At 41.6% G+C, this 143,178-nt stretch overlaps 6 protein-coding genes and 2 non-coding genes across 13 annotated transcripts; 3 read left to right on the top strand and 5 right to left on the bottom strand.

The window, feature by feature from the left end:
• Positions 1 to 10,922: 10,922 nt before the first annotated feature.
• Positions 10,923 to 10,993, bottom strand: trnag-gcc (transfer RNA glycine (anticodon GCC)). Its single transcript has one exon. It is a non-coding gene; the product is annotated as a tRNA-Gly (tRNA).
• An 18,555-nt stretch (positions 10,994 to 29,548) lies between these two features.
• trnal-caa (transfer RNA leucine (anticodon CAA)) lies at positions 29,549 to 29,620 on the top strand. Its single transcript has one exon. It is a non-coding gene; the product is annotated as a tRNA-Leu (tRNA).
• Positions 29,621 to 46,746: 17,126 nt separating this feature from the next.
• bzw1b (basic leucine zipper and W2 domains 1b) lies at positions 46,747 to 53,525 on the top strand. Its single transcript, XM_077240095.1, has 12 exons — positions 46,747 to 47,066; positions 48,707 to 48,779; positions 49,422 to 49,598; positions 49,689 to 49,783; positions 50,624 to 50,689; positions 50,778 to 50,913; positions 50,982 to 51,091; positions 51,507 to 51,677; positions 51,765 to 51,911; positions 52,771 to 52,909; positions 52,989 to 53,111; positions 53,236 to 53,525. The coding sequence occupies exons 2-12, from the start codon at positions 48,716 to 48,718 to the stop codon at positions 53,262 to 53,264; spliced, it is 1,257 nt and encodes a 418-aa protein (XP_077096210.1). The 5' UTR covers positions 46,747 to 47,066; positions 48,707 to 48,715; the 3' UTR covers positions 53,265 to 53,525.
• cd58 (CD58 molecule) lies at positions 51,100 to 59,337 on the bottom strand. The gene is made up of 6 exons (XM_077240119.1): positions 59,067 to 59,337; positions 58,384 to 58,674; positions 57,207 to 57,446; positions 57,006 to 57,119; positions 56,579 to 56,695; positions 51,100 to 54,515 (listed from the first exon to the last, which is right to left on the bottom strand). The coding sequence occupies exons 1-6, from the start codon at positions 59,125 to 59,127 to the stop codon at positions 54,403 to 54,405; spliced, it is 936 nt and encodes a 311-aa protein (XP_077096234.1). The 5' UTR covers positions 59,128 to 59,337; the 3' UTR covers positions 51,100 to 54,402.
• A 1,318-nt stretch (positions 59,338 to 60,655) lies between these two features.
• On the bottom strand, positions 60,656 to 76,842 carry LOC143747324 (immunoglobulin superfamily member 2-like). 3 transcript variants are annotated; one of them, XR_013206712.1, is made up of 11 exons: positions 76,547 to 76,816; positions 71,506 to 71,874; positions 70,811 to 71,227; positions 70,257 to 70,658; positions 69,593 to 69,976; positions 69,071 to 69,445; positions 67,489 to 67,872; positions 65,016 to 65,399; positions 64,116 to 64,297; positions 62,431 to 63,539; positions 61,181 to 62,213 (listed from the first exon to the last, which is right to left on the bottom strand). XR_013206712.1 is itself a non-coding variant. In XM_077240059.1 (10 exons), the coding sequence occupies exons 1-10, from the start codon at positions 76,701 to 76,703 to the stop codon at positions 63,504 to 63,506; spliced, it is 3,090 nt and encodes a 1,029-aa protein (XP_077096174.1). In that variant the 5' UTR covers positions 76,704 to 76,842; the 3' UTR covers positions 60,656 to 63,503. The 3 variants fall into 3 exon arrangements, 2 of the variants coding, with proteins under 2 accessions (XP_077096174.1, XP_077096165.1); XM_077240059.1 differs by having other exon boundaries at positions 60,656 to 63,539; positions 76,547 to 76,842; XM_077240050.1 differs by having other exon boundaries at positions 60,656 to 63,539; positions 64,102 to 64,297; positions 76,547 to 76,812.
• A 928-nt stretch (positions 76,843 to 77,770) lies between these two features.
• LOC143747319 (uncharacterized) lies at positions 77,771 to 90,284 on the bottom strand. Of its 3 annotated transcripts, none has more exons than XR_013206711.1 (12): positions 89,981 to 90,254; positions 88,080 to 88,370; positions 84,391 to 84,639; positions 84,197 to 84,301; positions 84,061 to 84,099; positions 83,073 to 83,120; positions 82,206 to 82,916; positions 81,224 to 81,469; positions 81,059 to 81,118; positions 80,292 to 80,909; positions 78,823 to 80,099; positions 77,771 to 78,587 (listed from the first exon to the last, which is right to left on the bottom strand). XR_013206711.1 is itself a non-coding variant. In XM_077240024.1 (12 exons), exons 2-12 carry the CDS (start codon positions 90,033 to 90,035, stop codon positions 79,771 to 79,773), a joined length of 2,751 nt encoding a protein of 916 aa, XP_077096139.1. In that variant the 5' UTR covers positions 90,036 to 90,087; positions 90,178 to 90,284; the 3' UTR covers positions 77,771 to 79,770. The 3 variants fall into 3 exon arrangements, 2 of the variants coding, with proteins under 2 accessions (XP_077096139.1, XP_077096150.1); XM_077240024.1 differs by having other exon boundaries at positions 77,771 to 80,099; positions 89,981 to 90,087; positions 90,178 to 90,284; XM_077240035.1 differs by having other exon boundaries at positions 77,771 to 80,099; positions 80,292 to 80,903; positions 89,981 to 90,250.
• Positions 90,285 to 92,188: 1,904 nt separating this feature from the next.
• LOC143747334 (uncharacterized) lies at positions 92,189 to 113,698 on the top strand. 2 transcript variants are annotated; one of them, XR_013206713.1, is made up of 9 exons: positions 92,189 to 92,332; positions 93,049 to 93,339; positions 93,472 to 93,720; positions 93,806 to 93,883; positions 94,288 to 94,437; positions 109,282 to 111,066; positions 111,152 to 111,229; positions 111,634 to 111,783; positions 112,639 to 113,147. XR_013206713.1 is itself a non-coding variant. In XM_077240078.1 (9 exons), exons 1-9 carry the CDS (start codon positions 92,275 to 92,277, stop codon positions 112,797 to 112,799), a joined length of 1,464 nt encoding a protein of 487 aa, XP_077096193.1. In that variant the 5' UTR covers positions 92,189 to 92,274; the 3' UTR covers positions 112,800 to 113,698. The 2 variants fall into 2 exon arrangements, 1 of the variants encoding a protein (XP_077096193.1); XM_077240078.1 differs by having other exon boundaries at positions 110,818 to 111,066; positions 112,639 to 113,698.
• A 6,491-nt stretch (positions 113,699 to 120,189) lies between these two features.
• Positions 120,190 to 123,448, bottom strand: LOC143747240 (uncharacterized). Its single transcript, XM_077239888.1, has 2 exons — positions 123,070 to 123,448; positions 120,190 to 120,446 (listed from the first exon to the last, which is right to left on the bottom strand). The coding sequence occupies exons 1-2, from the start codon at positions 123,446 to 123,448 to the stop codon at positions 120,190 to 120,192; spliced, it is 636 nt and encodes a 211-aa protein (XP_077096003.1).
• Between the last annotated feature and the right edge of the window lie 19,730 nt (positions 123,449 to 143,178).

The following is a 143,178-nucleotide window of genomic DNA, read 5'->3' as shown; positions in this document are numbered from 1 at the left end:
GTGAAGGGTTGTGAGGTGTCCCTCCATTGGAGCGGTCTGTCGACACAGGTGCACCTGTGTCCGGCGGCCGCTGCCTTTTGGGGGGATCCTCGTCTCCCCCCTAAGGCCTGTGAGTTTCGTCCGTTCCGACGGGCAGAGCTTACAAAGCCTGTGGGCAAGCCCCTTCCTCTTGCGTGCCATGGCGTTGCTGCAGGCTAGGGCACCCATGGCATGCACGAGGGTAATCCAGACCGTGCGCTCATAGGTGAGCACCGCACTGCATCCGACCTCACCCTCCGGGGTACGGGTGTCGTAGCGTGCGTGATCGGTCTGGCGATGTCCACCTTGGTGGTCCAGTAGCGCCTTCGTTGGCTCAGCCTGGTTGGTATGGCGGATGCGGACAAGGTTCGGTTCCTGGTCTCCCCAATTTCCCAGGTTGGGCTGGTCGGCGACGCGGTGGAGAACTGCATCAAACAGTTCTCTGCCGCTCAAGCGCAGACGGAGGTCATCCGGCACATCCTGCCCCGGTGGCCAGCTGCTGCCTCCACCCGCCGCCGGTGGCAGCTCCTCCGCCTGCTCGTCGCCGTGGGCGTTCTCCGGCCACCGCTCCTGCTGGCCCTCCGCAGCAGCCTCCACCCAGGCCTCAGCAGGGAGCCGGCCGCAGTAGAGACGCCCAGCCCGCTCCAGGCGCTGCCAAGCCAGGTGGCAAGCGACAGAAAACGAAAGCATTCCGGAGCGGGCCGCCCAGGAATGGATGAGATGCTCTTGGAGTGGCACGATCACTCCCTCCCCCCGGGTGAGGGCCGGGTGGAGCCTTTGTTTGTGTGTGTGTCTGTTCCGCCGCTGGCTCCCTAAAAAAAAAAAAAAAAAAGCGGAGCAAGCGGTACCCACACTTCAAAGAGAGAGCAATTTCATCTGTTCCTGGGTCCCAAGAGGGCCAGTCTGGCGGGTGTGACCCTGTATAGCCTTACACCCCTCAGCTCCCCCTTGGTCGCCAGCAGGCAGCTTGGTGCGTTCGAGGACCCGGTCATCCGCCTTCTCACGCGCCCCCTGCCGCTTGTGGAGACAGGTAAGTGTTGCACAGCACACTAACACCACTCTCTCTACTTTGCTGCCCCACCTCAGGCTCGGCTACCCCGCTCAAGTCAGTGATAGTCATCACATTAGGTGTTGAGCAGACGTGCTCCTGAAAATTCAGTGATATTCATCACACCGAGTGTTGAGCAGTGCTCCTGACTTGTGCGTGCTTATCTTATCCTGCTGGCGAGGGATTTGATATAGCCGCTCCTCCAGCCGGTACGAAGGCCAGTTGTAAACTCGTTCTTCGTGCTACTAGGGGGTGGGTCGTGACCATCTTGGCCCAAGATTGGTCTGCAGCTTTGACCTGAAAGACAGGTGCTTCAGATCTCTACCTCCCGCACCGCAGGCCATCCTGTGTGTTGCGTCTAAGGGTGGAGTATCAGTACAGTGTCCTTCCCCTCGAGTGCTCCAGAGCCCGTTGGGTCTTCAGGTCAACTGGAAGAGAGTAATCTCGCCCACGGGCTGAGTATCTCTTTTCTAGTTTTGGAGAGGTACTCGGTCCAACATGTCTCTCCAATGAGAATGTGTTCAGCTGGTGTTGAAGTGAGAAAGGGTCCCACTGAAAGAACTTCCAGAGGCTCCTGGGGTATATGGTAGTCGCAGCCTTTGGCTCCCTCCATATGTGACCGCTTCAGCGCTAGCTTCACGATCGAGTCCCGAGGTGACCGTGGCAGAGCAGCTCACCCTGTGTGACTATAGTTCATCCCGGTCTGCTGCCAAACCCTCTTCAACAGAGGGGCCATGTACAAAGGGCGTGTTTTAACGGGGGCCTGGGCGACCCCCGACTACACGGGCATTCGTGCCTCGAGTTGTTAGACATTGCGACCGTTGCGCAAGCTTCCCCTGCATGTCACAAACTCACCCGTCACCTCCTCCTTGGAGTCAGACGCTTCTGAGGGCGCCTTGTTCCACTCCTCCCGCTTACTCAATCGTGCCGCCATCGAGCCTCACGACAGTTATAGCCAGGGCAAGTGGAGACTCCATCCCCTGGGTCCGGCTGGGTCATGACCATTCCGGGGCCGCTCAGTTGCCCCCCCCCCGGTTTTATTTTTCCGCCAGTGTTTGGGTAAACCGAGCGGACTACCCTTGGACAAACACTGGGACTCAGCTGCCCCAGGGGCCCGCAGAAATGCGTTTAACCCCAGTGAGCCTTCTAAAAGTGACTGCGACTCATGGTCGCCTTGCGCCTGCAAGTCAGTGAAATCATCACTCTTCATGTTGAGCAGAATTGCTCCTGAAACTCAGTGAAGTTCATCGCACTCAGGTTTTGAGCAGCAATGCTCCTGTAGCTCAGTGAGTCCATCACAGGTAGCTGAGTGAATTCATCACACGCAGTGCTGAGCAGAAATGCTCCTGGTGCTCAGTGAAGTTCCTCGCACTCAAGTGTTGAGCAGAAATGCTCCTGAAGCTCAGTGAGTTTATCACACTCAGGCGTTGAGCAGTAATGCTCCTGAAGCTCAGTGAACTTGTCACACTCAAGTGCTGAGCAGAAATGCTCCTGTCGTTCAGTGAAATTCTTCGCACTCAAGTGTTGAGCAGAAATGCTCCTGAAACTCAGTGAGTTTATCACACTCAGGTGTTGAGCAGGAATGCTCCTGAAGTTCAGTGAACTTGTCACACTCAAGTGCTGAGCAGAAATGCTCCTGTCGCTCAGTGAGGTTCTTCGTACTCAAGTGTTGAGCAGAAATGCTCCTGAAGCTCGGTGAGTTTATCACACTCAGGTGTTGAGCAGGAATGCTCCTGAAGCTCAGTGAACTTGTCACACCCAAGTGCTGAGCAGAAAATGCTCCTGAAGCCCAGTGATCTTCACATGTTGTGTTGAGCAATGCTCCTGTCTTTTGCGCCCGTCGCTTGCACCTACGTGCCAAGTCAGGAGAGGAACAGGTCTTCATAGTTGCCCCTTATTGGCCCAACTAGACCTGGTTCCCTTCAACAGCCTTCCTGACTTCCCCTGAGAACTCTTTCGGGGACGGGGCACGATGGCACACGCGTTCTTCCCCCGGAGATTCCGGGTGGTCTTACATCTGAACGCGGAGGTTCAGGTGGCTATCACAAGAACATGTGATAGTTACCATCACTTCTGCGAGCACCCCCTAGAATTGGGTAGCGTGCTTACGCCTTTAGAAGTGGAACCTAGTCGTTGAGTGCGTCTTCTCTCCAGAGGAGATCCTGAAAGCTTTCGATCACTTCAGTGCTCTCTTTCCTGCAAAATGGGTTGCAGTAGGCTGTTTTCCTTCACCCTCAAAATGATGTTGCCTCGGTGTTTAAACGACGCTCATCGTGTTGCAGAAGTATGCAGAAGCACGTTCTGATCGTCAGGTTCCTGAGGAGCAAGGTCTTGTAAATCCTTGTGTCCCTCTTTATCCTCTTGGGCCTTGTCCCTGGTGCGACTGCACTGCAGAGACCGCCCCTGAGCCACTGCAGGCAGTGAGTTAAAAATTCTGTTATATCAGTTCTCCTGCTCGCGTGGTCTCTACTAGAGGGTAGGGACTTGCTCGCTTTCGGTCAACGTATTGTGCCTGGAGTCTGGGCCGGCTAACTCTCACAAGCTGAGACCCCGGCTCGGATTGTGCCCAAGGTTCCTACCTCTCCCGTAATAGGAGCAGGTGGTGAGCCTGCAAGCGCTGCCCTGGAGGATGCAGATCCAGCCCTGGCTTCTCTGTCCGTTCGTTTGGATGTGTACAGAATGCAAGTCATAGACCTCAGACCAGCTCTTCAAGTATCTGTTGGAATTCAGCAGAGAGGGAAGGCTGTTTCCATGCGAAGTTGCACTTAGTGCTTGCCTTCATTTCGGCAAAGATCCGAGATGCAACATGCGTCGTGGAAATCTCTTGAACTCTCGTCTCAGGCCCACAAGGAAGAAAAGGAATAGTCGAATAAAGTCGTTATTTATGTTTTTTTTTTTCGGAAAAAAAGTATTCTCGTCGCTTGATAAACTTATAGTTGAGCCACTATAGGCACATGGAATATTTAAACATGTTCTTTAATGACTTTCTGGGCCGTCAAGTTTCATTCCCTCTGGCAGCCTATGTAGCAGTGATCCACCTCTCAGATTTAATCAAAAATATCTTCATTTGTGTTCCGAAGATGAACGAAGGTCTTACGGGGTTGGTACAGCATGGGGGTGAGTAATTAATGACTTAATTTTCATTTTTGGGTGAACTAACCCTTTAAACCACCCCCACAGGTTGTCAAAAATCGGTATTCTCCTCCCGTTACATACGTACATACCAGAGGAGTTTTCCATCATAACGAAACTCAAACAAGAATACTTTGAGGGCGTCATGATATATTCTTTGCCTCCGCTCACATTCTTCTTTGCTTACGAGGTCTCCTCTGTATTCCAGCAGGAAATCTCCCTTCTCAAACTCAGTTTCAACTAAAAACACCTCTCCCTAAACAACAACAACAGAGAATAAGTAAAATCATCACTGTAAATAGCATATAATGTGAAAAAAAACCTCACTTATTTAACTGACCTTTATAATCATTAATAAATCTGCCATCAAGCCCTTCTTTGTCCTTTTTTAGAAGGGAAAACTGTATGGCCTCGTCCAGAGGCTTTGGCTTTCTCTTTCGCCTTTTAACTTCAGCCATTACGGTATCTGATGTGTCTACTGTCACAGAAAAAAAAACCTCAATAATTGTGAATATTGCATTTCATTTGCAAGTTTGTTTTCAGTATAAACATTGACAGTTCTATTGTTACAGAATATATGTTATTACATTCAGGAGTCACAAGAGCGCATCTTGAACAATCTCTTTAATACCCAGCAGAACTAGTTATATAAACAGCGGCATGTCAGAATACTGCACTGGGTGGTATTATTAATATAATATATATATATATATATATATATATATATATATATATATATATATATATATATATATATATATATATATATATATATATATATATTATATCCATCCCCCTCCCCTTCAACAGATGTCATGACAATGCATTATTATGATGGATAGAGTAATTTATGTGCTCAAAAAGTTGCAGTTACAAATCTATTGAAATCGAAAACAAGTTCAAACAGACAAACAATGCTGATTCTCTATTGCAATCTGTTGACAATGACTAACGTTATGCTAGCGCCGTTAGCATCGCGCTATAGAGCTCGGGATCGTTTCGTCACTTCGCGATGCATTGTGGGAATCACGGTACGGAAGTAGATGTACTGTATAGTAGGCAGTACGTAATTACGTTGGTCATTAGATAATATTAGGTTTAATTTAGGTTTAATTTTGGAAAATGGTTCAGTATTGCTGTATTGTGAACTGCTGTAATCGGTCTCACGATCGACAGGGCAAACGCCTCCTAAATCATATAAGTGGTGGTCTTTTTGCTTTGCTTTGTAGTCAACTCTGTTAGCGCTAATGGCTAACTGATATTTTTATCACATGGTCAATAGATTTCCAGCTGCCAGAGTTAACTAGCTAGCTACATTTACATTGAATGTATTCATTTAGCAGTTAACTAAAATTCTGCTGTTCAGATTAACGTTAAAGCAGTAAGTACGTTGCTGTGTTTTGGGAGCAAGCTGTTATACTGATGTAGCTGCTGTTAGCCAAATCAGCAGATATCCCAACCTGCAAGAAGTCATTTCACGGCTATATATTTTGGTGATCGGTTTTGTTGATGCAGTGTTTACATGGGCTTCGTGAGGCACACACGCACATTTGCACACACACTCCCTCTCTGTCGTGCGCACGCTACACGGTTTGGAGCTCGCGAGCTCTAGATTCCGGAAGATTTTAACTAATTTACAGGCATCAGGGAGCCGCTATCAATATGCGGGATTTTTATTGGTTAATTTTTTCAAACAATTCAGCACAACTCCAGAAAGGAGGACAAATGAGTGTCCGGCTTGAGGCTGCGCCGGACGCCGGACAGGGGGCTTAAAATCCGGACGTATGGCCACCCTAAATGTCACCTCGTTTCTTCATCTAGATTTTGGTCGATAGACTAGGTTAGTGTAATACTGACAGGCTATGGCATAATTTGTACCTTACACTTCTAGAAAGCATCAGCCAATAGACACACAAATGCAGTGGTACTTTCTAGCTATAGACTCCTCTGTACTGGACCTTAAATGGTATTCTGTTGCTGAAGCTGTAGTTTACAGCTTGTAGTTAAAATGCTTTATTATTACTAATAGCTTAAATATTATTCTATTGCTGGAGCTCTGTAGTTTAATTGTTATTATTACATGGCTTGGTTGAATACTAATGTTGAATGCGATCTGTTATTTCTTGATAACAGACCACTGCTACATATAACACACAGTTGCCATGAAAAACAGAGTGTTGCCATGGACACAGTTCTGTTCATTCTGGAGCAATGCAATCGTTTTTAAATCAGTAAACTCCTTTATTAACCCAGAGATCGGCCGGTTACGCTATTACCTTATTCCAAACCGGCCTTTGCGTTACCTCTAAAATGGCCGCTGATACCCACAATGCACCGTTCCATGACGTCTACGCCCCAGCTCTATAGCTGCTTTCTGACTGCAAAATGACCAGCAAATATCTTGCGAGACATGCACAAACAAGCCAGACTGACCCACAAGCGATTAAGCAGCAGTATAACATACCTTTTCAGTAATAGTTGCTTCAAACAGCCTGGTGCAATGGATAAAACGGGTCTTCTCGTGTGCAGTTTCTGGTCCAACCTGGGAATTAAAGTGACGCATCACTACACCACTGATTACCATATTATAAAATAAACTTAAAAATAATATAAATACGTATTTAAATTAGCATCTATGATGTACGCCTATGAGTAAACAGTGTGTTCATACTTATTATTAATTGGAAATAAGCTAATGAGATAATTGTCAGTTCACATTTCTCTATTAAACTGACTGATTACTGCTTTCAAGTTATTTTCATAATTTATTATATGATATTTAAGGAATGCGTTTCATTGCAGGATTACTATGCATCACATATTTTATTCACAATCGATAAATTATTGAGAATTATAACATTACTTAGTATTTTGTATATTAACTCACGTTTATGCAGTGATGCAGTCAAGCAAGCAGTGCTGAATGAAGCTCCACCCACCGGCGCCATTTTATTTTCACGATTTCCCGCCAACTGTTATCGATCTGTCCAATCACAGGCCTCAAAGCATACACTTGTGTAAAAAAATGCAAATTTTTGATGACGCAGGTGTAATACCAGGATCTGGCTCCAGGGGTGACACTCGCGAAATCAGGGATACACACTAGCTGTGTCCCAATGTGAAGGCTGCGTCCTTCGAAGGCCGTATTTGAAGGCTTATTGGCCTCATTTGAAGGCCGATTGCGCCACAGCGGCGCGACGAAGGATGTCACAATTCAAAGGCTGCATCTTCGAAGGCCGCATTTGAAGGCCGATTGCGTCACCGCGGCGCGATGAAGGCTGTCCCAATTCAATTTCGCATCCTTCGAAGGCCGTATTCAAAGCCCGGTTGCGTCATCGCGGCGCGAAGAAGGCTACCCTGATTCAAAAGCGACACCAAATGCACCCTTCGTTTCCCCGTGAAAGGAAGGATACATAAATGGATCCTTCGCGGTCTATCCTCCCCGATCCTACCCCATAAGTCATTGCACGCCGGTGACGACAGCACTTTTATTTAAAAAAATGAAGGATGATTGTTCATGTCGCCTAGCAACTGTGACAGCTACCGATGACGAGCGGGAGTAACATTTGAACTGGACTTTTTTATATTCAACTGGGTTTTATATTACCGTAGTACGGAGCCCAGAAAGTCTCCTGTGGGGGAAAAAACAATCCGTGGCGACGGTTGTGCAGTCCGTCCCCTTAGTTTATAAACTGTAGGCCTACTCACGAATTCTTAAACTGTTCCCTCGGTTTAACAAATCGTGCCCACGAGGATTCAACCAGTCCACCTGTTTATGAGGGATGCTTTGCATTGTGTTTAAACTTCATTTTTTAAAATGGATAATTTCTTCAATTTTCTAAAACTCCATTTTTGGAAGGAAAAAGCTCAGTATAATAGAATAAGCAAAAAAAGACTTCACATATAAAGAAGAAATATAACACAAACACAAGGTTAGGTTTTATTATATAAAAATAAAGCATTCATAAATTATTTTATGATTAACATATTAGCCTACTGTCTTCAGTGAACTCATTTATAGTTATAATTATAAACAAAAAAATAATAATAGTAATTATCATTATTATTATTAGTAGGCCTAGGCTACATATTTAGAAGCCGCTTTTATCAAAAAAAGGAACAAAGCAATTTGTCAAATGTCAGTCATAGTACAGGTTAGACAATAATAATACAGGGCTAAGATAAACAAGATTTTGACGCATATCCAAGTGTTTGTGTGAAGTGTGGAGGCGCGGGCGCGGACACTTGCATTTTTCTATCAACAGTGGAAACAACTTAAAATTGGCTACTCTATCATTTCTGGTCATACAGAAAATATTAATACATCATTCGCAACTACTTTTATTTGTGCAAAAACGAATGGACGCAAAAGTACACGGACCCAACACTAACTTTTTCTACAAATAGCCTACATTATTTGAAATATTTAATAATATAAGGTCCATGTACTTTTGCCTCCATTCATTTTTCTTTTTTTAACCCGTAATTGAAAAACGAAAAAATGAACGGTTGTTAGGCTATTTTTAAAACGCAAAGTTGAGCACCAAAATTTGAATTTGAACTGTACACACCAAATGCTGTGCAAAAAAAAAAAAAAATTTTGTTTATGACTTTTTTCCCCTTTATTAAATATTTGAAATATTCACAAATTTATAGGGAAGAAATGTCGATATTACTGGTTTTCTAAGGCCAAATTAGAACCTGGAAATTAGATTCGAATTTGTTAGTTTAAAAGTGGACATTTCAAGCTTGTATAGGTTGGCTATATTTTGTTTTAGTTCATTTTTGAGACGCGCTCCAGTTCACGGAGATCATGAAAGCGTGCCTGATTTTTCATTTTATTTTACAAAAGCACAAAGTTTTCTGGTTATTGTGAATTTACACCAATAAAATTGTCTATTTTTATTTACACATAAAAAATATTGTGAGTACAGTTTATAAACTGAAGGGACGGATTGCACAACCGTCGCCACGGATTGTTTTGTTTTTTCCCACAGATGGATGGTTTTTTCCCTCCATAATACGGGGTTTAAATGTATATTTACCATATTCATATTCATCATTTATATTGTCCATTTATGCTACATAATAAAAACAATACACTAGCCTACAAAATCACATCAAGGTAAGATATAAGTGAACATTTGAACCAAATGCCCATGTATGTTTTCTTTTCTTTTCATTACACTATTTACGTAAGTTAACACCCAATACTTGAACAGTTTAAAGTGTAATCTGGCAATTCAGGAAGCAGCTTCTGAATTGGGACGCAGAAAACCTCTGGCCATGATCCGGCTATTAAAGCCGAAAATACATGACTGAAACATCCTCACCATGTCCTCCAGTAAAATATAAACAAAATACTGTTTATTCAATTATATAAAATGATTTATCAAGATGGCAGCCGTAGGCTACTCTCGCACCGTTGCTTGGCGCCAGGAACGGTAATCGGGAACACCTGGATGCGCAATTCGGGAATCCTACGAAGGCTACATGCGGAGCGTCCTTCGAAGGCTGGGTAGGCTGGGTCCTTCGAAGGACGAGTCCTTCGGAGGATGCAGCCTTCCCATTGGGACACAGCTTGTGTATGGTAAAATTTCAGGGTTTTGTGGTATATAAAGACATGGCGCCAAAATTTGAGAGGGAGCTTCTGGAACATAGTAAATGACATCTACACTGTCGGAAGTATGAGGACATGGCCTATGTCCTCATAAACCCAAATGTCCCCATAGTGCTGGTGCGTATTCAGGTCAAAAGTCCTCGTAAACAGCAAAAACAAACACACACACACAAACACACACACACACTCTCTCTCTCTCTCTCTCTCTCTCTCTCTCTCTCTCTCTCTCACACTCACTCACTAACTAGAGACTACATTACAGTTTTTCACAATTGCTAAGACACATTTCTTAAAACCTTCACCTATATTCTCAAAACATTAAACACAAAACCCAGTCTTTAAGCTACATTCACAAAACTCCTGACTCTTCTGACAAAATCAAACACTTGCCTCAAAACCATTTGATATGTGCTCAAAATCAAAAAATGCTTTCAAAACATAAACACAGCCAGTCAATATATAAACACTCATCAGCATTCATTAGACACTACATCAAAAAATTGAGAACACCAGGGCAACACCCTGAGCATCCAGGGCATGTAGTTACAGAGAAAAAAATGTTTATTGCTTATAGAAAATCATTTTGCCATAAATAAAAGTAAATAATTCACAACACAGTACAGCAAATATATTGCATACTGTAAGTACAGCAAGTAATACAGTATTGAATGTCTGTATTTTCAGCATAAAAATAAAGTAAGCCCAAAGAACAAAGACAACTCTAATGAAAAGTGTATTACACAAAATATTGTGCAATTTCAAAATCAAAGTCAATGAGAGCCTCATGCTGTTGGGAGAACAAAGGAGTCCTTCCATCCTCAGTGCTGTCTATTGGCATAAGTGACATAACAAAGTTGCAAAGGACCAGAACTCTAGCACACCATATTCACTTTCTGCATTGGCCAGGAATCAGACCCGTGTGGGAAGCGAGAATTCTACCACTGAACCACCAATGCTCGAGGGTATGCTACACAAGGTTGAATAGATTCATAATGAATTGTAATTGTCCTTGAGTTTACAATTGCAATCAGTACTGTCTATTGGTAGAAGTGACATAAAAACGCTTCAAAGGACCAGAACTCTAGCACACCAGAATTCATTTTCTGCATTGGCCGGGAATCGGACCCGGGTCTCCCGCGTGGCAGGCAAGAATTCTACCACTGAACCACCAATGCTCAAGCTGTCGTGACACCTATGCTCACAGGGAGTGAGGGTATGCCTCCTGGTAAGAGATGGAAGACGAGGAACACTTATTGATCTTGAGTAAAAACCCTTTTTCGAGGGGCACATAATATGGGGCTCCACAAGGTTGACAAGATTTTTAATGGATTGTTAACTTAACAAAAACGAACTAACTAAAACTAAACTAAAAAATAACTAAAAGCAAGTCCATTTGAAAACCCCTGTGAATGGGAGTTCTTCAATGGTTAGCAGAGTAGTGCAGCGAAAGCGTGCTGGGCCCATAACCCAGAGGTCGATGGATCGAAACCATCCTCTGCTAAGGCTTCTTCACTTATGTACTTGTTTTATCCCAAATAAAGAGCAACTTCCACATCCTGCTTGATCGTTCAGAAAATCTGTGTGTTTGTGTGTGTATGCCCTGTTGAAACGCCTCATTGACTAAGCAACCTGAATGAGATGGACAATTAGTAGGGCAAGCGAATCATGTCCCAGTGGCCTGTTCGAAGTAGTCGTTCATCAGGATTACCTTGTGTGTTGGCCTTGTTTAAATGCCAATACTGCTGTTGTCACTAAAGAGGTTGATGGAGCGAAACCATAGACTGCTTTACTTATGTAAACGTTCTGTTACTACTTGGAGAACAGTTCCCTCAGCTGTGTGCTAAAACCCTCTGATTTTTTAACCTGTTTTAATTGATGATAGAAGAGCACTTCAAGCGAGCCTACACGCAAGTCATTTTGAAAAAAGTAGTGTGTGTCAAATCAGTTGTCGGGAGCAGAGTGGCGCAGCGGAAGCGTGCTGGGCCCATAACCCAGAGGTCGATGGATCGAAACCATCCTCTGCTAAGACTGTTTTACTAGTAAACATACTCTGTTCCTACTTGAAGAAAAGCTATCACATCTATGTGCTAAAACCTTTTGTATTTTTCTCCCGATCTCATTTATGACAGAGGAACTTAATTTGTCAATTCATGCGTCACTTCATGTGCACTTCATGTGTGCCTAAAAGCAAGTCCTTTTGAAACCCCTGTGGATGGGAGCTCTTCAATAGTGAGCAGAGTGTCGCAGTGGAAGCGTGCTGGGCCCATAACCCAGAGGCCGATGGATCGAAACCATCCTCTGCTAAGACTGATTTACTTATAAACATACTGTATTCCTACCCGAAGAAAAGCTGTCACGTCTATGTGCTAAAACATTTTGTATTTTTCTCCTGATCTCGTTTATGACAGAGGCACTTCATTTCTCAATTCATGTGTCACTTCATGTGCACTTTAGGTGCACTTCATGTGTGCCTAAAAGCAAGTCCTTTTGAAAACACTTGTGAATGGGAGTTCTTCTATAGTGAGCAGAGTGGCGCAGCGGAAGCGTGCTGGGCCCATAACCCAGAGGTCGATGGATCGAAACCATTCTCTGCTAAAGGATTCTTCACTTATGTACTTGTTTTATCCCAAATAAAGAGCAACTTCCACATCCTTCTTGATCGTTCAGAAAATCTGTCTGTTTGTGTGTGTATGCCCTGTTCTAACGCCTCATTGACTAAGCCACCGGAATGAGATGGACAATTAGTAGGGCAAGCGAATCATGTCTCAGTGGCCTGTTCGAAGTAGTCGTTCATCCGGATTACCTTGTGTGCTGGCCTTGTTTAAATGCCAATATTGCTGTTGTCACTAAAGCCAAAGTAATGGGGGCACAAAGTGTGCTGGGCCCATAACCCAGAGGTTGATGGATCGAAACCATCCTCTGCTAAGACTGCTTTACTAATAAACATACTCTGTTCCTACTTGAAGAAAAGCTATCATGTCTGTGTGCTAAAACATTTTGTATTTTTCTCCTGATCTCATTTATGACAGAGGCACTTCATTTCTCAATTCATGTGTCACTTCATGTGCACTTTAGGTGCACTTCATGTGTGCCTAAAAGCAAGTCCTTTTTGAAAACCCATGTGAATGGGCGCTCTTCTATAGTGAGCAGAGTGGCGCAGTGGAAGCGTGCTGGGCCCATAACCCAGAGGTCGATGGATCGAATCCATCCTCTGCTAAAGGCTTCTTCACCTATGTACTTGTTTTATCCCAAATAAAGAGCAACTTCAACATCCTTCTTGATCGTTCAGAAAATCTGTCTGTTTGTGTGTGTATGCCCTGTTCAAACGCCTCATTCACTAAGCCACCTGAATGAGATGGACAATTAGTAGGGCAAGCGAATCATGTCCCAGTGGCCTGTTCGAAGTAGTCGTTCATCCGGATTACCTTGTGTGCTGGCCTTGTTTAAATGCCAATACTTCTGTTGTCACTAAAGCCAAAGTAATGGGGGCACATGCATGGGCGGATCTACAGGGGGGCAAGGGGGGGCAGGTGCCCCCCCACTCTAGAGCCTTGCCCCCCCAGCTGCCCCCCTAACTTTGATGATCCAAATAATGTACTTGTAAAAACAACTCGTAAGCTTCTCAAAACAGTGAACTAAACGATACATTTACCAAAATTGAACAATTTAATTTTTATTAAAGCCCCTCCCCCCTCCCCCTCAAATACTTAGTACGTCCCTGATTCAAACGTGCAGAGCGGCTTTCACTCAGTCTGGCTCACACACAAACACACACACACACACACACACAGCGAGTCTGCTGCGGTGCGGTGGCCCTGCAACCCGACTGGAGAGACTGAGCTGCCCCAGAGCCTCTGAAGGTGAAGTGAGTTTCCCCAGGTGTAGTTAAACACACGTTTAACTTAGTTACATTTTTAATGAATGCAGTGTATGCTAAAGACAATCCAGCATCAGCAAAAACAGCGAGTCTATTACATTAGCCAAAATCAGCGGTCAAATCGCTCCCTCGTGATTTGTAAGAGCACTCTTCCCTTTGATTAGCCTATTTGTGATTTTTGTAAAGACAAGAACAGCTTACTAAAAATTATAAATTGTTTGTATCAATAACGTTTACTGATGGTCGCCGTTACGTTACAACACACAATACAGTGCCAGTTAGGAGATCGATCATTTGATTAGCTAACGTTTAGCAAATCCAATTCCTTACAGCAATGAAACCTGGTTACAACTGGGCAAATATCAAATACAATTAGGATTATATTATATTAAGTAGCCTAGTCTAAACATAACTGGTGTGTGTGCATGTGATAAATCTTTCTGATTTATATTTGTTATATAGGCTATTGTTAGATACATGGACCTACAGTGTAATGTAATACAAGGTAGGGGTGGAACGGTACATGTATTCGTATTGAACCGAATCGGTACGGGCGTCACGGTTCGGTGCACGAATTTACACGTAGAATACACGGTATAAAAATAAATAAAACTCTAAATAGCGATAAAATTCGCTCAATTCGCGTTTGGTCTGAACGCAGCATATTGAACAGACTGCGATGTCAATATTGCAATGCTGAACTGTGTGTGTACGCGCGCGAGAGAGGGAGAGGCGCGGGCGCGATCGAACTGTGTGTGTGTATGTGTGTGTGTGTGAGAGAGAGAGAGAGAGAGAGAGAGAGAGAGAGAGAGAGAGAGAGAGGGCGCGATCGAACAGTGGAAACAAAAACATACTCCGTAAACATATAATTCAAACTGCAAAGTGTTTACATATATTTGTGTACATTCGCAATAAAACACAAAATTGTGCTTTTGTCCCACTCTCTTGTCAAACTGTAACCTACAACCATCATCCAACCAAAATCACACACACACACACACACACAAACACACACACACACACACACACACACACACACACACACACACACACACACACACACACACACACACACACACACACACACACACACACACACACACACACACACACACACACACACAGAGAGACAGACAGACAGACAGACAGTTGTACTTTTAAATTACACATTCTACATTGATTAAAAAAAGAAAATCAAATGTGGTTTTTAACAGTATAGTATTATTTTATACGGAAATCAATTATTTATAATTTAGATGAGAATAAAGTTAGGGTTAAATAAAATTAAGAAAAACAAATATATTGATCTGAAATATGGCAAATTAATTTTAAATTCATTCAAACATATCAAATATATCGCAAAGTCTTTGTCTTTTTATTAATTTAATTAATAAACTAATTAAATTATATAAAACTATTGTCAGTGCACTACAAATAAACTGGTTCTATGCCTTTATTAATAAAACTTATTTAAAAAATACAAGGCTTAAGACATTTATAAAAATGCCTTCTGTATTTTTGTTTTGCTTTTCACTCCATTGTACCGAAATCGTACCGAACCGTGATGTCTGAACCGAGGTATGAACCGAACCGTGACTTCTGTGTACCGTTCCACGCCTAATACAAGGATAACCAGAGGTTTTCACATATTGACTTTTGCAGGCAAGTGTAGTTGAAGAAAGTAGCTGGAGCCTAACCATTAAGGCTAAAAGTCCTTGGACACAATTATAGTACTTTGTTTTTTTTATATTTTCATTTTGCTTGTTATAATTTTACTTTTTAAAAGATGCACGGTTTTGTTTTGTTTGAACACTGCACTGAGCTTATTCCTGTTGTGAATTAAAAACCTTTGTAGTGTGTAAGGGCATGATTAAACAATGATACTTTGTTTTTGTGTTTGTTTTGTTACAGTTTTTTTCGATCGCTAAACGACATTGAGCACAACTGGAGCTACATGTGCAAAACTCTAACTACAGTCTGCACAGCAGCAGTTCATGTGGACCAAACTCTAGCTCGTTTTTCATTGCTTGAACACAGTTTTCAAAACTCTACACACTTATCCCATGACTTTAACCACAACCTGCACAACACTGTGGATTTACAGCACTTTGTTCAAATGCTAACACACTGCTGTCAAAACTGTGAACCACACATTCAAAACAGAATAGATTTCAGCCTTGTGCCTTTCAAACACTGCTGATTGCAATTTCAGCTGAAAGGCTAAGCAGGTGTCTTGTTTTAGACTTGTTAGTGAACACACACATATATATATATATATATATATATATATATATATATATAGGTAGAGCTCAGAAAGACTAATTTTTGAAATGGAACAAGGAAGACGGGTTCGTGGAGGGAGAAGGGTGGCAGGGAGAGGGCGGGTTCGTGGAGGGAGACAAAGAAGACAAAGAGCTGTTATTTCAGATGAAATAAGGGCTACACTTATAGACCATGTCGTGAACCATGGTCTCTCATTGAGAGAGGCAGGGTTGAGGGTGCAACCCAATCTGCAAAGATCCACAGTGGCATCTGTAATGCGAATTTTCCATCGTACAAACAGGTGAGAGTTACATCCTTACAATTAATAAAAACATTACAGGAAATTATTTTGTATTGCAATTATAGAATATTTACACAGATATATACATAATACAGATATATTTTTACAACAGGACCCAAAGGCTGCCCCCAACAGGAGGAAGAGCAAAAATATTTTCAGATGCGCAGGAAAATGCTATTGTTGACATGGTTGTTGTCAACAATGCAATAAAACTGCGGGAGATTCAAGATAGAGTGCTGGCTGATAATGATATATTTGAAATGTTAATTCTGTCAGCACAACAACTATTGGTCTAGTCCTACAGAAACACCAAGTTAAAATGAAACAGTTATACACTGTACCGTTCGAGAGAAACAGTGAACGGGTAAACGAGCAAAGATACCAATATGTTCAGGTAAGACGTCTGAGGTTACATACACAGCTATTGCTGTAAAAATATTTACAGTAAAAAAAACCACTAGCATTACTACAGTTACGTAAACTGTGCACTTACTGTTTTTCAGAGAGTAATGGAGGTGGAAGCACTGGAAACACCACATTCATTTGTATTTATCGATGAAGCTGGATTTAACCTTGCCAAAACACGGCGCAGAGGAAGGAATGTTATAGGTCAAAGGGCCACTGTGGAGGTTCCAGGCCAAAGGGGGGGAAATATCACCATGTGTGCTGCAATGGCCAATGATGGTTTGCTTCTCAACACACCACTCATTGGCTCATACAACACAGAAAGGCTTATAGCTTTCCTAGAAGAGCTCTATGCTCAGCTAGTGCCAGCAGAACAAGGGGAGCCAGTAAGAAACCCCCAAGTTTTGTCATAGTTTGCGATAACGTTGCTTTTCACCACTCTGCAGCTGTCACCGATTGGTTTGCAGCACATCGCAGATTTATGATTTTGTACCTGCCTGCATATTCACCCTTCCTCAACCCAATAGAGGAGTTTTTCTCTGCCTGGAGGTGGAAAGTGTTTGATCACCACCCACATGACCAAATGTCTCTTTTGGAAGCCATTTGTGCCGGATGTGAGGCCACGAGTCCAGAGGCCTGCCAGGGATGGATAAGGCACTCCAGAAGGTTCTTCCCCAGGTGCATGGCAAGAGAGAACATTAGATGTGATGTTGACGAAAACCTGTGGCCTGATGCTAGAGAGAGGCAGGATTAGCCCCTCAATTATTTGTTAGAATTACAGTATGTACTTTTAGTTTCTACCTTTTTTCTCATTACTGTAATTCCGTAAATTACAGTACTACAGACTATTGAAGCAACCTGGTAATTTTCATTTACCTTAAAGAATTGTTATGTTCTAAAAATGTAAATAAATCATGTGAAAGAATGTCACTCTTTTCTTTGAAGAAAATATGACTTTGTATGAAGTCACTGAAATTGTTCAAACTGTAAAGATGAAAAGTTTGTATTTTCTGTATTGGTGTTTGATGCTAGTGTTTTTACTCTCAGTGTGTTCTGAGTGACAGTGTTTGTTATCTCAGTGAGGGTTGTGCATATTGTTTGGCTCACTGAGCCTGTTTTGAGCCATGTGTTAAGAGTTGTGTTGCTTGGAATGAGTTTTGCAGGTGATGTGAACTGTTTAGCTCAGGTGACTGTTGGAAGTGCAGACTGTAGTTAGAGTTTTGCACATATAGCTCCAGTTGAGCTAAATGTCGTTTAGCAATCGAAAAAAACTGTAAAGCAATTCACATATAGGGATTCCCACCGTCTGCCCCTGCCACCCTGCCAAGACCTCCTGCCACCCCTTTGCCCCCCCATGTCAAATTTTCTAGATCCGCGACTGGGCACATGAGAACAGTTCTTTCACAGCCCCAGTGGCCTAATGGATAAGGCACTTGCCTCCTAATCCAGGGTTTGTGGGTTTGAGTCCCATCTGGGGTGGTTTACAGCAGATTGGAGATGCAGAAGTGTGCTGGACCCATAACCCAGAGGTTGATGGATCGAAACCATCCTCTTCTAAAGGCTTCTTCACTTATGTACTTGTTTTATCCCAAATAAAGAGCAACTTCCACATCCTTCTTGATCGTTCAGAAAATCTGTCTGTTTGTGTGTGTATGCCCTGTTCAAACGCCTCATTGACTAAGCCACCTGAATGAGATGGACAATTAGTAGGGCAAGCGAATCATGTCCCAGTGGCCTGTTCGAAGTAGTCGTTCATCCGGATTACCTTGTGGGCTGGCCTTGTTTAAATGCCAATACTTCTGTTGTCACTAAAGCCAAAGTAATGGGGGCACATGAGAACAGTTCTTTCTCAGCCCCAGTGGTCTAATGGATAAGGCACTGGCCTCCTAATCCAGGGTTTGTGGGTTCGAGTCCCATCTGGGGTGGTTTACAGCAGATTTGAGAAGCAGAAGTGTGCTGGACCCATAACCCAGAGGTTGATGGATCTTTACCATAGACTGCTTTACTTATGTAAATGTTCTGTTCCTACTTGGAGAACAGTTCCCTCAGCTGTGTGCTGAAACCCTCTGCTTTTTTAACCTGTTTTAATTGATGATAGAAGAGCACTTCAAGCGAGCCTAGATGCAAGTAATTTTGAAAAAAGTAGGGTGTGTCAAATCAGTTGTCGGGAGCAGAGTGGCACAGCGGAAGCGTGCTGGGCCCATAACCCAGAGGTCGATGGATCGAAACCATCCTCTACTAAGACTGATTTATTTATAAACATACTCTGTTCCTACCCGAAGAAAAGCTATCACGTCTATGTGCTAAAACCTTTTGTATTTTTCTCCTGATCTCGTTTATGACAGAGGCACTTCATTTCTCAATTCATGTGTCACTTCATGTGCACTTTAGGTGCACTTCATGTGTGCCTTAAAGCAAGTCCTTTTGAAAACCCCTGTGAATGGGAGCTCTTCTATATTGAGCAGAGTGGCGCAGCGGAAGCGTGCTGGGCCCATAACCCAGAGGTCGATGGACCGAAACCATCCTCTGCTAAGGCTTCTTCACCTATGTACTTGTTTTATCCCAAATAAAGAGCAACTTCCACATCCTGCTTGATCGTTCAGAAAATCTGTGTGTTTGTGTGTGTATGCCCTGTTCAAACGCCTCATTGACTAAGCCACCTGAATGAGATGGACAATTAGTAGAGCAAGTGAATCATGTCCCAGTGGCCTGTTCGAAGTAGTCGTTCATCAGGATTACTTTGTGTGCGGGTCTTGTTCAAATGCCAATGCTGCTGTTGTCACTAAAGCCAAAGTAATGGGGGCACATGAGCACAGATCTATCACAGCCCCAGTGGCCTAAGGCACTGGCCTCCTAAGCCAGGGATTGTGGGTTCGAGTCCCATCTGGGGTGGTTTACAGTGGATTGGAGAAGTGGAAGTGTGCTGGACCAATAACCCAGAGGTTGATGGATTGAAAACATAGACTGCTTTACTTAAGTAAATGTTCTGTTCCTACTTGGAGAACAGTACCCTCAGCTGTGTGCTAAAACCCTCTGCTTTTTAACCTGTTTTAATTGATGATAGAAGAGTACTACAAGAGAGCCTACACGCAAGTAATTTTGAAATAAAGTAGGGTGTGTCAAATCAGTTGTCGGAAGCAGAGTGGCGCAGCGGAAGTGTGCTGGGCCAATAACCCAGAGGTTGATGGATCGAAACCATCCTCTGCTAAGATTGCTTTACTTATAAACATACTCTGTTCCTACTTGAAGAAAAGCTATCATGTCTGTGTGCTGAAACCTTTTGTATTTTTCTCCTGATCTCATTTATGACAGAGGAACTTAATTTGTCAATTCATGCGTCACTTCATGTGCACTTTATGTGTGCCTAAAAGCAAGTCCTTTTGAAAACCCCTGTGAATGGGAGCTCTTCTATAGTGAGCAGAGTGGGGCAGTGGAAGAGTGCTGGGCCCATAACCCAGAGATCGATGGATCGAAACCATCCTCTGCTAAGACTAATTTACTACTAAACATACTCTGTTCCTACCCGAAGAAAAGCTATCACGTCTATGTGCTAAAACCTTTTGTATTTTTCTCCTGATCTCGTTTATGACAGAGGCACTTCATTTCTCAATTCATGTGTCACTTCATGTGCACTTTAGGTGCACTTCATGTGTGCCTAAAAGCAAGTCCTTTTGAAAACAATTGTGAATGGGAGTTGATGTAAACTTCTTCCTTCTTCAGTGTAGAAAACTCAGAAGCGAAAACCAGGAGACTTATTTAAGCAGGATTCTTTATTTGCTGTAGTCTGCTACGTACCCAAGTCAAGTGAAGTCTAGTCTAACTAAGGCAGTATACATTGAGTTCATATATACATTTCAAGGGGGAGGGATTACATTGTGATGAACAAAGCATGTAAATGAGCTGAGACATGAGAACAGGAAAGGCATAGACTTCTCGTACTGAGATGAGACAAATGGTCTCAGTAATAAAATAACAGGTGTTCAAACTTGCTCAGCATGACTCTTCACCCGGTAAACAACGAGAACAGGAAAAGCCTAGCCTTCTCGTACTGAGATGGGACAGTCAGGAATATCCCGCTGGGAACCCCTACCGTTTGCAGAGATTTCCTGGTCTCATCATTTCTAAACTTTCTCAATATAAAATACTATTGTATTGGAAATCTAAATTAAACATTTAAATAAATTTGTAATCCTACATTTCCCCCTTTGAGAGTTCTAAATAACTCTCACAAAATACAAATTTAGACACTTAAAAGTTAAATTCTTGTAACTTGTGATTGTTACAGGCACAGGCTTCTGTGTTGCTGTTTCTGCAATTGCATGCTGACACAGAAACAAACATGCAAATTTAGGGTCCGTGAAGTTCTTAAGGGTAATAGTCTTTTCTGTTTGGAACTGTCATTTCGTTGTGAGGGGCTTGAGTCATTTGTTGAATGAAACACTTGATACTGTGGACGCATAGATAGTACGCTAGTAGAAGAAATAACAGCAGAATTGCTATTTCCTTTATTCATATCCACAGTTTACCTAACAAGTTTCCGAACCATGACGAATTATCTTCAGTCATCTGGTGTAATTTTGCTGAAAGATCAAGAATGTCTTGTTGGATTTTGTTCAAGTTCTCTGTTGGATCCATTAACCTGGTGCAGCACTCAGGTCCGATGATGGTGCGGCTCCTCCTTGTGTTGAATCCAATCTTGTGCGAAGCGAGAGTGTCTGTGATGTTACTGGTACGACAATCTTGATCATGTTGATGGATGACTGAAGGTTTCGTATGTGAGTCTCTTCGTTGTGTATTTTTTTTCTTTTTCTTTTCTTTATCCTTTTGTGATAGTTGGCTCAGAAGTGGGTCAAGTTGTTTCTTGAGGTTTTCTTGTGGCTTCATACGCAGATGACGAGGTCAGTGCGTATGGGTCTCGGGAAGTCATCAGTGGTATCTGCACAGAGTAAGAAAGAAAACAAAAGACAGGAGAGCAGTATTTGTTCAAACACAAGGGATGTAAACTTTTCAGAGGCTGCTAAGCAGTAGAGCAGTATTTGTTCAAACACTAGGGTTGTAAACTTTTTCTGGGTCTGCTATTGTCGTTCCATCTTTACCTATTTCTTAATTCCTTTGACACCTAAAGAACGCAGTGAGGTGAGGATGGATTAATGGATGGGAAGGCCTATGAGGGATTCTTCACCGAAGGGTTGGCCACCGACGCCTGTTGCAATCGGTTCTTCCCTCGGCTCCCCACTGGTTCGTGTCCTATCCTATCCCTGTTGGAGCAGGAACAACCTTACAGTGTGACACATGAGTCCAGGTTTTCCTTCCCTGACACAATACTGCAGCTGCTGTAATCAACATCACTTGATGTGGCCCATGTCACTTTGGTTCTAATGGAGGAAATGTCTTTGTACAGATCAATTATTGATTCAGGAGGCATCATTTTCTTCTGTGCTGCACTACCTGAACACACTTGTACAGTTGCATAGAAACAAGCCTGTTTAGCTGCCATATCAGCAAGAGCATTACCTTTAGCTGCCGTAGTATTAGTTGTGAGATGTGCTTTCACTTTGATCACTGCTAATTTCTTTGGAAGTTTCATGGAAAACATTAGATCTTTCACTAATTCAGTATGCTTAATGGGGGATCCAGCAGAAGTTAGAAACTGCCTGGTTTGCCAAATGACACCAAAATCATGAATTACCCCAAAAGCATATCTGGAATCTGTGTAGATATTAGCAACTGATCCTGAAGCTAGCGTGCATGCTCTTATTAGGGCTACTAGTTCTGCAGCTTGAGCTGAAAAATGATCTGGAAGACGTCCTGAAGCTAACACTTCCGTGGTGGACGTTACTGCATAACCTGCTCGTCTGTTACCTTCAATTACTTGAGCTGAATTCTGAATTCTCTGTGAGAGTTTCTTTTACTTCACTCATAGGTGTATATGTAACCGTAACACAATCATGTGTCATTTCTCCTTCATCCTCTAACAAAAATTCAGTCATTGCAGACATCATACATGAGGATGGGTTTGTGACAGGTGGACGCTGTAAGACAATATTTGGCATTATTGTGGACACTGCATGAGGGCTTTTTTACATTTACAGTCTGATCTAACACTATTAATGATGAAAGACCTGTGCTGTAAAATAACATTTAAGGCTGTGAGTTTACTTTACCAGTGTTCCCCAAAGGAAGGGTGAGATAGTCACTTTCCTTTTGTTCTATTAAACAAAAACAGAAGTCTTTTATCTCTGTTGCAAGTTAGTGGGGAAATTAAGCACTCACAGCCCAAATGGTTAACACGTCAACCAGCTGCCCCAGTTTAATGATGAGGGGAGGGGCTGTTTCAGAGTAGCAAGCAGACTGAGTAGGAGCTGAGTAACATTGTTAACTTGTTTAAAGTTCTTTTTGTTTTTCCTACACTCTTTTCCCCAATGTCTATGTTTTCCACAATAATAACAACTACTGCCCTCTCTCTTAGGACATTTGCGTTTCTGTTGATTCTCTGTGTTGACCTTAAAGGATGCTGTTGCAATTTTTACTCTTTCCTTGACATCAGAGTCTCTTTCCCATGCAGCCAAACTGTCTAAGTTGTTTTGTATGGTTCTAGTGGACCATGTTAAGTCTAAGAAAGGCAATGCTTTTCTATGTTCTGACAACAGACCAACAAACCATGTGCGAACTAGGGGACCATTATCTTCTAGCACCTTCTCTGAAGTGTCAGCTATACCACTGTATGCTGCTGCTGACTGGCAAAATCTTTGAGTGTACTCACTAACAGTTTCACCCTTCTTCTGTAAACAACTAGTGATCTTCGACCAGTCAATTTTAGGTCCAACAATGTTCTTCAACGCTTTCAGAACTCCCTCTCTCAATTCATCTTTTCTGGCATGTTGTAGTTCAGAAGTAACAGCAGACTCAAAACTGTTGAATTCAGATTCCGTTAGAATTTGTGACATCAGCTGTGTGACTTCTGCCAACGACATGTCGTAAAGACGCATTTTACTGATCAATGCCCTTCTAAATTCAGAAACATCAGTGCGTACTGAAGGTAAGCTTTGGGATAGTCTTTCTATGTCTCTAGGTCCGAGTGCTTTGGCAACAGTTTGGTTTTGGACAACAGAAGAGTTGGGAGGAACACTTTCAGTTCTCTCAATTCCCTGAGATCTTCTTGCGACACATACCTGTACTGAATCTACAGGCTTATCAGTAACTGATGGGATGTCTACATCTGTTTCAAAGAATGCTTGTAAGTCAGGATAAGTTTCATCTGACTGTTGGCCTTCTGAGTCACATTTGGTTGAGGCCTTGTTATGGCTCACATTTGTCTTGTAACAGGACACTTGAGTCTGCAATTGTTTGTTTTGTTCATTTAACTTATCAATACACCTAGCTTGTTCTTGTGCAATGGATAAGCTATATTCTCTATGGCAACAGATTATGCCTTTCATGTTTTTCTTTCTGATACATGCACCTAACACATTCTTGCATTCTTCAATAGACCAAATCTTATCTGGATGAATCTCATATTTCTGTGTTAGTTCTTGTCTAACTTTTTTTGTGACTATTAGATCCTTCTGTTCTCCTAACAGTGTTTTAAATTCGCTATCTGACCACAAAGGATTAGCAAGACCACCTTTTTTAGTGTTGGAGATTAGTCTAGCACTTTTCTTAATCATTTTGTGGATTTCTTTGTTACCACACAAACAAATACTAAAAGTTCTCTGATCCACTGAAGGGTACACTCGTTAACACAGATTACTGTTGTTAATGCTAACCTTCTCTGCCTAAAGCAAAGGATACACAAATTACTAGCAATTTATGCTAAAATCTTCCCTGCCTGAAAAAAACATTTGCCACTTCCCTGGTAAAGCAGAGGATAAAACAATATTAACATGTACGTTAATCTTCCCTGCCTGAAAAAAGAGGGTACAATATATTAGCACTTGATGCTAATCTTCCCTAATTTTATAGAGGATAAAACAAACAAAAACACTAAATCTTCTCTGATCAAAAGAGGCTACACTCGATAACACAGTTAACCTTCCTTGCCCAGAGCAAAGGGTAACACACAAAATATTAGCACGTTACACTAATCTTCTCTAAAAGGAAATGCAAAGGATCTTTCACCTTCCTAACTTTTAGAGGATAAACACATCCCTGTTTGAACAGAGGTTCACCAATATTAACACGTAATGTTAACATTCCCTGCCTGAAAACAGAGGGTACAATATATTAGCACTTGATGCTAATCTTCCCTAATTTTATAGAGGATAAAACACTTCCCTGGCAAAGCAGAGGGTAAACAGCATTAACATGTACGTTAATCTTCCCTGCCTGTCTGTTAACTTCTTCTCTGATGGCACAGAGGATAATTTTTACTGGTTTTTCAACGGTTCTTTGAATTCAATTCAATTCAATTCAAATTTATTTGTATAGCGCTTTTCACAATACACATTGTCTCAAAGCAGCTTTACAGAAATTGCATTTCGGAAATGTACATAGAAAAATACAGTTAGTTAATCATGTATTAATTTATGGCATAACATATCGCCGGCTTTGAGTCGTCTCTTCACAGGCGTCGAGTCGTCTCTTCACAGGCGTTGGGGCATCTGAAGTCTCCATGAGAGGCTGGATACAAACTGGAGCTGACGAACGCTATTTACCTCGGGACTAGCGTCCCGAGATAACAGCAGAAAGGCAGATGGGAAATAATTAGCATAGCTGATGTTCATAATGTTAATGCATTCGAACTGATTCAGCAGTAGTATCAAAGGTTAAGCATTAAGTGAATGCTTGGTTAAAGAGATGCATCTTTAATCTAGTTTTAAACTGGGACAGCGAGTCTGAGTCTCGTACAATATCAGGAAGGCTATTCCAGAGTTTAGGAGCTAAATGCGAGAACGCCCTCCCTCCTTTAGTGGACTTAGATATCCTAGGAATGACCAGAAGCCTCGAATTTAGTGATCTTAAAGAGCGCGATGGATTGTATGGCGATAGAAGGTCTGTTAAATACACAGGAGCTAAACCATTTAGGGCTTTATAGGTCAGTAGGAATACTTTGTAATTGATACGTAACTTAATAGGTAACCAGTGTAGAGATGATAAAATAGGTGTTATATGATCATATTTTCTTGATCTAGTAAGAACTCTAGCAGCTGCATTTTGCACTAACTGTAGCTTGTTTATTGAGGATGCAGGACAGCCAGCTAATAAAGCATTACAGTAATCTAGTCTCGAGGTCATGAATGCATGAACTAACTTTTCTGCATCAGAAACAGATAGCATGTTACGTAGCTTAGCAATGTTTCTAAGGTGGAAAAAGGCTGTTCTTGTAATATATGAAATATGATTTTCGAAAGTCAAGTTGCGGTCTAGTATAACACCCAGGTCTTTTACTGTAGTGGATAAAGTAACAGGACATCCTTCTAAATTAAAGTTGTATTGTAAGGGATTTTGAGGGTAGTTTTTTGGACCAATAAGTAGTACCTCCGTTTTATCTGAATTTAATAGCAGGAAATTACACGTCATCCAGCATTTTATATAATTTAGACACTCTGTCAATTTAGATAAGTTAGTGTTTTCATCTGGTCGTGATGAGATATATAATTGAGTGTCATCAGCATAACAGTGGAAATTAATTCCATGTTTTCTTATAATATTACCAAGTGGCAGCATGTATATTGAGAATAGCAGAGGGCCTAACACCGATCCTTGCGGCACTCCATAGTCTACTGACGTTATCTTTGATTTTTCCCCATTTAAACAGACAAAATGGTAACGGTCTGATAAGTACGATCTAAACCAGCTTAATGCCTGTCCCTGAACACCAGTGTAGTTTTGTAGTCGATCCAAGAGTATTTTATGATCGATAGTGTCGAACGCAGCGCTAAGATCGAGTAGAACTAGTATTGAGATACAGCCTTGGTCAGAAGCTAAAAGTAAATCATTTGTAATTTTAACTAGCGCAGTTTCTGTGCTATGATGCGGTCTGAATCCCGACTGGAATTTTTCATAGATATCATTTTCTTGTAAGAAAGAGCACAATTGAGCGGACACAACTTTTTCTAGTATTTTAGACATAAATGGAAGATTTGAGATGGGTCTGTAATTTGCTAAGTTATTTGGATCTAATTGCGGTTTCTTAATGAGAGGTTTTATTACTGCCAGCTTGAATAATTTTGGAACATGACCTAAAAATAAAGACGAGTTAATAATATTAAGAAGAGGCTCTTCGACTACAGGTAACACTTCTTTCAGTAGTTTAGTGGGTATTGGATCTAATAAACATGTTGTTGTTTTAGATGCAATGATAAGTTTATTTAACTCTTCCTGTCCTATAGTTGTAAAGCGCTGTAGTTGTTCTAGAGGGGCCATAATTGAGGCTGAATCATAAAACATCATAGAGGATTGTATATTTACAATTGTGTTTCGGATGCTTTCTATTTTCTCATTGAAGTAATTCATAAAATCATTACTACTATATTGTAATGGAATATTTTGCTCTGGTGATGTTTGTTTATTTGTTAGTCTAGCCACGGTGTTGAATAAAAACCTTGGATTATTTTGGTTATTTTCTATTAGTTTGCGGAGATGCTCAGCCCTGGCTGCTTTTAGAGCCTTTTTATAACGTGACATACTGTCTTTCCACGCGATTCTAAACACCTCTAAATTAGTTTGTTTCCATTTACGCTCTAAGTTACGAGTTTCTCTCTTGATTGCATGCGAAGCACTGTTGTACCATGGTGCTTTAGTTTTCTCTCTAACCTTTTTTAATCTAATTGGTGCAACAATATCTAGTGTACTAGAGAACATGGTGCTCAAACTGCTAGTCATTTCCTCTAGTTCATCTGTTTGTTTGGGTGCACTGCGCAGCTGAGATAGATCAGGTAAGCTATTTGAGAATCTATCTATAGTGGTTGGAAGGATTTGTTCTGCCTGGTCTATAACGTGGCGCAACATGACAAATTTCAGCAGTACGTATTATACAAGTTACCATGTAATGATCAGTGAGATCATCACTTTGCGGTACAATATTTATATCAGTTGGATTGGTTCCATATGATATAATTAAATCTAGTGTATGATTTAGACGATGAGTGGGACCACTGACGTTTTGCGTGACCGCAAAGGAGTTTAATAAATCTGTAAACGCAGTCCCTAACGCATCATTTGTATTATCTACGTGTATGTTAAAGTCTCCAACAATTATTGCTTTATCGACATTGACCAATAGATCTGAGAGAAAGTATGCAAACTCTTTTAGGAAGTCAGCATAGGGCCCTGGAGGTCTATATAGGGTAGCCAAAGCTAGAGATAATATGGATTTGTTTCTTGCATCTAAGAGCGTAACATTTAGCACAAGTACTTCAAACGAATTAAACCTGTGACCTGTTTTCTGAGTAACATTAAGAATATCTCTATAGATTGTTGCAACACCGCCGCCACGACCGATCAGACGGGGCTCATGCTTATAACAGTATCCTGGTGGAGTGGACTCATTTAGACCGAAATAATCATTTGGTTTAAGCCAGGTTTCAGTAAGGCAAAGTACATCGAAACTATTATCTGTGACCATTTCATTTACAATAACCGCCTTAGGTGTGAGCGATCTAATGTTTAGAAGACCTAGCTTTAGAAATTGTTTTTGTTCACTGATATTTAGATTTTCTGGTTTAATTACAATAAGATTTTTGCTAGATCCTACACTAGATTTATTGTTTGGCCTCACTAAGCGAGGAATAGACACAGTTTCTATATAATGTTCTACACTACTTATATCAATTAAGTTGGGACAGCAAAGACTGTGATTTGGACTTTGACTTACTAGTCATATGGTGTGTAACGTCTTGGAGATGTTGTCCGACAGAACAGCCGTGAATGGAGTGAAACTCACCAAATTTTTGTTGTATGGAAAAATTCCGTCTGGAAAACTCAGTCAGAGATTTTTGTTGAGCTTGGTTCTGGAACTCAGTTAGCTTTGTTGAGATCTTTGTTGAGATTCAGTTCGCGAACTCAGGCAGCTTTGTTGAGATCTTTCTGGATTCAAAAGATTCAGTCTGGAACTGGAAAGTCAGATCTTTGTTGAGATCTTTGAGCTTTGAAGTTTCAAAAGTTCATTCTTTGTTGAGTTTCAGTTTCTCCATCCGGGTCACAGGCACCATCTGTTGTAAAATTTGTAATCCTACAGAGTTCTTCTATAGTGAGCAGAGTGGCGCAGCGGAAGGGTGCTGGGCCCATAACCCAGAGGTCGATGCATCGAAACCATCCTCTGTTAAAGGCTTCTTCACTTATGTACTTGTTTTATCCCAAATAAAGAGCAACTTCCACATCCTTCTTGATCGTTCAGAAAATCTGTCTGTTTGTGTGTGAATGCCCTGTTCAAACGCCTCATTGACTAAGCCACCTGAATGAGATGGACAATTAGTATGGCAAGCGAATCATGTCCCAGTGGCCTGTTCGAAGTAGTCGTTCATCCGGACTACCTTGTGTGCTGGCCTTGTTTAAATGCCAATACTTCTGTTGCCACTAAAGCCAAAGTAATGGGGGCACATGAGAACAGGTATTTCACAGCCCCAGTGGCCTAATGGATAAGGCACTAAGGCACTGGCCTCCTAAGCCAGTGATTGTGGTTTGGAGTCCCATCTGGGATGTTTTACAGCAGATTGGAGAAGCAGAAGTGTGCTGGACCCATAACCCAGAGGTTGATGGATCTAAACCATAGACTGCTTTACTTATGTAAATGTTCTGTTCCTACTTGGAGAACAGTTCCCCCAGCTGTGTGCTAAAACCCTCTGCTTTTTTAACCTGTTTTAATTGATGATAGAAGAGCACTTCAAGCGAGCCTAGACGCAAGTCATTTTTAAAAAAGTAGGGTGTGTCACATCAATTGTCGGGAGCAGAGTGGCGCAGCGGAAGCGTGCTGGGCCCAAAACCCAGAGGTCGATGGATCGAAACCATCCTCTGCTAAGAAAAGCTATCACGTCTATGTGCTGAAGCCTTTTGTATTTTTCTCCTGATCTCGTTTATGACAGAGGCACTTCATTTCTCAATTCATGTGTCACTTCATGTGCACTTTAGGTGCACCTCATGTGTGCCTAAACACAAGTCCTTTTGAAAACACTTGTGAATGTTAGTTCTTCTATGGTGAGCAGAGTGGCGCAGCGGAAGCCTGCTAGGCCCATAACCCAGAGGTCGATGGATCGAAACCATCCTCTGCTAAAGGCTTCTTCACTTATGTACTTGTTTTATCCCAAATAAAGAGCAACTTCCACATCCTGCTTGATCGTTCAGAAAATCTGTCTGTTTGTGTGTGTATGCCCTGTTTAAACGCCTCATTGACTACGCCACCTGAATGAGATGGACAATTAGTAGGGCAAGCGAATCATGTCCCAGTGGCCTGTTAGAAGTAGTCATTCATCCGGATTACCTTGTGTGCTGGCCTTGTTTAAATGCCAATACTGCTGTTGTCACTGAAGCCAAAGTAATGGGGGCACATGAACTAATGGATATGGCACTGGCCTCCTAAGCCAGGGATTGTGGGTTCGAGTCCCATCTGGGGTGGTTTACAGCAGATTGGAGAAGCGGAAGTATGCTGGACCCATAACCCAGAGGTTGATGGAGCTAAACCATAGACTGCTTTATTTTTGTAAATGTTCTGTTCCTACTTGGAGAACAGTTCCCTTAGCTGTGTGTTAAAACCCTCTGCTTTTTAACCTATTTTAATTGATGATAGAAGAGCACTTCAAGCGAGCCTAGACGCAAGTAATTTTGAAAAAAGTAGGGTGTGTCGAATCAGTTGTGGGGAGAAGAGTGGCGCAGCGGAAGTGTGCTGGGCCCATAACCCAGAGGTCGATGGATCGAAACCGTCCTCTGCTAAGACTGAATATTTATAAACATACTCTGTTCCTACCCGAAGAAAAGCTATCACGTCTATGTGCTAAAACCTTTTGTATTTTTCTCCTGATTTTGTGTATGACAGAGGCATTTCATTTCTCAATTCATGTGTCACTTCATGTGCACTTTAGGTGCACTTTATGTGTGCCTAAACACAAGTCCTTTTGAAAACACTTGTGAATGGGAGTTCTTCGATGGTGAGCAGAGTGGCGCAGCGGAAACGTGCTGGGCCCATAACCCAGAGGTTGATGGATTGAAACCATCCTCTGCTAAAGGCTTCTTCACTTATGTACTTGTTTTATCCCAAATAAAGAGCAACTTCCACTTCCTGCTTGATCGTTCAGAAAATCTGTCTATTTGTGTGTGTATGCCCTGTTCAAACGCCTCATTGACTAAGCCACTTGAATGAGATGGACAATTAGTAGGGCAAGCGAATCACGTCCCAGTGGCCTGTTCGAAGTAGTCGTTCATCCAGATTACCTTTTGTGCTGGCCTTGTTTAAATGCCAATACTGCTGTTGTCACTAAAGAGGTTGATGGATCGAAACCATAGACTGCTTTACTTATGTAAAAGTTCTGTTCCTACTTGGAGAACAGTTCCCTCAGCTGTGTGCTGAAGGGTTGGTCAAAATCCCTTGCCTCTTCAAATACATCTATAATCATAACCTTTTGAATGCTTATATACTTCCTTTATAAAAATCAATAATCAAATATATTCATTATCACATAATAATTTTTATATTCTTTGTGCTTGTGAAATTATATTGTCTTAAATGCATGTAAGTAACCAGTTTCTTTTAGGTGCATTCCAATCTTACTTTGAGATTGCACGCAGTACACGCAGGACACGAAGGCCACGTAACCCACAAGGCCATTTGTCTCTTTCTCTGTTATCAGTAGAGGGTCCTAAAGGCAGCGTGGACACATATGATTCTTCGCTGGACATATGGTCAAGCTATATTGAGCGTTACTATATCGAACTTTAATTGTTGTATTAAAATGTATTCTTTCCAGTATATTTCCTTCCTTCGGAGTAAATGCCAGTGATCTGTTTTTCTCCCGAATGAGTGAATGTTTTAGCATTATGTTTTGGTATACTTAACTGTATACCAGCTCCGACTCTCTTCAGCCTTGATGGGAGCTGTTATTTGCTAGTGTCTGTTATGTGTGTGTGTGTGTGCGTATGACATTCTATGTAGGTTCTGGACGTTCGGACCAGACACCCCGGCGCCCTTCTCTAACCTGCGAGGCCACCACAGACCTAAATCTAATGAGTGGACGACAACTATCTTGACTAATGGCGATAGGCACCCCTATCTCTTCACATGTGTTAAATTGTTTAGGCTCTTAATGTTTCTTAGCCAATGAGAATCATTCAACCTGTAAGCAATGACGTAGCTTAGACCTTGGAAATGGTATAACTGCTGTGATCTTTGTAACTGTAAGCGGGGCGGCCTACGAACTCCTGTGCGAGTATTGAAGCTGACTTCTGCTGATGAAACTGCAAACTATCTTCAGTAAATATTTTCTTTAATTTTTTATAATTCTGACTCTGGGTCTTCATTCTTCATATCTGGTTCTGGGTCTTTAACTGTAAACCCCTAACAGTTTGGTGGAGGATGCGGGCAATCATTCCGTGGTGACATCTCTGGCAAATCAACACACAAGGTAGTAAGCTTTTATTAATTGTTAGGGCTGTCTGACTGGAAGAGATTTTGAAGGAGAGCGGGAGAGCCTTCACTCCGATGAGGCGAGTGAAGGAGTAAGTAGCCTTCACTCCGATGAGGCGAGTGAAGGAGTAAGTTGTAGGCCTACTGCTGAGAGGATAAGAAGTCGCTGAGAGCGTCGTTAAGGGTAACGGCAGCAGACAGCGCAAGCGAAGCGTGCTCTGTGGGGACCCCGCTGGGCATTAATGGTGTAGCACCACCCCAGCAGAGTACGTCCCTGGACGGGAGGTCCAGTGGCACCGTAAACCTGCTCAATCTCTTCCATCTCAGATAGGGGATCCCCGAATTTAGTGAATCAGGCAGTTAGGGATACTAACAAAAATAGGGTTGTTTGCCAGGGATGCATCAGGAACGATCCCGAGAAAAAATAAAATAAAAAAATAAATAAAAAAAAAGTTGTGACCCAAATTGGCATGGACCAGTATATGTAACTGTGATTTTGGAGTATACTCTGCAGTTTCATCACGGAGAAGCCAAGCTGTGTTGTTCTAAGATCGCTGCCTCCATTTCTGCAATGACTTCAGGTGAGTTTGAACTGTTATTCAGATATGGCAGACAAACTGAGTAACTTGATCAGTAACCTGAACAGTCTGAAACTAATAGTGAGACAGAAAAGAGCGAACGCTGTAAGCAGCTGTGCTCTGAAGCCCTCACTTCAGAGAAATTTGCAGAAATTATTAAGTAAATGGTTGTCTTGATAAGTTTTGCTTCTGTTTGGAAATTTAAACAACAACTTGACTGGCTACAAACAAACAAAGAAACTGAAAATTAAAATGTTTAGCCTTGTATTGCTTATGATGATTACAAAAAGCAAGTATATTAAATTATGGGTCGAAGATCATTTCCTTGGACAAGTGTGACTAAAGTTAAACAGACACTTTGGGAAAACAACTTAGAATATTTTGCAGCTTATGAAAATTAATGTTCTGCCAATAATAATGATGAAGATTATGATTGGGCTATTATGATTAAATCAGCCACTGGTGGACGGTAAAAGAATACAGAGAACTGCTTAATCAGTGGCTCTGTTTGCATTCCTGAATGGGACACACACTGATTCAAGGGTGTGCAGTAAGTTGGAGCCGAGAGTGTTTTAATTGTGGTCATCAGGACCATTTAATACGTAACTGTAAATGCCCACCGAGAAGGTGTTTAAAATGTGATAAAATGACAACACATTTTTGGTAATGATATTGGTTTGAAAGTAGATCAGTGTTTAAATGACGACAGTGACATTTTTCGTCTGAGGAATAAGAGATAAAAAGGTCAAAAGATTGAAGTCTTAAAGTGAATCCTTTTGAAGAAAATATCTATAATAGTAATTTCTATAATAGTAATTTTTATAAGTGAATTGATGAATACAGGTTGATGTAAAATTAATGACTCCAACAGATGTGAGTTGCAAAATATATCAAAGTAACCAAAAGGATGATTGTGTTGTAATTAAACATTTTAAAAAGGTTTTAGATGATATAGAGAGACTAATCTCACAGATGATTTACAATAACTGCAAAAGTATCACAAGCAGAGAGTGCTTGCCTCGTCAAACTTATAGTGTGAATCCTAATTGGAGATTGATAAACTCCAAGAGAAAACTAAAGTCAAATATTAAACTATGGTTGAGAACTTGACAATTAAAATTGAGATTGAGAAATGTGAAACGTTATTGAGAACTAGAATAATTATTTTTATGTAAGAACAAATAAGCAGAAGCAGTACTGGATTAACAGTTGCTAAATGCTGATTAAACAAACAGCTTGAAAAGTTGACCATGAAAGAACTAGAAGCTGATGTTTTGCTTTCAAAAGATAAGGTTGTTATTGGCTGTAATGAAACAGTTTGCTTATCTGAATCTGATGTGTGCTGTGGCTGAAACTGCCAGTGCAACAGACTCAATCTGAGTGGACATTTGTAATGCCTAAATTTCCTGATGTGTGGGCAAAAGACAAATATAAATAATATGTTTATTTGAAACCGTATGTAATATCTGGCAAAAATGTCTTAAGCTGGGATAGAGTTAAAAGATGGTAGATAAAGTTAGACGTTCATGAGAGTGCAGTGTACCAGTCCCTCTCTCATTCAATGTCTCTCTCTCATTCAATGTCAGCTAAAAGCTGTTACCTGAGTCGGTGTCATAAGTGATAAGCTATTTGTAGTGACATCTTTGATTAGGTTATTTTAGGACCAGTAACTTCTTTGTCTGATCTTAGTCCCCACCATGAAACGGGGGCGGGGCCGACGGAAATGTACACTGAATGTACGGTTGTGATGTAAATCCACTGAGTAGCTAGGTTGCTGCTTTTAAGATGGTTAATGGATTTAAGTGATTAAATACTGTTGTTATTAACCTGTCTCCCTGTGTTACAACTATTAGGCAGTCCAAATGGCCCTGGTGACTCTTGATTGTGTCTTTCCTGAGCTCCAGAGAACAACAGATTTTGTTGAAGAAAACGGTCAAAGATTCTGTGATGGGAAACATTACCAGTGGGCACGAGTGACCATCTCTATGACGGGTAAGACCTTCTTTGGCCAGACAGGGGGCAACCTAAGGCAGGGGGGTCACGTAAAGTCACTGGGCATCTCCTGAATGGAGGTGTGTTATGTGAGACAGGTATCAGAGTTAAGCAGGAGCTGTGAGGCCAGCAGCGTCCTTATACCGTTAAGGGGAGATGAAGCGGTGACGAGTTACTGCAGTCTGCCCCAGAAACAAAGCTCCTCTATACCACTCCCCAGAAACCGCATTAGTTGTATGGCTTGTTTTTCATTGTGACAAGCATCTGAAAATATGCCAGGGGGGACAACACCCTGATGGAGGTTATAGATAAAGAGCTAACTGGAATGGGCTTTCGGGGTTCAGTCGGGGCCATGAAGTGATTCCCATTAGTTGTTGTGGAGACAGTAATAAAACTTTTTGATGTCGGTTGCCTTATGGGCAAGGAAAATCATAGTGTTGATTTTGAACTAATATGTCTATAACATAGTTTTAACTCTTGAAGGTCGTTAGACATGGTGGTGGCTAAAGATGAAGACAGCTTTTGATTTAAGAAAAGTCTGGATAACAAAGATGAATGGTCAAAGATTATTGTAAAGAATTTAATATTACATTTTATATAAATTACAGTCTTAGAAATTTATTTATAGTGAGAGAGACTGCTTGAGCGGAGGAAGGGATGGTAACTGTGTCTGTCTTTCTGTCATCGGCCTGCTAGAGCAAGCTGAAGCAAAATAATTATAATGAAACAAAACAACCCAGCTGACCTCGTTAAATTCGAATGAATAATGAACAGGCATGCTTTGAAACTGGTTAAGAGACCATGTAAAATTAGGTAGAAGCTACAGGAAAATGGGAAGTTTAAAGTCTTATTTAGAATTTAAATCTTTTAGCAATAATATAAAGAAAAATGAACATTGAAAATGAACAGTTAACATATGTGTGTCTAGTATGAGTGCGTGTGATGGTGACAGCACTTTATGTCTTGTATGTATTAGTTTGGGGTACTATTATTTCCTGATTTTGAGGATATTGTGTCATTAACCTCTGGAATTAGTGTTTTATCATTACAGATGGGTTAAGTGAAATGACCAACTTTAAAAAAGTTGATAATTCTAAGTCAATCTGATGAAAAGACAATGCAGAACATGGGACGAGCTTTAATTGGAGTGGTTCTCCAGCTCTGTCTGCTATTGGTAATTATGAATGCTTTTGTCATTTATGATATTGAACTGAATTACTCTCTGGATTAGTATTTTATATAAATTGGAATTGTAAAGAAGATTGCCGTCCATTCTGGGGTAAAACTCTTGTCTAAATTCAACTGAGGGTCTAAATTTAAATAGACAACTAGGTGGGATCATAAGGATAAACGTAGGAAAAAAAAAATATATATATATATATATATATATATATATAGACTTGACGGCAGAGAGACAAAGTGACACATTGGCTAAGTCACTATCCAAATTATCCAGAGTGAGCTCCCTCATTTTTATTGAAAGGCCGGAGGGCGAACAAAGGAGGAGTGAATATAACTTCTAAAAAGAAAAGGTTTTATTTCTCAATCCATTAAATGTATGTATGACATTAGATGTCTAAGAAAACTACAATTTAATAAAGGTAAAAAGAGAAAGCAGCTATATGGCTGTGGGCTGGGATCTGAGTAACATAATATTTTGGTTTCTGTAAAACTGTAAAGATAAGTGGAACTGAGACAAATACTGTGAGAAGTAGTTATAATGAAAAATAAAGTTGAAGTTAATGATAAGAAAACAAGAGTATTGAAGAATTAATAAAATACCATGATTTCCCTAACGAGGGAACTTTAAGTGTCACTAGGCTGACAGTGGTGAGAGACTCGGATGCAGAAGGAACTGGCATGTAGGGCAAGATGGAAGAAATATAGTAGAAAAAAAAAATGTATGTTATGAAAATACAATTTCTGATAGAATTTATGGAAGTCAAATTAAGTTTAAATGGTATGGAAAAGTGAGTTTCAAAATAAAAATAATAAGACATTGTATGATTGACAGGGATTCAAGTGATATAAGGATAAGGAATGAACAAAAGCTTTATTAAGCAGAATGGGGAACGATCCTATATTTTAGTGGTAAAATAATGACTGAAATGGTGATGTGAATTTGTTTTATTTTATTTCTATTTTTGAAACAAACAAAAAAGGGTATAAGATGTTATACAATTAAAATGGTACATGCTATGTGACTGTAAACTGAAGGATGATTTCAGTAAAGACTTAAAGTGCTTACATCGATTATTATGGGCCTTAATTATTAATATTTTATTTGTTTGTTGTTTATTTTTAGTTAGACAACCATTGTGTTTTGAACCTAAAGGGTCTATAAAAGGGGTAGTGAAAATAATGGATTAACCATCCAACTTTGTTTATAATAAAAGGATTTGGAAATCATAATTTTATTTAAAAAAACCTAGTGCTTATATTCTGGTATTCATGATTATAGACAATGTCTTTATTTAGGATCTGAGTAGTGACTGTGGATCTAGCCCATGCTAGGAATACAGCAATAGTGCTTGCTTATTTAGCCTGGCTTCCAGAGAATAAATATGTACTTGTTTCGTAATCAGTTATGTGTTTTATAAAAATTTTAACCTGACTGATAAACTGAGGAAGAATGACATTGATGTCCTGTTGTGAGTGGAAGGTGGGAGAGCCTCTTAATGGGGACTGGGGAATGGGGAATGGGGAATTTTTAGTATCTTTTAGGTGAAGAGACAAGTGTGACCCGTCAGGGGAGCATGCGTCACCACTCCTCCCTTCCGTAGTGACCTCACTGGTTAGACCAGACGTGGCGGTATTGGACCCCACATTGGTCTAAAACGGGGGACTGAAGGGTTGGTCAAAATCCCTTGCCTCTTCAAATACATCTATAATCATATCCTTTTGAATGCTTATATACCTCCTTTATAAAAATCAATAATCAAATATATTCATTATCACATAATAATTTTTATATTCTTTGTGCTTGTGAAATTATATTGTCTTAAATGCATGTGATGTAAGTAACCAGTTTCTTTTAGGTGCATTCCAATCTTACTTTGAGATTGCACGCAGTACACGCAGGACACGAAGGCCACGTAACCCACAAGGCCGTTTGTCTCTTTCTCTGGTATCAGTAGAGGGTCCTAAAGGCAGCGTGGACACATATGATTCTTCGCTGGACATATGGTCAAGCTATATTGAGCGTTACTATATCGAACTTTAATTGTTGTATTAAAATGTATTCTTTCCAGTATATTTCCTTCCTTCGGAGTAAATGCCAGTGATCTGTTTTTCTCCCAAATGAGTGAATGTTTTAGCATTATGTTTTGGTATACTTAACTGATAATAAGGAGCTCAGACTCTCTTCAGCCTTGATGGGAGCTGTTATTTGCTAGTGTCTGTTATGTGTGTGTTTTTGTGCGTATGACATTCTATGTAGGTTCTGGACGTTCGGACCAGACACTCCGGCGCCCTTCTCTAACCTGCGAGGCCACCACAGACCTAAATCTAATGAGTGGACGACAACTATCTTGACTAATGGCGATAGGCACCCCTATCTCCTCACATGTGTTAAATTGTTTAGGCTCTTAATGTTTCTTAGCCATTGAGAATCATTCAACCTGTAAGCAATGACGTAGCTTAGACCTTGGAAATGGTATAACTGCTGTGATCTTTGTAACTGTAAGCGGGGCGGCCTACGAACTCCTGTGCGAGTATTGAAGCTGACTTCTGCTGATGAAACTGCAAACTATCTTCAGTAAATATTTTCTTTAATTTTTTATAATTCTGACTCTGGGTCTTCATTCTTCATATCTGGTTCTGGGTCTTTAACTGTACACCCCTTACAGTGCTAAAACCCTCTGATTTTTTAACCTGTTTTAATTGATGATAGAAGAGCACTTCAAGTGAGTCTACACGCAAGTCATTTTGAAAAATGTAGGGTGTGTCAAAGCAGTTGTCGGGAGCAGAGTGGCGCAGCGGAAGCGTACTGGGCCCATAACCCAGAGGTCGATGGACCGAAACCATCCTCTGCTAAGACTGCGTTACTAATAAACATACCCTGTTCATACTTGAAGAAAAGCTATCATGTCTATGTGCTAAAACCTTTTGTATTTTTCTCCTGATCTCATTTATGACGGAGGAACTTAATTGGTCAATTCATGGTTCATTTCATGTGCACTTCCTGTGTGCCTAAAATCAAGTCCTTTTGAAAACCCCTGTGAATGGGGGCTCTTCTATGGTCAGCAGAGTGGCGCAGCGGAAGCGTGCTGGGCCCATAACCCAGAGGTCGATGGATCGAAACCATCCTCTGCTAAGACTGATTTACTTATAAACAGACTCTGTTCCTACCCGAAGAAAAGCTGTCACGTCTATGTGCTAAGACCTTTTGTGTTTTTCTCCTGATCTCATTTATGACAGAGGCACTTCATTTCTCAATTCATGTGCATTTTAGGTGCACTTCCTTTGTGCCTAAACGCAAGTCCTTTCGAAAACACTTGTGAATGGGAGCTTTTCTATGGTGAGCAGAGTGGCGCAGCGGAAGCGTGCTGGGCCCATAACCCAGAGGTCGATGGATCGAAACCATCCTCTGCTAAAGGCTTCTTCACTTATGTACTTGTTTTATCCCAAATAAAGAGCAACTTCCACATCCTTCTTGATCGTTCAGAAAATCTGTCTGTTTGTGTGTGTATGCCCTGTTCAAACGCCTCATTGACTAAGCCACCTGAATGAGATGGACAATTAGTATGGCAAGCGAATCATGTCCCAGTGGCCTGTTCGAAGTAGTCGTTCATCCGGACTACCTTGTGTGCTGGCCTTGTTTAAATGCCAATACTTCTGTTGTCACTAAAGCCAAAGTAATGGGGGCACATGAGAACAGGTATTTCACAGCCCCAGTGGCCTAATGGATAAGGCACTGGCCTCCTAAGCCAGTGATTGTGGTTTGGAGTCCCATCTGGGATGTTTTACAGCAGATTGGAGAAGCAGAAGTGTGCTGGACCCATAACCCAGAGGTTGATGGATCTAAACCATAGACTGCTTTACTTATGTAAATGTTCTGTTCCTACTTGGAGAACAGTTCCCCCAGCTGTGTGCTAAAACCCTCCGCTTTTTTAACCTGTTTTAATTGATGATAGAAGAGCACTTCAAGCGAGCCTAGACGCAAGTCATTTTGAAAAAAGTAGGGTGTGTCAAATCAGTTGTCGGGAGCAGAGTGGCGCAGCGGAAGCGTGCTGGGCCCAAAACCCAGAGCTCGATGGATCGAAACCATCCTCTGCTAAGACTGATTTACATATAAACAGACTCTGTTCCTACCCGAAGAAAAGCTATCACGTCTATGTGCTAGAACCTTTTGTATTTTTCTCCTGATCTCGTTTATGACAGAGGCACTTCATTTCTCAATACATGTGTCACTTCATGTGCACTTTAGGTGCACCTCATGTGTGCCTAAACACAAGTCCTTTTGAAAACACTTGTGAATGGGAGTTCTTCTTTGGTGAGCAGAGTGGCGCAGCGGAAGCCTGCTAGGCCCATAACCCAGAGGTCGATGGATCGAAACCATCCTCTGCTAAAGGCTTCTTTACTTATGTACTTGTTTTATCCCAAATAAAGAGCAACTTCCACATCCTGCTTGATCGTTCAGAAAATATGTCCGTTTGTGTGTGTATGCCCTGTTCAAACGCCTCATTGACTAAGCCACCTGAATGAGATGGACAATTAGTAGGGCAAGCGAATCATGTCCCAGTGGCCTGTTAGAAGTAGTCATTCATCCGGATTACCTTGTGTGCTGGCCTTGTTTAAATGCCAATACTGCTGTTGTCACTAAAGCCAAAGTAATGGGGGCACATGAGAACAGGTCTTTCACAGCCCCAGTGGCCTAATGGATAAGACACTGGCCTCCTAAGCCAGGGATTGTGGGTTCGAGTCCCATTTGGGATGGTTTACAGCAGATTGGAGAAGCTGAAGTGTGCTGGACCCATAACCCAGAGGCTGATGGATCCAAACCATAGACTGCTTTACTTATGTAAATGTTCTGTTCCTACTTGGAGAACAGTTCCCTCAGCTGTGGGCTTACGGCCATACCACATTGGGCACGCCCGATCTAGTTGGTACGATCCAGGAAGTGAGTTGGATGCAGTTGGAGAGGAAGGCTCTCCCCCATTTTTGTTTTTCCATTTGTGTTTGTTTTTCGTTTTTTGTTACTTAGTTTTTTTTCCCGCTTTTTTTGTTTTTTTCAAACCACCTAACAGCAGCTTTTAGCTGGCTGGAGGGTGGTTTTTTTCCTTTTTTTTCAAGCATGGACGGATTAACGGCAAACGACACTGGACTGGTTGGAGGAACACGCACGGTAATTGACAATGGACTGGCAGGAGGAACACGCACGGTAATCGACAATGGACTGGCAGGAGGAACACTCAAGTCAAACGGCAATGGACTGGCTGGAGGAACACGAAAGGCAAACGACAATGGACTGGCAGGAGGAACACGCAAGGCAAACAACAATGGACTGGCAGGAGAAAAACGCATGGCAAACGACAATGGACTGGATAATCGACCACGAGTGAGAAATGGAAACACCAGAGATGTGAGTGAGAAAATCAACGAAAGGAAATATTTTGAAGGGGGTGGATTGGAATCCACTGCTGCTTCAATGTATATGTAATGATTGATTATAATTAAGGTATTAATCAATATTTTTCCTTCTAAATATCAAATGAGTTGAATGACTTCTCTGGAGATTTTACTTTATTTATATAAGTTACCATTGTGATTACTGAAATGTTCTTTTCATGTATTCTTTAATGTCTGTATTTGATATCTGAATGCAGTGCTTGCTTATTTAACACAGCTTCAAGAAATGAAATAGGGACTTGTTTTGTGTTTGAGAAAGGTCTTCAATGTGTTTAAACATATAGGGGTCATTGAAGCCAATAGTTTAAGGGGCCATTTCTTCGTTAAAGCCTTTCTTTCCAGTTAGACTAAAGTTTAGCTATCCTTGAGAGAAAGAACGCATTATCTTGATGTTTTGAGAGGACTCTCCTGTTTATAGTGAGAGCCTGGCCAAATCCAACCTTGGAAAAGCTGTGTGTCGGTGTGTGTGTTAGTCTTCTTGGTTACAGGTTAAGGAACCACTGGCATTATTGGAGATTGACTGAGTTATTGTTCTGGACATGCTGGCGCCCAGCAACCCAAATCTGCGACCTGGAAGGTCACGACGTGCCTAACTTCAGCTGCATAATCGATGGAGATATGCTTCAGTCTATCTGTATATGTGTGCAAAATTACTGTGTTTATCTATTTCATAGCCAATGAGAATCATTCATCCTGTAAGCAATGACGTAGCTTAGACCTTGGAAATCGTATAACTGCTGTGATCTTTGTAACTGTAAGCGGGGCGGCCTACGAACTCCTGTGCGAGTATTGAAGCTGACTTCTGCTGATGAAACTGCAAACTATCTTCAGTAAATATTTACTCTAATTTTTTATAATTCTGACTCTGGGTCTTCATTCTTCATATCTGGTTCTGGGTCTTTAACTGTACACCCCTTACAATTTAAAAGAGGCTACAGTGATTGTGAATGTGGAAAACGTGATTGAGGTAAAAGCGGAGGATATTATTAAAGCTGTGACGGAATTATGTGGACATGGGGAAATTTTAGCGCTGAGACCAAGACAAGGAAAGGAATGTGAACTGACAATGGAAAAAGAAAAATTGTGTGACAAACACACTGATGGACTGGTAAAAAAAGGAGTGAAATGTGAAGTTAAAAATCTGCAAAACAGAGACTATGTTGTTTCCGTCATGCACCTGCCCGTCTATCTTGATGATGATGAAAATTTAGATAAATTGGACAGATGGAGAGTTACTCCCATCTCGAAAATAAAAAGATGTTATCCGGGCACTGACATAGAGGACGGAACAAGGTTCCTAAAGGTGAGGTTCCCCAAAGAGGTCGCGTCGCTACCGTACAGTACAAAGCTGGAAACAGCGGAAGGGCCACAGTATTTTAGGGTGGTGCACAGTCACCATGTTAAAACCTGTCGGCTGTGCACGAGCCTGGAACATTTACTGAAAGACTTCCCTGAGTTCAAGTGCTACAAATGCGAGGAGAGGGGACATTTTGCAAGGGATTGCAATGCTGTCAGGTGCCCGGATTGCAGAGAAACCTTAAATAAATGAGAATGTTGGATGGAGGGAGAGGAAGGAGGTAGGGAAAATCGGGTGGACAGACAGGTGCATGAAGGAAACAACGAGGAGGAACGGCAAACTGATGAAGGACAACCGGAAGAAAGCTTACAACAAGAAATGGAAGCAGCAGCGAGCATCAGAGAGGAAGGACAACAAGAGAACGATAAAGAACAAACAATGGAGTAGGACACTCAATCGACAGTAATGGACATTTCGGACAGTTTTATAAGTTACCTGGATGACGTGGAGAAAGATGGACATGAAAAGAAGGATCAAAGTGAGACTGAAGGTGAAGAAGAAACAACGATGGACAAAGACAGAGAGGGGAAAGGACAATTAAGAAGAAGACTAGTAAAGGTAAAACCAAATATTGGTATTGCAAGAAAAATGACTATTTTAAAGGTTTTAGATAAAAGTGAAAATAGGTTTGAAGTGTTAAAGGACTTGGAGGGAGAAGATGAAGATTAATGGTTTTTAGGTATTTATTTGTTTTTCTTTTAATGGCTTTTAGTTGTGTTACTTTTAATGCCAGATGACTTTTAGATGTAAGAAAATTTGAGAAAATGAAAGAAATGTTCAAGAATGAAGATGTGATTTTATTACAAGAGACTAACTGGAGGTAGTCTCGGTCCGGATCAAACTGAACAAAGGTTTGGTTCGTTTCTAGTGTGAAAGCATTTCTGTATGGTTCGGACTTTCAGACCTTTTATAGGAAGTTCCGGTGGTTCCCGCATAGCCGAAAAAACGAGATGGTCCTCACTGCAGAACATGAAATCCATGGGGAGGAGTCAGATCCAGATCCAACTCCTCCCACCTTTACATATACCTAAACCTACCCACCTCCGCTCCCTAAACCCACCCCTAATCCCTAAACCCACCCCTAATCCCTAAACCCACCCCTAATCCTACCCATCTCCACCCCCTGGATCTTGATCCGACTCCTCCCCGTGGATCTCATGTACTGCATTGAGGTGCTACTGGAGATAACAGAAGGTGGCAGGAAAAATGAGCCGTGGTAGCACATGGGGAGAGGAGGAGACGAGGTTTTTAATTGAAGTATGGTCTGATGACATAATAAGAAGTCAAATGGTTAAAACGCACAAAAATGCAGACACTTTCCAAATATTTTCGGAGAGGATGAGAGAGAGAGGGTTTGAGAGGACGGGAGAAGAATGCCACCTGAAGATAAAGAAACTGCGGCAGCAATATACAAAGGCGTGCAATGCCATGAGAAAAAGTGGTGCATCGACAAATGCGAAGGACGCATGTCCAACGATATGCGTCTGTTCATCCATGTTGTCAAAGTTCTCTGCCGAATTGACAACACGCTGACGTCAGACGCACGTCCATTTACAAACCAATCAATGTCAAGATGCAGCCCACATAGATGATGACGACAGGATGCAAGTATGTCACGTAAAGTTCTTTAGTGCGCTCGCATAATTGCAGTGTGAAACCAAACCGAAACTTTCTGAAAGTATAAAATGTATCAAAACGTGAATTTGGTTCAGACCTTGGTGCGCACTTTCAGGTGTGAAAACGCCCTAAGGTTTCGAGAAATGTGTTTTAGCAATTCAGAAAAACTAATGAAACAGCAGGCAGAAAAACAACCTATAGAAACAGGCAAAGTTCGCAACCAGGGTACACGGTAGGCTACAAACCAGGCAGAAAAATCCAAAACACAAGGCAAACAGGAAAAAATACAATAAATTCCATGGTCAAAAAACAGGTTAAATACTCAGAATGATACCCAAAAGGAATAAGGAATAATCAAATTTTCAACTGAAGTGTGTATAAGCTGTGCTAAATATAGCAAGACTGATGAGCGTTCAGCAGTTGAGGAGAGCAGTGACCCAGAAGCCCAACCCAGGACACGACGGACTCCTCCTGTGGAGAACCAGTGCTATTACACACACAGCTTCAGGCGGGCCGATCTGGGTTTTACAATGTCCTCTAAATGTGTGTTAAATATGTAAACACGTTGTTCGTGTAAGGTTTTTTTGGGAACGTTTAATTGGACATTCGTCTAATGCATCTTCTTTTTTGATCATTAAAGATAACTGATGAGAAATTAAGTTAAAGTCACAAGACACGGAACTAAATAATAAATGTAAGTTTTGGTTACACTCTATCTTGATGGTCCCTTTTTAACGTTCAACTTTGCAAGTACATGTTAACTAACTATCATTAGAGTATGAGTAGAATATCTGCTAACTCTTTATTGTGATGCTCCTTTAACAGATATTATGCTGACTATAAGCATCTTTGCATCTACATGTCATCTTATTCTAACCCGAACCCTATTAAATGAATTGACTGTCTTTGTTGAACCTATTGCACTACTGTATAATCAGGACTTCGAACTTCCCCTTCTGTAACAGCCATTCTTTTTATCATTTACAACTGCACTGTTTAATCCAACGTCTGCAGATGGAGTCGAACCACAGAAAATAATGAAACATTTGACTTTAATTCATGCGGCTTCTGAATCACAAGAACATGTAAATGCTGACTTCATGTAACAGCTTGCTGATGAATATGTTATTGTAATGTCTTAAGAAAGAGCTCTTCGCTGAAGGCTTTAACACTGAACACGAATAATGACAGTAACAGCACATACGCAGCACTAATATTTACTCTTATGGCACTTCCTGAACTACCAGCTTTAACCCTGTAAATGTTGGTGCTAAAGAAAACCGCAAATCACAACCTCTACAAACAGACTGATGCGCTACATTATTGTTATTAATATACTAATGCTATAATACTGTTAAATAAATGATCATGTTTTAACACAAATATAAAAACATGAAATGACAACACAAACATTATAAATAAAAACTCAAGCGATAAATTGTACAATATGTACTATAGCCCTGTTACGGTTTGGCTATATATGCTCATGATATTTGCTGTTCTTTTGTGGTCGATGACGTTCATCACACGTATCATGAACTTAGTCTTAAATACATAAACGACACCAAACACTAAAGGAGACAGTGCAGGTCTTTTCACGCACAACACATACAAATGCTCTGCATAAGCTGAAAGGATTCAGACATCAGGACTTCAGACAGAGTTACTGGTATCAGGTTTAATGTTACTCGGTCACGTGACCCAGCAAAGTGTTGGGAAGGACATTCTGGTCCAGGAAGAGTTGCGCAACAGCATGAGGTTAAAACTTTTGCCAGATGTGATGCATTATGAGCCGTAACTCTGAAACTGAGACAGTTGGTCAAAATCTGAGATAATTTCTGATAACTGAATGTACTTTATACAGAATGAACGTATGATCATAGCCCCTATATGCCTACTTTTTTTCTGTTCATCATCTGCCTTGAGATTTTAAATACAAAATTAAAAACACTTTATTTATATTATAGGTAAAATATTCTTTTATGCACAGCATTTTTTGTTTAAATTGGCCGCATACAAAAAGATGGACTCATAAGTCTAAATGTAAACAATGTAAAAATGAAAAGACATTATTTGATCACATCCTAATTTGATTTTACTTTTTGGACATATAAATATCAGCAACTGGACCACATGGCATATTTTTGCTGTTTGGGCCTCTGAATAAATCAATTATTGTAAAATCTGAGCTCCGTTTAAAAAACAAAACAATAACAACAACACTTCCATCTTTGAAAAAATATGATTTTGTTATTTTTTGACCCCGAGTGTGTTGAAACATTTGCCTTTACTTTCTGTCTTTCTTTCTCTCTGTGAAATCTGAAGGAACAAATGATTCATGAACGATTACAAACCCGGAAACTGAGCGAATTATGTTTAGAGGGAGGAGCAAGTTAGGCCGTACGTAATATTTGTTCAAAATATTAGGATTACCTTCTTTAATTTGTGAGCTAGCGAATTTATATTTAAGTTAACTAAAATAAATCGGACAAAGATTAGTCATTTAGTTGCTTTTATCAGTTTTCTCCGTATTCACCGTCACTGATCCCCCCTCTGCACATGGACTAGTCCCGCCTTTATTAAGCTGCTGCTCAGCGCGTGTGAGGAAGTGTGCTCGCCATTTTACCTTTGTTTGGGTTACTCTTCGGAAACAGTTGTCTTTCCTCAAGTATTTCGGTAAGTTTAGCTTTAAAGTGGCCTTTTATGGTAAACCTTGTTCGTATTTCATTTTTATTCTCTTGTGATTGACCCAGGGAGCAGTTTTTAGAATATTTTGAGGTTTGAAGGTACCTACGCATTTTGGGAAAGAATGGAATTTGATTTGAGTTTTCTCCAGGTTTAGATGAGAATTGACAAATAGTTGTTTCTAGACGTTTGACCCTAATTTAGTGTTTTCTAAAATATAAAATTAAGAAGTTTTTTTTTTAAATGTATCGTACGAGCAGAGTGTTTTCATGCCACAAGACTAGTGTGATTGTCGAACACAACTCAGTTAATTCAAGGAACACTTTATTAAGCGCGAGTCTCTTTTGAACGAATGTACGTGTGCCACTTAAACCAGCAGCAGATAACGTTAAATGAGCTACAAACGATCATCTAGCTGTACTTTACAGTTTGGTTGTCAGGCATCAAACCATAGACTGTAAAAAAAAGATGGACGACCCCCTTCGCTCTCTTCCATTGGCGAGAAGTGAAGCCACCATTGTCCCGATATGGCGCTGACATCTTAGGACTTGAGTCTGCGCAGTAGCGATCTCGGGACCAGACATGCGCAGTAGTGAGCAGGAAGTTAAGCCGCGAAATCAACGCCCCGCCCTCTCTCGCCGAATGCACTCCACTTTTTTTTTTTAAGTGGCCTATGTCTGCTCCGTTCCTCAGTTCTGCTCCAATTTTGAGGTCTGTTAATTGCAGTATGACATTAGGCTTGTTAAAATAAAGTAAATGCAACCTCCGAAGATCCAGATTGTGCGGCATGCTTGCATCAAACCATGACCGCAGTCTCGCGGGAAGGGGGCGGGGCTTAACACGCAATTCACAAACTGGGTGAGAAGTGCGTCCTTAAAATAGGAAAACATTTCATGATCCTGACCTGCATTATAATTATAATTCCTTGTTAATTTAAATAACGACTTCATCCTGGTCTAAGATTGTACATTGTAATATTAGTAATCATACAAATAGCAGTTGGATGTCAGTTTCTTTTAAGTTTAATTTGAGATTCAATAGATTATTATTATAGAGAGCAGTTCTCCCACGATTCTCAAAACAAACCCGTAGACCACAAACCTAATGTGTAATTTAGTTGTGGTTCTGACAATGTTCCAATTTTATAAATTGGTATTTATATCTGTCTAAAGTGTTATAAATTAGTCTATTTAAAAATGTTAGTCTAAATGAATTATGTAAAACAGCTTGAAATTTAATGAAGCTAGTGTGAATGAAGATGTTTTGGACTAATCCCACCAAGTACATTTTTAACGTTTGTTGCCACCTACTTGCATAATCAGCACACCGATCTTATTTGAAGCATAATATTACTTTCAGAGGTTAATTGCTCATTTGACTGCGGCTGCCTCAACATCCGTCTAAATCCTGACTATAAACTTTTCTCAATACTTTAGTTATTTCATGTTTGCAACAACACATTCCAGAAATTCCCGTGTGATCGTAATTTCAAAGGTTTAATAGACCGCAGAATCATTGTAATGTAGGAATGAGATCATGATATTTTAATGATTAATCCGGTATACAATCGAGCCTATAGCTTATGTATTTGTTTGTCATATTTGTAAACTTTAAATGTTTTGTCTTTTAAGGTATCTTTTATGAGTACTCAAAAGCAGCAGAAGCCAACGCTAACAGGCCAGCGTTTCAAGACACGCAAGAGAGGTTTGTCTTTTCGTTTACAAGTTGTCACTGTTGTACTTTACAAAATTACACAAATAAATCTAATTCGCTTCTCATTAATGTTGACTTTTCTACCCGATAGCAGAAGTCTATCTTGGCCACTTTTCGTAGCACTAAGCAACACTTTGATATTGCCACATGTGCCATCTTGCCCTGACGGTTCAATATTGAAATGCCCTTGTCCTGAAAAGCAATTATTCCTTATGTAGTTGATTCTTGCTCGAGCGGAAATTGCGATTCTCTCAATTCTGAATAGACAACTAAACAAAATGATGATTGCTATTTAAATTGGTTATTAATAGTCTTTTTAAAACATTGAATTTGAGTTCTTTTATTGTAGCACTAGGGAACGCTTTGTCGATTTGACAACTTATTTATTTTTGTTCTGTGGCGGAAACGAGCATCCATAATTCCGGTGTGATTTATCAAAAGGTTTAAAACACTAGCGACTCTACATTCATGAATGAGATCGCCTTTCTAAACCATTAATCGTGCCGCTTTAGCTTCTTTGGACTTTACTCTGAACCTCATTTTTCCTGCGATCTAGGCCTTGTGACAAGCAGTCGAGGCATGTCATTGGACGCTACCCCTCACTGTCTTCTGCTTTCTCTTCTGTTTGAACAGATGAAAAGGAGAGATTTGACCCTACCCAGTTTCAGGAACACATTGTACAAGGACTAAATCAAACTGGCCCTGATTTGGAGGCTGTTGCCAAGTTCCTAGATTCCTCCGGTGCCAAGCTTGACTATCGGCGCTATGCAGAAACCCTGTTTGATATCCTGGTGGCTGGTGGAATGCTGGGTAAGAGGACGTTTGACTCTTGAACCACATTGTTTCATCAGTGAATTGGTCTTTAACACGAGTGTTTCCATCTGTGGTTGTGCCGCTCAGCTCCGGGAGGTGCCATATCTGACGACATGACTCGCACTAACTTCTGTCTCTTCACCGCACAAGAAGACGTGACGACCATGAGAGCCTACGCTCAGGTATATAAAGTCTCTGTTAGGAATGTGGGTCAAGATATATAATGGGGTCTTAAGCCCGTTTACAGCTGGTATTAAGATGCGTTTTAGTTGATCGGATCACAAGTGCACGACACTAAATGCAGAGTAAACCTGGTCTGAAACGCTTTGAGCTTGTCCACTTTCACCTCTTACATTTTACATTTATTCATTTATCTGACGCTTTTATCCAAAGCAACTTACAATTGCTATATTTCAGAGGTCGCACGCCTCTGGAGCAACTAGGGGTTAAGTGTCTTGCTCAGGGACACATTGGTGTCTCACAGTGGATTCGAACACCAAAGGCATGTGTCTTATCCACTGCGCCATCACCATTATCTTCCAGAGGCAGTCTAACTCATTAGACCAGATTGCTTTCGTACTGTATACTCTCATGTGTTCGAACAGCCACAAAAGACAGTCTACTCTCCACCTATTGATCTAATGCGTGAACATTATGGGAAGTGCGCTAACCAGACGAGATTTAAACTGTTGGCTGAAGAACAAAGTATGAAGAAGGTACCAAACACAAAGTTCTCACCATTCCTGATTTCTAACACTCACAGCGTTCAGAGCAGAAATTAAAGCTGCTGCTCTTTTTAAAGAGCTATGTTAGTTAAAGCTACGTTTACCCTACCTTAGACCCTTTTGAACAAATCAGGACAGAAGTGTTTGAAAGTGGACAAAAGACAGATTAAAACATCAGGTCTAAACGGGAATGTCTCTCGTTTACTTGTGATCTGATCGACCAAAACGCATTAATAACAGGAGTTAACAGGGCCTTAAAATCTGAGACATTCTCAAATTGACTTATATGTTTTTTAGGTTTTTAATAAGTTAATCCGGCGTTACAAGTACCTGGAGAAGGGTTTTGAAGAGGAGATCAAAAAGGTAACTTGGATCAAAAATATCAGCCTATAACATTTGAACGTGTAAAGATCAAAGACTCAAGTTTTTGTGCCCTTTTTTTTTTTTTCAGTTGCTCCTGTTCTTAAAAGGGTTCACTGAGTCCGAGCGCAACAAGCTCGCCATGCTAATTGGCATTTTACTGGGTAACGGGAGCATATCCGCCTCAATCCTGGGCAGCCTCTTCAATGACAACTTGGTCAAAGAAGGTACGTCTGACACGCTCAAGTTTCTCTGATTTGCTTGTTTTCATGCTAAACGCTGTTTCCTGTAATAGGTGTGTCTCCGGCCTTCGCTGTAAAGCTGTTCAAAGCGTGGATCACTGAGAAGGACATTAACTCTGTGGCTTGCAGTCTGCGCAAGGACGGCATGGACGACCGGCTGATGGTGAGTCAGTGCATCAGAATCAGCCTTTATTAGCAAGTACAACAATACAATTTTATTTCTATAGCCCATCTAAAACATCTGCCGTTGACCGTGCTTACCAGCATAGATAATACAACAAAAGCAATTACATAGTCACACACAATTAAAACCTGTGCCCTCAATCAGTTCTAAAAGCCATACTTAAAAGATACGACTTAAAACATGTACAAGGAATTTTTCCTAGTGCTAAAAATGGTAAGAAAAAAGGTATAAAAATAGACATCTATTTTAAAATGTAACTGTGCATTAGTGTATTGTGCAAAGTCACAGTTTGAACTTTGAAGATGCAGCATATCAGACTGAGTGTGTGATTAATGTGAGTGAACCTGTGTTACTGTAATCATCTCTCATCCGGTCAATGTGTCTGGTGTTGCAGGAGCTGTTTCCGGTGAACAAGCGCAGCTATGAGTATTTCTCCAAGTACTTCACCGACGCGGGGCTGAAGGAGCTCTCCGATTTCTCCCGTAGCCGGCAGTCGTTAGGAGCTCGCAAGGAGCTTCAGAAAGAGCTGCAGGAGCAGATGGCTCTGGGCGTCTCTTTTACTGAGGTCCGTGAGACTCTTCCGGTTCAGAATCTGTGTGTCAAGACTCCAGTGTTTGAAGACGCCTCATGATCTCTGCTTTGTCTCTTCCAGATCATCGCCAGCTGCAAGGAGGAAATGAAGCGGAGCAGCATCTCTGAGCAGAAGATGATCGGCATCATGTGGACCAGCGTCATGAGCTTGATGGAGTGGAATAAGAAAGAGGAGCTGGTCGCGGAGCAGTCCATCAAACACTTGAAGGTTAGAGGAGTGGTGTTTACACGAGCTGGATATACTCCACAACATCTGTCTCACACACTGTTCTTGTCTCGAATATTTAATAAAACACCATGAAAGCTGACTGAGAACCCAAGACCTCAAACAGGATGAAATCCTCATGTAATTCTTCTGTAGGGCCCTATGAAATCAGTTATTTTTTCCCCCTGTTAGTTTATGGATTTCCATTTTAATGTAGTTTTTTTGGGTTTTTTTTAGACAAGCTTGTTGATTACTAAAAATGTAACTTAAGTTTCAGGATTTCAACTAAATGTTTTAGGGCCATATTTTTTTTTCTTATGGGTTACATTTGAATTATTTACTTAATTGGAAAAGCATGTCTAATTTAATTCATTGTTTGTTTTCCATAAATTCAGTGCATTTTACTTTTGGTAATTAAGGCATAAATTATAAATGAAACCACTTTTGTCGAAGTGCTGTGAAACCGAGCTTTACTCTGGAGATGAAGATCATGTCCTCAGAGGCTGAAAACAGTGGGCGTCGTGTTACATGAAACCCATTCTTACAGACGCAGAACATGCAGGATTCATTTAAATAGTCTTATGGTTTAATATTCACAGACTAGTCTAAAAAAAATCAGGTCAGTACACTTGAATCAAAACGCAATATAATCTATTCCACGTAACAAAGTAAATTCTGTTCTGATATCTATTGGTACAAAACGTATGTCGAAGCAAAGGCGTTTCAAACTTGGGAGCGTCTTCAAAAAAAACTGTTTTCCTATTATAAATTATTTTGCCAACTTGAGACCCTACGTGTCATGCTTCTATATGCTTGGTTAATACCTGTGGATGTTGACCATGTTCTTGACTGTTTCTCTCAGCATCACAGCCCTCTTCTGCAGGCCTTCACCACTCAGGGCTCTTCTGAGCTCACGCTTCTGCTGAGGGTTCAGGAGTACTGTTACGACAACATCCACTTCATGAACGCCTTCCAGAAGATCGTTCTGCTGCTCTATAAAGGTAGAGCTCCTCCAATCCTGACTCTAGTGCTCCTGAAGAGCTTTATTAGACCGTTCCTAACCCTCTAATTCTCCCGCAGTGAATGTTGTGAGTGAGGAGGCTATCCTGAAGTGGTACACCGAAGCCCATCTAGCCAAAGGAAAAGGCTTCTTCCTGGAGCAGATGAAGAAGTTTGTGGAGTGGCTGAAGAGTGCAGAAGAGGGTGAGTAGCCGTCCCAGTTAAACCTGATGGTTTCTACAGGAGAAACGTGTTGGGATAAATCTCCTTCTGTGTTTTCATGTTTCTTTGTTGCTCATATTTGATGCGAGTCTCTCCTGTGTTTCAGAATCTGAGTCTGAGGAGGAAACGGACTGACACCGAAGCCCGATCGCTTCATTCTGGAATGATCTACTGCCAGAATTGTCTTTTCTTGTATTTTGAAGCTGAAGGGTCCAGATCATTTAAGGGCTTAACTTGCAGAACTGTTTTTAAAGTCTTGATTTGTTCTGTACTACTCAGTTTTTATACGAGATCTTTTTAAGATGTTAGTTGGATTTGTTCTGGATATGTGTGTACTTGCAGTGACTTTTATCTTCATTTCGACTTGATTCTAGAAAAATAAAGAATATAGTACCAGTCCTGCTTCAGTAGTTCTTGAAGTTTCCAACTCTTTAGAAGGCAAAATGCCACCTTCTTGGGTCATGTGACTGGACTGGTTTTCATTTTCTTTTGTGTACATGAGACATTACCCAAACAATCCCCATTCACACATCTCTGTAAATTAAATCACTATTCTGCTGCCAGGCCTGTAGTTGTCTGTCACTTTAAGGAAACGTTGTTCAAATTTAGCCAGATTTTATTAAATATCAGGATAAAGTTGCTTAATTACTATGTGATCATTGGAAGAGCAGCTGAAACTCAAAATATTAGAATTTCATGCAAAAATTAATCTATTTCAGTAATTCAAATTAAAAGGTGAAACTATATTTAGTGTGTATATAATATATATACGCATGATACTTTTCAGAGAGCTGACATTTCTGTATTTGAACTGAAATCTCTCAAGAAGTAAAACTGGCTGTCTATGATGGAATACACTTGTTTTAAATTGTCCCTGGATTAGTAGTTGCTGTGACAAACTTTACATATCACCTCTGCTTAAATTTAATCTGATCCTGTTAACATAAACTGATCCCCAGCAGGTTTGAGTTTATGGATCTGTTGCTATGGCAGCAACTGGGATGAGCTTCGAAGAACCTAACAATCCTAGATAATGTCAAATCGTCAACTGAGTAATCCACATACGAAGAACAGGCCCGTTTTCAATCCCCCAAAAGTTTTCATTTTTTGGTAGAAAATGGCAACATGTGGAAATAACGTGAAAATGGCCTCTTGGAAGGTGTGGTTTTTAGTTTTTTAAACAAAGACACCAGCCTCTAAAAGCTGAAGTGTTTTATTTCTTAATTACATATGAAGCACCAGATTGTAAAAGATATTTGTGTCCTGAGGTGTTTCAAGTTATTTCTGTGTCCCTGATGTTCGGCTCTTCATGTCTGTCTGGTTCTGGTCCAGTGAGGTTTAGCTCTTCACTTGCTTCCTCCTCGTCTTCATTGTCACCGTCTTTTTCTAAAATACAATGTTTCCAGAAATTATTCCCTGACCAATAAAATGATAAAGCAATTTAATGTCAATTTGTCAAGCCAGAAAAGGGTCAAATTTAATTCTGTACTAAATTTGCTAAAAAAAATTACGCTATGAATGTGTTTAATTAAAACTAAGCTTAAAACTTATGAAAAAAAAAACCTATTCAAGTTCCTAGAGTAGGATCAGTTTCCTTATTAGGTCAACATATGATGTTCTCCCATCACCGCAGAACCTAAACCTCTGGGTAGGAGAGGATCCCTCTTGTCCTTTGTGTTCATCACCTGCCACATTAAGGCACATTTTGACAGGATGTAAGGTGGCTCTTAGCCAAGGTCGGTTTACTTGGCGCCATGACCAAGTATTGCGATGTTTGGCTTTAGCATTGGAAGGCAAGCGTAGTATGACCAATAAGTTGCCGCCTGTTCTAGCAAAACATTACACGCAGAAGACAATATTCCTCCGCCCAGGCGAGCAACCACCAAGAAAAGGTGCTAACACCAATTCTCGCCCAGGACAACTGGAAGCTGCTAGGGACTGGAAGATGCTGGTTGATCTTGATCAACGGCTTATTTTTCCACCTGAGATTGCCACCACTAACCTACGACCAGATATTGTTTTGTGGTCTGGATCAGCACGCATTGTTCAACTGATAGAGTTAACAGTGCCATGGGAGGATGCGGTAGATGAGGCATATGAGAGGAAGAAACTGCGGTATGCTCAGCTGGCCACTGAAGCAGAACAGCGAGGATGGAGAGTCCAGGTTTATCCAGTGGAAGTGGGTTGTCGAGGTTTTGTGGCACACTCTACAACCCGGTTCCTCAGAGACGTCGGATTCAGTGGTCAAGAGTTGCGTCGCACAGTAAAGAACTTATCTGAAGCAGCAGAAAGGATCAGCAACTGGCTGTGGTTGAGACGGAAAGATTCTAGCTGGCTGTGTACAGGCCGCCATGCTACGGTTTCGTAGAATTCTTGAAAACTTGAAGGGTGTTGGTTTATTTGTAGAGGTTGTATAGTATTTACAGTCATTACGTTCCTGTGTATATTGCGTGAATGACGGGAAGTTGGGCAGATATTGTGTTTTGCGGTAGGTGGTATGCCATACGGAACCGTTGCCACTGAAACTGCATATTAACGCACCAGTGGGGCTCGATAGCCTTAGTCAAACGGGTTGGCGCGTATGGTTAGGTTGCGGAGAGATTGTGAGATTGTGGTTAGGTCTCAGCAGCACTGTTGGTTATTTGTAGAGGTTGTATAGTATTTACAGTCATTACGTTCCTGTGTATATTGCGTGAATGACGGGAAGTTGGGCAGATATTGTGTTTTGCGGTAGGTGGTATGCCATACGGAACCGTTGCCACTGAAACTGCATATTAACGCACCAGTGGGGCTCGATAGCCTTAGTCAAACGGGTTGGCGCGTATGGTTGGGTTGCGGAGAGATTGTGAGATTGTGGTTAGGTCTCAGCAGCAAGAGGGAAGTAGAGGTCAGTAAGCTGGGCTGAGTTGAGTGGGGGACGGAGGGGGTGACTCTGGTACGCCAGAGTCACTGTCGAGCCCTCTTGAGGTGTCGTGGGCTAGTCGACGAAACACTGAGGACGGAAGGTGCCCACTTGAAGACCCTAGAGATGTTCCCTACTCCGCTCAATCCAGAGGGTTGTTATGGGGGGACCGCACTGTGGTTGCAGCCGTTGTGTGTGCTGACGCGCAAATACACTATTAACACCAGACAGAAGGAGATTCACGTCACTAGATGGAAAGAAGCGTAAATGAATGGAGAAGCATAGGTTACTGTAAAGCTACGTCTTAGTTGGTGCATATCTTGGCGAAAGCCGAGTACAAATCAGCATGAAGTTTTAACATCTACTCTCGTGTAATGGAAATCACTGAAGACTTCATATTTTGTTTTACTCCAAATTTGTTTTTAAAAAAGTGCTATATGTTGTAGAAGCTGGGAGATGTGCTCATGTATTAATGTAAGCAGAGTAAGTTGTCTTTAAAGTAATACAGTAAGACTGCCATCCAATCAAACTCTCTAAACATGCTCACCTGATTCACATCCCTTCTGTGCATTCAGAAGATTTATACATTCATTGTTTACTTCATTTTCTTGCAGCTTGTTTTTCTCTCCATCCTCGCTGTGTGTTATCTGCTTAGATTCCTCTACTGGAAAAAGTTATAACTTGCTGACTCAACTCTGTGATGATAAACTTAAAATCTATTATATTAGTATGTGTTGAACTTTAAAACTAAATCCAATAATTACAATAAATAGATGTTGGCATTCTCTGAAAAAGAAAACTTTGATTGGTTGTAAGCACATTGCTTTGTGGTTGTTATTTGGTGTTTCTGCATGTTTACATTTTAGCTGCATCCTCTAAACACACAAACACATAAAATCTGTTGTATACATGGCAAATTGAAAGCCATGTCACATTCATATCTTTATGGTTATATGAGCATCTAGATATCTTACCATTGTTTTGTTTTTTTCGCTTGAAAAAAATGACAGCTACAATCCCCACAATAACAGCAGCGATGATGGATAATGTAACTGGTAGAATGATATTCAGATATGATTGTGGTTCATCTAAATACAATAACATAACAATAATTATAAACAAGCTTCATCATGAACTCTGTAGTTGAGCATTACAGTAATGAGTGTGAAGTGAACCTGTGTCGCAGTGTTTCAGAGAGAAGCTGCTGCTCCTTTGGCTCACTTCATTCTTCACAGTACACGTATAGACTGAATCCGGCTTCTCCTCTCTGCTGATCTGAAGCTCTTGCCCGAACCGTAGTGCTGAACTTGACCCAGTCCATTCATAAGTTACAGGAGACTGAGACGACACTGAACAGAACAGTGCTCTTGAAATATTGTTCAGATTACAGGTCACGTTCGGCTCCTGTACAGCGTCTGAGGAAACAGGGCATGGTGGATATGTAAATGTAAATGCTTAATACTTTTATAACAAAACTCATCTCATGGCTATGGAAGCTTGTTTCCGCCACGGAATAAAGAAATGTAAAAGATAATTATGACTTTTATCTCGCAATTATGATTTTTTCCCCTCATAATTGCCTGATATAAAGTCAGAAGTGCAAAGAACTCACAATTCAGAGACCTTATAACATATATACGACTGTATAACATGTAATTGAGACTTTATATCTCACAATTCTGACTTTATATCTCACAATTCTGACTTTATATCTCATAATTATGAATTTATATCACGCAATTCAGAATCACAAAAGTCTGATTTGCGAAATTTGAGAATTGAGAAAAAAAAGTCAGAATTGTGAGATAAAAAGTCTTTTTTTATTATTCCATGGTGGAAACAAGCTTCCATACATGACTACAAGACATTGACATGTTTGAAACATATTCTTACAGATAGACTTGCCTAGTTTAATATTTTACATGATGAAAGCTTAAAATTCACCAAAATGCATTTTTAATTATTCAAAATGCTTTAAAAATGTATTATATTAAAATTAAAAGTGCGTAAATATTTTCTATAAAATTGTTGGTTTTTCTATAAAGTAAAAATAAATTACATGAAACAATTACTTCCTGGAAAGTCCATAAATACTTAATTCATACATCACAGAGTGAATCATCCATTTCATTCATCAACAGAATATGTCAGTCTCTTGAAAAAGCACAATAGTTTGTACAGTATGTTGTGTTTTGTGTGCGGTGTCCTCAGATGTCTTAGCTTAACCAACACGATATTCCTGATCATCCAGCGTCACCAGCTGTCTCAGCACAGGTATGATGATACGCCAGCCAAGCCAACATTACATCAGTGTAACCAACAATACAGCATTCTTATCTCATTCTCACTCACCAATAACTTGAACTTCATTTGGAGAATTTTGCAGCTTCCCATTGATCTGTATTACGGACCTATAAATACCACTGTCACGGCTGGTCATGTAATGAACCGTGAGCTGTCCAGTAGAGACTTCAATCTCTGATCTTTGCTTGAACTGACCGTAATCATAAAATTCAGTCAGATCATGTTCAGCCACCTTGTTTCCATTGTGTGTCCATAAAATGTCTTCAGGCTTTCCTTGAATATTAGGTTTTAAAGTCAGACTCGTCCCATTCTCGACATAGACGATAGACGTTACAGCATCTGATTAATGTTTAGAAAAGTGGTTAATAAATCAGCAAAGGTAAAGATCATGAGCAAGGTTAATCATCTTAAATAACAGCACCTAAAAGCTGAGTTTTACATTAAAAATCCAAATAAGTGTTTTAGCTTAGAGGTCCTAAACAAATTCTTGGCTTCTGCTTGAACATTGTCTTTAACATTAGTCTTCTTCTGTCTCAACAAGAAAAAGCTATTATTTACGGATACTGTGTAATTCGTTGTTTGCTTAATCTGTATATGTCTGATGCGCTTGAAGAGTTTAGCACATTATGACTATGCCCGTTTATTGAAAACATCTACAATTAACAACTTTCAATAATATTTACAGCATATGAAGCAAATAACCATGACAAGTAATTAAGAACATCACTTACTGAATAATCTTGATAGCATTAAACAGATGCAAAGACTCGATACTTCCCAACGCGATCTCATTGTCTAGTTTTTACTTTCGCTCAGCTGTTTCCAGGTAAACCGGTCCGTCGGGCGCGCGCGGAACGTGCGCGATTCTAGGAGTGTGTGGCTTTAATGTGCATTTGTACGAGACTGAAGCTGTAATTAAAATATGAATGTGTATATGTAGGTACCCTGTGGCAATTTAGCCGGTTATTGTATTGTTGTAAGCAGCCATACTGGAACAACCTCAAAGAATAAGGTATGTCACTCACCTTTAGACGACTTGTACATAAGCTCCACCCCTGCGAACTCTGACAATCAACACTTCCTGTAGACAACGTCCGTGAACAGTGTGCGTTTTAGCAAAATATGCTCATAAAGTGTTGAAAAATGATTAGATATTGTTTTATGTGAACTGGTCTCGGAGACATTGAAAGGGATCTTATCTGCCGCATTAAAGTGATTAAACATGGGCTACTGTAAATTATGGAGGCAAATTGAAAAGTGAGAAGCTAAATTACTTGAAACAAAGTAGTGATCACATGAGTGTGAGACTATAGAAGTTGTGTTGGCAACGTTTCCACGAAACGTGAACTTTTAGTTACTATCAACGCTACAATTAATTAGGCAACTTTACAGAAAATCGTAGCCTACTGTTGAGCCTACCTTATTTTTAATTTCCGGTTATTTTCAGTTAAATTAACATAATAGTATAAGAATGTGTGTTCAAACTTTAGATTAGGGTCCAATTCTCACTATTAACTTACTATTAACTATCAATTTTGCCCCAATAAACTCCTAATTGCTGTTTATTAATGTAGTTGTTAAGTTTAGGTATTGGGTGGATTAAGGGATGTAGAATATAAGACACTAACATGTGCTTTATAAGAACTAAAAAACAGCTAATTTCCTAATATGTATGTTAATAAGCAACTAGTTAATATATTGAGAATTGGACCCTAAACTAAAGTGTTAACAAATGTATTATTCATCAATTATGCTCTTCAAAGCAAAAGCTTGATTTTGTGGATAATCTTGACAATGATCTTTCCCTTTACTCTTTCCTCATGACAGACAGGTGGTGGTCAGCTATACACTGAGTGTGTATCATCACTGTCCTCACTCCTAGTACTCAAAGTAGGACACAACTAGTACACAAACTATAACAAAACCAGGAAAATGATCTACCATTAAGAAGATTTGAAAAAAATCTGACATAAACGATTTGAATAAAATAGCTAAATACGACTACATATTTCTGTGTATAAATTTATGTTTTAATAATATATAACATTAAGACATAGTAATATTAACAGCTAGTGAGTAGGCTACAGACACATGCAGTGCCATGTACTGGACAGATTACTTGCCAATTATACTTTACTGATTCCAAATTACGTGAAAATTCTAGTCAGTCAACTAAAGATTAACTATAACGTATTCTGCCTACTTTTTGAATACTTTTGACCTAACTCTTTTATCACATAGATTTGAGTAGGATAATCTTGTACCATTTAGATAAATGGATAACTGGATCTTCCAGTAAAAATGACAGACACACTGGTTATGTATGTCGAATTTTTCCAAACATTTAATCTGTTTAAACGCCCTCTTTTCTTACAATCAAATGCAAACTTGTCAATCAACCGCTGATGGACAGAAACAAGTCCACACCCTAAATTTTATTTCCATTTTGATAATTCGCTTCACTTAAATGTGCATCACAATATGGAAGAAAAGATCTGTTGCTTCTTTTGTTACGTTACATTACATGAGCGAAACATTCATAAACAGGAAAACAGCAAGAGCATTACACAGCCAAAGTTGGATTGCAAATGTATTTACATGGTGTGCAAATACAAAGGAAAGTTTCCATAGTGATACGGATAAAGGTCTAGGCCCTATTTCAGTGACAATCTGATATATTTGCATTATAGGAGAATTTCTCGAATTATGAACAGGCAATTATGACATTACAAAGGCCAGGGTAGTCAGGGTAGCACCATATTTAACTTTTGACTGTTGAATGTTTAACAACTGTTGACAAAACATCTTTTACAAAATACTTTCAGTTGACAAAAACCCTATAAAGTTTTTTTTTTAAGTTTTGAATATTACATGTGCTCGATACATTCATAGAGTGCATGCCATTGTAAAGACTGTAAGTCTCTCTCTGAGCGTCTTGTTTCTATCCTTTTATCTATGTGCTATAGAAACAGTCAGTCACCTGAGTCGTGTAATTAGAACTGCACATGCACATTGGCTTGTCCAGCTTGAAATATAAGCGTTTTTAACACTATTTGAACACAAGAAACAACATTTATGGGACAGTTAATTTAAAATGTTATTGCTGATTTGAAATGTGTTATTTAAAAGTGAGTCTTGAACAAGGCCGAGGTGGAGCCAGGGGGCCAAAGGACTGAGACAGAGCCGGTGGGAGTGAGGAAGGACTAAGACAGAGCCGGTGGGAGTGAGGACCGAGCCAGAACCGGTTGGAGTGAGGACCGAGCCAGAGCCGGTTGGAGTGAGGACCGAGGCAGAGCCGGTGGGAGTGAGGACCGAGCCAGAGCCGGTTGGAGTGAGGACCGAGGCTGAGCCGGTGGGAGTGAGGACCGAGGCAGAGCCGGTGGGAGTGAGGGCCGAGGCAGAGCCGGTTGGAGTGAGAACCGAGGCAGAGCCGGTTGGAGTGAGGACAGAGACAGAGCCGGTTGGAGTGAGGACCGAGGCAGAGCCGGTGGGAGTGAGGACAGAGGCAGAGCCGGTTGGAGTGAGGACCGAGGCAGAGCCGGTTGGAGTGAGGACCGAGGCAGAGCCGGTGGGAGTGAGGACCGAGGCAGAGCCGGTGGGAGTGAGGATCGAGGCAGAGCCGGTTGGAGTGAGGACTGAGGCAGAGCCGGTGGGAGTGAGGACTAAGACAGAGCCGGTTGGAGTGAGGACCGAGACAGAGCCGGTGGGAGTGAGGACTAAGACAGAGCCGGTGGGAGTGAGGACTGAGGCAGAGCCAGTGGGAGTGGGGACCGAGGCAGAGCCGGTGGGAGTGAGGACCGAGACAGAGCCGGTGGGAGTGAGGACCGAGGCAGAGCCGGTGGAAGTGAGGACCGAGGCAGAGCCGGTGGGAGTGAGGACTAAGACAGAGCCGGTTGGAGTGAGGACAGAGACAGAGCCGGTGGGAGTGAGGACTAAGACAGAGCCGGTGGGAGTGAGGACTGAGGCAGAGCCGGTGGGAGTGGGGACCGAGGCAGAGCCGGTGGGAGTGAGGACCGAGACAGAGCCGGTGGGAGTGAGGACCGAGGCAGAGCCGGTGGGAGTGAGGACCGAGGCAGAGCCGGTTGGATTGAGGACAGAGGTAAAGCCGGTGGGAGTGAGGACTGAGGCAGAGCCGGTGGGAGTGAGGACTAAGACAGAGCCGGTGGGAGTGAGGACTGAGGCAGAGCCAGTGGGAGTGGGGACCGAGGCAGAGCCGGTGGGAGTGAGGACCGAGACAGAGCCGGTGGGAGTGAGGACCGAGGCAGAGCCGGTGGGAGTGAGGACCGAGGCAGAGCCGGTGGGAGTGAGGACTAAGACAGAGCCGGTGGGAGTGAGGACTGAGGCAGAGCCGGTGGGAGTGGGGACCGAGGCAGAGCCGGTGGGAGTGAGGACCGAGACAGAGCCGGTGGGAGTGAGGACCGAGGCAGAGCCGGTGGGAGTGAGGACCGAGGCAGAGCCGGTTGGATTGAGGACCGAGGCAGAGCCGGTGGGAGTGAGGACCGAGGCAGAGCCGGTTGGAGTGAGGACAGAGGCAGAGCCGGTTGGAGTGAGGACTAAGACAGAGCCGGTTGGAGTGAGGACCGAGACAGAGCCGCTGGGAGTGAGGACCGAGGCAGAGCCGGTGGGAGTGAGGACCGAGACAGAGCCGGTGGGAGTGAGGACCGAGACAGAGCTGGTTGGAGTGAGGACAGAGGCAGAGCCGGTTGGATTGAGGACAGAGGTAAAGCCGGTGGGAGTGAGGACTGAGGCAGAGCCGGTGGGAGTGGAATGGGAGGGTGGGTGGAACCAGTGACAATGAATTAAACTTGGATTTTGCGGAACCAGAAGAGCAGGAACGGCCTCATCATCCAGCTCCACTAGTACTCCCACTGACATGGATGTATAAACCAGCTCACATACCTGGTCAGACTGGAAGGTAGGCTTTGTTCCTGGGACGGATAACAGGCTCCACTGCGGGCATTGGCTCTGGCACTGGGTCCGTGGTGGGCTTCAGCTCTGGGTCTGCGGTGGTGGGTGTTGGCTCAATGAAGGGTTGGACAATCTCAGAAGTGTGGATGGGGTGAACTGTCGGTGCGATGGGATAAGATCCTCCCACTCATCGAAAGTATTGGGGGATCCACATTCACGAAGTACCCAGTCCACATACTCGATAAATGTCCCTCGAGGATCTACATGCAGGAAAGCCATTGTTTGGCCGTTAAGTCCTGCCAAAAAAACACAAAGAGGCTGCTGTCATTGGAGCTAACGAGATGGAACTGACCTATAAAGCGCTCTGTGTGATCCTAGAGGAAGCGATACCCCTGTGAGAGGAGGATCTGCACTGGTTCAAGATCCATTTTATAATAAATAATAAATATAATAATAAATCCTTTCGTCAGCCTGGTGTTCTGTCACGGCTGGGCGGAGTATGAAAATGAAGTGATGTGAAGTGGATCTAAAATGCAGCATACTTTATTTAACAAAACTAAAGAGTAATTCAAAAACAACTAATCCAAAACAGGAAGGGAACGCAACACAGACAACATCAGACAAAGGGTGACAGAACTGAAGGCATTAAATACACTGAGAACTAATGAGGAAAAGGTGTGTGTAATCAATGAACCAATGAGTTATCGTGACGTAATGGGAACAAAGGAAAAAGGAAACAATGATCTACAAATTAAAAGTCCATGAGAAAGAAATAGGAAACACAGATTGTGACAGAAACAGTACTTTGTGTGTCACAGGGCTGTATGATTTATACTGTAACTGTGGTACACAGGTCACCTGGCAGAAGTCACCTTTGACACAGCGTTAAGGGGGTGGTTTTCAGCCCACAGACCGGCTTTCTTTTTCTTATGATCAGAATTCCTCTTGTGCTTCCTTGTCAACAACAATATTATAACCAATACAAGAAAACAAATCAGAGGAATAGTGATTCCCAGTGTTGTTATTAACCAGTCTATCGATTTTTCAGGATCACCTAAAAAAACAAATCAAATGTTAGATTGTTGTTTTTTGGAAAAGACAAATATTTGCTGTTTTGTATATACATTTGATTTATGGTTGTATGTGCTGTAAGTGTTTTTTTCTTCTTTTCTTTTGAATACAACAAGAGAAGCCCATTCCTTTAGACAAACAGAACACCACCAAGTCACCCAATATTTCCACTTTTTACATATTTGGGTTTGCAATGGGGTCACGGTTTGGTTTGATTTTACAGATATTATGTGACCAAACAGTCTGTTTTCACAATGATGGCCATTTAAAAGTTCCCTTATATTCAGTTGCAGTTATGCTTTTTTCCCCCTTAAATTATAATTACAAATATTATATTATATTATAACGGCTGTTTTACTGGTGCAGTATGCCCTTTAGAAGCACAATATGGATGTATTTAATCTAACTATAACCTACCCTTAAAATTAGAGGAAGATTAAATGTTGATGTAAATGGTGTACAAGCCTGATCCTAACATCACCCTTAAACCTAAAATCATATTGGTTGATTGGGATGTTGTTCCAGGAACATGTCCAACTTGGTTAAAACATGGTCAAGGGATGTGGTTGAAGGGATGTGAACAGGCTAATTTAGTGACTCAATCCTAGTGGAAATTATCAAAGTGGCTCAATTTGTTTAGTTTTGTATTTTGTATTTTTATTTAGTATTGTTAAATAGACATGTTATTTGTAGATAGTTACCTTCAGTGTGGACATGGACAGAGAGCTCTCCAGATTTATCTGAAACGAATTTCCTCCAGTTGTCAGCAGTTGGAAGCCACTCCTCTACCCGACAGTAGTATTGCCCCACATCAGTGGGCTGGATCTGCTGCACAGTCAGTTTGTAGTGTGTGGCAAGTGGTCGTCCAAACACCAGTTGTTTATCGCCGATTGCACTGTGTAAGGTACCATCCCGCCTGGCAGTGAATATAGCGACTGGTCCTTCCTCCTGAACCTTGAACCAGGTGACCTCAAAGGTAGACTTATCACTGGACTGAGAGTCAATGTCACAGTCAACGGTGAACCCAGCCTGATGATCGGTGATGTTGAGCATTCGGTTCTCCTTCTTAACATGCAGTTTACTTTCTGTTTAAATCAAACACAACATCAAAGTTAAAAAAAAATAATTATTTTTTGTCTGAATTTCTGGTAACACTTTATTTTGATGGTCCCTTTTGAACATTCTGTTAACTATAAGTAACTTTGCAACTACATGTCAACTAACTCTCATTAGAGTATTAGTGGACTATCTGCTTCATATCGGCAAACTCTTTATTGTGATGGTCCTCCAACACACACTCTACTGACTATAAGTAACTTTGCAACTACATGTCAACTTATTCTAACCATAGCCCTACCAGTCTACTAATACTCTACTAATACTCTAATGAGAGTTAGTAGTAGGGCTGGGACGGTTACCGCATTACCACATGTGTGCACGTTGTGTATAATGACATGGATTCATTGATTCTAATGACATGAATTATGTCTAATGATATAGTGGCTTACATGGATTCAAGGTTTTCTAAACAAAACTTATCATCAAAAGATGGAGCAAATCCGACCTTTCACGAGTTGAGGAGCGCAATGTTCCATGACGCATAATAACATTCCATTCGTATTAGAGATGCGCGGATAGGCTATTATTATTTCATTCGCAACCGCATCACAAAACTCATCTGTCCACCATCCACCCGCACCAACGTTTTTTGATCAATTTTCGAAACCGCATCCGCGGCGCTGACTGTTTTAAGGTCTATGAGCAATGCGAGGTGCTGCTGTCGTGAGGCTAGAAAGCTCTTGGCTGTTCTAGAAAGAACACTGATCCAATGCAGCAAAGATATTTAAAGGCTAAAGTCCCTAATATATTGGCTATGTTGTATCCCCAGAATATCAGCAGTGAACTCCGTCTCCGATCGGCGCCCAGGGATAAATATGAATAAGTAAATAGCCTGTAACGCACATCGGCAAACCTGACCTTACCTGACTAGGCTACTGTAGACTAAAATGTTATCATTTCGTTTTGAATTTTGTTTAAAAGTAGACATTTAGGCCCAGCCTTCGCCGAGTTTCGGTTCATTTGAGACGAGCTCCAGTTCACGCGCAAGAGATCGCACCCGCGCTTCCACGTCCTCCTGATTATATGTCTTGCTTCTTATTTCTTAATTCCAGGCATTTAGTTAATGAAACAGTGATTAAAATTAAGGTACAATTTATACAAAACGAAATTTAATTTAAAGAAAGGCTTTCTACAAAACAAAACTTAATAAAGTGGTCAAAATCGTGTCTGACCCATCTTATGATCCTATCTTACTCATGCTGTTCACTCTTCATATAATCGACATAGATTAAATAAAAAATAACACTATATTATGTAAACATAAATATGGAGTATAATATTTGTAATTAAGACATGTTGCAATAGGTGTTCTTTCATTTCCAATGTGAACATCATAATGTATTCTCCTGAAAATGAATTCAATGCGAATGTATCTGAGAATATTCTTAAATAAGGAAATCTATTCAGTGATTGGTTCATGCCCAATTACTGCTTGATGAAAATTTGACTATTTCAAATTGTGCTCGTTTTTTTTTTTTGGTTGTAGGTGACAATATTTAACAAAGTCTGTCTAGCAAAAACGACTTCTGGTGCGTGCGCGAAAGTCTGTTTTTGGGGGCTGGCTATTTAAAGCGGTTTACCGCCATACCGCGGGAATCTTGCTTTTCAACCGCGGTTAGAAAAAATCCATACCGCCCCAGCCCTAGTTAGTAGACATGAAGTTGCAATGTTACTTATAGACAACAGAATGTGTTAAAGGGACCACCAAAATAAAGTGAAACCGAATTTCTTAATTTATTCAAAAATACATAATTTGCATAAATCCATACATGTAATGATTTAAATAAATCTCTTCTATGATGTTTTAATTTCTGCAATTTTTGGTGACATGAAGTTAAAAATGCCTACGTGGTAACGACTGTCCTGAATCCAACTCACTTTAGCAATTCCTAATTATTTTATGTTTTGGTGTATTGGTCGCTAATTCATATGAACTTATGTTCTAACTTAACTTAACTAACTTATATTTTGTACAATATGCTTATGTCCCACTGAATGTTCCATACAAGTTCAGTGAAAAGGCAATTGCAATGAAGTAAATGTGTTGTGTTTTACCTTTCTCTTTGACAACAAGCTCTGTGGAACCAGACATTTTCCTTAGGGAGTACCAGTCCCCAAGAGGATCCTGAAGCCACTCTTCCACCTCACAACGATACTGTCCACTGTCAGATGTTCTGACCTGATGGACAGTCAACTGGAAGGTCTGTTTCTGTCTTACTTCCATGCGGATTCTCTGGTCCATCTCTAGTCCAGCTGCGGGGCCAAACTTGACAACAGCATCTAGATCCATAGTTAAGAGCATCTGGGACCCAATCATCCATGTTATCGTGAAACGAGAAGTATCTGTGGTTGTCGTCAGAACTGAGCATTCGATCTTAGCATCAGTGTTGACAGTGGTTTCCAGGCGAGACTTGAGTTTAGACAGGCTCATCCGGCTGACTGTTGGAAAACATTACAAAGTGAGGAGAAGAGAGAAAAAAAAAGATATTCAACCAACTGCTGAATCTACAGTTATCTCAATGCTTTATAAAAACAGTAGGCAATATTTTGCACAGCGTGTGCAAAGAGAAAATAGGAATATGCTCTAAATGAATAAAGGAAAGTGTTCAAGGAAGAGCTCTGGGAAAACACAGTTACAAATGTTATGTCTTTTAATGTACATGCATCTATTTTTAAACGCATTTCATTTAGTTGACTTAATTCTGCTTTGCAGTAGACTCTTAATTATATATGTTGGCATGCCCATTAGTGTTTGTGCTGCCTGAGTCATGGTTTGATAGACCTGGTGTCCATAGTTAATAACAGTGAAAAATTCGGACATACCTACTCAATTCAGTATTGCTATTTTCTACTGTATTGGTGTATTTCTATTTACAAATAATAATAAATAGTAAAAATAAAAGTAAATACAAATAATACAAATGGAAGTATATAAATTATACAATGCGCCATTATTTTGTTTATGTTTATAAACAAAATAATTATGTTTGCCTTAGTTCCCTAGTTAGTTTCTTAGGTTCTTAATAATTTAACACCAGTTCCGTTTTTACCTTGTTTACTCTCTCTGTGTATTCAAGCCCCTAGTTTCCTCAGTTCTTCGTTTGGTCTCATCTAAGATAACGTGGTTGTGTTTTCTATTCTACAGCTATCTCCTAAGTTTTAGTTTGTGTATTGTAATAAAGTATGTTTTTTCTCTTACTCCTTTGTCATGCGCATTCCCAACACCCACATCTGACACATACATTTTTGCTAGATTTGCATTTGCTGCTATTGAGGTTGGTGGCAACACTTTATTTGACCTAAATCATAGTAAGTAGGCTATATGTTGTTAATTAATATTACTCAGTACTTATTTGTGTAATTGTGTTCATGACTATGAACAAAGTGTTTTAGGCCAAACGGAGGGGGAAAAACTGAAAGAAACTGCATTTTGCTTCATCCGGTGGACATTTGCTGTCAATTAAACAGGAATTTGTTGGCCCACGCAACATGATTAGGAAAGAGTATTCAGTTTACTCAGAAATAGTAAACATTGTTAATTTGCATATACTACTGACATTGTAACAATACAAAGTGGCATGAAAATAGGCGATGGTACACTTTAATACATTATTTTTTAATAAACGGCTGTATTTACCAGGTTTTTTTACAGTCACCGCCAATGGGTTGGAGTTCTTCATGGCTTTCTGTACATTCTTTTGATAGGCATCAACCTGGCAATGGTACTGTCCTTCTTGTTGCTTGCTGGCTTGTGGCACTATGAGCAACAAATGTGTGGCTGACGGCTGTGTCTGAATGGACAGCTGATAGTTTCTCCGATCTGCTCCCCAGGCGATTTCTCCAGTGTGGCGTATGGATAAAATATTCGTTTGTACAGTTGAATTGGGTGGCTGAAACATCCAGCGTACAGCCAGAGACACTTTAGGCCCTTTGACTATACATAGTAATTCTACTGAAGAATTTATAGGCACATTTGTTGTACGACTTTTCAAGGTCACCGTCATTTGAGATTCTGAAAAGAAATGTCTGCAGTGATTATTCATACTCTGGTATCAGTAACATGCAGTAGAAATATAAGTAATGACAAATAATTTATGTCAGCATATCTAGACAGTTTCTCTGATCCTGAGAATAATGTGTGATTATATAACAGTCTTACCAACAGAATGAACTAAAATGGCTTTTTGCTGAGACTGGGTGTTGGCTTTCGTCATCTCTCCATTGCTCTGTATGGTCCATTCAGACACAATGCACCTGTATTCGCCTCTGTCAGATGTTGCAGATGCACCGATCTCCAGGGTGAAGTTTCCAGCTGGAGATTGGAGTGTTTGAACATGTCTGCTCTGATACTTTGTCCCAATATCTTTCATCACTCCCTCATGGGTCAGACTAATGACATCACTGAAGGAATCCCCTGAGTCTTTCTTGTGTTGCCATGTCACTGATAAAGGACCTTTGGATCCCGACACAGAGCAGGAGACCTGTAGTGTATCTCCCTCAGTCACAGCATCCTCCATCATCATGACCAGCGTCAGATCACTCTCTGACCAGACAGGCAAATAAACATGCAATGTCAGTGTCTTGTCATGCAATAACATATAATTAATTTATTCATCTGAATTGAATTATTGAATTGTGTATCTTTATATTTTTTATAAATAATTATTATATTTCTCATTACATGATACATGTCCTGGATGTTCTTTACAAAAAGAAACTGTACAAGATGTGACCTTGGCAATGACCAGAACACCTAAGAAACTGAATTGCAACACAATAAAGTCCGCTTGACTGTAGAGGAGAAACACTGTAGCATTATTTACCTTTGGCTGTGATGTTCACAGTCTCTGGACTGGACAGTTGTTTTTGTATTCTTCTGAAGGTGCCATCATCATTCATGTCTTCCTGCCATACTTCACACTGGTATTGGCCCTGGTCTTCAGCCCTAGCTGAACGGATGGTCAGCAAGTAGTCCGTGCGACTGGTTTTCACTGCTCTCATCTCCGCTGCATTCTCTCTCTCTTTATAAATGTCAAACACGGTGAGCATCCCAGAAGGTCCAATCTGAGCCACGCTCTTCTGGTTCTTCAGCCAGGTCACAGAAAATAAATGACCAGGAAGACTCTGTGCCTTCACACTGCAGTGGATGTCCAGTGCATCTCCCACCTGTAGGGGCCCCTTTGAGGCCTTCATATAGACACTGAACGAGCCTGCGTCAGGGGCCACTTATGAAACACAGGAAAAATCATGAGATGTACAAGGTTCTCTTACACAGTTACACAATGTCATAACTCTTGGTTTACTAAGTGTAACGCCTGGGTCCTGAAGCAAAACCAGTTGAGAAACTCTGGTTTAAATTACAAAAAATAAATCTTACCAATTTGTTTGACCTCCACGTTACATGCTGTGCTGGTTTTGTGGGCAATCTGTGTCCAGGAACGGTCTGGGTCTTGGATCCACTCAATGGCTTTGCAGTAGATGTTCCCCTGGTCTGACTGCTGCACTTGCAACATCTTCAGTCTGAAGGTTGTGTCCTCCACCTTATCCATGCTGATAAGACCTGCGCGGTAGCGATCCTCAAATCCAGCTCCTAACTTTACAGTCAGATCTTTGTCCAGAGTGATGATTGGTCGGGGGTTCTCATCCGCTCCACTGTGGAGAAACCAGCTGACCGACAGATGGGTGTGCTGATAAGTCTCGCTGGAGACCTGGCACTCAAGCTGAAGAGGATCACCTTCAGACAAGCTCTGAGAGGAAGAGCCAGAGTACGATGCCTTCAGGGTGTCCTCAATCACTGTGGATTTTTGCATTGAAAACATTAGTAACAACGAGAGGTCGACCAATATGTGCTTTTCAATAACAATATCTAGCGAATAACTGATGTCTGATATAATAGTGATTTAAATAAATATATGTACAACTTCAGCTTATAGCTGATCATCTTCTGTTGGGATGCTAACAGATTGATCTCTCTATATATACTGTAGATCTGCCAATGACATGTCAATAATCTCAAAATGGCCAAATCATCTGATTAATCACCAAAATACTCAAGATAAAGAAATATCTTACCATTAAGTTTTGATTGCGCTTCATAACTTCCTAAATATCCGCCATCTGTGTTTGGGGTTTGACAGAAGATATCACCCGCATCCCCTTCCAGCAAAGTTTTGATCCTCAAGAGAACTGAAGATCCTGACAACCTCTCAATCTCAATCTCTTTTTCCCTTATTCTATTGGAGTACATTGCGTAGGCAAAGTCTTGCTCTTTAGTACTGATTATATTTATATCCACGTTTGATTTCTTGACCCTAAATTCAAAATCCTGCACAGGTGAGCCTTTAAACCCACTGACATCACAGGATATGGAGATGGGGTATCCTTTCACTCTATACAGAGGACCTTCCTGGATCTGGACCAGACGCTGACCGTAGCACAGATCTGTGTGGAGAGGGACATTAGACAGGCAAATTGTTAGGAAGACTTGTTAAGTAGCATACATTAAATAATGAAATGTGGAGTGACATTGAATGTGATGAGATGGTTGACAGGCCAGTTTACTGTGAGAGGATGCATGAATGCAACAATACGGTCTGTTAAAGAAGTGGTAGTATGTCCAAAAACTACCCAAATGCTGGCTTAAGGCCGTTGTTTTCCTGTTTTCTTACTTCTTTTTTTACCCAGAAATTGTCAATCTCACTGACAGTTGAAAGTAACAATACACCCCTCCTCCACTCTCTGACATTAGCCAAGTCAATTCACATTTATTTATTTAATGCTTTAAACAATACAGATTGTTTCAAAGCAGTTTTGCAGAGATCACAGGAAATTAATTCAATGATGCAAACAGAGTTCATTTCTGCCCCTACTGACGCTCGAGGTGGTGTGCTGGAGTGAGTTGCCGGGGGGTTTGGACTTGGGGTTTGGTTCGCTGCCGGCCGCCTGGGTTCTGGAGGGGCGGCTGCCATCCGAGAGGGACTCAGAGGAGTTGCCACCGTTCGCTGAGTTCATGACGGGGAGGAGCAGGGAACGGGGGACTCCTGCCGACTGCCCGAACCCGGAGGAGCCGCTGCCGTCCACCAGGGCCGTTCACTGAGGGATATCCAGCGCCACCGTCAGGCATTGCGGAGGAGTTCACCCAGTTGGTGGAGGACTGGATGGCAGTGTGTTTTGGGAAATGGACCAAGAATATTTTTTGCTCTCCTCTCTCTCGTCTCTGTCTCTCCTCATGTGTCCGTGCCCTTTTCTCTCGCCTTGTCTGTCCTTATCCCGCCATGCCTTGAGAGGGGGGTGGGGGTGTGGTGTACAGCACAATCTCGTGGCCTGCCAGAGACGATGGGGATATGAGGCCAGCAGGACGAGGCCGAGAGCCATGAGATCGGAGCGAGGCCGGTGGCACGAGTGTCACTTGCACGCCGCACCAGTCTCGAGTTCTCACGGAGGAGTTTCAGAAGCAAAAAAGGAGGAGCGATGACAGTGAAGGATGATAGAGGATTAGGCTTGGAGCTTTAATTTTCATTTTGTGTTTGTTTATTTTGGATATTAAAGTAATTCAATGTTTGCCGGTTCCTGCCTCCTTCCCTGAATAAAAGTACAGACTTCGGTACCAAGTCGGTGCTGAAATTTGAAAAATGTGACGCTGTTGAGCGGAATTGAAAACAACTCTGACTGCCCATTGTGTTCACGCGCTCATTGGATATGTCTGTGATTGGCTACAATGATCAACGGGAGCGATGGGAGCGATTGAGAGCACACGGAAGTGTTTGAAATTGTATTGTAAGCGGGAGCGGGAGCTTTTGAAAGCACAAGCACGCAGGCGTCTATCAATGGACCAGTCCGCTAATAGACGCATGCTTTCAAACACTCCCATGTGTATCTGTGTAAGCACTTGCTGAAGAGCATCATTGAAGTATATTTACAACATGTTTTTTAAGCACTGATCATTGTAGCCAATCACAGACATCATATTTGATGAGCCCGTGAGAACAATGAGCAATCAGAGTTGTTTACGATTCCGCTCAACAGCGCTAAAAGCATCGCATTTTTTAAAATTTCAGTACCGACTTGGTATCGAAGTCGGTACTTTTGACAACACTACTTTTGCAAAGGAGAAAATTTAACACATCTTTGAGGGGACAAAGCAAAACATAATTTGAGCATCAACCTCTAATACTTTTTCATATACTGTTTACTTTTATTGTATAACAGTTCTATCTAATAACGTATTAGACAGGACTCTTAAAAAGATCGTAAACTAATGAAGATAGAGAATGTGAGCACTGTGAGCTCAGGCTGTGGCATTCTCAGCGCCGTCAAAATCACGTCTTGCGTCACTTCAGAGTTCCTAAGGCGGTGCGAATGCAACCAGGAAAACGGCCCTGGGGGAACCACTAGTTCTCGGGGAACAAACCTGGTGGCTAGTTCCTATAACTAAGTTCCTATAACTACGCGGTGCAAAAGCCCCTATTGATGATATCTAGGTGAAAGTGTCTCTGTGTTTGCATTTATCTGACTTCTGTGACGTGAGGCGGCTAGCAGATGGTGGTTTAGCCAGTCTGGCTGCTTCCTGAACTGCCCCGACAACCCAGGCGTTGAGTTGGAGAGTGGGCTTTTTGTATCCACTTCAGGAGAAGTGGTCAGCACTGACAAATCGATTAATTTCTTTGGTGAAATACATTTTTGTAAATGTTAACATTATTTAATCTAGGTTTTTACTGTGTTATAAATTATTTTATTTTATGAAATGCAACATAAAGGGATGAGATATCAGTCAGCAAAAAGTGTCAGTCAGCATTGGCCATTTTGCATGATGATTATTTTTTATTATTATACTGAATCTAATCACTTTGGACGTTAAAATATGTTGTCAGAACTCTGTACTTTGTTTATGTACAGGTTATAGGGTCAGTCACAACATCTTTTGGCTATCAGAAACGGCGGTCTGAGGTTTGCAGTTGCTCCGCCGAACATCAGGCCAGCACAGGCTCACCAACTCACTGCCCCGAAAACCTGCACCATTTCGGTAAAAAAAGGGATAACTATGGAAGCTTGTTTCCGCCATGAAATCATTTATTTTTTAAAGATAATTGCGACTTCTTATCTCACAATTCTGTTTTTTTTAAACTCACAATTCTGAGTTATAAAGTTTAATACTAATTCTGACATTTTCTCACAATTGGGAGTATATATATCACAATTATGACTTTATAACACACAAATGTGAGTTTAAATCACGCATTTGTCAGAATTGAGAGATGTAAGCGCAATTGCAAGAAAAAAGTCGCAATTACCCTTTTTATTTTTTATTCAGTGGCGGAAACAAGCTTCCATATATAACAGAACCAGTGATTACACTTGAAATGTTCCTTTTAAATGTTAAATGTTTATTTCTAAAATGTTTTTTAAACTAGTTTAAATGTAGGTGTACATTAATAACAACTGAACAGTAATCATCCAAAATAAAGGTTGTATCATGTAAACACAATGGTCACTGTGCTGTGTATTTTACAAAATTGTAATCTGGAAATATCTGGTAGCCTAACATTAACACATGTATGATGTACAAACAAGCTAGTACTGTAAAAAGCAACTAGCGTACGTCAACCTATACGGTGGGTTTAATGAGAACAACCCAACATGCTAAATTAGAATAACCCACGGTTGGGTTTGTCTATATTTGACCTATAAGTTGATTGGAAAACAACCCAAACCGGGTTACTTTCCACCCAATGTTTTTTAGAATGCGTAATCTTTACAAAAAGAGAACTTTTAGGCATAAGTACGCATGTTCGCCTTGTTGCCCGAATGATCGTTTTACAATGAAATGCAGGGATGGTTTTATGGAATGCAGATTTTAAAGCCGTTTCAAATCAAATCAATATTTCATGTCCACATAATTATTTATTTAGTGAAAAGCTTAGTATGTGGTTTGACTGTACATTGCCCCTTAAATGTTCATCTTTCAACTTATGCTCAAAGCTGCTTGCTAGGATTTTTTCTTTGCGTAAGCTTCGGATCAGGATCCTGATCACCTGGGATTATTTTGTGATAACTGCAGCGCAAATTTGATTCTGCGCTAATTTAATCTAATATTTGATGTTTATTTATTTATTTATTTATTTTGTAGATTTAAGTAGCAAATGATAATCGCTAAAAAAGTATTTACTATATTTTGAGACAAAGGTCTTGTTAATGATTTTCAATATTTTTCAAGGTAATTAAAGCAACAGTTTTTCAGTAACAGACGAATTTGTAAAAGTATGGTATTTTGGGTAAAAGGCAAAAGACACAATAATTAACATGATAATAAACAGCTGACTGACTTTTCCAATTGTTGACATGACAGGTTAGATTAAGATGGTAAATATCATATACAAAGATGGGTGTCCAGCTTTGAGATAATCACCATATTTATAATGAAACCATCGTATTTAAAAATATGATATTAATCATATCATATGATAAAATATCACATTTATTTGTTACTACTGTACATCTATAAAAAAATATAACGGGATCTCCTCCAGTGCTTTCAGAATATTTACCTTTTAAAATAATCATGTTTTTATATATATATATATATAGTTTATATAACATTTTAATGACAGTATGTTTATTGAACAAAAATAATTAATATATTTATCAAAATAAACAGAAAAAATAGTACAAACTTTGCAAAAGTGATTGTTTTGAACAAGTAATAACTTAGACATTATTAAAAACATATTACTTTAGATAAAGTATTTGCATCAATACTGTGAGCCTTTCACCCCGTGTGTCTGTGGGGTAAAAGATCCTCCCTGAAACCTCATACATTTATAAGAATTTTAAACAAAACAAACCACTTTATGATTTATTTCCATACAAAATAAGTTGCTCCACTAATGTTCAATACACACATATACTTTTTCCCGCAATTATACGCTATGAGAGTAGAGAAAAGAAGATTCATCTTAAGGTGTGCCTTTATTCCTGTTGTAGACTTAACACTTACCCTACACCTGGGCAAAGGCGTCTCTAGACGTTTTAAACATAAAAGGACTTAAATAAAAGGATCAATTCAGTCTATATATTTGTCATCTTTAATGTATAAAGAAATGATATTCCGTCTTACCTCCCTGCAGGAGTCCTGTGAGACACATCAACATCTGCAGGTGCCACAGTCGCCACCCAAAATCCAACATCCCTAATCTGATCAATCCTTTCGCTTTCTCCCTCATCTCCTCAGAACAAGCTAACACAGGTCCGGCCCGGTTCAACGAAAGCAGCATAACTCAAACCCCCAGTTCGCTGATTCTGTAATAATGTATAGGCGGAACAGGTTTGGGAAACGCTTCCGTGCGTATTTGTGTTTGCGCTCTGAACTGGAGATCCTCTAATGTACAACGTGTTTTTACAGCTTTGAGCAATGCAGCCAATCACGGACATAGTTGTTGATCTTTACAACGCACCGGCCAATCAGAGGTGTTTAGTGACGGTAAAGGGAGCGGTCTTGGCTCGAGTTCGACGCTAATCCATTGAATAAAACTTGTTTTACAGGCTATAAAGTTTCGGAAGTGACATCCACATGCTGGATTCACTCTGCGCGCGACAGTATGACGTGTTGAAATAGTATCGCATTAAAGCAATGTAGGCAGACTTATAAATTAATAAATATTCGTATATAGCAATTTTTTTTATTCTTTACCAATTATTGGTAAAAGTGATGACTTGTAAATAACCTTAAATGTCTCACTGTACACTGCTATGGTGGAGCAGTTGCTTATACACTCTTAAAAATAAAGGTTCTTTATTGGCATCAATGGTCAAAGAACATTTAACACACATGAAATCGTTTCATTGCACAAAAGGTTCTTTATAGCAGAAAATGGTTCTCTAGATTTTTATTTTTATGACTGAACATCTGTACTTTATACAGCCTCAGTGATTTGATTCTGCAACCGGGCCTGATACAGGTTTCAACAAGAGCAACTAAACATGATACATGTTCTCTTACGCAAGAGACTGACATTTCACAACAATTGAAATCTTACTAATCATCTTAGAGTTACAATTTATAACAACTCCCCCGAGTTGCATATTTTGATTACAAGTCAACTATATTGCTTACAGGCAGACCAGTCATTTTAAGATGTTCACAATTTGTTTTAAATTTAATATTAAACCTGAAACCTATCAAAAAATATTAAAAAACAATCATTCACACTTTTTAAAGAGATATCCTAGTTCACCCAAAAATTAAAATTCATGTCGTTCCATTTAAAAAGAACCAGCACTGCAAGTCCTTTTTTTAAAGGGAAAATTGTATTGAAGATCTCTAGAAATCAGCCAAGAAAAGTTTTAATATTTAGAATGTTTTTATTAAATAAAACAATCACAAAAAATTTGGTTTGTTAAATTGTTGAAAGAAAAAAATAAAGTAGGGCATTATTATTCACATTCCAACCAACAAATACCCTTTAAACCAGTGGTCCTTTTTTACTCCAAAGTCCTCGTCCATATCGACACTGCAAGACCCATCACTAATGCTTGACATTTTCTCAGAGATATACTAAGAGAAAAGTGTTTATTTTTAAACCTTTTTCTTAACAAAAACACATTCCTAGTGTTATTACTCTTCTACAGCATGATATTTTTTAAACAAAATAAATTCTAGATATATTTAAACCTTCAGAATTCTTTTTGCAAACATACTTTGCAAATCGAAGCATTATATCTTTTTAAAATAACTCGCTGCTCTTTAACTTTTTAAAACAATATATAAAACAGATCCTGAATTCTTCACTGTTGACACTTAACAACTTAAAGTACTTACTCTTAAATGAGCACAAGTCGACCAGCCAAACCGATCCACAGGGAGACGGCAAAAGATCCCTAACCCCGACTGCATTTATACGGCTACTATACGGATACATTCAGAATTACTAAACGCTGCAAAATACAAAAGAAAAACATTCTGAATGTGTCAAAATGCATCGACATCATAAGTGAACCAAACTCTCCTAAATCCCACTTCTTCGGTGAGCATCCATTATAAAACACTCGCAGGACATTCATTTTGCAGATTGAAATTGACATGCAGAAATATGATGTTATAGCAATCAGTGAGGCAAGAGCGCACATACACGGTCTGTTTGCGCATCGATAATAACAGACTTACTCATGCATGCCTAATGTACTAAACTCCTGTTTGTCACTAATTTACCTTAATATCTGGTTGAGAGCCACTGCTCTATCCCCTTTCTATGGACACTTCTTCAGCTTTCGTCAACAAAGAGCTGAGAACAACTGCGATTTCATCACTCCTCAGTCTCACAATATTTCCTTCAATCATTTATGTGATCATATACTCAGGCAATTCACTGACATTAAATATATTTTATGTCTAGCTAAGTTTTTTTTTAAATAAATATTTTTTATTAAACTTTCATATTCAACAATTGCATTCATTTAAAATTCCTTTCCACTTTTCTCATGTCAATCACAAGCACGCAGTGCACAAACTGGTGCCAAATACACGTTTGCATGAAGAAAAAACTACAGTTTTCTGCATTGATTGTTAATAAAATGTGGTTTGATCTTCCACTAGGTCACAATTATTGACAAACATAATCCGACTAAACGAACACACAAACAGTTGTACGGTACTTTTCAAACATGAATGATGTGGAGTGATCATTGACGGCAGGCTGGATAAAGGCATTGGAAATCTAGATATATTTCAAAGGGTTCACAAATGTATTCTTGCCACTGTACTAAATTAATGTAAAACATTGACAGCATAGTTTTTATTCATATGGCACAGTTTGAAGAAGTATTTGGACTGTTTGTTCTCTACATCTTGTTCTAGCACAGGCTTCCTATCCGTTTTCTGCTGCTGTATAATGTGTTTATCATTCCTTCATTATCTTGTGTTATTTCCAGTGTTTTCCTTCTCACGACTCTCACTACTCCCTCAACACGGCTCTAGTTCACCAGTGCTTGTCTGTTCATCTTTCACAGCTGACAAAACTTCTCCTCCCTCATTGCCGATCTCTCCCTCCATTCTTTCACCAGATACTGTGTGCTCGAATCCAGCTCAGGACTATGACTGTCCTTCATGTTGTTTCGTGTCCTCTTGCACAGGCATGTCACTGTTTATTTAGTCTGAATCAGTTATTTACACCACAATCTTGTAACTTTTGTTCATTTTTGACGTGTTGACTCATTTCCGGTGGATCATTTTTCTCCTTCATGTCTAGTTCTGTCTCACTGCTCGTGTCTCTCTGTTATCATCTTCTGGTTGAGTTTTCACTTCAGTCTCTCATTCATTTTGCACAACATTTGTATTATTATCAATCAGTTTAAAGCTTTGGCCTTTTCCAGTCCTCTTAAATTTTTGGGCACTTCTTCATCTTGTTTCCTCAACCCATCGCCGAGCTTTATTGCAGTGTCTGAATCAGTTTGTTTGTCTTGTTTGTCTGTGTTACTGCAGCTTTGTTCCTCAGATGTCTGTGGCTCAGGATTTTTTTCTTCTGCCATTTGTTCCTGATTTGTTCCAACCTTTTCTTCCTCATCCAGTTCCGATCCAGACAGTTTCCTTACTTCCTGGTCTTGGTCAGTTTGATTTGAAGACGAGTCACTGCTGTTTATAGGTTTCTTCTCCAGGTTAGCTGGTGAATCTGTAACTAAATTAAACATGATAAGAACATCCACTCATTCAAAACACTGTTCAAATGTCTAATAAATGACAATATCAACCGTCTGAATCTGACCTGGATGTGTAGAGAATAAGTACACAGTTCAAGTCAGATCAGATGAGATGTTTATTTCAGAATCAAGTTCTGTTTCTCCAGACAAACGTATAATCAGTGTTTTACCTGTGTCTCTTTCTTTCTTCTCTTCTGTCTCTCCTGGTGTCTGATTATCCTCACTGTTACCTTCAGTTTTCAGCTCTTCTCTCTCGTTCTGATGCTCAGGAAACTTCTCTTCATTTCCGCTCTCCTGTTTCGGACTTTTCTCTTTCTCCTCTTCTTCTTGTCTCTGTTCATGTCTCTCCTTCTCGGTTTCATCAGGTTTGCTGTAAGTGTTTTCCTCTTCTTCAACTGCATGTTTGCTGTTCTTCACATTTGTGTCTAGTTCTCCTTCATTTCCATTCCCGGTGTCCTCTTGGTTTGTTTCTGACACAGCAGATTGTGGACTCTGTTCAAGAGTTTCTGTTCGCACTTCTTCATCTCGTCTACTCAACTCATCGTCGTGTCCAAGCCGCTGAGACACACTGATTATTGCACTGTCTGAATCAGTTTGTTTGCAGCTTTGGGTCTCTGGGTCATGATTTCTTTCTTCTGCCATTTGTTCCTGGCCATCTTCCTGTTCCTGTCCGGGACGTTTTCTTTCCTCTCTGTCTTGGTCTGTGTAATTACTTCGGTCAGTTTGATTTGAAGACGAGTCACTGCTGTTTATAGGTTTCTTCTCCAGGTTAGCTGGTGAATCTGTAACTAAATACAACAAGATAAGAACATCCACTCATTCAAAACACTTTTTAAATGTCTAATAAATGTTAATATAAACCGTCTGAATCTGAACTGGATGTGGAGATTATAAGTACACAGTTAAGGTCAGGTCAGAAGAAAAGGCAGAGACTAACCCGCTGGAGAACTGAGAGCGTCTGACAGCGGATCCACAGCCGGAGGATCGCACGCTTGAGCTGAAAGCAGCAGAAGATCAGATCAGATCAGATGTTTGTTTCAGAATCCAGTGATTTGTCTGCAAGGTTTTGTTTCTCCAGACAAACCCATCATCTGGATTTTACCTGTGTTTGCTCTGTCTATCCCGTCCGGGCTTTCCTCTTCACTTCCCTCTTCTTCCTCTCCTGGTCTCATGTCTTCCTCAGCTGCATCTTTGGTTCTCTGATTTCTCATGCTCTCGTTCTGCTGCTCAACTGATTGTTCACCTTCGTCACTTTGGCTCTTCTTCTCATTTTTGTTTCGTTGTTCTGCTTCATTTTCTGTATCCATATTGTTTCTTTCTGTCACAGCAGATTGTGGACTCACAGTCTCTATGGTTTCAAAATTCAACAAAATATTTTTATTAGTAATTGTGTGTCCTTAAACTAATGATAGGTTAATGCTTCTGATATTGAGGTCTGCTTTAAACCCTTAAATTTTCAGTGGAATACAAAAGGAGTATTTTTGAAATCTTCACACAACTCTTATTTATTCAACAGTTCATAGTGACCAATATCAAAACGGACCAAAACTCATTAAAATCACCATTAAAGTACCATAGAAGTAGTCCATACATCTCATGTGTTATATTCCAAATCTCCTTAAGATGTTTGCTAATCTTGTGTGACAAAATATTTGTAATTTGAGAGTTGTGGTAGGAAAACTTTCAGTGAATAACATTTACGTCTGATTGTTATAAGCTATTACTTATGGATAGGAACACAGTGCACAAGCTACATAAATGAAACTTTTATTATGCTTTCTAATGTAGTTTGTGGAGCTTGAACAGATCTGTGTGAAGATGCTTGAAATTCTCATTATGTGTTCCAGTGATATCCATCATATGGTTGACATGAGGATGAGAAAAAGATAAAAAAAATATATTTTTGAGTGATCTATCTTTTTAACAGAAAATGACTCAAATCAGGGGAACAAACTCTTAAAGCCCATTCAATGCAAATTTAATTACATTACAAAAGTAATAAAATAAAATTTTATATCCAGATGAGATGTTTATTTCAGAATCAAGTTCTGTTTCTCCAGACAAACGTATAATCTGTGTTTTACCTGTGTCTCTTTCTTTCTTCTCTTCTGTCTCTCCTGGTGTCTGATTATCCTCACTGTTACCTTCAGTTTTCAGCTCTTCTCTCTCGTTCTGATGCTCAGGAAACTTCTCTTCATTTCCGCTCTCCTGTTTCGGACTTTTCTCTTTCTCCTCTTCTTCTTGTCTCTGTTCATGTCTCTCCTTCTCGGTTTCATCAGGTTTGCTGTAAGTGTTTTCCTCTTCTTCAACTGCATGTTTGCTGTTCTTCACATTTGTGTCTAGTTCTCCTTCATTTCCATTCCCGGTGTCCTCTTGGTTTGTTTCTGACACAGCAGATTGTGGACTCTGTTCAAGAGTTTCTGTTTGCACTTCTTCATCTCGTCTACTCAACTCATCGTCATGTCCAAGCCGCTGAGACACACTGATTATTGCACTGTCTGAATCAGTTTGTTTGCAGCTTTGGGTCTCTGGGTCATGATTTCTTTCTTCTGCCATTTGTCCTTGGCCATCTTCCTGTTCCTGAACTGTTACAACCTTTGTTTCTGGCACAGCAGATTGTGGACTCTCTTTAAGAGTTTGTTCCTGCAATTTTTTTGTTTCCTTCAAAAGTTTTTGTCCTTCATCAGTTTCACGTGAACTCTCTGCTCCACTGTCCTGATCCCATTTTTTATCAATAATAGATTGGTTTTGAGAGGGAAGTCTGGCGTGACTAGGGAGTGTGGCTTCAGATGAACCTGAAACAAAGCATTTAAAGACATTAACAACAAGTGTCATTCATTCTCAATAAGAGCTGAGAGTGAGTTTATAGTTTACAGCAACATGACCAATAACCACCACTGCAATATCATGTCAGCATGTGATAATAATAGTAAATCATTTGGTGGTGGTACCTGGCATAGCGTCCTTTTGGTATTTTCTCAACAGGCTATGGCCTTCACCTACATTGATAGAAAACATTGTTATTAAACAAAAAGGCTGCTTGATTGCGGCAAAAAATCATAATCACGATTATTTTGGTCAATATTGTTATCACAATTTAACACGATTATGAGTGGGCCATATGACCAAAACTAATTTATTAAATGATAGCAATATATACTATAAGGGTTTAGCTCCAACCCTGAAAAAGCTTTAGCTATAGTAATCCTGAAGACACTGATTAGGTTGTTTGGTGTGTTCGATAAGGGTTGGAGCTGAGGCCTCGAGTCAGTTCACTAGTGTAATTGCGTAGAGCTACGTCACTATTGGCCAACACTGGTCATGTGTCTGATGCGTGTGATGTATAACAACAGAAACTTACGCTGTTACACTAGTGAACTGACCCGAGAAGGAAATGAAGAGTTGAAATAAAGTTGTTATTTTTGTTTGTTTTTGCGCACAAAAAGTATTCTCGTCGCTTGATAAACTTAAGATTGAGCCACTGTAGTCACTTGGACTATTTTAACGACGTTTTTAATAACTTTTCGGGGAACACGTTTCAATCCCTGAAGAAGCCTATGGAGGAGTGATCCAGCTCTCAGATTTCATCACAAATATCTTAATTCGTGTTTCGAAGATGAATGAAGGTCTTACAGGGTTGAACAACATGAGGGAGAGTAATTACTGAGAGAATTTACATTTCTGGGTGAACTATCCCTTTAAAATCAATGGTTTAGCTATCTTCCATGAAGCCCTATAGGGCATGTTTTAGTCTTTTTGTTAATTACTGACTATTTTGTTAATTAAATAATTTTTCTTTTTTCAAAGTCAAACTGGATGTTCAAAGGAAACAAATATCAATCATTTTCAAGGAAGATATTCAAAATGTAATCACAATTCAAACATTTAATCCATAAGAGTTAAAAATCAAGCATTTTCCTGTACAAACCCTGATCTTACCATTTTCAGGGTCCATTTTTCTCAAGCCAGACTGCCTTGCTGCTCATCCATGTACAAGGCAAAAAAGAAAATTGTGTTAATCTCTGTAATATAGAAAAGTATTTTAAGTGTTGAATACTTTTTTCATGGCACTTACACTTTTCTTTACGTCTGTATAAGAATACTCCCAGTAGAATAAGCAGAATGATGAGAAGTATTGCTACTATTATGACTGGAACAAATACAGCAGTCCCTGCACTGCCTGCACACAAAAGACAGAGTAAACGTAAAGCAACTGCATCAAAGTCTCAAGGCATCTAAAACCGTTGTTTGAATGACTGGCTAGCACACCTCTGTGGCAGTCTCTCAGAGTAAAGTCTGTGCTCCTGCTGTTAGCTTGGTTCTTCACAGTGCAGGTATAGACCGAGTCACGGTTTTCCTCCTGTTCTTCAACAAGAAGCTCTGGTCCCGATTGAACATTAATAGTCGGTCCACTCCATTCATAGCTCGGCTGAGTTCGGGATTCCACCGAACACAACAGTTTTTTAACATTTGAAGTATCCTCCAGTTCACAGGTCACCTGAGGCTCTGGCAGAATATCTAAGACCCAAAAGCACAGAGGCATTAGTGAGAATCAGTGGATATTTGGTAAGGCTGTAATGATACACCAAACCCATGATTCGGTTCAAATTCGATTTTGAGGAAAAATTACCTACAGGTAAATCTTCTATATATATTTTTGTGAGTCTTAATTTTATTTTGTTTTCCCACTCCAGTTCTTGTTAAAACTCACTAGATGTTTATTCTGCGCATTTTGGGCACTTTTTGTGTGAAATCATATTTATTTCATCCATCAAAAGCGTGCTTTCACTTTAATTGAGCATGAGCAGCGCAGCAAAAATGGAATTGGCACCGATCCCGCGCTTCACTGCTGCTCATGCGACAACGCACTCAGTGATTAACATGCACGCCGGACAAAATCGCGTTGCTCACGCTTGCAGTGTGAAACAGCCGTTACAGGTAACATTAAAAAATCATCCTCAACTAGTTTTGTGGTGTAGGTCTACGTATTTTATTTTGTTAACTTCAAACAATACTAATAGTAATTTAAAGATGTGGATCTGGATCTGGATCTGGACGGGAAGCATAACTCGCGATTTCAGTTTCATAAACGCATATCGTTACAGCCCTAAAATTTGGTCATTTTTGAGATTACTAATCCAATTACTAAACTGTTAAAGTTACTGTCACTTTCTCTGTTTTAAATATTTTTGTATATTTATGGGCAAATATTGTATTATTTATGAGTAAATCATCAAGCCATGTGTAACTTCCTCGACCATAACAGAGTCAAACTAACACCGGATGGTTAAATGACTCTTTTGATAGCTTCATTCCCCGGTTCCTATATCCGGTTTCATTCAATTTCATGTTTTTTATTTCCCATGTATGTGTTTGTTTGGAATAGTTACATGTAGGGTTGGGTATCGTTTCAATTTTAACGATTCCGATTCCGATTCTGCTTATCGAATCCGGTTCTTAACGATTCTTGGTTTTGATTCCAAAATTTATTGGAGAGAAAAAGGAGAGCAAATACTTGTAACAATTCTACCTTTTATTCTTGTCACATTTAGGCTATTACCAGTAAAACTGTGACAATGCGTCTTAATTTACAATATATATAACACTTTAAGGAATTCACCACAAATCTTGTCACTGCCCTGTGACATTCATCCACTCTCTCCTTGCTCATCTTCCGCTTCATGGCTAAAGTGAATGGAGTCTCTTCAAATAAAGATTGTGTTGATTACATTATTAGACCAATAGGTTGCAGCAAGTGAGTGTTAAATGTATTTTTTTTCATTGAATCGTTCATTCAAAAGATTCGTTCAGAAATGGTGAATCATCCATTAACTAAAAAGTATTTATGGAGTATCAAACAAGTATTCATTCAAAAAAAAATACATTTAATAGACTCGACTCATATTAATTGTCTGATGTATTTATTCATGATGATCTCCACTTTAAACAAAACAACAATTTTAAACAAATCCAGAATTATGCGGCTCTAGTTCGAAGACGAATGTCTGCTCATCTGTGTTTTGTACCTGAGTGTGAGAGACTGGTATTGCTGCTGCTAGTAGCTTTATCTGGTGTGTGGAAACCTGTGGTACTGCTGCTGAGAGATCGCACCGAATCAAATGCGGTGCATTCCTTCAAATTGACCCCGTGTTGAAGCAAATGTTTCATCATATTGGAGGTGCTTCCTCCCTTGCATGAAATGTCTTTCTTGCATGTTATACAATTCGCTGTATTTTCATCTTTTTTTGAAAAGCTTAACCAAACTTTTGAACGTTTGCCGCGCTCTGCCATCGTAAATATAACGTACAGCGCATGTGCGGCAGGCATGTCCTGGCAGATCAATACAACAGTAAACAAATGCTCACTGCCATTCACCGCGCGCGCATGCGCGAGCGAGCATCACCAAAGTAAGGAATCGATAAGCGGAATCGAAATGCGCGTGTCTTATCAAATCCCCGGTTTTTGGCATTTTGGAACCGGTTCTAAAATGGAACCGGTTCTCGATACCCAACCCTAGTTACATGTTCTTGATTTAGTTAAAGGTGGGGTAAGCGGTATTTGAAAAACGCTGTTTGGAAGTTAGTCGGGCAGACACATGGATAAACAACAACAGTGTTCAGCAATCGGCATTACAGGGCGTATGACGGTGGAGGAGAGAGAACGAGCAAGAGGCAGAGTTGAAGAAAGACTGCAGAAATAGAGATGAGACAATAAAAAAGAGAAAAGCTCAGAAGAAATCACTGGAAAATAAAGGGTTATGACTGGGCAAGAGCTTTAGGACCCGTGTCAATATTAGAAACACTGTCCAGCGCTGGAGAGAGCAAAAGCTTTGATTCGCTCTACACGTGCGTAACACGTGAGTAACACTAAGTAATGCTGAGCAACACATGAGTAACACGTGAGTAACACTGGGTAACACGTGAGTAATGCTGAGTAACATGTGAGTAACACGTGAGTAACACTAAGTAATGCTGAGTAACATGTGAGTAACACGTGAGTAACACTAAGTAACACTGAGTTATGCTGAGTAACGCGTAACACGTGAGTAACACAAGTAACACTGAGTAACGTGAATAACACATGAGTAACACGTGAGTAACACTAAGTAACACTGAGTAATCCTGAGTAACGCGTAACACGTGAGTAACACGTGAGTAACACTGAGTAACACATGAGTAACACGTGAGTAACACATGATGTAACACTGAGTAACACGCGAGTAACACGTAAGTAACACGCGTGAGTAACACTGAGTTTGAGGGTCATTGTGTGTCTGGAGCTGCTGGGCTGTTGGAAACTGGCAACCAACTCTTGTTTGTAATTACTATTGTGTAGTGTACATTCATTTTTTGTGCTTCCTTTTCATTCGTTCGTCATCTGTGCTTTATTTTTCGTGAAGCATTATTCTGTTGCGCTTCTGCTGTGATCAGACATCCACTCTTGGATTGCATGTGTAACGGAGGTCAGCTAGTGAGAGTCGCGCTGAAGACTGCTAGTGAATGCGGTGTTTAGTGTCACTGTTAGTGCACTCGACTCGCTTGTAGGGGATCAGGGTTCGAGACCGACTCGGAGCAATGAAGGGAGGGGTGTGTTTGTTTGGGTTGATTTCAAATGTCAACAATGGCCAACAGGGTTTTAGAAATACTGCTTACCCCACCATTAAATAAAACTCTTTTTGAGTTTTCGCTGGATGAACAGATTCATTGATTGTAATATTAATTCAGCTACATCAAGTTAATTCTATTAACTGATCAAAATATTAATAATTAATTATAAGGAGTTATGATTAATTGTTCATATTTGCCTTTTGAGCTAATTTGCTACAACTGATATACATGAAAAAAATGGTCTGAAATATTGAATTTCACAAAGCAGAAGAGTCTTGCTCATCGTTTGACGCTACAGACGATAAGATATAGATAGATAGATGATAGATTATAGATAAATAGATATATTACCCAAAACTGTCACAGTATGACTGGAGGTCTGAACTTTCCCATTGATCACAATTTCAGATTGATATTGTCCACTGTCTTGGCTGGTTAGTTTTTTTATTGTGAGCTGTCCAGTTTCAAAATCGACCACCACACGGCGCCTGAACGAGCTGTGCACCACCACCTCACTCCCGTCATACACCAGAACCATGTTCTCATTGTGTTTCCACAGTATTTCTGTAGGCTTTCCACGGATGCTTGGAGTAAGTGTGATGTCTTTTCCAATTTCTTCATAATCATCACAGAAAACAAAATCTATAGGAGATGAAAGAGACACTATTAGTGAAGGTTCTTTGTTTCAATGGGTGAATCTCACAAAAATAAACCCAGGGCTTATTTTATAATAACATCAAAAGACAAATACAGGACTTAATATTTTGCTATGAGACAATTACGCATATTTTATTATTTGCACTGGTTCAAAAAATTTTTACACTTTTTTTACATTTTAATAAATGTTTAAATGCATCAACAAATTTCAAGATATTTCCCGAACATTCTCATTGCCATAATGTGTCTACATGTTTCAATATATTCAATAACAGATTGTCATTACTGCAATACAGTAATCTGTACTATATAACAGTAAAAAGCCTATATTGTAATACATTTGCAAAGTAAAATAAACAATAGATACTTCAATTATAAATAATACAACTATGCATAAAAAATACATTAAAGTATAGAGACTAGGGATGCACCGATACCGATACCAGTATCGGTATCGGGCCCGATACCAAGCTCATGTACTTGTACTCGTACTCGTAAAAATACCCCGATACCAAAGACCGATACCTCACGTATATCCTTAGCTTATATTTCTTAATTCTTATGAGCACTCTTCCTGCAGTTATAGTGTTGCTAGATTTAATAGTACACTCTAATATTTCACTTTACACTTTCGGCTGTGATTACATTGTTACTCAGTGTTATGTTAAACATTTGTTCTGTGATTTCTTTGGCACTTTATGACAAATTTGATTGTCTTGTTGTCTGTGATTTCTTTAGAACTTTGACAACTTTGTGACAGGCAGGTAAAAATTACATTCATTATGTCCTTGGTTTTGCCCTTTGGAGGTTATTGGACACTGTGAAATTTGGGCTTTGAAAATTTGTGATAAGCACAATAAGAATGATTTATTTTTTTAAGTTTATTTAAGTTGTTGAAAATAAAGATGCTGATTTGTTCATTAGTCTCATTGTGTTGTTCTTAGAAAATTGCCACAATAAACGAGAAAACCCACCAGTACAACAGGCATCGGTATCGGTATCGGCGAGTACCAGGAAAAAAATATCGGTACTCGTACTCGACCCTTAAAAAGTGGTATCGGTGCATCCCTAATAGAGACTATGATTTAATTGTCTTTATGCATAATACAATGACGTTATTGCTTTGATTTTAAGATGAAATGTTACCTTTTTCTGGGTGTTTCATTAAATCAATTTACCAGCCTTCAATTTTTTGGCTCAAACTCCCATAATATTGCAGACAAACAACAAATCACATTTTGGTAGAAATCTCAAGCCTAATCATTTCAATTAAAGGTTTGTGTTTCAGTTCAAGATCTCAGAACAACTTCAGTACAAAGTTCAGTGCAAGTCCTGCATTTAAAGAGAGATTCACCACAGTTTACACACGTTTGACTTTTAATCTTTTTAGTCTGGCTTCAACTATGCCTTAAAAATGTTACTATATAAAATAATTCCTAACTCGTTTCCGTTGTTATTATTAATGGAGCATTTCCGCGAATGTCTGTTGTGTTTCGCCTGGCCACTATCTGTTTCCCGCACAGGTCATTGCACCTGGATTACAGAGAAACAGTCTGTTCTACTTTATCTCCATGTTTAAAAAGCTGTGGACTTACCTCGAGCAAAACAGAGACATGTAATGAAGACCAAACTCTTCGTTACTGCCATCATCTTCCCTCAGGTGATCTCGAGAGCTCGTTTCTTTATAAGCCCGTGCGCGCGCCTGTGTGGGGATTATTAATGGAGACTGCATAAATCTCGACCGTGAACGCTAAAAAAACAACACACCAAACCATTAAAAACTCGCCCACACCGTTTGAGGCAGTGAGTGCCGGAAGAATGAAAAGAAAAATGCGATTAAAGGTATCGGTTGTCCTCCTGAAACTGGGCGGAGACAGAAGGTAGAAACGCACCTTTAAGTGACGCAAGCAGTAAACGAACCTGTAACAGCATAATGGTCTCTTTCATGATGATTTTCACACTAAAACCGATCACAAAACATCCCGCAAATAATATGTAATATTGCCGGAGCATTTTTTTTCTCTCAGAATTTGTCAGAATGAAACCCCGCTGTTTGTTGACAGTGATTCGACAAGAAATTCCTCAATTAAAAAATTCTGATTAGGCGATATAAATTTTTTTTTACTCGGCATACACAGTAAAAATCGTTGGGTTGTTGTTGACACATATTGGGTCACTATATTGGGTTTATTACCCCTCAAAAAATGTTGGGTAATTTTTAACATCGTTGGGTTTATTAAAATAATTAAATGAAAACAAATTGTAAATTTAACTATTGGGTTACTTTTAACCCAATTCTTTGGGAATGATAATTTGTTTGATGATATTTCAGCCTTATTTTTAATGTAAGAGTGAGCGCGGACATTTTATTATTTATCTGTGCAAAAATAGTTCATTGTGCTTGCGGATGTTGTAAACTGGCATTTGTTTTCCAAGTATTTTAGTTTATTAGTAAGGTACTAAACACACTAGTTTTTAGCCCAATTGTTTTACTTGCACTTGTTTGTATAGTCTCATTCCCAGAAAGTGAGTTTAAAAGTGAAACTGCAGGCTCCAGTACAGCAGGGAACTGTCTTTACCTCACATCTCCTGCAGACGGCAGCATTGCTCTGAAGGAATGACATCATGTTCATCTGACAATTGCGTTTGAGAGAAATAACCTGGCCAGAAATTGCAAAGTAAACGTGATTTTTAAAGACTTCTTAAATAAAGAGATTGAAATGATTGTGATCAATTGCAAACAAAATACATAGATAATTATGCATAAATTAAGTGCTTTAAACCAACCTTTATTGCACATTAAATGCATTAATATTAAGTATTTTTTATATATATTTACAAATACATTAAACTCACACACACTCTCTCACACACACTCACACACACTCTCTCTCTCTCTCTCTCTCTCTCTCTCTCTCTCTCTCTCTCTCTCTCTCTCTCTCTCTCTCACACACACACACACACTCACACACACTCTCGCACACACACTCACACACACACACTCTCTCTCTCTCTCTCTCTCTCTCTCTCTCACACACACACACACACACACACTCACACACACTCTCTCACACACACTCACACACACTCTCTCTCTCTCTCTCTCTCTCTCTCTCTCTCTCTCTCTCTCTCTCTCTCTCTCTCACACACACACACACACACACACTCACACACGCACACTATGTTGTGTTTTCATGTATAATGGGGGCTCTTCATAGATGTAATGTTTTTATACTGTACAAACTGTATTCTCTCCCATAACTTACCCATCACACAAAACTTTCTGCACTTTTACATTGTCAAAAAACATCACTTAATATGATTTATAATCTGTTTTCCAGTCATGGGACAAAAAAAAGTCCCCACAAAGTCAAAAATATCTCTGTGGGGGACATTTGGTTCCCGTAACCTATATCAGGTACACACACACACACACACACACACACACACACACACACACACACACACACACACACACACACACACACACACACACATTATATATATATATATATATATATATATATATATATATATATATATTATGATACAAAGCATAAAAAACATTGAACTCATTCTTTACATATGAGCTGATTAAAAAGTAATGATTTGTAAATTACAGTGCCAATGAATGAAGAAGTCACTATTTGTATATAGACTATCAATATATTAACAATGCAGAGACTACAATATATAAACAATGAATTTTCTGTAGTTTTATTCTCAACATACACAATAAGTATGATCTCATTATAATGTCTGAATACTGTAATCACTGAATTACAGCGAGACTCGCACACACACTCCCAGAGACACACTTACAGGAAACTAAACCACTGAGAGCTTGACATCGTACAACAAAACTACTAACACACAGAGCTGCGCGAAAATGATGATCAACTTCACATTAATTCTCCTCTTCAATTTAATCTTCATATTCTCCTCTGGTAAGTTGTTGTTCAATTACATATATATATGTATATATATTGAAAAAGTTCAAAAGTTCATGTATTTCAGTAATTCAAATTGAAAGGTGATACTAATATATTTAGTATATATATAACTATATACATATGCATGATTCTACCTTTGAGAAGGCCAACATTTCTGTATTTAAAATCCTTTTTTTTTTTATTTCATGTAATATTCAAATTTTCTGAGATTTTGAATTTGGGGTTTTCATAAGCTGTAAGCCATAATCATCAAAATTATAACTGTTGCACGATATTCTAATTTTTCGAGTTTCACCTGTATATATTCTGTAATTGTCTGATTATAGACAAATGTTCTTCTTACTGAATTATCTGTTCACCAAATAAGAAATGAATTGCGTGGTTTTTGGTTTTGGATTGAATTTTAGTTTGATTTATCAGTCCTTAAAGTTGTTAAACAGAAACCCATTTTTTTATCTGCATTTTTCAGATAGTTTTTAAACATATTCTATTACTTCCGATCACATTTCATAGCATTCCACTTGGTTTCATATGAATAATTAATTCACCCATCCACGTGTTCCCCATGTTAGACCTATTCCTTTGAGTAAAAGTGTTTTTAGATATTTAATATTGTCTTTTGTGAATGTGTCAAATCAAGTCAGTAAAAGTGAACGGTCGTGTGTGCTTGATACACAACACAAAACTTTATGCACCACTTTATTTTTTAGGTAAATATGTATCCTCCTCATGTATCTACAAAGCCGTGGGTGAAAGAGTTGAGATTCCTCTGGATATTGGAGAATTACAAGAGGAAAGTCACCTGAGGTGGACACATAATGAAAGGAGGGTATATGACAGAAAGGGCTCAAATGTAAAGACACTTGATTTCAATGTCTCTCTCCCTGGATCCTTGATCCTGGAGAACATACAGAAAAACCAATCTGGGAAGTACGAAGGCGAAGTCCACGACAAAGACGGAAAGTTGATAAAGAAAACCACACACCAGCTCTGTGTACAAGGTACGAACTAACTTGTGGTCTGCTGCCATTCAAACCTGCATTAATGTTATTTCTCTCCTCTCTTTTTGCCCGTTCAAAGCAAGACCAAGTGTGTGTCAGCATTGAGCCTTGTGTGTGTTGTGTGTGTTTCAGAGCCAGTGCCTGAACCTACAGTCATGGTCGAGTGTGTAGACAAAGGAGTCAATCTGAGCTGTAGTCCACTGAACAGCAGTGAGGTTTTCGTGTCCTGGATGATAAACGGAGAGAAGTCCAACACGACGCGTGCCGTCTTACACGTCAGCTCGTCCGAGCTCAAACCTGGAGATATGTTCTCATGCACACTCGAAAACATGATCAGCAGAACGGCAGCTAAAGATGTTCAGCCAGTGTGCTCTGACACAGGTTATCCAGCAGAATAAATCACTTTACATGTTTATCCTCATGTATGACAACATTGGGTTAATTATATATTATAACCCTTTTAAAGGTCTCTATGCAACAAATGCCAAAGAAGACAAGAAAAGCAAAAAAGAAGAGAACAGCAACAACGAGAATAACAATGAGGGTAATTGTCTATTTTTGTCACAAAGTTCCTCATGATCATGTTTTCTGTTATGAAGCTCCCTTTATCAACCTTGATTGTTTCTTAAGTGAAATTATAAACACATATTACATGAAATTATATCATTATTGTTAAAATGTTCTTTTGCAAAAAAAGATCAAATATGACACTTACATTACATATATTACAGTTCTTTGGAATTCTTGATTCTCATTGGAATTGTAATCACAGAATTCTGTGAATAAATAATTTTTGTATAATGATGCTAAACTGTATAATTGAATGTTGTAATAGATGCTAGTTTTATGTCGCAAATCACTCTATGGTCTCATTCTCACATATTAAATTCATATCAAATTATAAATGATGGTGTTGAAAATGTTTGCTTTGATTTGATCCTTTATTAGATGTGTCTGAGAAGAAGTTGCTGTTTGGCTTAGATTTCTGGTGGATGCTGGTGATCCTGACCGGAGGAGCGGGTTTCCTCCTGGTCCTCTTCATCATCAGCCTCGAGTGTGTCTTTCGCTGCTGCAAACGAAACAAGAGGAAGGCCAAAAGTAAGAGCTGTCATGTGTTCAGTTTGAGTTCTGATCGGTTTTCTGTTCAGCTCATGTTTGAGTTTCTTTCTTCATCCTCTTGTCTGTTAATCAGGTCAGTTCTCCATTCTCTCCCTGTTTGTCACTATGGTTAATAACTAATTGATTTGAGTTCAGGTGTGTCTTGTCAATAATCTTGTTTGCCCATTCATTAATGGTACATTTACACGACAACGATATGCTTGAAACGGAAAAGTTTTACCTTTGAGTTTCATGCGTTGTCTAATCGATCCCCGTTCACAGTAGATGGCGATGACAGTAGATGGCGATGAAACACTATATATTGAACACGTAATACACATGTGCATGATGTCATTCTCTTCAGAGATTTGCGTTTTTGTTGTTTACACGGACACCATTTTCAAAAACTTACACTTTAAAACCCGTTTTCAAAAGTTTGCGTCTTCAAGCACCCAAAACCCCACTGTCGTGTAAACGAACGGCCAAAACGCATAAAAAGTTTTACATTTTTAGTTGAAATCGGTGTCATTTAAACAGCCTAAGCCCTCTGTTTCAGTCAGTCCCTTGTCTAGCATTATTTCAGTTCTCTGTTTATACGTTTTCTTGTTCGAGTATTGGATTAAAGCCTCCTAAAGCCTTTATAGATGAAGTGGGGAAAACTAATATCAAATATCTGAATATTCTCAAATTCTGAAAGTTCTCAAAGCAGTCGTTTGACGTTGTGCTGTCTCTGTCTGATCCACAGAGGAAGCTTTCTTTCAACTGGTCTCTCTCACACACACACGTCGCAAACACTATGTTGTGTTTTCATGATTAAAGCCACACTATGCAAGAATTGTACCTTAATATAACAGCTTCAAAGTCATTTCGGTGGTAAACAAACCCATAGTCGGGCGAATCATCCTGGTAGTAAAGCTTCGGGGGGACGCCGCTGGAAAAACCAGCAATGCAAGTTTGAGAGGAGCGCCCTCGACAAATCTTGAGAGAATCACGACATGCTTTACGGCAACGACGTCACACACATCAAAAGCAACATATGAAGCACGGAGACACTTGCGGGCATTTCAGACGTGATACTTGACGATGGAAAAAGCAAAGAAAACGAGTTCGGAAGAGACTAGGAAAAGGTAACGAGAATCTGACTGCGTGAGGAACCGGACAAGAGTCCCACTCGGTCAGGCTTTCACTGTTAAAGTTGATTCCTGCGATTATCATGAGAACAGTTGTCAATATCTCACATAAATATCAGGACATAAATAAGCCTGCACGTTGTAAACAGTGTAAATGAGCGCAATTTGCAAACTATTATGATAAATTGCAATAATCATGTCTAACGACATCATAACGGACATTGTTACGAAATACATACGAAATAAACGTACATGTAACTTTAATGATGTCATCTGGCATTTTGTAATGTTTACATTACACTCAAAAAACACAAATGAAATTATACAGTAGGCCTAGGCTATAGGCTATTTGTAATTTAGCTGCAATCATGTAAAAACGTTATAAGCCATCAAACGCGGTAGGCTACTTTATTATAAAGTGCAGAGGCCGTGAGTGCAGAGCTCTGCGTGAGTGGTATTTACGACAGTAACATTAAATACAAGTACTCTACAGTGACTCTAGGGGTCGCTGTTTGACAAAAACGGAATTCCTGCATAGTGTGCCTTTAATGGGGGCTCTGCATAGACGTAATGTTTTTATATACTGTACCAAATGTATTCTCTCCCATAACCTACCCATCACACAAAACTTTCTGCATTTTTACATTGTCAAAAAACATCACTTAATATGATTTATAAGCTGTTTTCCTCACATGGGACAAAAAAAAAAGTTCCCACAAAGTCAAAAATATCTCTGTGGGGAGAATTGGTTCCCTAACCTATATCAGGTACACACACACACACACACACACACACACACACACACACACACACACACACACACACACACACACACACATTATATAATATACACTCACCTAAAGGATTATTAGGAACACCTGTTCAATTTCTCATTAATGCAATTATCTAATCAACCAATCACATGGCAGTTGCTTCAATGCATTTAGGGGTGTGGTCTTGGTCAAGACAATCTCCTGAACTCCAAACTGAATGTCAGAATGGGAAAGAAAGGTGATTTAAGCAATTTTGAGCGTGGCATGGTTGTTGGTGCCAGACGGGCCGGTCTGAGTATTTCACAATCTGCTCAGTTACTGGGATTTTCACGCACAACCATTTCTAGGGTTTACAAAGAATGGTGTGAAAAGGGAAACACATCCAGTATGCGGCAGTCCTGTGGGCGAAAATGCCTTGTTGATGCTAGAGGTCAGAGGAGAACTGGGCCGACTGATTCAAGCTGATAGAAGAGCAACCTTGACTGAAATAACCACTCGTTTCAACCGAGGTATGCAGCAAAGCATTTGTGAAGCCACAACACGCACAACCTTGAGGCGGATGGACTACAACAGCAGAAGACCCCACCGGGTACCACTCAACTCCACTAGAAATAGGAAAAAGAGGCTACAATTTGCAAGAGCTCACCAAAATTGGACAGTTGAAGACTGGAAAAATGTTGCCTGGTCTGATGAGTCTCGATTTCTGTTGAGACATTCAGATGGTAGAGTCAGAATTTGGCGTAAACAGAATGAGAACATAGATCCAGCATGCCTTGTTACCACTGTGCAGGCTGGTGGTGGTGGTGTAATTGTGTGGGGGATGTTTTCTTGGCACACTATAGGCCCCTTAGTGCCAATTGGGCATCGTTTAAATGCCATGGCCTACCTGAGCATTGTTTCTGACCATGTCCATCCCTTTATGGCCACCATGTACCCATCCTCTGATGGCTACTTCCAGCAGGATAATGCACCATGTCACAAAGCTCGAATCATTTCAAATTGGTTTCTTGAACATGACAATGAGTTCACTGTACTAAAATTGCCCCCACAGTCACCAGATCTCAACCCAAGAGAGCATCTTGGGTATGTGGTGGAACGGGAGCTTTGTGCCCTGGATGTGCATCCCACAAATCTCCATCAACTGCAAGATGCTATCCTATCAATATGGGCCAACATTTCTAAAGAATGCTTTCAGCACCTTGTTGAATCAATGCCACGTAGAATTACAGCAGTTCTGAAGGTGAAAGGGGGTCAAACACAGTATTAGTTCAAGTTCAAGTTCAAGTTTCAGTTTATTGTCAATTCTACTATATGTACAGGACACACAGAGGATTGAAATTCCGTTTTCATTAGACCCATGGTGTAAAAACCCCAACATAACGCAGACAAGTATTAAAAATATATATAAATCACAATACAAACATTAGGCACATAATAATTTAAATAGATTTACATTTAAAATTGCAAACATTATGCTAAAAGAAAAAGAGCTGCAATTTTTAAAGTGTCTGGTGCATTTTGTGTGTGTGTGTGTGTGTGTGTGTGTGTGTGTGTGTGTGTGTGTGTGTGTGTGTGTGTGTGTGTGTGTGTGTGTGTGTGTGTGTGTTTGCGCGTGTGTGTGCATGTGTGTGTCCATGTGTGGCTATGGGGCAAAGAGTCACAGTTCAGTGCATCTGAGGGAAGGGCTAAGAGGGAAGAGAGTTCAACTTCCTGACAGCCTGGTGGATGAAGCTGTGGTTCGGGCTTGTAGGCTCCGATACCTTCACCCAGATGGCAGAAGACTAAAAAGCCGTGTGAGGGGTGGGTGGGATCACCCACTATGCTGAGTGCTTTTTTAGTTAATTGTGCATTGCAAATGTCTTTGAGGGAAAACAGTGTGGCACCTACGATCTTTCCCGCTGCATTCACTATGCGCTGCAGCACTTTCTGGTTGTGAGTGGTAGAGTTACCAAACCACACAGTGATGCAGCTGGTCAGGATGCTTTCAATGGTGCCACGATAAAATGAGCACATAATGGGTGCCGGGGCTCTAACTCTCCTCAGTTTGCTGAGGAAATAAAGCCGCTGTTGGGCTTTCTTAGCCAGTGATGCAGTGTTGGTAGACCAGGAGAGGTCCTCTGTTATGTGCACACCCAGGAACTTGGTGCTGCTTACTCTCTCCACAGCAGCACTGTTGATGTTTAGAGCAGGGTGCTGGGTGTGAGCTCTCCGAAAGTCCACAACAATCTCTTTTGTTTTCTCTACGTTTAGAGAGAGATTGTTTTCGCTGCATCACCTGGCCAGTTGGCACACTTCATTTCTGTAGTTTGTCTCATCATTGTTGTTGATGAGACCCACCAAAGTTGTATTGTCCGCAAATTTTATGAAACGATGTGTGCTGTACATTGGTGAACAGTCATAAGTTAGCAAAAGTGAAAAGCAGGGGGCTGAGAACACATCCTTGGGGAGCCCCTGTGTTCAATGTGATGGTGTTGGATGTGTTGTTACCAACCCCAACTGCCTGTGGTCTTCCGGTAAGAAAGTCCAACAACCAGTTGCACAAAGAGTTGTTTAGGCCAAGCCGGTCCAATTTCTGTATTAACTGCTGTGGCATGATGGTGTTAAATGCTGAACTAAAATCTATGAAAAGCATTCTCACATAAGAATTTTTTGTTTCTAAATGAGAGAGGGCTGAATGAAGAGCAGTAGAAACTGCATCATCAATGGATCGGTTGGCCCGATATGGGAACTGGAAGGGGTCCAGGGAGGGGGGGGATTATGGTTTTAATGTGTTGCATGACTATCCGTTCAAAGCATTTCATGACAATAGGAGTCAGTGCAACAGGACGATAGTCATTAAAAACAGATGGGGTTGGTTTCTTGGGAACTGGTATAATTGTGGTAGCTTTAAAGCATGTGGGGACAACTGCCTGGCTCAAAGAAATGTTAAAGATGTCCGTGAAGACATCTTTGAGCTCTTCTGCACAATCCTTTAGCACCCGACCAGGTATATTGTCTGGACCAGCTGCCTTCCGGGTGTTGATCTTAGAGAAGGATCTCATCACGCTTGCCGGAGAGAGACACAGAACCTGGTCGTCACAAGGAGGTGTAATCTTCTGTGCAGGGGTGGTGTTGTATGCTTCAAAGCGTGCAAAGAAGTTCATTAAGCAGAGAGATGTCACTGTCACAGGTCTGTGGTGGGGGCTTATAATCTGTGATTGTCTGGATTCCCTGCCACAGTCTCCTTGTGTCTCTGCTGTCTCTGAAGTTATGGGCTATCCTCTTAGCATACTGCTTTTTTGCCTTTCTGATGCCCCGGGACAGGTTGGCCCTAGCTGTTCTCAGGCCTTCATCATTGCTAGCTCTGAAGGCAGCATTTCGTGCCCTCAGTAGGTTGTGGACCTCTCCTGTCAACCATGGCTTCTGATTAGCACGTATGGAGATAGTCCTAGTTACAGTTACGTCATCAATGCATTTGGAAATGTAGGCAGTGACTGTCTCTGTATATTCCTGAATATCAGTGTGATGATTGTAAGTTGCTGCCTGTTTAAACATGTCCCAGTCTGTGGTGGAAAAGCAGTCCTGAAGTGCTGAGGAGGCACCTTCTGGCCACACACATGTCGTGTAGTATGGTGTTCCTAATAATCCTTTAGGTGAGTGTATATATATATATATATTAGAGGTGGGCATAGATTAATTTTTTTAATCAATAATTTTTTGTATTAGATTAATCTAGATTAAAATGGCTCATTTGAATTCTGCCGAAGGCATTCAGAATATATGTGCTACCCAAATAATGACTAAAAGTAAGTATTTGAGAACGGGTTTCTCAAGCCAGGTGGCGCATTAGACCAGTGGTTCATCTCCTGTTTCCAAAATGCATCACAAACTGCTTGAGAGAGCTGTACTACTATGATAATTGGTGATGAAAATCAATCATGTTCAATCAGATGTACTTGTGTTTACTAACTGATAGAGCTGTGCTGACGGGCATGCCTCGGTTGCACTCAAACATAGTAGTTTGACGACGACACTTCCCCTGCGCTACATCAGTGCTTGGCCCGGCATCTACCACTTTAGCTAAGGGATGCTTTGCGTTTAGGTGGTACTTGAGACTGTCAGCTGAATGTGTGGAATGCTTTTCAGAGAAGATAAGGTAACTTATTTTAGCACAATTAACACCCAGCGGTAATTCAGCAAAACAAAATCTCTGAATGCTCCACATGAAACTTTGGTCTTCCGACCTTTTAACATCGTGTCGATTTATTTTGGTTAATATGTGTGAGGGAGAGAGAGCAAGACAGCGCTTAGTGTGGAGATGGTGAAGTCGCCTGGCTCCGAAGTGAGAGAGTGCGCGCGCGCGACCGGGTCTCTCTCTCTCTCTCTCTCTCTCTCTCTCTCTCTCTCTCTCTCTCTCTCTCTCTCTCTCTCTCTGCACTTTCTTTCAGTTAAACATGTGCCCTGTCACAAGTGCAGCTGTTAATCTACATTAGCTACTCACCGATCAAATAAGACTTTGGCGGGACAAAAATTCGCTTTGGCGGGCGCTAAAAAAAATGCAATGCAGGAAAAACCCTGTTATTGCAAACAGGAAACAGCATAATTTGTCTCGCTTAGTAAAATAAAGCCAAGCTTTAGATCGTCTTTTCTTGTTAACCTCCTCTGCTCAAATCGCTTTGGCATCATGAATGACGCACAGATGCGTCGCGTGATAAAGGACAAAAGGGAAAGTTGTGAGTTCGCGGTCTGTATATTATGGCTGGGACTCGGAGCAGGAGCATCGACGATAAGAGGAATCGTTAACGTCGAGGGCATACAATATCGATGGTTTGTAAAACTTAGAACCGGTTCTCGAGTGGAACCGGTTTTCAATTCCCATCCCTACCCCCTACAGTGCAATTCGGCTAGGTATACATCCGCGCTAAAATATCAAGGGGAAAGTCATCAGAGCTTGCGTAGTATAGACCCAGCTCCCAACCTAACTTTGAGAATAGATTAACGGCGATATTTTTTTTATCGCCCGATATGAGTCTCACGTTAATGCAGCACGTTAACGCCGATAACGGCCCACGACTATATTGTGACGGGCGTCCTCGGAGGAATCAGCGTCGCCCTGGCAACCAACACAAAACACCTGCACCTCCTCATCGCCGGCTGATCGGTCACAGCTGCTCCCAATCAGCCCACAGCCACATAAGCAGCACATGCCTAGCAAACAGGCAGACGCTAGTCTCGAACCGAAGGAAAGCGCTGGTCTAACCTTTCTCTCTGTTCTCCCCAGAAAGCAGCGAGTGACTGACAGCCCACCATTGTGGAACACGTTTTGGACACCCACTTTAGTTGGGATTGAACACCGAAGAGCACTTATAGCACCAGCCATCACGCACCAGCTTACCTTCTTTCACCAGTTTTGTTTAATTGTAAATAAATCCACCCTCAGGGGCCTTTTCACGAAGCCTGCCTTGTCAAGTGACTCTTCACTCCGTGACAGTGGTGGAGAATGCAGGCAAATTCATGAAGAATCACCGACAAGTTCACCGCCCCAACTCCTAATTTTTTCCTTTTTTTTTGTTGGTCTGTGCACCACAGGTGGCGGAAAGCGGCGCGCTCATCCCCGCGATGGAGGAAGTGTTACAACGCCTCGCTGAAGTGAGCATCCGCCAGCAACAAATCGTGGAACATCTCGCCACTTGCCAGGGCAGGACGGAGGAAGAACTCACCGCCATCCGTGCCACCGCCGCCCAGCGCGTTCCGCTACATGATCCTCGCGCTCAAGCAACCCGCCTGCTGCCGAAGATGACCGCTGATGACGACGTGGAAGCCTTCCTGCAGGTCTTTGAAACCACCGCTCAGTATGAAGCATGGCCCGAGGACGAGTGGGCACGCGCGCTGGCACCTCTCCTCACCGGAGAAGCCCAACGGGCTTATTTCTCACTTCCCCGTGCGGACGCCGAAGACTATAACGAAGTCAAGCGGGAAATTTTGGCGAGGCTCGGCCTCTCATCCATCTGCGCCGCCCAGCAGTTTCAGGAATGGGAGTTCAAGCCCCGCGTGCCAGCCCTTGCCCAAGCAGCGGAGCTCAGCCGCATTGCTCATCACTGGCTCTTGGAAGGGAACCCCACCGTAGCTCAGGTAGCGGAACGAGTGGTGGTCGATCGCCTCCTCCGCGCTCTGCCCCGCGAACATCGACAAGCGGTTGGGATGAGGAACCCTTCCAACACCCTGGAACTCGTGGAGGCGATCGAGCTGGCGGATGCCATCCATCACCGCGAGGCTGGGGACCGAGCGCCGCCCTTTCCCCGGAGCGTGGTCCAGGACGACGTCCGCTCGAAGGGACCCCACGACCAGTCAGCAGGCCGACGATTTCCCCACCGCGAGATGAGCCTATGCCCAGCGCTGAGCCACCGTCAACCCCGCGAGCATGGTTGGCAGGTTGCATCGTCCACCAGCATGTACCATCGGGAGCCCCCGAGGCAGATTTGATGGTGGAAGGGAAACGTTTCCGGGCTCTGCTGGACTCAGGCAGTGCGGTCACCCTAATCCATTCACGGTTGTGCGCCCCCCGAAGCGGCCAGAAGAACTTCCTGCCGATTACCTGCGTGCACGGAGACACTCGCCAAGTACCGTCCCGTAGAATCACTATCTCGTCACCCCAAGGCACCTGGCCGGTGGAGGCTGGCCTGGTGAAGGACCTGCCGGTGGCCGTACTGCTTGGGAGAGATTGGCCCGGCTTCGACAGACTGCTCGCCGCCGCTACTCAGCCTGCCAGCCCAGAGGGGAACCGTCAAAGACGAAGACGCCCTCGTGGACCCCGCCGCCGACCGGCCCTGCTCGCCTCCGACAGCGGGAGAGATGGTGAGTCCCCTTCCCAGACTACTAATCTGTTTTATGATGTATACCAACAGGCTGCTGGAGGAGGCTCCTTCGCCAAGGAACAGCGGGAGGACGATCGGCTCAAGCACAGTTGGGCTCAGGTGCGAGTCGTCGATGGAAAAGACGTCCTCCCACGGCCCCATCCTCTCCCGCATTTTGTCGTTGAGAACGGCCTGCTCTACTGTGTCGCTCAGCGGAGGGGGGAGGAGAAGAAATTGCTGGTTGTACCCCGAGCCAAGATCGAAACCATCCTGGAGCTGGCGCATTCCCATCCCATGGCAGGTCACCTCGGGGCAGCCAACACCACTCAGCGCATCCGCGACCGCTTCCTCTGGCCACGTCGCCCAGGACCCCACCCCCCAGCCCTCTCATCCCGCTGCCGATCATCGAAGTGCCCTTCGAACGGATTGGAGTGGACATAGTGGGGCCGTTGCCAAAGTCTGCCCGGGGACACAAGCACATCCTGGTAATCGTCGACTATGCCACCCGGTACCCAGAAGCAGTCCCCCTGCGTAAGGCCACCGCAAAGTCCATCGCCCAGGAGCTGTTTCTGATGGCCAGCCGAGTCGGCCTCCCCTCGGAGATCCTGACTGACCAGGGGACCCCGTTCATGTCCCGGCTGATGGTGGATCTCTGCAAACTGCTACGGGTGAAGCAGTTGAGGACCACAGTCTACCACCCTCAGACGGATGGACTCGTAGAGAGGTTCAACCAGACCCTCAAGCAGATGCTTAGACGCGTGGCGGCGGAGGATAAGCGGGATTGGGACCTCATGATTCCCTACGTGCTCTTTGGGATCCGCGAAGTCCCCCAGGCCTCAACTGGCTTCACCCCCTTTGAGCTCCTGTTCGGCCATCAACCACGTGGGCTCCTGGACGTCGCCAGGGAAGCCTGGGAGCAGCAGCCGGCCCCTCGTCGCACTATCATCGAACACGTTCGACAGATGAGAGAACGGATCGATCGAGTGATGCCATTGGTCCGGGAACACCTCAGCAAGGCCCAGCAAGCGCAGCAACGCCACTACAACCGGGCAGCCCAACCACGGGAATTCCAGCCCGGAGACCGCGTCATGGTCCTGGTCCCCAGCTCCGCCGGCAAGTTCCTGGCCTCCTGGAAAGGGCCATATACGGTGGTGGAAAGGATTGGACCAGTCACGTACCGGCTGAGGCAACCGGGTCGACGGCAGGCGGAGCAACTCTACCATATCAACCTCCTGAAGAAGTGGGTGGGGACACGGGACCAGCTGGCTGCCTTGAGTCTCACCGATCCCGTTGTTGTTGATGTCAACCCTCATCTCTCGGCTGCCCAGAAGGTGGAGCTGCAGCACCTGGTCAGTCAGTTCCAAGACGTGTTCTCTTCCCAGCCCGGGCAGACCAGCGTGAACCAGCACGACATCAAGACACCCCCAGGAGTCATCGTCAGGCAACGGCCCTACCGCATCCCGGAAGCTCGTCGGCAGGCTATTGAGGAAGAGATCCAACAAATGCTGAAGTTGGGGGTGATTGAACCGTCCCGGAGTCCGTGGTCCAGCCCCATTGTGATGGTCCCAAAGCCGGATGGCACCCTCCGCTTTTGTAACGACTTCCGCCGCCTGACCGAAGTCTCAGAATTCGACGGGTACCCTATGCCTCGGGTCGACGAACTGCTGGACCGCCTCGGAAGGGCCCGGTACATCAGCACTCTAGACCTTACCAAGGGCTATTGGCAGGTACCGCTCTCTGAAGCTGCTAAGCCGAAGACTGCCTTCTCGACTCCCTGTGGCCACTGGCAGTACCGGACCCTTCCCTTTGGCCTGCACGGGGCCCCAGCGACGTTCCAGAGAATGATGGACATCGTCCTGCGACCCCACCAGGCGTACGCAGCCGCCTACATAGATGATGTGGTAATCCACTCCGAGGCATGGGAGGAACATTTGGATCGTCTGCGGAGGGTGCTCTCGGAGCTCCGGCGGGCTGGACTCACCACTAATCCCCGCAAATGCCACCTAGCCCTCTCCGAGGCCAAGTACCTGGGCTTCCAGGTCGGATGAGGCCTCATACGGCCGCAGGAAAAAAAAGTAGAGGCCGTCCACTCCGCCCCGAGACCCCGGACGAAGACCCAGGTACGAGCCTTCTTGGGGTTGGCGGGTTATTACCGATGTTTTATCCCCAACTTCTCCTCTTTAGCCGCCCCCCTGACAGACCTGACCAGGAAGGGGCAGCCGGAGAAAGTATGCTGGACCCCATCGGTCGAGGAGGCCTTTGCCCAGGTCAAAGCAGCGCTTACGTCCTCACCCCTACTCCGTGCTCCCGACTTCAGCTGCCCCTTTCTGCTACAGACGGATGCCTCCGACACATGACTGGGAGCCGTCCTGTCCCAAATCCAGGGAGGTGAGGAGCATCCGATCATTTACATCAGCAGGAAGTTGTCCCCGGCCGAGAGGAAGTACGCCGCCGTGGAGAAGGAAGCCCTGGCTATCAAGTGGGCAGTCCTGGAGCTCCGGTACTACCTCCTAGGCCGCAAGTTCACCCTGGTCACAGACCACGCGCCCCTACAATGGATGGCCCTCGAGCCAAGGACACCAACGCCAGGGTGACTCGCTGGTTCCTAGCGCTCCAGGACTTCCACTTTGAGGTACGACATCGGCCCGGGGCCGCCAACGCGAACGCCGATGGCCTCTCACGGATCTGGACAGCTTATGCAGGTCTGTCAGGGGTCATTCCCCACCCTCCCCTTACTTCACCCCTGCTATCTCCATTCATTCACAGGACCAGAACGACGCTTAGGGGGGGGGGGGAATGTGACGTGCGTCCTCGGAGGAATCAGCGTCGCCCTGGCAACCAACACAAAACACCTGCACCTCGTCATCGCCGGCTGATCGGTCACAGCTGCTCCCAATCAGCCCACAGCCACATAAGCAGCACATGCCTAGCAAACAGGCAGACGCTAGTCTCGAACCGAAGGAAAGCGCTGGTCTAACCTTTCTCTCTGTTCTCCCCAGAAAGCAGCGAGTGACTGACAGCCCACCGTTGTGGAACACGGTTTGAACACCCACTTTCGTTGGGATTGAACACCGAAGAGCACTTATAGCACCAGCCATCACGCACCGGCTTACCTTCTTTCACCAGTTTTGTTTAATTGTAAATAAATCCACCCTCCGGGGCCTTTTCACGAAGCCTGCCTTGTCAAGTGACTCTTCACTCCGTGACAATATGTATATATATTTAGGGCTGGGCGATATGGCCAAAAAAAATTATCACGATAATTTTTTTTATATCAGTGGATATCAATAATTATCACGATAAATGTAAAATCTTTATTTCTTTCAAGTTTAAATGCAGATTTTTGCTCCTAAGTGAAAGTTGTAGAAACCAGAGCGTGTTAAACTAGTCTTTATTGTCAGAACATATCATGACAAACACTTGCCAAACACGAGAACATTTGCCAAATCTGAGTTAGAACATTCAAACATGTGTCATTTTTCCTTAACAAAATAAATATCTTAATAGAAAAAAATATTTCTTAGTTTCTGTATGTGTTATTTTTATTTGGTAAAATGTAATATTCTGACTGTTTGAGTTTTATTAAAATTAACCATTGGTCATCCAGCATCATGCATTTAGATCATGATAACCACAGATAAAACCGGGCATAGCCTATAGCACCTCACTATCATGGCAAAATGTAACTTTATGGTTTCTATGGTATTTGTATGAAAAACTGTAGCCTAAATACATTATTAAATAACGTTATTATTATATTCCATTAGTCCTTACATTGTCTACATTAATAATATAATACAATTCAAATGTATATCCCACATTTCATAGTGCAGTTAATATTATTAGGCTAACGTCATGGTAAATGATGGGAATTTGTAGACGGAAAAGCCTTCTGACTGTATCGTTGCGCACAGTGTTTCTCCTGTTCGTCAGCGCTGTTTCATCTGCCTTTAAACTGGTTTAAATCACTGAGACATTTGTGTTCTTCGCTGAATTCAAGTGCTTCTCACTGGATCTCGTGAGCGAGGCCGATCAGAGTAAACGCGTCTGCTCTAGTGAGCTCGCGCTGCGCTGCCGTTTGGACTGAGCCGAGCGGATAAACTATGGGGCTAGAATTGTGTCTTTATTACATGCGAGAAAATAAATGATCTGAGAGAGAAAAAAAAGTTTGAGAGAAAAAGTTATCACACAGATAGCAAAAAAGCATTTCATGAGAGAAAAAATAATATTTGAGAGAAAAAGTTTTCATACCAATAGCAAAAATAAGAATATTTGAGACAAAACATTTTTTGAGAGAAAGTATTTATCATAGTATATATCATAAATATATATTTTCTGCTATCAGTGTGAAAACATTTTCTCTAAAAGAAAAAGTGTTTCTCTCAAAACGCTTTTCTTTGCTCTCGATGTAATTTCTTGCTTTAGTGTCAGGATTTTTGCTTTCGCTGTGAAAATTGTGTCATGGAGGGGGGCCATGTTATTTTTTTCCTATTGGAACGTTCCTATTGGCCAGTCGGGTGAGCATCGTCTTGTCTTGGGAGTCGAACTGAATCATTACACCATTGTTCGGTTCACATAGATAGATGCCGGTGGGCCGGTGGGCCGGTAGTGTTTCGAGGCCGCGAGGGCCGGTCTGATAATAGTTATACATTGCAAGTTCTTAGCAAAACCATCGGGCGGCCTGGTGTGCGGCCGCTGCCCACTGGTCAAACTGTACAGCCTCTCAATCCTTAAATGGTCTAGTGGTAGATCTTTTGCCTAGCGTGTCAGAGGTTACGGGTTCTAATCCGCACCCTTATAGTTTTTTTTTTTCTCTCATCAAAACTGAATATGTTCATCAGTGGTTACAGTCTATATCAAGCAGGGACATGTTTGTGTGCATTAACTGGATTTTATTTTATGATTTCACCCAAATGAATAGAGAGTCTTCACAACAGCGATAGATTGAAGCGCGCGTCAAGAATGTGTTTTTTTTTTAAATCAAGCTGAGAGATCATTGTTGATTGTTGAACCGATCATTGGCGATCGGTTGTCATGGATACAGTGTTCTCTTGTGGCGCGCGCAGTCTTCACTCGGACGCGCGCTTCAATCAATCAAAATAAAATGCAGTTAATGCACACAAACGTGTCCCTGCTTGATGGGATTTTTTATGTTCTATGAGAAAATACTTTCTCTCCAAACTTTTTTTGTCTCAAATATTTGTATTTTTTGCTATTGGTATGAAAACTTTTTCTCTCAAATATTCTTTTTTCTCTCATGAAATGCTTTCTTGCTATCAGTGTGAAAACTTTTTCTCTCAAACTTTGTTTTCTCTCTCAGATCATTTATTTTCTCGCATGTAATAAAGACACAATTCTAGCTCCATAATAAACAGTCCGTGCGGCGCGTGCGGTTCAAATGAGTTTCGCTCTGCTTTTGGCACATAAACATTATCGAATTCTTGATATCGTTTAATTGAGAAAAATTATATCGCGATAACTATCATTATCGTTTTATCGCCCAGCCCTAATATATATATATATATATATATATATATATATTATGACACAAAGCATAAAAAAACATTGAACTCATTCTTTACATATGAGCTGATTAAAAAGTAATGATTTGTAAATTACAGTGACAATGATTGAAGAAGTCACTATTTGTATATAGACTATCAATATATTAACAATGCAAGGATTACAATATATAAACATGAATTTTCTATAATTTTATTGTCAACATACACAATAAGTATGATCTCATTATAATGTCTGAATACTGTAATCACTGAATTACAGCGTGAACTCGCCTGTTCTGGTATCTGTTCCTGAACCGGTATCTGTTCCCTTTGTTCCTGAGCCGGTGTCTGTTCCTGAACCGGTGTCTGTTCATGAGCCGGTGTCTGTTCATGAGCCGGTGTCTGTTCCTGAGCCGGTGTCGGTTCTGTTTGTTCCTGAGCCGGGGTTTGTTCTGGGGGGGGGGGTTGCAGTAGGTCCCCTGATGGGGCCATGGAGGCTGTGTAACCTTGGCCACCTGAACTGTCTGATCCATCTTTTTCCCCTAAACTGTCTGGTCCACCTTGGTCCCCTGAACTGTCTGCTCTGCCTTGGTCTCCTGCACAGCCTGCTCCGCCCTGGCCGCCTGCACAATCTGCTCCGCCCTGGTTGCCTGCACAATCTGCTCCGCCCTGGTTGCCTGCACAATCTGCTCCGCCCTGGTTGCCTGCACAATCTGCTACACCCTGGTTGCCTGGACAATCTGCTCCGCCCTGGTCGCCTGCACAATCTGCTACACCCTGGTCGCCTGCACAATCTGCTACACCCTGGTCGCCTACACAGCCTGGTCCGCCCACGCTCCACGACCCAGGTTTGCCATTGCAATGCCCTGGTCCCGTTCCCCTGCACGAACCTGGCCCTCCATTCCTCCGCCAAGACCACCTCCGCTTCACCACCCTCCGGAACTTGTGTGGGGTTTTTTTTTGAGCGTCTGGAAGCTGCTCTTAAAGAGGGGGGCTCTGTCACAATTAGCCATGCACTCCCTGGGTTATCACGGACTACATTTCCCATCATGCACCTCCTTGGACTGATTACACCAAACACCATACACCTGCACTGCGCTGATTACACAAACCTGCGTCTCATTTACACACACACATATAAACCACTTGGATTGCTTACTGGACCTTGCTTCTCGCCGCCTGCCCCAACCATTGCTTGCTATCTGGTTTGTCTCTGCCTTGGCTCCGTTGCCTTGTTTGCTGTTGTTGATTCCTGCCTGTTTGACTACTCTAAAAAATGCTGCGAATGGATCCCCTTGAGTCTGCTGATTCTATGATGATAAACTTCACATTAATTCTCCTCTTCAATTTAAACTTCATCTTCTCCTTTGGTAAGTTGTTGTTCATATTCTGTAATTGTCTGATTATTGATAAATGTTCTTCTTACTGAATTATCTGTTCACCAAATAAGAAATGAATTGCGTGGTTTTTGGTTTTGGATTCAATTTTAGTTTAATTTATCAGTCCTTAAAGTTGTTAAACAGAAACCCAATTTTTTTATCTGCATTTTTCAGATAGTTTTTAAACATATTCTATTACTTCCGATCACATTTCATAGCATTCCACTTGGTTTCATATGAATAATTAATTCACCCATCCACGTGTTCCCCATGTAAGACCTATTCCTTTGAGTAAAAGTGTTTTTAGATATTTAAGATTTTCTCTTGTGAATGTGTCAAATCAAGTCATGTCAGTAAAAATGAACGGTCGTGTGTGCTTGATACACAACACAAAACTTTTTGCACCACCTCCTCATGTATCTACAAAGCAGTGGGTGCAAGAGTTGAGATTCCTCTGGATATTGGAGAATTACAAGAGGAAAGTCACCTGAGGTGGACACATAATGAAAGGAGGGTATATTTCAGAAAGGGCTCAAATGTTAAGACAGGCGATTTCGATGTCTACCGCAATGGATCCTTGATCCTGGAGAACATTCAGAAAAAACTATCTGGGAAGTACGAAGGCGAAGTCCACGACAAAGACGGAAAGATCATAAAGAAAACCACACACCAGCTTTGTGTACATGGTATGAACTAGCCTGTTCAAAGCAAGACCAAGTGTGTGTCAGCATTGAGCCTTGTGTGTGTTGTGTGTGTTTCAGAGCCAGTGCCTGAACCTACAGTCATGGTCGAGTGTGTAGACAAAGGAGTCAGTCTGAGCTGTAGTCCACTGAACAGCAGTGAGGTTTTCGTGTCCTGGATGATAAACGGAGAGAAGTCCAACACGACGCGTGCCGTCTTACACGTCAGCTCGTCCGAGCTCAAACCTGGAGATATGTTCTCATGCACACTCGAAAACATGATCAGCAGAACGGCAGCTAAAGATGTTCAGCCAGTGTGCTCTGACACAGGTTATCCAGCAGAATAAATCACTTTACATGTTTATCCTCATGTATGACAACATTGGGTTAATTATATATTATAACCCTTTTAAAGGTCTCTATGCAACAAATGCCAAAGAAGACAAGAAAAGCAAAAAAGAAGAGAACAGCAACAACGAGAATAACAATGAGGGTAATTGTCTATTTTTGTCACAAAGTTCCTCATGATCATGTTTTCTGTTATGAAGCTCCCTTTATCAACCTTGATTTGTTCTTAAGTGAAATTATAAACACATATTACATGAAATTATATCATTATTGTTAAAATGTTCTTTTGCAAAAAAAGATCAAATATGACACTTACATAACATATATTACAGTTCTTTGGAATTCTTGATTCTAATTGGAATTGTGATCACAGAATTCTGTGAATAAATAATTTTTGTATAATGATGCTAAACTGTATAATTGAATGTTGTAATAGATGCTAGTTTTATGTCGCAAATTACTCTATGGTCTCATTCTCACATATTAAATTCATACCAAATTATAAATGATGGTGTTGAAAATGTTTGTTTTGATTTGATCCTTTATTAGATGTGTCTGAGAAGAAGTTGCTGTTTGGCTTAGATTTCTGGTGGATGCTGGTGATCCTGACCGGAGGAGCGGGTTTCCTCCTGGTCCTCTTCATCATCAGCCTCGAGTGTGTCTTTCGCTGCTGCAAACGAAACAAGAGGAAGGCCAAAAGTAAGAGCTGTCATGTGTTCAGTTTGAGTTCTGATCTGTTTTCTGTTCAGCTCATGTTTGAGTTTCTTTCTTCATTCTCTTGTCTGTTAATCAGGTCAGTTCTCCATTCTCTCCCTGTTTGTCACTATGGTTAAAAACTAATTGATTTGAGTTCCGGTGTGTCTTGTCAATAATCTTGTTTGCCCATTCATTTAAGGGTACATTTACACGACAACCATATGCTTGAAACTGAGAAGTTTTACCGTTGAGTTTTATGCGTAGAGTCAAAACGATCCCCGTTCACACGGATCCGCAAAAACAACTAAAAACGCTGTATTCTGCTGCCAGGCCAGTAGATGGCGATGACCGTAGATGTCGATGAAATACTATATATTGAACATGTAATACACATGTGCATGACGTCATCGTCTTCAGAGATTTGCGTTTTTGTTGTTTAAACGGCCACCATTTTCAAAAACGTACACTTTAAAACCAGTTTTCAAAAGTTTCCGTCTTCAAGCACCCAAAACGCCACTGTCGTGTAAACGATCGGCCAAAACGCATAAAAGTTTTACATTTTTTGTTGAAATCGGTGTCGTGTAAACAGCCGCTAAGCCCTCTGTTTCAGTCAGTCCCTTGTCTAGCATTATTTCAATTCTCTGTGATATGTGGTTATACGTTTTCTTGTTCGAGTATTGGATTAAAGCCTCCTATAGTATCTCCTTCGTCGTGCGCTTGATTGGGGTGTGTTTCACAACCACACACATAAGTATAGATGAAGCGGGGAAAACTAATATAAAATATCTGAATATTCTCAAATTCTGAAAGTTCTCAAAGCAGTCGTTTGACGTTCTGCTGTCTCTGTCTGATCCACAGAGGAAGCTGAGTTTCGACTGGTCTCTCTGATGCCGGACTGCACAGATCAGCCTGATGTTGAGTACATGCAGAAAACTGACTCTCAGAGAGCGTCCAAAAGCATGCGTCCTCTTCCAGCTCTGCCCAGCCCTCGAGGGGCTCCTGCTCTTCCAGCCCAGTGAGAGAACAGCCTGGCCTTCCCGAGACTCTGAGACCAACACAACCAAAGCTGAAGGAAAAATACACCAGTCAAAACACACATCTACTCATTCTTCGTTTTTACAACTTTAAACAATTCAGGATAACTGTAAAGTCATCAGTACAATGAAGTACAACAAATGGAAGCCTAAAAAAGCTTCATAGTCAAGATGTGATGGTTGTGTGTGCGTGCGTGTGCCTGTGTGTGTGTGTGTATGTGTGTGTGTGTGTGTGTGCGTGTAATTTTGGTTTAGTCTCTAAGTTTATTTGGGCATGTTTGAGTTTATATGACTTTGTTTAACATATATAAATTTTACTGTGAACAAACAACATTTCTAGTTGCATAAGTATACTGTATGTATCTCACACTGAATCTAGGTCATTTCCGTAGATTATATGGGGATCTATGTGAAGTTTTGTGATTGGGCTCAGCGAGACCACCTTTGTACTTGCAAGCACAACAGACTTTTTGCACTTTTCCTGTTTTAACTGATGTCACTGAATTGTGGTTGAGTTCAGAAAACAGTGTAACACAGATCTCTCACACACATTCAGTTCAGAAGACCTTTAAAAACCTTTCAAATGTCCTGCACACTTACTGTTCAATGGCCTCAAGCAACACACAATTGAACAAAAACAAATTACAAGTTAGCAAAGTTACGTAAAAGGTAGATTTTTTTATTTGTTGTTTATTCTTAGTGTCATGGGACATCTGACACATGGTTTGAATGTGTGAATATGTGGGTACATGTGCTTTCCTCTTTTCACCTTCTTGATCTCTCGTTAAAATGTATTTGAATTTTCCATTGAATGCCTCCACATGACTCATGAACAATCAAATGAATAAACACATCATTGCGTAAGTCTTGCACCCAACTGAAAAGTGAGTGGGATGTGGTTTTTCAAGCAGTCGCAAGGTTAACCAGTCAGGGTTCTGCCCTGACAGTCTTGTCTCTGTTCAATGTTTCTTTGTTTGTCTTGTGCCTGAGCACATGGCTTTGTCTTTGGCTGCGTTCCAAACCGCATACTCAATGAGTAGGTACTTAATTTCAATAAGTACTTACTCAACGAGCACTAAAAGAGTAGGTACTTTATAGCCAAATCTCGTTGAGTATGGCCGTTTCTCAAAACCAAGAATGCAAAGAACGGACTTGTGTTCTTGGGGAGAACGCTCTTGCTAGTTGTTCTTGGAAGAATGAACTTACGAGGTGACGAGCACACAGAACGCTGCTGACAGTTTGAGGCGATGTGTTCTTGCTGGTATTGCGCAATACCACCGCACAGCGCCGTCTTCAGTACCCAAACATAACAAGAATTATTGATGATAACAGCCAGGTTTTTAGCATGACTGGCCCGTTGGCTCGCTAGCTACACCCGCGTGCGCGTATGGAGATTCTTCACTACCGAAAATGTTTGAGCATATTTTCGATTCGCCATAACTTTTCGTAAAAATGGCAATATTTGAAATCTACACAGTAGATTTCTCGCATCAAATGCTCTCAGAAGTTAATTTAGTGATGAAATAGCATACGAAATTGTAGAAAAACGACTTCGTTGTTCTGCCTTTCTGCTCCCCGCTCCTTCCTTGAATGCCGAAATGAATTCTGGGATATTTCTGCCGTCAAGTTCACACAAGTTACCAACCGATGCATCCTCGGTAAAATGGGCGTGTCAAGAACACTTCCGGGATTTTTAACCGTTCTTGCCAAAATGCAAACTTGTGTATTGAGACAGTACTTGGGCAGCGACTGATGACGTTTCACAAGTCCACAAGCACACAAGTACAGACAAGAACGCATATTGAGAAACGGCCAAAGAATATGATCCGGACATCATCCGCCATGTTGAAGTTATCATGTGACCTATGACTTTATCACAAGCGCAACAATTTAAAAGTTATGAGCAACAGGTGCACCGACATCTCACTGCATCAGTACAACCTAACTAGATCTGTTTTCATCAGAGTCTGAAATGGTTGGCATGTCTGCAATAGCTAGACGAATGTGTGCACAAAGGAGACGTCGGGCAGCTGCTCGGAGATCTCGGCTTTGGAGAAGACTGATGATTTTATACTCAAACAAAGCAAGTATTACTACTTAAAAAATTAAGATTACCCCAGAATGAATTGCATTACTAGCCCACCCCAACACTTATGCACAATAATGACAAATGCTGACCAGCACTTAATTATATAACATTTTCTTAATTAAAATGATATATTTTGGTAAAACAAGCAAACTGTTGTATTGTCATATGACATAGATGTATGAATACACACTAGACAAATGCAGCTGATGTGAATACATACAATTTCCTTCAAGCAATGATTAATGCAAGAATTCATGAAATGAATATTTTATTGAAACATGAATAAATATTTAATATGAAACATGAATAAAAATAAATGAATGAATAAAAGATATCATATCACAATAAAGAAATACATATACAAGTCAATACCATATGAAACATTGCTTAATTCAAGCTTTTTGTTCTAACAAACTATGATGTATTTACAGGCGGTGAACCCCACATCATACTGCCATCTCAATAGAGCGGTTCCCATTCTGCGGCTTTATCTTGATGAAGCAGCTGACCACCGTGCCCACCTTCGCCTGTCTCTGCCGTCCATCAGGTCCCTGATTGCTGCAGTCAGACTGGAATCGGACCATGGATGGGAACGGGAGATTGAGGTCCTTGTGTTCCTGCACTGGCTGGCCCATGCAGCATCCTACAGGGTGGTGTCGCAGGCCTTCGACATCCCAAAGACCTCTGTGTATAACATTGTCCACAGAGTGAGCAAGGACATCATGGGAATTTTGAGGAGGGTGATCTGCTTTCCGACCGGAGATGACCTGGAGGCAGTGGGAGCAGGATTTGCACAGCTGGCTGGGTCACCAGCTTTCAGCAGAGCAGTTGGTGCAATAGACGGCTGTCATATCCGTATCAGACCTCCAGCAAATAACTCCCACTGCTACTTCAACAGAAAGCTGTTTCACTCCATCCAACTCCAGGCCATCACTGATCACCGGGGGAAATTCCTTGATGTCTTTGTGGGATATCCTGGGTCTGTGCACGATGCCAGGGTGCTGAGGAACAGCCCTGTGTATGCTGGCGGCCTTTATCCACCTGCAGGCAAGTGCATCCTCGGGGATGGAGGCTATCCTTAACTGAGTGCACCCATCTGCCTCATCACCCCGTACAGAGAGCCTGTACAGAACCCTGTGCAGGCTCGTTTCAACAGCAAGCACTCCCGTGCCCGCAACATCGTGGAGAGAGCGTTTGGGATGCTGAAGACACGCTGGCGCTGCATTTTCTTCAAGGCCTTGGAGGTGAGCCCTGTCTTCGTGCCTGAGGTTGTTGCGTGCTGCGCTGTGCTTCACAATCTCGCTCTAGCCAATGGGGACATCGTTGAGCCAGAGGATGAGGAAGACCTTGATGACGGCCCCCCTGATCCCCACAACCTTGAACAAAGAGTGGGAGAACATGTGCTGCTTCTGTGTCTACTCCAAACATCCCTGTGCCGGCTCTCCATGAGCATGACCAGGCCAGCTGACAGTCTTGCCTGGGCCCGGGACAAGATAATCTTAGATGGCCCCCACCCACGCCCAGATCTCTCCTTTTCCCTTGCTCTTCCTCTCCTGTTCCTCTCCTCTTCCTCTCCTCTGCTCTTACTCTCCTGTTCCTCTCCTCTGCTCTTCCTCTCCTCTGCTCATCCTCTCCTGTTTCTCTCCTCTGCTCTTCCTCTCCTCTGCTCTTCCTCTCCTCTCTGCAAAAGACAAGTGCAATGCATTGACAATAATGGTTAACATTAACTACACATAAGCTTTTGCCAAATACACTCTTCATATGTATTGGAATTCTGACACTAGCAGGAAATAAATGAATATTTACCATTGTATTTTAGGCTACTGCTGGTGCTCTTCCTCTCCTCTGCTCTTCATCTCCTCTGCTCTTCCTCTCCTCTTCCTCTCCTCTGCTTTTCCTCTCCTCTGCTCTTCCTCTCCTCTGCTCTTCCTCTCCTCTTCCTCTCCTCTGCTTTTCCTCTCCTCTGCTCTTCCTCTCCTCAACTCTTCCTCTCCTCTTCCTCTCCACTGCTTTTCCTCTTCTCTGCTCTTCCTCTCCTCTGCTCTTCCTCTCCTCTGCTCTTCCTCTTCCTCTCCTCTGCTCTTCCTCTCCTCTTCCTCTCCTCTGCTTTTCCTCTCCTCTGCTCTTCCTCTCCTCTTCCTCTCCTCTGCTCTTCCTCTTCCTCTCCTCTGCTCTTCCTCTCCTCTTCCTCTTCATCTCCTCTTCCTCTCCTCTGCTCTTCCTCTCCTCTGCTCTTCCTCTCCTCCTCCTCTCCTCTCCTGTTCCTCTCCTCTGCTCTTCCTCTCCTCTTCCTCTCCTCTGCTCTTCCTCTCCTCTTCCTCTCCTCTCCTGTTCCTCTGCTCTTCCTATCCTCTGTTCTTCCTCTCCTCTGCTCTTCCTCTCCTCTGCTCTTCCTCTCCTGTTCCTCTCCTCTGCTCTTCCTCTCCTCTCCTGTTCCTCTCCTCTGCTCTTCCTCTCCTCTCCTGTTCCTCTCCTCTGCTATTCCTCTCCTCTCCTGTTCCTCTCCTCTGCTCTTCCTCTCCTCTCCTGTTCCTCTCCTCTGCTCTTCCTCTCCCCTCCTGTTCCTCTCCTCTGCTCTTCCTCTCCTCTCCTGTTCCTCTCCTCTGCTCTTCCTCTCCTCTCCAGTTCCTCTCCTCTGCTCTTCCTCTCCTGTTCCTCTCCTCTGCTCTTCCTCTCCTCTCCTGTTCCTCTCCTCTGCTCTTCCTCTCCCCTCCTGTTCCTCTCCTCTGCTCTTCCTCTCCTCTCCTGTTCCTCTCCTCTGCTCTTCCTCTCCTCTCCAGTTCCTCTCCTCTGCTCTTCCTCTCCTCTCCAGTTCCTCTCCTCTGCTCTTCCTCTCCTCTCCTGTTCCTCTCCTCTCCTGTTCCTCTCCTCTGCTCTTCCTCTCCTCTCCTGTTCCTCTCCTGTTCCCCTCCTCTGCTCTTCCTCTCCTCTCCTGTTCCTCTCCTCTGCTCTTCCTCTCCTCTCCTGTTCCTCTCCTCTGCTCTTCCTCTCCTCTCCTGTTCCTCTCCTCTGCTCTTCCTCTCCTCTCCTGTTCCTCTCCTCTGCTCTTACTCTCCTCTCCTGTTCCTCTCCTCTGCTCCTCCTCTCCTCTGCTCTTCCTCTCCTCTCTGCAAAAGACAAGTGCAATGCATTGACAATAATGGTTAACATTAACTACACATAAGCTGTTGCCAAATACACTCTTCATATGTATTGGAATTCTGACACTAGCAGGAAATTAATGAATATTTACCATTGTATTTTAGGCTACTGCTGGTGTGACGTTTAGATTTGAACTCCAAATGCCATGCGCCGAACTTTCCTTGTGGCAAAATCATCTATGATGTCCAGTTCCTTGGCAAGTTGACGCTCTATGGAGAGCATTGCCAAACCATTGAGCCTCTCCTGGGACATGTTAGAGCGCAAGTAGTTTTTTATTATCTTCATTTTACTGAACGCCCGCTCACCTCCAGACACAGTCACAGGCAGAGACAGGAAAATACGCAGCAGGACACACAGGTCTCCATAAATGCTCTGTAGTCCCATTGTATATATGGGCATTAAGTAGGTCCAGAGGTCCAAGACCGTCTTCAAAAGTTGCACTATATATTTTCTTTAAGTGATGAATTTGGACTTCAAGGGACTCTGTAAGGTCATTCTTATATTTCTCAGAGAGCTTTGAGCATGATGCACTGATGCTGTCCTGTGGCATATCTCTGAATTTCCACAGGACGCAGAACTCGTCACATATCTGCTGCATTGATGAGAACCGTACATGTAGTTGAGAGATTATGCTGTCCATTGCAACATGAAACACTCTATCTCTGAATAGGGTCTCTGGGCTTCGCTCCTCTGTCCCTTGCTTTTCTGACTCATCAAAGAAATGTTTCCTCTTTCTCTGTCTCATTTCTAACTGTGATTTGATGCCCATGGACGTGGCAACAGCAGTTGCCTCTGTCAGAAAACTATCCCATGATGCACGCATGCAGGCAATCTCTTCCTCCAGTTCCTTTATATTGACAGCTTGCACATCAAGTGAGATGGTTGAGGACTGGCTGGTAAGGTTTCTATCCTCTATGACTCCATCGTGTGTCAGACAAGCTGTGCAAAGAACAACCCAAAACTCTTTGTAAGATTTCCCATCGGTGAGGGCTGCCACTGAATAGTTTGTACAGCTGATTGATGAAGCCAAAGAATATGTCTATTTCTGGGCAGGCCCGGGCTGCATGGACACCAACTAGGTTTAACGTGTGAGATGCACATGGTGAGTATGTGGCCAAGGGAATTTTGTTCAGTATGCGAGCTTGCACTCCTCTCACTTTTCCTGCCATGTTAGCTCCATTATCATAGCACTGACCCCTGCAATCAGCTATATCTATCCCATGTTCACCTAGTGATTGTTCCACCATTGTGGCGATTTCCTCTCCTGTCTTTTTTGAAAAGTCCTTAAATTCAAGGAAACGTTCATTTATTTCCCACCCACCCTCAGGGGAAGTTTGACTGACATACCTCAGCAACAGTACATTTTGCTCCAAGTTTGACACATCTGGGGTTGCATCACACATCATGGAATAGAATGTTGTTTCTTGCCTTTCCCTCAAAATAGTGTTTAGGACATGCTGAGCACAAAGTTCAATAAATTCGTTTTGGCTGTCAGGTGAAAGATAATGAGCTTGGAGTCTCTTTCCCTGTTGCCGCTGCTCTCTAATGTTTTGTAAATGGTCATTTAGGATACTGTCATACTTTGCCAACAGCTCAATTATGCCAAGAAAATTTCCATTGCTGGCTCATCTAGTGTATTTGTGCTGCCCCTGAATGGCAGATTCCTGAAGGCTAAGTAGAGTGTTACATCCAGCAGCCGCTTCAGTAGTGCTTTGTTTTTTTCGATTTCTGTCTCCATCAATTTTTGTTGTTGGTTGTCGATTCCAGAAGTGTGTAGGACAGAATGTTGTAGGTTCTTCCATTTCCAATAACAATGTTTGTGTGCACAGTTTCTTTCATGTTCTGGAAATCTCTCATAAAGCTTTCTATATTTTATATTCGATATTTTCATCCCATCTGTGGAATTTAGTGCACTAGTTGACTTTTTCTCTACTTCAAAGGAGAACAGCAAGCATGGTAGGCAAAATAAGGCCTTTTTTGAGCTGCTATATACTATCCAGTCCCTATCGATTTTTTCCCTTCCATTGTGGGATGTGGAATATGTCAAATAGTTTGGGAATTCCCTGCCCTCTGCATCTGCTGCCCTCTCTGAGAAAGGCATTCGTTTTGCCATCATACGTATGAGGTTCACTCTATCAGAGTCGGTCATTCTAGTTGGCCATAATGCAGGATCGCTGAAATTAAGTGTGTGATCAGTCTCTGATCCATCCTGCTCAGACTCTCCAACGGGGCAGCGGGCCCCTCCCGCTCTCTCTCTTCTCTCTCACTGGTAGCCTGACTCTGTCCCTCTGCTCCGGGGCAGCGGGCCCCTCCCGCATCACTCTCTCTGTCACCTGACTGCAGCTGGATCTCTCTCCTCTCTGTCTCATCCTCTCTGACGGAACTACCAAACTCAACTGTGTCTGTCAAAGATAATGTGTTGTGTCAGGCTTTTATACTAGAGATGCACCAATTACAATTTTCTAGGCCAATTCTGATTTTAGCCAATTCCGTTTTTCTAACCACTTTACAGCAGACTTCCATTTTTATTTATTTTTATAAAACACCATATACTTTTACCCAAACTGAATAATAAAAACACGTTTAAATGGGTACATTTTCTATAAATGTCTTCATTTTCTTTTCTTACATAGCCTACTGCAGTTCTTGTTAAAACACACTAGACATGCAAAATCTGTGCATTTTTGGGCACTTTTTGTGTGAAATCATATTTATTTTTTGTCCATCAAAAGTGTGCTTTCACTTTTAATTAAGCATGAGCAGCGCAGCAAAAATAGACTCGGATCTGGCCCATTATCTGTTCACCGATGCCGACAGTGACGCATTTCAGCCGGCTTTTTATTTATCATCTCCATAGATATATCTGGTTGTAAAGCTAATGCAAGGGCTAGAAATCAATGAATTCTTTGCTAATACTTCCTCGTCATCATGGAGAGCGCAGTTCGCACCGCTTTCTCCTTTCCACAAGCGCTTGCTCTCTCCCGTGGCGTCTGTCGTTGCTATGCAACAATGAACTTGGCGCGCCTGGAAAAACGAGCGCGCCGCGTCGCTATTATGAGCTAATATCCAAAATATTTCGATATGTGACTCTTTCCTCATTTCTTATCAACAAGTGGATTTACAGCCACCACATCAGCAGTACCGCCGGTCGCCATGTCTCAGCGCTTTTATGAAGAGGACGCAACTGCACGCGCTTCGGGCATGAACGCGCATCAAGTACCGCTGTTTCTTACCTTGCTCTACGTTGACTTTACTAACGTTAGTTCCAGCTTCACCGTCACCAACTTTTTTAAAATATTTGTTTATGACACCTCTAAGGCCTCTATTTTCTTCTTCTCTTCTTCTCTTTTCTTTTCTTTTCTGAGCACCGGACTTGTGCTGACCGGACATTTTGAGTGTAGACTGAACTTCAAATCAAATGACAACATCAAATTTTGATCAGTGGCCAAACCATTTTTGTTTTGGGGGGGTCTTGTTTTGTCTTGACCACTATTTCAAGGACAATTAGGAAGAAAACAAATAAAAAGCTTTTATGTAACTCAAATATTAGATATTTTTTCCACAAATATGCCTATTTTATTTATTTTTTAACAATTATTCCATAATTTAATGAGGGCCCAGTTCTGGGCCCCCCCCCCCCTACCCTGGGCCCGGGACAACAGACCCGTTTGTCCCCCCCTGTCGGCGGGCCTGAGCATGACTACCTTTAAAACATTAAAAAAGATTAAAATGTTTTACAATTCATGTTGTCAGCATTCCGTTTCTTGACAAATGTAATTTTATAGGTTTACAATTACATGCAAATATTTGTTAGAGCTTTACTACCTTTGTAGTGTATTGGGCTAAACCACTGAACTTGTTAGCAGAAGATTGCTGGTCGATCAGCAAAGCTCTTTACTCCAGGTTTGTCCAGGGTCATTGTCCCTGTAATAAATGCATTTAGTCACTTTGGATAAAAACATCTGGCAAATGCATAAATGTGATTGATTTTTGTAAAGCTTTTTTTTTAAACGGTCTCAGGCATAAACGCTCAAAGCTGCTTATTTCGTCAAGGTATTACTATAATACAAAATGCATACATTTACTATTTCTATTTGGTGGGTGAAAGGGTTAGTTCACCTCAACATATAAATACAGCCATTATTTATGTGCTTCCATGCTGTTAGATCCCTCTGTTTTTTATTGTTTAAATACAAAAGGGGATTTTTCTCAAGTTTGTTCTGCTGGTTTCATACAATATCAGTCAATGGAGCCCAACTTTCAGAAGCGTCCTGGCATTATTTAATGATGATTTTGAAGCTTCTGAAAGTCCATTGACTGGTATTGTATTAAACCAACAGTACAAACCTGACCAAAATCACCTTTTGTGTTCAGGAAAACAAAAACAAAAACACAGGGATCAAACAACATGAAGGGGAGTAAATAATGACTGAATTATTTGCTTGGGTTCATTAACCCTTTTTTGCTTGGGTTTACTAACCCTAGTTAATGCAAAACGTAAGGTAGTTTGTGTAAACAGTCTCAAGTTCAGCTTAGGTCATGGAGGGCTATTGTCCAACCCTAATTATACACACCTGAATCAATTTAAACCAATTAATAACTGACTACTTGAAAATTACAGACAGGTGTGCTGGAACTGAACCCTCCATGACCTGCCTTGAAAATCCCTGTATGAGCTCTGTGTGCATTTAGAAATCATATAATACACTCCAATAAAACTGTTGTTTTAAAGATTTTTTTTTTACATTACACCACACATTCACCAATTATTGATCACTTCATAAATATTTAATTTATGAATTTTATCACAATCTTAAAGTATCAATAAATTCCTGGAAGTATATAATGTAGGCTATACTGTGAATGCCTAGAAATTGTTTGTTTTATATACATAGTATTGTACAAAAGTCTTAGGCCACCATTTGTTGTTGTTGCACAGTACTGTGTGTGTATGTATATATATAATTTAATTCATTTTATCCCAAATGTGTAAATGATCATAAGATGTTTTTTGTCATTGAATTTATTTTTTCGCAAGGATTTCAAAAACAGAAAGGAATCTTTCATCCCTTTCTTTTGTTTCTTTATCTCTCCTTTCCTCTCTCTCGATTGCCTCCCGGTGCCATCTCTCTTCTCTTTCTCTTACGTCTCTTTCTTGTCTTTCGTCTCTCTCTCGTCTCTCCCGTTCTCTTCTGTCCTCCTTCTCCTCCATTTCTCTCCACAGTCTCTCCTCCCTCTCAGCTGCTTTCCTCTCTCTCTTCTCTTCCCTCTCCTCCATCTCCTGGATCAGGTCCTCCAGGTCATTTTTCACCCTTTTCTTGGCTCTTGCTGGCTGTGGCCTCACTGAGGATGAAGAGGATGAAGAGGCCACAGCAACATCATGAGGCCCACATGAGGCCCACATGAGGCAACACATGAGGCAACGAGGGCAGGAGGAGAGATGGAGGGTCTTCCCCCAATTGCCTCATCCATGGCAGTGTACCACTTCCAGGATGCTGCTGTGGCCCCTCCATCCTCAGTGCTCACCCCTGTCTGCGGACATTTCAGATCCTGCAAAAATGCACAAGCATGATACAAAAGCAGTCATTTTAACATCAGAATATTTAATCATTTCATTTCTGTATTAGAAGTAAAAAAATGATCTTACTTTGTATTTTTGTTTAAGGTTTTCCCATTTTCTTTTTACAAATGACGTCGTCACCCTGCCTTGCAGGCTCTGCTCCTCCACAAAAGATCTGCAGCAAGAGAGAAATCAAGGATCAAAAAAGTGCTAAATACTACAAATATACTACAAATAAACAATTAAATAGATTTTTAATTATTTTTGTATACTCACTCAAAGCCTTTGATGGCAGCATTCCGCTTTCCGGTGAAGAGGGCTTCATGAGCCACTCTCCACCGGATAAGCAGACGCGTGTGCTCATCCGTCCCTGTAACATCCAGGCAAGACTCACGTTACCTCTGTGATTTATAAGCTCAATACTACATTTACATGTTGATCATAAATGTTCCACCATTTTTCAACAGTACGAATGGACAAATGAAATAGATTACTTATGTTTAGTTACTTTATGTAAATTTAATAAACATTCGAATGAAAACAGTGTTGACAACAGTGAATTATCTTAAACAATAGTACACATACATAACTCAAAAGTCTATTTCATATCTATTAGACGTAGAAATATGCAATTCTTATATTAGATTTTCTTACCAGATATTAAATACACATTTAGTAATTATTTAAGATGCATACGGTTTAAAATGTATACAAATCCAGTTTGGAGACGTATGTGTCCTTACTGGAGCTCCTCTGTTAGCCATACAATAAAATGTGATTTACAGCAAAATCACAAATTTATCATACTATATAGCGTCTTTACACCTTCAACAATTCAACAGGTACAGTACAGTAGTAGTACGGTACAGTAGTTCAACACATGCGATCATTTGATTTGTAATATCTAATACTCACATTTGAAAACACTCTCGTCCGTCATCATTTCGTCCGGCGTCATGTTCGAGTATGACCTATCCTTCTTCTTCTTTTATATGACGTATCCTCTCGCGTGGCCTCCTGGGATAGAAGAGTACGCATCTGACAGCACTCAAAAATCGGGCCGGAAGCAGTAAGCCATCCGGGAACTTCTCGCCTACTCTTTTATGAATACTGATGTTTCGAACGTACTGCTTCTTTCACGTACTGTTTTCGCCTACTATATAGTAGGATAGTAGGCATATTCGAACGCACTTAAGTCCGAATCTCGCGATAGTTAGTACGTCACCCAGGTAATTCTCGCCTACTCTTTTGGATTCATACATACTTTTTTGCTCGCCTACTCTTTTTCCCATACTAAATAGTAGGGAAGTACGCGTTTTGGAACGCAGCTGAAGTTTGTGTTGGCCATTTGCTCCTCTTGTCCTCCTCCTTGTTTCCCATTACCACGCCCCCTTGTTTACTCCTTGTCTGGTCCTTGTTTCACTAATTGTGCTCACCTGATCCTCATGTGCTCTGGTCCCTTTATATTGTGCTCCTTTCCCCTCATGTCTCTGCTGAGCCTAACTAGTGCTGGAAAATCAGTCAATAACCTACAATAATTAAGACATTGCTCCTGCAATGCAGGATAAGGATGAAGGGGGGGTTGGATGGGAACAAAATAGTAAGGGGAAGAACAGGAAAAAGAGAAATAAAACTAGTGATTCACAAGAGTCAGATGGAGGGAGAGATCAGCAGGTAAAGGTAATGAGAAGAAGCAGTATCCAGTCGGAAGTGATTTTTAAGTTAAAGGAATGGCAGTCTGGGTTTAGTTCTCTCAACCCAATTAAGCTTGCTGGGGCATTGAAGGAAGAGTTGGGTGATATCCTGAGTGCCGGAATTTTGGCTGATGGGAAACTGCTTGTATTTTGCAAGTCTGTGGCTCAGATGAATAAAGCAGTTTCATTGGATCCGATAGGGAAGAGTCGAGTGGAAGGATTTATTCCAGGGAGCAAGGCGGGCTTGAAAGGGGCGATTTATGGGGTTTCTCTGGAGGTTTCCATGGTTGAGTTGGTGAGGGACATAGAGGGGGTGAGGATTGATGAGGCTACACGAATTAAAGTCTTTTGTGATGGAGCTAAGCGGGAATCATTAACTGTGGTGTTACCTTTTCAGGAAAGAGCCCTGCCAGAACGAGTGTTCCTAGGGTGTTTGTCATTTAAAGTGCATCCATACAGAAGGCCACCTTTGAGGTCCTTTAAATGTCAGAGGTATGGGCATATTGTGGCTGCTTGTAGAGGAGATAGAAGATGTGGAAAATGTGGAGGTGAGCATGAGTTCTCTGAGTGTAAGGAGAAGGTGGTAAAGTGTGGTTCATTTGGTGGAGGGCACATAGCTGGAAATCGTGAATGTAAACAATATAAGCAGGCTATGAGGGTGCAGCAGTTTAGGGAGACTAACAAAGGGGTGTCTTATGCTGAGGCTGTCAAAAAGGTTGCAACATGTAGTAAGGTGAGTGACTCAAGGAGAAGTGAAGTGGAATGCCTTCCGCTGGTAGCTTATGTAACAGAAGAATCAGTGGTGGTGAGTAAGATGAAATTCCTGGCTTTCATTGTGGATGTGATGTGTGACATGAAGCAGACTAAGAATAATTCAGACGTTGTTAGAAGTGTGGTGAAGGCTGCTGAGAGGAGTCTTGGGATTGTAGAGGTTGAGCCAGCTGTCCTCTATAGATGTGTTCTCAAGACACAGAAGGGAAAATAATAATGGAGGCCAAATGGAAGATGATGACGATGATGAAATTGATAGTTAGTCTATTAATGTTTTATATCCTGCAGTGGAATGACAGGGGTTTGGGAGCTAATGGACAGGAAATAAAAAAGTTTGTGGATGGTTGCAAAAACAAACCATAGCTAATATGTATTAAGGAGACATGGTTAAAACCGTCTTTAGATTTTGTGATGCCAGGTTTTATTTGTTTACGTAAAGATAGAAATTCGTCTGGAGGGGGTTGTGCAATATTTGTTAAAAAATGTAGCAATAATCAGATGGTCAGCGCAATCATGTGGTTTTAATCAACTAGATTCTAATTAAGTAAACACTCCTCCATTCTTTAGATTGTGACAGAAACAGATGTCATGGGACTTTTTAAGTTACCGATTCACACACGAAGCAAATGGTGCTTGGACTTAATTAAATTACCGATGCCAGAAGTGCCCCCGCGGCGTTTTTCTCTGATAAGTAATCACAGGATCCTCTGTCTTACCACATGTGACTCAACAGGGGCGCCTCTCTGGCCGGAGATCCCGTGGTGTCCCCTCTGCACGGCACCTCACAAACACAGACAACCTTGTGTAATCGAACAACACTGGTCATTGTAACCCGGAATTAAAACTCATCAAATGCGAAGGACGCACACACATACACGGAACTGAAGACGATAAGGAGTCCAACGTGTGACTGACCACGCGACGAACTCTGAATACACACACACACACACACACACACACACAAACACAAAGAGACAATCATTCTGAACCACGTGTAGTTAAACGTAACGTTTCAAATGTACAAATGTTTTCTGGTTGTGTTCAGGATTCCCTTGTGACCTAATTGATATAACTGTAAGCTTTTATGATATGCTATCAGTCTGACATTCGTTTAATCACGAAAAATCATGTATCTGCATTTTACTAGCCCTAGGAATGCCGCGAGTGGTATGATTGGAATCAGAGAAACCAAATAAGATCGAATCACTAACCCAAAATGCGATATGAGGCATATTTTATTAAATCCTAGTTTAGAAGTGTATTATTACTAAATTTATAATCTCCTATGCACCTGACCCAGAAGGCGTGTACTTCGCGAACCACAAGGTTTGCCGACACGCCCCCTCCCAAACGATTGGATCAGACGCGTACGAAAGGCGTGTCTCGAGCGCCTTCAAAACCAGGAGCGCCATGTCTCCTCTGTGCTAGCAGTCCTACGCCAGAGAGAGGTTCCCTTCTTCAACAAGAACTCCAACCGGAGCTCTTCGTTTGCTTTCTAAATTTCGTTTTAATCTAAGTTTTCTTTCCGTTATCTACCTCAGTTGATAGTTTTCTTTCGTTCAGTGCACTCAGAAACGAAACGAATTTAAGCTTAAGCATCTGTCGTACGAGCTGAAGAGATCGCAACATCTACCTCCGTCCGAACGAAACTCCGGACATCAGCCTACGTTTCTTTTCAAACCAGCTGCACAAAAGGGGCCATATCAATGCAAGTATAATCTAAAATAGAATGCTGTTTTTAAGGTTGTCTAGAACTTCCTAAAAAGCCTTTGGGTCTCATTTGAAGTAACTGTTTGAACTGTTCTGTCCTGAGAAGATCTCTCTCTCTCTCTCTCTCTCTCTCTCTCTCTCTCTCTCTCTCTCTCTCTCTCTCTCACCCTCTAACTTTCTCTCTCCAATATTTCGTATTGCAATCATTTTCTGTTTCATTGTAATTGTTTGTTTTGCTATGCATATTTATTCCTGCGTGATTTAAGTAGTTTATGTAATCTTTAGTCTTGTTTTATTAAATTCCATAATCCTTTGAATTGAATCTGTCTCATGGTTCCATACTTGAAGTCCCTGAAAATGTCGATATAAGCTCCAAGCTCTATTTGGTTTAACTATTGAAGTATCTAAAGTGCCTGACACGAAAATATCCTTCCTTGTGGCCACAGGAAAGTGTGTTTTCGTTGTGTACCGGCTAGTAAATTGTGATAAAGGAAGTCTTCTCCTCCACGTCCGCTGGACGGACAGGTTGTGTGATAACTGAACTTGAATCATATCAAAATTTACTCGCATAATTTATATGAATTTACCGACCTATATTAATAATTAATACGAACAATCGTGTTAATTGTTCATATACGGTGAGGTTTAGTCTATTCCCTATTTGGGATAATTTAATGTATGTAGACAATGAATATTCATGATCTGATGAATATTATTCCCTATTTAAGCTAATAACTTCCCCAAAACAAGTCATTGACGCTACAAAAAGGTGTTCAATATAAGCAAGTAAACATAACCTCCGGACTGGAATGTATAGCAATTGAGGTATGGAGCACAGCAGGTAGGTTATCATTGGTGAATGTTTATAATCCTTGTCTTCGGTTGGAAATGGATAAGTTAGATGATATAATGGATCAGGTGAGACCTCCAGTAGTGTGGACAGGAGATTTTAATGCTCACAATCCTCTTTGGGGCAGCAGAATCAGAGATGGAAAGGGGGTTTTAATAGATGATTTTATAGATAAAAACAATTTGGTGGTGTTAAATGATGGAAGACCAACTAGGTTTCGGGTGAATAGTGGGAGTCTGTCAAGTATTAATTTAACCTTTGCGTCAGGTGAACTTGACTGCTGTGAAAGCAGCAGAAAAGCCATTAAAATGAAGGGTGAGAGGAAAAAGAGTAAAGTAGTGACGTGGTGGAATCAGGCTTGTGATGAGACTGTATGGGTTAGAAATAGAGCTTATAGGCAGCTTCACAGATGTCCTGTTGAGAGCCTTGTTGAATATAAGCAACGGCGAGCTGAGGCTAGGAAATTATAAAGTGAGCAAAGAGAGAGAGTTGGCAGAAGTTCTGTGACACTATCGGGTCTGAGTCTAATGTTAAACAGGTTTGGAATACGATTCATCGGATGGCGGGAATTAATAGAGGATTTTCTATTCCTGTTTTGGTAGAAGAGTGTAGAGAAGTGGTAAGTAACGAGGACAAATCTGACCTGTTGGTTAGGAGTTTCCAGCAAGTGCACAGTAATAGGAATGTTGGTAGTGAAGGTTTGATTAGGAGGGAGCTAATGCTTGAGCAGGAAGGGCATACATTTATCAAGAATAATGACAACAGTGATGTAATCAATATGTTTTTTCTTTACAATCAATTAAGAAGGTCAATAAGATGAGGGCGGCACACTACTCCTGGGAGAGATGGTTTGGGATATGAGATCTTTCAGCATATGGATGTCTTTGCATTGGAGGAGGTATTGGCATTGATTTATACAGTGTGGGAGGAAGGATCAATTCCAGCTGAATGGAAACCTGCAGTGATTGTGCCGATTTTAAAACCTGGTAAGGAAGCTGAAAGCCCTGGATCATATAGACCAATAGCTCTTACATCTGTCATCTGTAAGATTATGGAAAGGATGGTTACTGACAGGTTGGTATATAGATTGGAAAAGAAAGGCTTTTTCTCTACATAACAGAATGGTTTCAGACTTGGTCGTGGTACTATGGATTCAGTTTTAGTGTTGGATGATGATATCAAGAAAGCCCTTGTAAATAAAGAGGTGGTGGTAGGTGTGTTTTTTGACATAGACAAGGCTTATGACATGCTGTGGTAAGAGGGAGTAATCATTAAGCTGTATGATGCAGGAATTCGGGGCAGAATGATTATAGCTGCACTGGTCTGACGAAATAAAGGCCACGCTTCATACAGATGTCTTTTGTTGTTTATTTTTGTATCCCTCTCTCTTTTCAGTAGACACCGTGGACACTGTGAAAACTAAAAGAAATACAAACATATATTCAAAATGCATTTCTCAGTCCTTTACAAGTCTCTCGTGCCAATATCCGATGATATGCAAGTGAATGTCGCAACAGAAATACAACAAATCCAATCAATATCATGAATAACACATCACATTGTGCACATAAAGTAATATAAAACAACATTATGAAATATATATATAAAGGTAAATTACCGTGTGTGCCTCTCAAACCATGCAGATTAGGCAATTCTTTTCCAGACTACATGTCGTTTCTCTGCATCCATGTTCATTCTGACCCAAAATGACGCAGACCCGCTCCAAACTGAACCGGGTCATGTGACATCACGTTTTCTACGTACATCTTACTTAAGGAACCGATAACTTTAAACACCTCAAAGAGCATACATTATAAATATCAACTTCTGTTTATCACAATTGTTAATTGTTACAACTTGTTGTGAACTTTTTCTTCTCAAGTGTAGAAAAGATACAGTTGCAGACCAGGAGATTGTTGAGGTATAAGTTCTTTATTGCATCGCTGTAGTCATTTCAATCAAGTCTAACTAAGGCAGTATACATTTAGTTCATATAGCCTTTCAGGGGGAGGAGTTACCTAAAGGTGGAGGCACTCTGAAACAATAGCATGTAAATGAGGCATACCGGTTAAGGAATGTGCCCTAGACTGAGAGTGTTACCAATCCTAATACAATCAGCATAACAGTGTAATGTAAATATCCTAATCCAATCAACCAGACTCTGCACCGATACCTTCACATTATCTTAATGGCCAGGCAGTGCATAAAGACAAAAGGTGATAGTCTCAGTGCTCTGCTTACAATAGAGAGCTGGACAGACAGGAACAGGCAGGTTTGTGACATCATTTACCTTAGATACAAAATTCACACTAATAAACTTTCTCAGTTTCTATACTATTGTATTGGAAGCTCAATTAAACATTTAAATAAAATTTGTAATCCTACATTTCCCCCTTTGAGAGTTCTAAACTCTCACATTATATACAAATTTAATCAAATTAAAAATTCATTCTTGCAACTTGTGATAGTTACAGGCACATAAGGCATGTTCTGTGTTTGTTTTTCTGTAATTGCATGTTGACACAGAAACAAAACATGCAATTAGGGTCCGTGAGTCTTTTCTGGTTGGAACTGTGATTTTCTCGTGATCAATCAAGTTTCTGAACCATGAAGAATTATCTTCAGTCATCTTGGTGTAATTTTGCTGAAAGATCAAGAATGTCTTGTTGGACCAACATGTTTGTGCACAAGTGCACACTTTCTTTCCAGCAAACAAGGCATTTGTGACATATTCATCAGCTCTAAGAATATGTTGTTTCTGGAGTCCGGACTTTGTGCGATCTTCATGATGTGTAGTAGTAGGACAATCTTGATCATGTCAATGGATGACTGAAGGTTTCGTAGTCTCTGCGTTGTGTATTTTTTTCTTTTTCTTTTCTTTATCCTTTTGTGATAGTTGGCTCGGAAGTGGGTCAAGTTTTTTCTTGAGGTTTTCTTGTGGCTTCATACGCAGATGACGAGGTCAGTGCGTATGGGTCTCGGGAAGTCATCAGTGGTATCTGCACAGAGTAAGAAAGAAAACAAAAGACAGAAGAGCAGTATTTGTTCTAGGGTTGTACTTTTCTGAGTCTGCTCGACAGTAGAGCAGTATTGGTTCAAACACTAGGGTGGTAAATTTTCCCAATCATGCTATTGTTGTTCCATCTTTCCCTATTTCTTAAACCTTTGACACCTAAGGAACAGTGAGGTAAGGATGGACTAGGATAGGGCCTATGAGGGAATCTTCACCAAAGGGTTGGCCTCCGACGCCTGTTGCAATCGGTTCTTCCCTCGGCTCCTCACTGGTTCGTGTCCTATCCTATCCCTGTTGGAGCAGGAACAATCTTACAGTGTGACACATGAGTCCAGGTTTTCCTTCCCTGACACAATACTGCAGCTGCTGTAATCAACATCACTTGATGTGGCCCATGTCACTTTGGTTCTAATGGAGGAAACGTCTTTGTACAGATCAATTATTGATTCAGGAGGCATCATTTTCTTCTGTGCTGCACTACCTGAACACACTTGTACAGTTGCATGGAAACAAGCCTGTTTAGCTGCCATATCAGCAAGAGCATTACCTTTAGCTTCCGTAGTATTAGTTGTGAGATGTGCTTTCACTTTGATCACTGCTAATTTCTTTGGAAGTTTCATGGAAAACATTAGATCTTTCACTAATTCAGCATGCTTAATGGGGGATCCCGCAGAAGTTAGAAACTGCCTGGTTTGCCAAATGACACCAAAATCATGAATTACCCCAAAAGCATATCTGGAATCTGTGTAGATATTAGCAACTGATCCTGAAGCTAGCGTGCATGCTCTTGTTAGGGCTACTAGTTCTGCAGCTTGAGCTGAAAAATGATCTGGAAGACGTCCTGAAGCTAACACTTCCGTGGTGGACATTACTGCATAACCTGCTTGTCTGTTTCCTTTTTCTTTTACTTCACTCATAGGTGTATATGTAAGCGTAACACAATCATGAGTAATTTCTCCTTCATCCTCTAACAAAACTTCAGTCATAGCAGACATCATACATGAGGACGGATTTGTGACAGGTGCACGCTGTAAGACAATATTTGGCATTATTGTGGACACTGCATGAGGGCTTTTTTTACGTTTACAGTCTGACCTAACACTATTAATGATGAAAGGCCTGTGTTGTAAAATAAAATTTAAGGCTGTGAGTCTACTTAACCAGTGTTCCCCAAAGGAAGGGTGAGATAGTCACTTTCCTTTTTTTCTATTCAACAAAAACAGAAGTCTTTTATCTCTGTTGCAAGTTAGAGGGGGACATTAAGCACTCACAGCCCAAATGGTTCACACGTCAACCAGCTGCCCCAGTTTAATGATGAGGGGAGGGGCTGCTTCAGAGTAGCAAGCAGACTGAGTAGGAGCTGAGTAACATTGTTAACTTGTTTAAAGTTCTTTTTGTTTTTCCTACACTCTTTTCCCCAATGTCCATGTTTTCCACAATAATAACAACTACTGCCCTCTCTCTTAGGATATTTGCGTTTCTGTTGCTTCTCTGCGTTGACCTTAAAGGATGCTGCTACAATTTTTACTCTTGCCTTGACATCAGAATCTCTTTCCCAAGTAGCTAACCTCTCCAAGTTGTTTTGTATGGTGCTAGTGGACCATATTAAGTCTAAGAAAGGCAATGCTTTTCTTTGTTCTGACAACAGACCATCAAACCATGTGCGAACTAGGGGACCATTATCTTCTAGCACCTTCTCTGAAGTGTCAGCTATACCACTGTATGCTGCTGCTGAGTGACAAAATCTTTGAGTGTACTCACTAACATTTTCATCTTTTTTCTGTACACAACTAGTGATCTTTGACCAGTCCATGTTTGGTCCAACAATGTCTTTCAACGCTTTCAGAAATCCCTCTCTCAATTCATCTCTTCTGGCATGTTGTGGTTCATAAGTAACAGCAGACTCAAAACTGTTGAATTCAGATTCAGTTAGAATTTGTGACATCAGCTGTGTGACTTCTGTCAACGACATGTCGTAAAGACGCATTTTACTGATCAATGCCCTTCTAAATTCAGAAAAATCTGTGCGTACTGAAGGTAAGCTTTGGGATAGTCTTTCTATGTCTCTAGGTCCGAGTGCTTTGGCAACAGTTTGGTTTTGGACAACAGAAGAGTTGGGAGGAACACTTTCAGTTCCCTCAATTCCCTGAGATCTTCTTGCAACACATACCTTTACTGAATCTACAGGCTTATCAGTTACTGATGGGATGTCTACATCTGTTTCAAAGAATGCTTGTAAGTCAGGATAAGTTTCATCTGACTGTTGGTCTTCTGAGTCACATTTGGTTGAGGCCTTGTTATGGCCCACATTAGTGTGCATTTGTTTGTTCTGTTCTTTTAATTTAGCTATACACCTAGATTGTTCTTGTGCAATGGATAAGCTAAATTCCATGTGACAGAAATAATGCCTTTTATGTTTCTCTTCCTGATACATGCACCCAACACCTTCTTGCATTCATCAATAGACCATACTTTTTCTGGGTGAATACCAAATTTCTTTCTCAAATCCAATCTGACTGACTCAGTCACTATGGAGTCCATCTGTTCTCCTAACAGTGTTTTAAATTCGCTATCTGACCACAAAGGAGTAGCAAGACCACCTTTTTTAGTTGTGGAGATTAGTCTAGCACTTTTCTTAATCATTTTGTGGCTTTCTTTGTTACCACACAAACAAACACTAAACTTCTCTGATCACAGAGGGTACGCTTGTTAACACAAATCAACTATTGTTAAACTTCCTTGTTACCAACACATCACAAACTATTAGCATGTTACGCTAATCTTCCCTAAAAGAAAAATGCAAAGGATCTTTCACCTTCTTAACTTTTAGAGGATAAAACAAACAAAAACACTAAATATTCTCTGATCAAAAGAGGCTACACTCGATAACACAGTTAACCTTCCTTGCCCAGAGCAAAGGGTAACACACAAAATATTAGCAATTTATACTAAAATCTTCCCTGCCTGAAAAAAACGTTTTCCACTTCCCTAGCAAAGCAGAGGATAAAACAATATTAACATGTACGTTAATCTTCCCTGCCTGAAAACAGAGGGTACAATATATTAGCACTTGATGCTAATCTTCCCTAACTTTATAGAGGATAAAACACTTCCCTGGCAAAGCAGAGGGTAAACCACTTTGCTAACACACTTTTAACAGTTGTTAAATTTTCCTGATTAAACAGAGGATGAACCTTCTTAAGCAAAGTAGAGGACAAACTACTGTTAACAGTTTAAACTATTAACTGTTGTAACTGTTGTTTAATGTCGCTTGTTGAACAGAGGATTAATCTTCTATGACTACACAGAGGATGTATCACCTTCCCTGGTAAAGCAGAGGATAAGTCTTCCCTAACTTTACAGAGGATAAAAACAATTCTTCTCTGCTGAAAACAGAGGATAGCAACTATTAGCAAGTAATGCTAACCTTCTCTGTGAACAGAGGATGAACAACAAAAAAACAAACAAATAAATAGCACATAATGCTAATTCTACTCTGTGGACAGAGGATCACCAAAAAACAAAAACAAAATAACTAGAACGTAATGCTAAACTTCCCTGCCTGAAACAGAGGATCACCAAATAATAACACATAATGCTAAATTCTTCCCTGCCTGACAACAGAGGATCACTTTTATCTCTAACAGAAACTTTAGAGGATAAGCAATATTAACATGTACGTTAATCTTCCCTGCCTGAAAAACAGAGGATACATTTCATCTCTAAAAGCAACTTTAGAGGATAACTTTAGTTAACAAACCCTACAGCTGTCTGTTAACTTCTTCTCTGGCGGCGCAGAGGAATGACAAATTTGTACTGGTCTTCAGTTGTTCTTTGAATAGAGTGAAACTCACCAAATCTTTAGTTGTACGGAAAGATTCCGTCTGGAACTCAGTCAGAAAGATAATTCTTTGTTGAAATCTTTGTTGAGCTTGAAGTTTCAAAATTCAGTCTGGAATTCAGTCAGAAGTTCCTTCTTTGTTGAGATTCTTTTTTGAGCTTGAAGTTTCAAGATTCAGTCTGGAATTCAGTCTTTGTTGAAATCTTTTGTTGAGATTCAGTTCTGGATTCAGGTGTTTCAGCTCCATCCGGGTCACGGCACCATCTGTTGTGAACTTTTTCTTCTCAAGTGTAGAAAAGATACAGTTGCAGACCAGGAGATTGTTGAGGTATAAGTTCTTTATTGCGTCGCTGTAGTCATCTCAATCAAGTCTAACTAAGGCAGTATACATTTAGTTCATATAGCCTTTCAGGGGGAGGAGTTACCTAAAGGTGGTGGCACTCTGAAACAATAGCATGTAAATGAGGCATACCGGTTAAGGAATGTGCCCTAGACTGAGAGTGTTACCAATCCTAATACAATCAGCATAAAAGTGTAATGTAAATATCCTAATCCAATCAGCCAGACTCTGCACCGATACCTTCACATTATCTTAATGGCCAGGCAGTGCATAAAGACAAAAGGTGATAGTCTCAGTGCTCTGCTTACAATAGAGAGCTGGACAGACAGGAACAGGCAGGTTTGTGACATCATTTACCTTAGATACAAAATTCACACTAATAAACTTTCTCAGTTTCTATACTATTGTATTGGAAGCTCAATTAAACATTTAAATAAAATTTGTAATCCTACAAACTCAAATTGACAATTTACAACAAAAACATAAATACACATTTCAACAAAAAAACATGTCCTTTGACAGTTACAATGATTCATTGGATTAAGGACTTTCTGAGGTCACTGTGTATTCAGGTAAGAGTAGGAGGGAGCTTTTCTGAATCTGTGTTTGTAGATAATGGGACTCCACAGGGTAGTGTAAGCAGTCCAGTCCTGTTCAATATAATGGTTAATAATTTGTTTGATGAGGTAGGAAGTGGATTTCAGCGATCTTTGTTAGCAGATGATGGAGCATTGTGGAAAAGAGGCCGTAATACTGGGTATTTATTTAAACAAATGCAGTGTGCTTTGAATAAGGTGCAGGGTTGGAGTGATAAGTGGGGCTTTAGACTATCATTGACAAAAACAAAGTATATGTTTTTTGGCAGAAAGAGGAATATAGACAGTGTAGCGACAATGACTTGTTTTGGGGAAATTATTAGCTTAAACGGGGAATAATATTCATCAGATCATGAATATTCATTGTCTACATACATTAAATTATCCCAAATAGGGAATAGACTAAACCTCACCGTATATGAACAATTAACACGATTGTTCGTATTAATTATTAATATAGGTCGGTAAATTCATATAAATGATGCGAGTAAATTTTGATATGATTCAAGTTCAGTTATCACACAACCTGTCCGTCCAGCGGACGTGGAGGAGAAGACTTCCTTTATCACAATTTACTAGCCGGTACACAACGAAAACACACTTTCCTGTGGCCACAAGGAAGGATATTTTCGTGTCAGGCACTTTAGATACTTCAATAGTTAAACCAAATAGAGCTTGGAGCTTATATCGACATTTTCAGGGACTTCAAGTATGGAACCATGAGACAGATTCAATTCAAAGGATTATGGAATTTAATAAAACAAGACTAAAGATTACATAAACTACTTAAAATCACGCAGGAGTAAATATGCATAGCAAAACAAACAATTACAACGAAACAGAAAATGATGGCAATACGAAATATTGGAGAGAGAAAGTTAGAGGGTGAGAGAGAGAGAGAGAGAGAGAGAGAGAGAGAAATCTTCTCAGGACAGAACAGTTCAAACAGTTACTTCAAAATGAGACCCAAAGGCTTTTTAGGAAGTTCTAGACAACCTTAAAAACAGCATTCTATTTTAGATTATACTTGCATTGATATGGCCCCTTTTGTGCAGCTGGTTTGAAAGGAAACGTAGGCTGAATGTCAGAAGTTTCGTTCGGACGGAGGTAGATGTTGCGATCTCTTCAGCTCGTACGACGGATGCTTAATCTTAAATTCGTTTCGTTCGTGAGTGCACTGAACGAAGGAAAACTATCAACTGAGGTAGATAACGGAAAGAGAACTTAGATTAAAACGAAATTTAGAAAGCAAACGAAGAGCTCCGGTTGGAGTTCTTGTTGAAGAAGGGAACCTCTCTCTGGCGTAGGACTGCTAGCACAGAGGAGACATGGCGCTCCTGGTTTTGAAGGCGCTCGAGACACGCCTTTCGTACGCGTCTGATCCAATCGTTTGGGAGGAGGCGTGTCGGCAAACCTCATGGTTCGCGAAGTACATGCCTTCTGGGTCATGTGCATAGAGACCACAAATTTAGTAATAATACACTTCTAAACTAGGATTTAATAAAGTATGCCTCATACTGCATTTTGGGTTAGTGATTCGATCTTATTTGATTTCTCTGATTCCAATCATACCACTCGCGGCATTCCTAGGGCTAGTAAAATGCAGATACGTGATTTTTCGTGATTAAACGAAGGTCAGACTGCTCACATATCATAAAAGCTTACAGTTATATCAATTCAGTCACAAGGGAATCCTGAAAACAACCAGAAAACATTTGTACATTTGAAACGTTACGTTTAACTACACGTGGTTCAGAATGATTGTCTCTTTGTGTGTGTGTGTGTGTGTGTGTGTGTGTATTCAGAGTTCGTCGCGTGGTCAGTCACGCGTTGGACTCCTGATCGTCTTCAGTTCCGTGTATGTGTGTGCGTCCTTCGGATTTGATGAGTTTTAAGTCTGGATAACAATGACCAGTGTGGTTCGATTACACAAGGTTGTCTGTGTTGGTGAGGTGTCGTGCAGAGGGGACACCACGGGATCTCCGGCCAGAGAGGCGCCCCTGGTAAGACAGAGGATCCTGTGATTACTTATCAGAGAGAAACGCCGCGGGGGCACTTCTGGCGTCGGTAATTTAATTAAGTCCCAGCACCATTTGCTTCGTGTGTGAATTGGTAACTTAAAAAGTCCCATGACATCTGTTTTTGTCACAATCTGAAGAGTGGAGGAGTGTTTACTTAATTAGAATCTAGTTGATTAAAACCACATGATTGCGCTGATCATCTGATTATGGCTACATTCCCCTCTTGATGGTTCGGCAGGACCCGTGTGGGTGGGCCTCGTTGAACCATCACGACCGCATTGGTCAGGTGGCAGGTAAATCATGTAGGTAGATTGCTGCAGGTGGTTGTTAGGACTGAGGGTTCAGCTCGATGAGGTCCGCAGCATTCTCTGACGGGGAGTCCTCTTTCCGGGGGCCTCTCCGGAAACCTACAGACACAGCTTTTGTGAGCTTGGCTGTAGAGGTTCGCATCTCGTTGATTCGTCGGTACAGGATGTAGGCCAGGCCCAGGGTTAGGGTGTGGCCGATGATTGTTGAAATGCACAGGGCGGTGTCAGCGGCGGTCCATGCTTGGATGAAAGGTGAAGCGTTCAGGATGGGCATTCTGGACAATGCTTGGAGGGCTGTGTCAAGGGGAGCGATGTCGATGATCTGTGACCCCCCTTCCTCAATCCATTTTTCTAGTTCTGGATCGAAAGTGAAGTTGCGATCCTTAAAGAAGGATGGAATCTCTAGCTCGGATTGGTATTCTTCACTCGGAAGGTGGTACAAGGCTAGGTTGTCCAGGTGGAGGATGGCTCCTCGTGGGACCTGAATCCACATGGTTTGGTTCAGCAGGTTGACACGTGTAGCGGTGTCGTGCTGGTCATAGGTCAGTGTCGCTGACCGTACTGGAGTGTTGACGAGCCACCGGTCCCCTACAATCTCGGCTTGCGTCTCGGTGACTTGGCTGCGAGGCTTCGCATCTGCAGGGCAGCGTGCGTCGCTGGCCAGATGTTGCAGGCCGCAAATCCCATCCGTGTTGTCTCTGAGGAACGGTTTGCTAGGGCAGAGATAGTGAATGTCTTTGGTGAGGGTACACATGTGCAGGTTCGGGGCTAGGTACAGCTGTGTATTGCTGTCGTGGTAGGCTACCACCTCAGGTGTCCGTACCCTAAAATAAGTGTTGCTCTGCCAAAATCCCACGTTGACAATGTCTTTGAGTCGGTAGATCCGGCTTGACTCTATGATGGGTAGATTTAAGAGGAAGCCTACCTCTCGCTGTGCAGGGTCAACATACAGTGGAATGGCACTGCCCAAAGAGTATGCAAGGTGGATTTGTAATGGGTCAGTGGGTGTTGTTATGGCGGAAGCCAGCACGGTTTGCACCAGGCTTAGGGGTATCAGGTATGGCGGGATCCTACCCATGGCTAAGCTGTCAATGGAGGAACTTATTTCTCAGAGCATGTCGGTCATTAATGCCGTGACCAACTGTGTTTGGGCAAAGTCATTCTGGAACACTGTGAACAGCTGCTTCATGAAGCTCACAGTCTGATTTAGCATGACGCTATGAGTGTTGAGGATTGTCACAGTTCCTCTCAGTGTCTTGCCAATGGTTTGCAGGTATGCGCTTTGTGTGGTGAGTTGTTCTTTTAACTGTGGAAGTTCAGTCTGAATTTCGGCCACGTGCCGTCGCACCGTGGCTATGTTCACAGCGTTGACACTGGACATACCAATGTTGAACAGCGTGCCTACGGCGGCAGCGGCTCCGAGCAACGCTCCCAGGAACCGCTTGGGACGTTTGTTGTGTCCTCCCAATTCAGCTTGGGTGACGGTCATCTTCTCAAGTTGGTTCAGCATGTGCTCGACATCGGCTTCGGCGTGGTTGAGGGCGGTTTCTGTCCATCGGGCACCTGCCCAGCTGTACTGGGCTACCGCTCTTGGGTAGTGCACATGGTAGACATTTCGAGGGTCGAGTCGCATGTACACCTTCTGTGTGTGCGTTCGGCAGTTAGTAATCAGAAGTCCCGGTTGCTCTCTCAACACGATGCCCGAGGCCGGTCCTGGTGAGATGACGTCGGCTGGCGGCTGGCCTCTGGTCGACTGAAGGCACATGATGGCAATCCACAGCAGCATCCTGTTACAGGCAAGAGGGAGAGGTATGGAGGAAAAGGGGAAAGAGAGAAGACACAGGTCAGCGAGGTTTGTCCCGGGTTGTGTGGGACATCTTTTCGCTGCGATGACGGCGGTTGAGTTTTAGTTTTCATTGGCCCCTTCCTGTCTGTCCCTACTAGAGGCCACATGTCTTTTAATCTGATTGCGGTGGACCCATTTGAGAACTGGTTCTCTCTGTCCCCGTTTTAGCTGGATTTGGTATGCAACGGGGGAGAGTTTGTTCACAATTTCGTGAGGTCCCGTCCAGTGGGGCATGAACTTCTTTGACAACCCCTTGGGTGGCAGGGCGAAACTTTAGTACAGGACTTTGTTGCCCACGTTGAGTTCCTGGTGTGATGCTTTTTGGTCGTAATATGCTTTCTGCCCTTCAGCGCTGGTTTTCAGATGTTGCTGGGCGAAAGCGAAAGTTGTTTTCAAGTGTTTATGGAGCTCGTCCAGGTACTGGGACGTGGTGTAGGCGGTGACGAGGTTGTGGTCTCCCGGTTGATACAGCAGGTGTAATGGCAGGGTCATCTGACGCCCGGTCATGAGTTCAAACGGGGACACCCGTGTTGATTCCTGTGGTGTGGCTCGGAGGGCCATCAGCACGAGGGGGAGTTTCACATCCCAGTCTTTCTGATTAGCCGATACGTACTTTCTTAGCATGTGGACCACCGTTCGGTTCGATCTCTCTACCTGACCAGACGCGATTGGATGCTGACTAATGTGAAGTTTAGCTTGTACCCCTAGACATCTCCAGATCTTTTGCATGATCTCGGCAGTGAAGTGGGTACCTCTGTCTGAGTTGACTCTTAGTGGCAATCCGAACCGGGAGAAGATGTGGTTCATCAGGAGATATGCTGTTGTCTGGGCAGTGTCGTTAGGTGCTGGCAAACACTCTACCCACTTGGTAAACTGACACACCACCGTGAGAAAGTACTTGTTGCCTCTTGTTGACCTGGGCAGAGGTCCTACCCAGTCAATTTGGAGGTCTGACCACGGGAACGTGATTCCTCTGCGTTGCAGTGGGGCTCTGTGATTTGGGTTTGATGGTTGGAATTGACAGCAGACCAAGCATTCTCTCACATACTCTGCCACATCTTGTTGCATGCCTGGCCAGTATGCCACCTGTCTAAGTGTCTCATACGTGGCTTTGGTACCGTGGTGTCCAGCATAGGGTGTGTTGTGGGCGTGCATTAGCATTACCCCCCTTTGGCACAGTGGCACCACGAGTCTAGGCGGTGTGGTGTCATCAGGGCCAAACCATAGAATGTTGTCCAGCACACGCAGCCTATGTCTGGAGTTATGTAGATGTCTGAGGTATGAGTCAGCATCGATGTCAGATGGTGAGATCGGGTGGCAGGCGGGGTCAGAGAGGTGGTCAAGAATTGTCTTTATGGCAGTGTCTGTGGCCTGCATATCCGCAATATCGTTGTTGGAAATTTGCGGAGTTAGCGATAGCATTTGTGAAGCTGGTGTAGTAGTAGTTAAGGGCCGTTTGCTGCGGGTGAGTACCGCAACGGCGGGGGTGGGTAAGGGGTTTGGGGGAGACCACAGCTCACCGTGTAGGGCGCCGGTTTTGGCAAGCGCATCGGTGTGGTCATTAAGGTCTTTGTCTTGGCCTGGTAGTTTGGAATGTCCCTTTACCTTTTTCCAGTACACGGTGACATCGTTTGTTTTTGTGATGTTATCACATTCCTGGAACAGGTGTTGGTGTTTGACAGGCTTGTTGTTTGCCGTTTTGAAACCGTTTTGTTTCCAGATTGGGAGATGGCATACAAAACTGAGTCTGGCATAGTTAGAGTCTGTGCAGATGAGAAGGTCTCTGATGTTATGGGCGGATGCGACTTGCAGAGTTATGAGAATTGCTGCTACCTCTGCATATTGTGATGACTGGGGGCCCAGTTTGAAGTGTTGTGGTGGGCATGGGTGGTTGTCAACCCACAGTACCCCTGCACCTGCCTGTAGTATGCCCTCGTGGTTGTAGGAGCATCCGTCGACATAAGCTGTGGGCATGCCGTCGCACACATTCTTGTCAAAGTACCTGTGACAGGTCAGTTGTGGCTGTTGGGGTTCTGGTGTGTCCAGCATCGCAGCAGTTGAGTTGTCAGAGCAGTTTTGACATGCAGCCAGGCCGTTTCCCAACGCCGACTTGTGATTTTGTGCGTATCGGGCCTCAACATCTCGTCCTTGGAGAGCCATTAACCACGTGGCTATGCGTGCATTGGTTACCACACCATCTCGGATGCGTTGGCTGTTGAGGAACATTACGGGCTGGTGGCAAGTGTCTATTATAACTTTCTGTGCTCCAATGTAGTTGGAGAAACGCTGTACGGCCCATACTGTGCAGAGCAAAGCTTTTTCGCAGTCTGAGAATTTACATTCTGGAGGGAGAAGTGTCTTGCTGGCATATGCGACCACCTTTTTGTCCTGGTCGTGCCGTTGGTATAGGCCAGCACTGAGACATTGGTCAGAAAACCCAGCTTCCAGGTAGAATTCCTTTTGAGGATCGGGGTAAGCGAGACAAGGAGCTGTGCATAAATGTCTTTTTAGTTCTGTCATGGCATGTTGTTGAGCGTCTGACCAGACGAAAGGGCAATCTTTCTTCAGCAGAGCCGTGAGGGGC

Source organism: Siphateles boraxobius, unplaced genomic scaffold (genome assembly GCF_051911475.1).
Source record: "Siphateles boraxobius isolate OS27281-9 unplaced genomic scaffold, OSU_SipBor_1 100, whole genome shotgun sequence".
Classification (NCBI taxonomy): Eukaryota; Metazoa; Chordata; class Actinopteri; order Cypriniformes; family Leuciscidae; genus Siphateles; species Siphateles boraxobius.
Note: the sequence above shows the minus strand (reverse complement) of the source record. Positions and strands in the feature narration are given on the sequence as shown.

What these genes read in the sequence shown, in the direction of transcription:
- LOC143747334 (XM_077240078.1), top strand. Translation starts at nt 92,275, where the DNA reads ATGATGATCAACTTCACATTAATTCTCCTCTTCAATTTAATCTTCATA. An exon ending in GCCAGTGTGCTCTGACACAG is followed by an intron (nt 93,721 to 93,805) that starts GTTATCCAGCAG and finishes ACCCTTTTAAAG; the next exon opens with GTCTCTATGCAACAAATGCC. An exon ending in CAACGAGAATAACAATGAGG is followed by an intron (nt 93,884 to 94,287) that starts GTAATTGTCTAT and finishes ATCCTTTATTAG; the next exon opens with ATGTGTCTGAGAAGAAGTTG.
- LOC143747319 (XM_077240024.1), bottom strand. Translation starts at nt 90,035, where the DNA reads ATGATGGCAGTAACGAAGAGTTTGGTCTTCATTACATGTCTCTGTTTT. An exon ending in ATGTCTCTGTTTTGCTCGAG is followed by an intron (nt 88,371 to 89,980) that starts GTAAGTCCACAG and finishes CATCTCCTATAG; the next exon opens with ATTTTGTTTTCTGTGATGAT. An exon ending in GAAGAAAGAAAGAGACACAG is followed by an intron (nt 80,100 to 80,291) that starts GTAAAACACTGA and finishes TGTTTAATTTAG; the next exon opens with TTACAGATTCACCAGCTAAC.
- bzw1b (XM_077240095.1), top strand. Translation starts at nt 48,716, where the DNA reads ATGAGTACTCAAAAGCAGCAGAAGCCAACGCTAACAGGCCAGCGTTTC. An exon ending in TTTCAAGACACGCAAGAGAG is followed by an intron (nt 48,780 to 49,421) that starts GTTTGTCTTTTC and finishes CTGTTTGAACAG; the next exon opens with ATGAAAAGGAGAGATTTGAC. An exon ending in TGACAACTTGGTCAAAGAAG is followed by an intron (nt 50,914 to 50,981) that starts GTACGTCTGACA and finishes TTCCTGTAATAG; the next exon opens with GTGTGTCTCCGGCCTTCGCT.
- cd58 (XM_077240119.1), bottom strand. Translation starts at nt 59,127, where the DNA reads ATGAGATCGCGTTGGGAAGTATCGAGTCTTTGCATCTGTTTAATGCTA. An exon ending in AAATGAAGTTCAAGTTATTG is followed by an intron (nt 57,447 to 58,383) that starts GTGAGTGAGAAT and finishes CTGTTTCCTCAG; the next exon opens with ACGCTGTACAGGAGCCGAAC. An exon ending in ACAGAAGGGATGTGAATCAG is followed by an intron (nt 54,516 to 56,578) that starts GTGAGCATGTTT and finishes ATTGTATTTTAG; the next exon opens with AAAAAGACGGTGACAATGAA.
- LOC143747240 (XM_077239888.1), bottom strand. Translation starts at nt 123,448, where the DNA reads ATGTGGGCCTCATGTGGGCCTCATGATGTTGCTGTGGCCTCTTCATCC. An exon ending in TGAAATCCTTGCGAAAAAAT is followed by an intron (nt 120,447 to 123,069) that starts AAATTCAATGAC and finishes TATCTTTGACAG; the next exon opens with ACACAGTTGAGTTTGGTAGT.
- LOC143747324 (XM_077240059.1), bottom strand. Translation starts at nt 76,703, where the DNA reads ATGCTGCTTTCGTTGAACCGGGCCGGACCTGTGTTAGCTTGTTCTGAG. An exon ending in TGTGAACATCACAGCCAAAG is followed by an intron (nt 69,977 to 70,256) that starts GTAAATAATGCT and finishes CTGTCTGGTCAG; the next exon opens with AGAGTGATCTGACGCTGGTC. An exon ending in GCTTGTTGTCAAAGAGAAAG is followed by an intron (nt 65,400 to 67,488) that starts GTAAAACACAAC and finishes TGATTTAAACAG; the next exon opens with AAAGTAAACTGCATGTTAAG.